General features: G+C 38.7%; 7 protein-coding genes, 1 long non-coding RNA gene and 1 pseudogene across 15 annotated transcripts; 3 read left to right on the top strand and 6 right to left on the bottom strand.

The window, feature by feature from the left end:
- Window positions 1–1039: 1039 nt before the first annotated feature.
- Window positions 1040–11871, bottom strand: NDP1 (Tetratricopeptide repeat (TPR)-like superfamily protein). Of its 2 annotated transcripts, none has more exons than XM_077360466.1 (12): window positions 11494–11871; window positions 11270–11396; window positions 11080–11153; window positions 8255–8301; window positions 8035–8182; window positions 7877–7936; window positions 7160–7349; window positions 3515–3576; window positions 3304–3404; window positions 3050–3104; window positions 2915–2962; window positions 1040–1537 (listed from the first exon to the last, which is right to left on the bottom strand). In XM_077360466.1, the coding sequence occupies exons 1-12, from the start codon at window positions 11696–11698 to the stop codon at window positions 1362–1364; spliced, it is 1293 nt and encodes a 430-aa protein (XP_077216581.1). In that variant the 5' UTR covers window positions 11699–11871; the 3' UTR covers window positions 1040–1361. The 2 variants fall into 2 exon arrangements, with proteins under 2 accessions (XP_077216581.1, XP_077216582.1); XM_077360467.1 differs by having other exon boundaries at window positions 1040–1525.
- A 12618-nt stretch (window positions 11872–24489) lies between these two features.
- LOC143850045 (L-type lectin-domain containing receptor kinase SIT2 pseudogene) lies at window positions 24490–26352 on the bottom strand (annotated as a pseudogene).
- A 5969-nt stretch (window positions 26353–32321) lies between these two features.
- LOC143851525 (Chaperone DnaJ-domain superfamily protein) lies at window positions 32322–44510 on the bottom strand. Of its 2 annotated transcripts, XM_077360984.1 has the most exons (6): window positions 44112–44510; window positions 38452–38608; window positions 33633–33665; window positions 33419–33513; window positions 32725–33004; window positions 32322–32656 (listed from the first exon to the last, which is right to left on the bottom strand). In XM_077360984.1, the coding sequence occupies exons 1-5, from the start codon at window positions 44448–44450 to the stop codon at window positions 32768–32770; spliced, it is 861 nt and encodes a 286-aa protein (XP_077217099.1). In that variant the 5' UTR covers window positions 44451–44510; the 3' UTR covers window positions 32322–32656; window positions 32725–32767. The 2 variants fall into 2 exon arrangements, with proteins under 2 accessions (XP_077217099.1, XP_077217101.1); XM_077360986.1 differs by lacking the exon at window positions 33633–33665.
- A 5035-nt stretch (window positions 44511–49545) lies between these two features.
- On the top strand, window positions 49546–54256 carry LOC143849434 (Tetratricopeptide repeat (TPR)-like superfamily protein). Of its 2 annotated transcripts, none has more exons than XM_077358439.1 (2): window positions 49546–51895; window positions 53301–54256. In XM_077358439.1, exon 1 carries the CDS (start codon window positions 49810–49812, stop codon window positions 51436–51438), a length of 1629 nt encoding a protein of 542 aa, XP_077214554.1. In that variant the 5' UTR covers window positions 49546–49809; the 3' UTR covers window positions 51439–51895; window positions 53301–54256. The 2 variants fall into 2 exon arrangements, with proteins under 2 accessions (XP_077214554.1, XP_077214555.1); XM_077358440.1 differs by lacking the exon at window positions 53301–54256 and adding an exon at window positions 52667–52834.
- A 1614-nt stretch (window positions 54257–55870) lies between these two features.
- Window positions 55871–57426, bottom strand: LOC143849435 (transcription factor PCL1-like). The gene has a single exon (XM_077358441.1). It carries the CDS (start codon window positions 57011–57013, stop codon window positions 56102–56104), a length of 912 nt encoding a protein of 303 aa, XP_077214556.1. The 5' UTR covers window positions 57014–57426; the 3' UTR covers window positions 55871–56101.
- A 2427-nt stretch (window positions 57427–59853) lies between these two features.
- Window positions 59854–74439, bottom strand: LOC143849433 (pumilio homolog 2-like). 5 transcript variants are annotated; one of them, XM_077358433.1, is made up of 11 exons: window positions 74291–74439; window positions 73253–74203; window positions 70236–71707; window positions 69982–70123; window positions 69802–69909; window positions 69437–69649; window positions 69177–69287; window positions 67763–67957; window positions 65069–65243; window positions 62485–62628; window positions 60314–62344 (listed from the first exon to the last, which is right to left on the bottom strand). In XM_077358433.1, the coding sequence occupies exons 2-10, from the start codon at window positions 73889–73891 to the stop codon at window positions 62588–62590; spliced, it is 3096 nt and encodes a 1031-aa protein (XP_077214548.1). In that variant the 5' UTR covers window positions 73892–74203; window positions 74291–74439; the 3' UTR covers window positions 60314–62344; window positions 62485–62587. The 5 variants fall into 5 exon arrangements, with proteins under 5 accessions (XP_077214553.1, XP_077214548.1, XP_077214549.1 ...); XM_077358434.1 differs by having other exon boundaries at window positions 73253–73910; window positions 74074–74400; XM_077358437.1 differs by having other exon boundaries at window positions 73253–73910; window positions 74291–74360.
- Window positions 74440–88351: 13912 nt separating this feature from the next.
- Window positions 88352–92842, top strand: LOC143849592 (putative E3 ubiquitin-protein ligase RHC2A). The gene is made up of 2 exons (XM_077358659.1): window positions 88352–90464; window positions 91343–92842. The coding sequence occupies exon 1, from the start codon at window positions 88986–88988 to the stop codon at window positions 90135–90137; it is 1152 nt and encodes a 383-aa protein (XP_077214774.1). The 5' UTR covers window positions 88352–88985; the 3' UTR covers window positions 90138–90464; window positions 91343–92842.
- Window positions 92843–101744: 8902 nt separating this feature from the next.
- On the top strand, window positions 101745–104452 carry LOC143851202 (uncharacterized). The gene is made up of 2 exons (XR_013236253.1): window positions 101745–103201; window positions 103779–104452. It is a non-coding gene; the product is annotated as an uncharacterized LOC143851202 (long non-coding RNA).
- Window positions 104453–106445: 1993 nt separating this feature from the next.
- Window positions 106446–107051, bottom strand: LOC143850044 (uncharacterized). The gene has a single exon (XM_077359369.1). The coding sequence runs from the start codon at window positions 107049–107051 to the stop codon at window positions 106446–106448; it is 606 nt and encodes a 201-aa protein (XP_077215484.1).
- Window positions 107052–121464: the final 14413 nt, after the last annotated feature.

The following is a 121464-nucleotide window of genomic DNA, read 5'->3' as shown; positions in this document are numbered from 1 at the left end:
GACCTCTTTTGTCTCTCGTTAATAATTTCTGAAAAGCATGAGTCCCGTTGATAATCCTACATTTATATTGTTGTCCGTAGTGACTGGTGAGGAGTCCAATTAGTTGATTTGATTGTTCTAGTGAGGTACCCAATGGATTGATTTGATTGTAGTATCAGTAATTGTTATCTCTGCGGGTAAATGAATGTTCTATCCCCGATTTACCCTCACGGGAACAACCCTGGAAAAAAACCGTTTTCTTGGTTAATTTAGCTATATTAACATAGGAGGATGCAGAAAGGCACTTTTAGAGTCAATGGTAAAAGGCAACTGATGATGCCCAAAGGGGCATAGGGGGCTATGTATGTGAGATCAAGATGGCTGATGATAAAGGACTACAAAAATAAGTGGGGAAGTGATATATCCACCCCTTTTCATTACTTGGGACACCCAAATATAGTGTATCTATGAGTGGCAGAGGACCAGACTTTCATCATGGGGGGAAGTGTTCAATGGCCCAGACATACACTGATTTCGGGTGTCCCAAGCAATGAAAAGGGGCGGATATATCACTTCCCAAATAAGTGGTTTAGCTTCTCGTGGTGGAACCCTAAACAAGGTTTGGTCAAAGATTAAGGGATCAAGGGCCTAAGATCATCCTATCAAAGTGATCTCAATGCCATTTAGATGGCCTTAATGTTGCCCTTTGGATCAATGGATCTGATCCACAAAAGATGGACCCAATATGGAAGGTATGTAAAAAGTGATTTTATTTTTGAATACACAGAAAGTAAGCTACTTTTACGATCAATGGCAAAAGGCAAGTCTTGACCACCATAGAAATAGTGCAGGGGGCTTCTAGGAGAGTAAAAAAGAAGAAAAAAGACAAATTAGGCAAAGGCACTTAGAGAACAATGGAACATGAAAACAACTGAGGATTGGCTCACTTTTGCATGTTAGGACAGCCTTGGAAGGTTCAGAGAACAATAGCGATCTAAGATTAATTAAATGAATAAGACAAAATCTGTTAAAAAGTGAGCGTCTGTGGCTGTCCTCAAAATTGCCTAGCAAATCACATTGTATTACCACCCTTTGATAAAGATGATGAAAAAAGACATCATTTAAGATGTATTCAAGCCATTAATTTCTGCACTTCTCAATCTTGCAAATGTTGATTATTTATTGCTCGCCTTAATCTAGCTTATCGGTTAACCCTTCGGCATTGGACTAGTGCCCACTGGATTGCCATGTGATGTCCCACCATATCAACAGTCCGAAATCTAATTGCTGAACTGAGATTTCAAAATGCATCTAATGTACATAAAAGTTGTGTTTATCGAGAGATCACCAATGGTGGAAATTCATGTATCTGCCGATGGAATTTACATCACTCTGCTGATTCGAGAATCAATGACGGCAACCTTGGAAGGTTCAGAGATTTCCAAGGCTTCTGCGAGTGAAAGGCGACGGTTTCCCCACATTGTCTCTGCCCACTTACTCATTCTTTCTCCTTCACCCTTTCTGTTCTGTTGAACACATAATAGTTCTGCATATCCACCTTCACAATGACCGTGAGACAGTGGCATCATAACCATAATAGTAAAACTATAAATTGAAGAAGAAAAATTAATGTAGAAATGTGTGCACTATATGCAATTATTTAAATAACTCGACAGTCATAATGGATTCGGAGTTTGAAGGTTCTTTGAGATAAAATAACAATGGAAGACGAAGTGCAAGACATGATGAAATTTTGAAGCAGCATCGGACTCCAAAACACAAACTCAAAATATCCAAACTTGGAAGTAGATTTCCAGAAATGCCTAGTGAATGTCACTTCAGGTGGGCATTTTATTTTTATTTTTTTGAATTGGAAAGATGGGCAGATTTCTTATACGGTTTAAGTTGGTAGGGGTGCGTAAGTGGTGTTTAGTAGTCATCAGAACCTCTTTACAAATTAAAAAATCCTTAATGCTGAAACTGAATGACCATATGCATTAGAAGAGGAACGTTTCTCTAAGTACTTAAATACTGGCTTTCAGATATCTACTGGTCTGCAAGATGATGAGATTTTACTCGTGCTGAAGAAGTTGTTAGAAACGGTAGAAAAATCAGTAAGGACCCGTTTGGATGCTGAGAAGATTTTGATTTGGATTTCTCACATTTGCAGCTCTTTTTGCATTGTGAATTGGATCCGGATCAAATTCTTGGATTTTCAAATCAGTGACTGACAGTGAAAAAAAATCAGATTTCCAAATATGCTGTGGAAATAAGTAACTGGAAATCAACAGATCTGGCATTTTCCTTCATCCTCTTTGCTCCTCAACCTCTCCCCTCCAGTAGAAAGTACCCCCTTCCCTCTCTGTCTCCCTCAACATGAGCTGGCAGATCTATTCATTTTATATTCAAAACTCAATTCCAAATCCAAATACAAAATATGAGGTATCCAAACGGGCCCTAAGTGCTTTTTCTTCGAGTCACTTTTAAGTTTTAAGCACTGAATGACTCCTTTTTTTTTAATAGTGACTTTTATGTACTGAATAACCTCTCATGTCATGTGATATTTTTTCAACGTTGCTTCAATGGAGTTCTACATTCACTGATCAAGATGATATGCATATGCAAGGAGAAGTGAACACTACCAGCCAGGACGTGTCAATCCTATGATAAAAGGCATCCTTCATCATGGTAATAGTTGTGTAGTCAATGACTACCAAATAAATAAATACACTCTTTTTGCAATTTTTTATTTAGCTGTTATTATAGGCTTCTTAATTCACAAATTTTATCAGCAGGTAATCAGAATAGTGTTTAATAAGGTGACGGGTGTCATTAACAAAACAAGGGAGTGAAATATTTATCCCTGTATGAAAAAAGTAATCAGAGTTATTGGTTCATGCAACAGGTTTTATAACAATAAGATGCTCGATCATACCTCTCGCAAGGGCCACTACATCTCTCCAATCCACCTGTGTATCCACAACTGCACCAAATGCACATAATAAAACAGTTGTGATCGCATTGAATACAAAAAACAACAATATGTTATCAGTAAGAGCAAATGGCGAACCTTCGGTCTCCAAGGATGGAGCTTTTAGCAAATCTAAGGCCCTTCTATAAAGTCCCTGCCAGATGATATTTAAAAAAAAACGATCAACCAAATACATAACCCGTATCAATACATATGACACAACTTTAAAGAACCCAAACTCCGTTTGCATGTGACAATTGAGCTTAGCCGATTGAAGAGACTCAGCGAGTTCACTTGGCCAAATCATGTAAGAAATATTTTGGAAAAGGATAAAAACATTAAAAAAACCTCACCTCTTGAATCACAAGAGAACTTGAATGCTCCAGCTTTCCTTTATGCCCGAACATGATAGCTATACAGGTTAAGATAAGCCCCACCTTCGGATGATTTGAACCTGAATGGGCCACAGAAACCCAGTATATACCCAACACATTCTTTAAATGAGAATCAAGCTAAATGCTGAATTTTTTTCTCATTTAATAAGTTCAAGCTGAAGTGACAAACCAAAATGCTCTTCTGCTTTTGTCAAAGCCTTCGTCAGTGTCTCCTCTGCATCCTGAAAATTTCTGAACTAAAAGGAAGGTTAGCACAACATAAATACGTTGATCACACTACTCAAAAGCTAATGGACATCTAACTGTCTGGTACACAGGAAATAATTTACTAAGGTTTATCGTGAGAATGAATGGGCTTTTACTAGTTCGACTGAGAAGATAGAATCATAGATAAGAGATGCATGAAATGTGACACTTTTAGCTACTCAAAAAAAAAAAAAATGTGTCACTTTTAAACAACCCAATACCTAGATTGACAACTACCCAGAGGGGACAGTGATAAGTATAGGAACAGGAAATAAGATCTTTAACAAACAAAACGTGCATCTGTTATCCACTGCATATTTTCAGTTTTCCTAGAGGGTTATCTTTTTTCTTTTTTTTGAAAGGTAAAGATTTTATTAGATTTACCAAGCAAAAAACAAAATCGGCTTGGGGAACAAGGTGTCCCCCGACAGCTAACAGCTGTGACAAATGTCAAACAGACAATGATACAGCCGAAACAAAGCAGCCCAAGCCCATCAATTCCTCCCCAAACCTAAGCCCAGCTTACAGCAGTTTCTATTGATCAGCGGAAAAAATCGCCATCCCCTCCATATCCACTCCTTCTTTAGCTAATGTACATGTGTCTTTATTAGCGGATCACCTCATATGCTAGAATTTAGGCGCAAGCACCACGACTAGGTCCCTGATTTCAGCAATGATGTACAATAGCTTCCACGACCCAACCGATTTGTTACTTTCCCATTCCATAATGTTTGATGAGTCACCTTCGACAACCAACAGCCAGGAGCCGTAGGTAGCAAATCATCACAAATCCCATAAAAGAGATATTGCCTCCGCCTCGTTGGAATCTCATACATTGGATGAACCTGAGAAGGATATATAATCGTTTGCCGGTTAGAATCATGGCCAATACCCGCATGCCTTGGATTGCCTTTTGAGCTCCCATCAAAATTCAGTTTGACCCGCCCAGTTGGAGGTGGCCACCACCTAGGCAACATTTTGGTTCACTTCTTCTTTTCTTTTTTTTTTAACAGTGTTACCTTCCAATTTCTAAGAATATCTCCCACAGTATAGCAAGGAGCATCTTCCACGAGGGTTATTTAGATTAGATCTTCCCTATCTTGTATGATAATATGGATATATAGGTTGGACTCATAAGCCAGCCAATTATTACGCACTCATTTATGGTATCATAGCCGTGTGACTCTCTTGAGATCAATCAAATCGATGCCATGGCCATCAACACTTTATGGTCCACCCTTACTCTGGTTGTCATTACTCTGGTTTGACAACCGCCAAATCTCTTCGACCATCACTCTGCCATCTCCGCTCATCTAGAAGATGACTACCCCCTTATTTATAGAGAATCCCCACCCTTACATTTAAATCCATACTACAAGGGCCCTCAAATTTTCAAATATTACAAGTTGAAGAAATTACAAGTAATGCCACTTAAGGCTTATTATATTTATGTCCCTACACTACTCTTAAGTAACAGAGTAGGCCCCTTTAACACATTCAAAAAAAAGAAAAGAAGGAAAGAGTAGACCCCTTCAACACTTTGGTAAGGACCCAGTCCTCATAATGTAATTGCACTCTTTCAGCCCTGCAATAGTCCATTGAATCTCAGCCTATAACCTGTTCCGAGTGAATACTACCATCAGTAAATTTGAAACGTTAATACCAAAATCCTGATACTTCAGCCCTATTCCACAACCAAGATCCTAGCTCATACACCTTTAGATCTGTCATAGAACCTCAGAATTTTAAACTACCTGCATATCTGCCCAAGGTCTACATATTGTTGTTCTATTACTTTTTGGATGACATCGTCCTCATTGGTAATAATTCCAATTACCAGCTTACCCATAAAAAAAATCCAGATTCATATCCAAATTCATTGATTCCATTAGTATTGAATGTGTGATGAAGGACCTTGGTCCTTTATGTCCTCAGCATAGAAGTCTTACACTCATCCAAGGGATATTTCTTATCAAAAAATAAACACACCACAAAACTTCTTCGAAAGGCTAACATGCTTGACTCTAAGCTGATTGCTGCCCCAATGATAGCTGGACATAAAACCACAACCTCTAGAGATGTACTCCAATCCCATATCATCAAGACAACTGGTAGAGTCCTTACAGTATATCTCGGCCAGACCTTTATTACAGTCTGAATTCAGTTAATCAACACACGCATGCCCTACGACCAATCATCTTCAAGAAATGAAATGAATAACTGTGCTGTCAAAGGGGCTATTCATTATGGCCTTTCTATTCGATCCATTGGTTATCTGATACTATATGGCTACAGTGATGCCAATTGGGTAGGTTGTTCCTTGACCAGACTATCTATAGGAGGCTACGGCATATTTATCGGTCTGTGTTTCTTGGAGTACCAAGAAACGGCTAAACATAGCATGGTCAAGCACAGAGACCAATTAGTGAGCGTTTTTTCGTTAAAAACATCCACAGGAAAACTCACATGTAAAACATATATCCTTTGAGAATTTAGTACCTTTCTAACGTGCGCAGCATTTCTTCTATACGACAACAAAAGTGTAACCTATATGGAATCCAGTCCATTTTTCATGCTGAACAAAACATATCGATATCGACTATCATTTTGTTCGTGAGAAAGTGACAGTCAAGTTTCTTCAAAGTCCACTTCACGCTGTCATTATTACAACTTGCAGATATCTTCACAAAGAGCTTAGCAGGAGAAAACTTGTTTCGACTACAAACAAGTTGGGGTGTTCGAAATGTTAACGGGTCTCTACCACGCCTAACGTCCCGCGATCCAGATAGCACGACCCCAAACATGGAACATTCACGACCCAGATCGCTAAAAATGGCGACCGCGTCGCCCTAACCAAAAAACTCGCATATCGATCTCTGCAAGAGGGAACATTCTAGTGGACAAGGGAAGACAAGTGCACACTAGCTTATTAATTTGGTCATTGATCATGCTTTTATGGCTTTATTTCATAACTAGATAGTTGATTTCTTTTAGGATTGAGTATATAATATATGCTATCCCTAATATTTTATCTTAAAAAAAAACATACAATATATGATGGTACTTTATTTAGTGATAATTTGAGATCTTCAAATTTTATATATTTTTGTTTGGAGCTGAAACTTTCTTTTTGAATAAATATGTATGACATACCCTCATCGTACTGCGTAGTAGGCTAACCAGCGTACCCCGTACCGTTCTCGTATTCACCCCATGCAAGTTGCAGGGGTAGGGTGCCAAAGATAGGAACAAGATATGAGATCTTCAATACACAAATCTTGTATTTGTTATCCACAGTCCATTTTCAGTTTACATCAGAGTTTTCCTCAGAGGTATCTAGATATCTAATCTCAAGCTTGTATTATAGTACAGTCATACAAATATATACTGAAAGAGGTTGGGCAAATAAGTTAGGCCAGCCAACTATCATCTACTCGTTTAAATAGTAATCATTGACGAAGACAGCAAAGTCTAAGCTTCTTTTAGAGAATCTAGCAACATTAACACTTGAATACCCACAGTAGTACAGCCTTAAAACTCATAGGGAAGAAGGATATAAAAACGTTACCCTGAATGTGTCGCCAGTTGTCCTAAAGCACACATGGCTCCCAATGAAACTTCTTCCGGGACCATATTGGCAGCTGCTAAAGCAGATGCTTCAGATGCCGGTACTTGAAGTGCCTTCTGGTAAAAGTCCTTGGCCAATGAAAAATTCCCGGTGGAGTGTAAAAATTCCCCGTGTGAAAGTGCAACATTCCCTGGAATTCGAGGAAATAGGAACTTGACTATAATCGACACATAAGATCGATATTCAACCATAATATGTTTGGTACCTGTAATCAAGGTTTTAAATTTCGGTTTCGGTCATAGTTGGTGGGTCATCCATTGTCTTTCAGCACGTGCGCAGATCAGCTAACGGTGAAGCGGATTGTTTCGCTAGGGAGGGGGTTGAGAGGGAGGTGCTGGAATTCTTTGATTTCCACCCTCCCTGAGGGTGCTTGTATTTTTTGCTTTTCTGTTGCTTTTTCTATTCTCCTTGTTCCTCTCTTTGGGTGACCTCCTTGGTCCTCCCTTTTAACTTATTCGATTGCCTTTAAAAAAAAAAAAATTCGGTTTCGGTCCCTACTGAAACCGTTTTTTTTTTTTTTTTCAATCATTTCGGCTGAAATTTTTAAAATTTCGGCCAAAATAACCAAATTTCAGCCGAAATCAAAACTGAAATCCGGAATTTACAGATTTCAGTCCCAACTGGCCGAAATTTAAAACCATGCCTGTAACAACTTACCAGAGCAACCTTTATCTGGCAATGAATCATTGTACTCGCATGCTCCAAAGCAAGAATCAGCTGATACAAAGCACCTCAGTAATAAGTCATTTTCCTACGAAAACATTCGAAATGCTGTAATGAGTGAAAAAAAAATAAGAGCAAGGACGGGTTTCGACCTGATTTGAGATTTCCTTGCACAAGATCAACTAGCCCTTTAATTGCTTTAGACCGAAGTTGCAAAAGTTCAAAAACATTGTCACCAACTGATGGCCTATTTCTCAACAGTTGCAATGATTTATCTGCGAGTATTGATGAAGTAACGTCCTAAACAAAAATGATCTTCAAATGAATCTAAATCCGTGGATGACAATAAAGCAGATAATTGTCAATACAAACCTGCCCTTTCACTAAATTTAGTCCTATAAGACCTTCCAAGGAAGCAACTGCAAGATGTTCAAAGGAAAACAAGAAAAATGTATTAATGATATGGCTCTAGGGAAGCAAGCCCTGTTCATAGTTTGGCATGGTCAGTACATTGAGAAAGCAAGAGGTTAAAAAAAAAAATGTTCGACCATTGCGATATGTGAGGAATACCCCTTGCAGCTATTTCGTGGATCGAATTCCAAGCAGACACATCTTGAGATATATTATCTTTTCATATAGTCATATATTGCATATCATTGAAAGAGAAAGGAAACTGTGCAGACGTCGTCATAAAAACCATTTAAGCGAAATTTGGGACTGATAGACTCATAGCCCAGAATAGTCAATTACATATGGAAAAAAAGGAATTGATGCGAGAAGTCTCTTGAAGAGGGGGTTGGGCATGAAGCTCAATGGTTGAGGCTTTGTTTCTCAACCTTGAGGTCGCAGGGTCGATCCCAGCTTACCTACCAAAAAAAGTCTCTTGAAGAGCATAAAAAAAAATAAAAATTTAGGCTTTATTCGCCTTTACGAAAGATCAAGAGGTACACTTTGACTCCGGCTAAAAGGGTAAAGGACTAAAGGTTTGTTTTTTCAAATCCGAGTTTTGACTCTAAATCCTTAGATCCTTTGCTGAAGCACTACTAAGCAAGTTACATGAGGAGACCGTTCCGAATGCTTATCCGATCCAGAAGTTCTAGCACAGAGAATAAGATGTTGCCCCCCCTCCCTCCTGTCTTGTACTTGGTCTTTCCCTCTTTGCTAATCCCCTCTAACGCGGGGTAGGTGGCGGCCAACGCAGGAGGAAGAAAGCTATCTTACCATAAGTACTTGATGCCCCCCCCCCCCCTCCCCCAAAAAAAAAAAAAAAAATCCGTACACATCTATTGATGTCTCGTTGCTCACACATAACACGTGGATCGGTGGATTTTTCATAGTTGGTGTTGTTGCACACCATTTTTATTGTAAGAGACTATTATCCAACTAGTCGATACAACGATCTATTAGATCGTGTCCTTACTCTTCCACACCCTATTAGTAAGGCACAAGGGAAACAAAAACCATGATTTGCTTTCTCGGGTATCAAATGTGAGCTACGGGCAATAGAACACCTTTCAGTAGTATCAATACAGTCACATGGAACGTAAATGCATGAATGTGATTTAAAAAAAAAAATTCGGAGAACATACTTTTGATCCATTGCTTAAACGACTGTTGCGCAGGATCGGGCATGACCAACACTTGATATAGACTAGGCGGGATGACTACAAAGCTACCCTGGTACGAAAGCTCACTCGACCAAACGAAAAAGAAGCGAAGACGACTACTAGTCCACAGGCAGAAGGACGACTGGCAAAAGTGTAAAGAGGACAAAGGACGAAAACCAAAGGTAAGGAAAGAAGAAGACTAACTACCTTTTGTTTGTTTTTTCTTTCCCTAATTACCAATTAACACTTAAGTTAGATTAAGTATGATCTATTCAGACCAATTTGAAATAAAAAGAAAGGTTTTTAAGAGATTTAAGACTTCGTGATTTAGGAACTTTTATTTCCTATACTTTGTTTTGTGATCTCTCTCCAAAACGGAATCAAAATCCGTCACTTCCGGAAAAAAAAATTTCATAAAAAAGATGCCTGTGCTGTGGAAAACTTTCTATTTGCACACTCCATTCTCAAAAAATTACAGGGGCTCTGCCCCAAAACCCCCAAAATAGGGGTGTGTTGCCCCCTGCAACCTCAGCACTGAGATAAACCCACATAACAGCTACAAAGTGCACCATCCAAATTTAATGATCAGTCACCAACTAAATATAACGAACTTGCACAAAAACATAGATTAGTATATATGATGGGTTATGACATTGTATTTGTTTTTTCTTTGAAAAAGTGAGGAATATATTATAAACTTACTAATCATTCACCTCTAACTATCTACTTTGTATTGTTTGGTTGATAGCTTCATATAGTGTATAGATGGTTGAATGAATATATTTTAGTGAAAATGAAGCAGACATTTTTTTTTTCTAAATTTTTTGTGAATTTTGAGTTAATTTTCAAATTTTAAATATTTTAAAATTATTTTCTTAGAAATCAGAAAATTTATGTGGCTTATGCCTCATGCCTCAAGAGAAAAAATGACCTGCCTTATTCCTTTGCCTCTAAAAAAACTGAACATCTTTCCCCACACCCATAAGATCTCAAGAGGGAATCTAAATCTTAGTAGAGAACCAAATATTTCTTTTCCCCACACCCATAACGAGATGGCAGATACTATTGTGAGGAAGTGAAGTTTCTGGAGTGGATTTGATTGGGAGCAAAGGGGAAAGTAAAACCCAACAATATTTCAGGAGATCAAGTGAAAATGATCAGCATACATGAAGATGACACATTTGAACAAAATAATTTCAAGATATTCACCGGGTTAATCGATGTGAAGTACTATAGAGTATAGACTTAAATTGTGTGTTAGCAGTCATGAATAGTACGAAACTCCATTGGCTTCATTTCTGGATTTTGAAGTCTATTCAAGCAGGCTTGATGCGCAAACTACATTCCAATGGAATTACAGACCAAACTTTAATATATTACTTATCTCTCTCTTTTAGAACTGAATCAAGCCCAATTTTGCCACACCTCTATGCAACCCAATTGTTTATTTTCAATTATACCCCAAATACATTGTTGCTTTCTTTGAAAGAACCCAATTACATAACATAAATTCTGAAATTCTGATAATAACCATTGATGCAAAAAGAAAAAAAAAATTGTGATTTACAAAAGAAGGTTCTCTTTTAATACCTCGTACGGACAAAGAAGAGCGTGGTAAATCAAGAACTTCCTGAAGTTTCTCCATGGCATCACTGAATTCCCCTCTGCCAAGCCAAGAACCATAGTCATAAGTGTCTAAGACACTAACATTTTTTTTTTGAAAAAGAAACTGATAACTTAAACCCCTTCGTTTTGATAGATACACACAACCCTTCCCAACCTTTCTGATAACATGGTAGACATAGCAAGTAAGACCATTCCCACAGCATCCTCACTTGAATCATCTACTCCTCGGAAATTAGAAAGACCTTGCTCCAATACCAGAAGAGCTTGTGCATATGATTCCCCTGCACGGTAATATAGAAATAATAATAATATATTGAAATGATTACATAAGAGGGGAAAAGAAATGAAAAGAAAAGAAAACACAGAAAGGAGAAAGACCTGATTTTTGGGATCTAGCGTGATGGAGAGCGTAATTGATGATTTGTAGAGCAACTGGGTGGGAATCAGGAGCGTTGGTCCCATATGATCGGACGGTTGATGATGAGGGAAGAGGGTTAGAAATGGGTTTGTGATGAGAATGGAGGAGGGCGGTTAGAGCAGATAGTGGTGCTGCTCTTTTTGCTCTAATGGCGAGACGGAGCATTTTGCTTCTTCTTCCTCTAGCAAATGAAGAATGAAAAACCCAAAAATAGGGGCTTTCAGAGGTTTTGCAACCGACTCATAAAACTCTCTGTTTTTTTAGGTCGCCTGTTGTTTGGATTGCAGGGAAAACATTTCCCGGGCAAAAAAAATCTTGGCAACTTTTTTTTAGTTTCCAACAGGGGGAATTGTTATACTTATGGCTTATTTAGTGGGAAATCATTATAAATTGAGGCCCTGTTTGGATTGCGGGAATTTTCGTGAAAGTTTTGGAAAGGAAAAATATTCCCAATTTGGGAATTGCTAGCGTCCATTGCATAGGGCATTTCGCAGCTTGTCTGTCACATGTCAGACCAGCCATCTCGTGCATGGAGACAAAAACTATTGTCTTTATTCACGAGGTGGCTGGTCTGACATGCAACAGACAAGTTGCGAAATGCCTTCTGCGATGGACTCTAGCAAATCTAGACCTGGCAAACGGGCGGGCCGGGCCGGATTTGACCCGGCCCGTACGGGTCCGGGTCAAACGGGCCGGGTCAAAGTGACCCGGAAAATTCTACGGGTCATTGACATTGGACCCGCACCCGGCCCGTACGGGCCGGGTCAACCCGCGGGTCACCCGGATTTTTGACGTATTTTTTAAGAGTGTTTTTTTTTTATTTAGGGATTTGCTAGCCACCTTCTCCTGGGCTATTTTTCGGCTTGTACGCCCTCCTTTGCTGCAAAGATTGGGTGAAGTACGGTTGGAGCAAAGGTGGCTAGCAATAAAGAGAATAAAGAAAAGTAATCATTATGGATTTTTGAAAGATTCTCTGAATTTATAAGTTTGAAATGAAATATTACCGCAAAAAGGTCAAAAGTAAAACAATTACATATAAAATATGACAATTACCGAGAAAACTACGGAAAAAGTAAAACAATAAAGAAATTATAAGAAAAAAACAGTCGTTTGCACTTTTTTTACGGGCACCCGCGGGTCCACCCGACCCGGCCCACTTTTGACGGGCCGGGTGGACCCGCGGGTCAATTTCTAACGGGCCACCAATAGGTGACCCGGACCCGTAAATTAAGGGCGGGCCGGGTGGACCCGCGGGTCCGGGTCACTTTTTGCCAGGTCTAAGCAAATCCCTTCTAATTTTTAGGACTTTTTTTTTCGCTTCCTAACTATAGTATTTTGGGCCTCATCTATGTTGGAGAAAATTTGGTGGTGGAGATGATGGAAAATAGAATTTGAGATGTTTCGAGGCGCGTTGTCATAATCGCCCCTACCAAGTGTGTGCAAGGGGAACAACGATTTCGCCCTCCATGATACAATGAAGCTAAGTGAATCTTTACTAATTGTTTGATGACGTTTTGCACTATACGGCAACAAACCCCGAACTTACCATTGGATTTAACAAGTATGTACGATACTAGTGTCTATTTTTTGAGAATAACAGCACGCTAGAAAGAAAACTTCAAAAGAAGGTTAAACTGATTTTTGGAAAGGCTTTAAGAGGCTGCTCATTTTATAGATGCCTTTTCACTTTGAATTGCACCTTTTGGTTGCACCCGATCATGATGGGTTGCTTATTTGGCAGTTAGATTGTGCCAAATCGCGATTCTATAGTCTAGATCGATCTTGGAGTGATTATTGATTTGAGTAATACCTCCGCCCTCCCCCGAAACCAAAGAGTCAGATTCGGAAAATTAGGAAACTAGCCCTGGGATTCTTCAAATCCGGTCATCTCCGTTAGAGGGGATTGGAGATATATGAGGTGAGCGCCACCTCATATAAGCTATATGAGGTGACACCTTAGGAACTCTATTCTCATATGTGTGTGTGTGTGTGTGTCTATATATATATATATATATATATATATATATGTGTGTGTGTGTGTGTGTGTGTGTGGTATGATTCGGGGGAAGCCCTTTTGTAATGTTCCTTTTTAGAAACATAGATCAAGGCTCGTCGTTTGTCATGTACAAGGGCCACACTTTTGGTTGTTCTCAAGAGGGCCTCCCTTACGGTGTTAATGTGGGTGTAAGCCAAGGGCCATCTTCGTGTGGGGCTCATTTGGTAGGACAACGACTAGTAGGAAGGCAAAGTTTTGGCCGTGTGGGGTACCTTTTCGTGTGTATAGGTATCATCTGTGGGCCGGATCATGTGGAGGTGGACCACTTATGGAGTCCATGGAGTTGGAGTCCCTTTCTAGGTTGTTGGCCAACTGGCCATCTAGCGTTCCAAGGGGCCAAGAGAAGTGCATCTGCTGGGATTGTCTCTGCCTTGGGTTAGAAATGATATCAACACCCTATCTCTTTTGATATATGCAACTGATCTTGAAATGAGGAAGACCACTATCTTGGTTCTATTACTTCCTTGGTGCTAAAATGATAGGGGCGCCCATTTGTGAGTGTGTCCATGTTGGACAAAAGCCATTCTTTTTTTGTCGTTTTCACTAGATCATTAGAATGATATTGGCACCCCTTTGGCCATTCTCATGGAGGGGCTGAAGTGATAATGGACACCCACATGACTTAGGGTTTTGCAAGTTCTATAAGTTATTCTTGCTAGGGGCTGTAATGTTTTTTATGCCATCTGAGTTTTAGGATATCTCTGTTCTTGGGAACAACTTGAGCTACTGAAGCCAACCAAGTGGACGTTAGTGCATCTTCTACTTGGATACAAATGCAGTGAGCATTTTCAACCTCTATCCACCACCCATTCCAATGGGCAGTGAGCCCTTGATCCGAGAACCATCACCCCCTATCCAACTTAATATTCTCCTTCCCTACATATTCTCTACAACCTCCCTCTATATAATCCCCCCACTCCTTTTTGTATTTTAATGAATCGGAATATGAAGAAATTAACATGGGAGTGCTCGTCTTTCATTTACTTCTTGCATTGTTGTGATGGCCTCTATGAACGGTTGTGATTGAATTCCATGAAAGATAGTGCTGTAATTGTGTGTTAAGTGGGGAGTGTTGTCATGTGTGATTATGCAAAATAGCCATGTTTGGTGAGAGAGATTAAGACCCTTCATTGAGGTTGAGGAAAAGGGTCATTACACCTTTGGAGCGATGAGTTCTAGTTTGAGTTGGAGTTAGAGTTCGAAGGTGGCCGTAGTCACCAGATCGCGACTGAACACCAATCTGCGGCCTAGATCGTACTCGATCGGCCTCTAAACATTGGTATGCGAGTGGTTGTGATCTGACGATCCAAATTGTACCTGATTAAACATTAGTCATTACCCATGATCCTATGCTCCAGATTGCACCCGCTGGAGTATTAGCCGTTGGACACATCTGAGCGCAATCTTACGTTCCGGATCGTAGATGTTCGGGATCACCATCCGATCACACTGATCTGAATCAATGACTCATATCAAATCTAGAAAAATTTAAGCACCCTAACCACTCCTCACGATGGTGCTTCGTACGAAGTGGAAAGTGCGTCAAAAAGCACCCTACAAACCACCGCCCGGGATACCTATGACAAAACTTGCTTGTGCAACAAAGCAAGAGAGAGAATTGAGAGAGGCTTTATTAACCCCTGCAACTTTTTTTACTTTCGAATGTGGAACTATGCCGCTCTTCTCATAACCACTTTTCACCTCTTTAAAAACAAGAGGGATGCTAAACTTGTGAAAACCGGCTAACAATCTATGTCACATAGATGTGATGAGGAGAACACAAACCCAGCTCATTACGGTTGGGCCTAGATTGATTGGATAATCAGGCTCATTTTTCTGGTTGTTATGCCTTCTTAGGGTTCATTCTACTAAGAAAAGCGAATGCATTGATTTTTATAGGCCTTAATCTCACGGATGAGATGTCTTATTTGGGAAAACGTGAGAAAAATTGAGGTTTTTTACAGGGAAAAGAATTAGGGGAGGAGAGTGAGAGGATACCGAAGAGGCTGATTAAGGGACAAACTATTGTAATCATCTTCTTTTGTTACTTACAATGCAATGCATTTCTCACTGACTATCCAGAGGACAGTCCTTGTGTCGAACCTCATAAATCATGAGTTTTCTCTCTATACGTGTCATTTTCTTACCCTTTTGCATGACATCGGGTTGCATAATGCATTTGATCCTTCGCTTTTCGTGTGTGCTGTATGGATCTATTGAATTGATCAAAATGGTGGAGCTCTGAGTGTGCTATGTAGATCTCGTCGAATGTGGGGTACAAGCTTGCGGGAGTAATTCAAATTAGCTGAAAAGGACCAAACATGAAATTTTGAGCTTGAAATGAAAAAAACATTCAGCTTGTTGTAGCAAAGAGTGAAGAAATTGTTGGTTTAGTAATGGTTGCATTGCAGGGAAAATCAAAGAAACCCAAAAAGATGGGAGACAAAGATTGTGAGGCGAAATGAAAGTAGTTGGGATCCAACAAGAAAATATTTGGATTTGGATTCACTTCGACCTACAAACTCCACTAATATTTGAATCTATTAGTGGAGTGCCCATAAACTGGCAGCTTGGATTTTTTTTTTTTCATGATAAATTCATGTCAAGTGATGAGAGAGGGCGGGAGAAGGAGAGAGTTTTGACGTTTGTAGAACACGAGATTTGAGAGGGCAGGATTGAGGTGAGGGTGAAAAGTGGCTAAAAATCAGGAGATTGTTGGGTATATAGTATAACTCTAATTATGTCCTAATATAAGCCCAATAAGATAATGGATCGGTGTAGTGGGCCTACATGGGCTAGAGTCCATTAATCAGTCAATAACCCTAGTGTATCTATATGTATAGTGGTTGGAGGCAACAAGCTAGGTATTCCAAACTAAAAACCTAGGGTGTAATGCTTCAAGCAATCCTTGCTTGACTCTAACATCAAATGGGTGGTGCCAGCCCGCAGCCCGATGTGTTATGTGTCTTGTACTCTAATTCAAGGTGTTAAACAGGTCGTGCCAACCCGTAGCCCGCAGTCCGATTCACTACGGTGGTGGGCTGTGCTAGGCATGGCGCAATGACCTGGCGGGTTGGGCAAGAGTTTTAGGCACAGCACAGCGGCAAGACAAAGCATGGTTAAATGCTAATCTATACAATTAAATTTTACATAATTTATGTTGGAGATTCCACGCAAAAGCAAGATCCCACATCGGAAAGAATGAAAGGATAACGAATGGGTTATAAGGGAATGGGCACCCTCCCTCTAATGTCTAGCTTTTAGAGATGAGTTCTACCCAGTTGAATTCCCTATAATTTAACTATTTATCAAAAGATTTTATTTTTAAAAAAAATGCAGGCCGGGCCGGGCACGACACAACTCAAGTGGGCCGGCCCACCCCATTTGACACCTTACCGTGCGTGGCCTTGCTGTATGCATGGTTTAAAATTTCGATCGAAATCTGAAATTTCGGATACCGGTGGGGACCGAAACCGAAAATTTCCAAACTTCAATTTTTCGCCATTTACCAAATTTTGGTCCGAAATTTCAGTTTAATGGCATTATTTATTAAAAAAAATAATGTGTTACAAAATTTCGGAATTTTGGTCCAAAATTTCGGAATTTCGATCTGAAATTTTGAAATTTGGGTCCAGAATTTGGAACCAAATTACCAAATTTCGATTTTTGGTGGGGTCCGAAACGGTTACTGAACCAAAATTTTAAACCTTGGTTGTATGTTACTTTTGTCTCCACTGGGTGAGAGAGAGAGAGAGAGAGATTCCGTCTTATAAAAGCCTTTTTGCTTTCTTTTACTTTTGCTATTCGAATTGCGTGTAAGTTACTGAGGTAGGTAGAATCGGTTCTATCCTCATATATATATATATATGAGGAAAATGATTGTACGCTCGAGTGTACCAAGCTTATGGTACGCTCGAGTGCCCAATCACATGTGGGCCCACTTTGTTAGGATGATCCAAAACATTCATTTGAAAGGCCCTTACATAGATGGGTTGTGTACCAAAAATCAGCTCCATAGGATCATCCTAAACCCATCCATTTGTGGAGGTCAAAATGGACAGACTGTTTGTCCACAAATCTGCCCATTTTTTCCCTCCACTTTTGAAGGGGTTAGGATGATTCAATAGAACTGATTTTTGGTACACACCCTATCTATGATAGGGCCTTGCAAATGAATGCTTTGGATCACCACAAAAATTGTGGGACCCATGTGATTGGGCACTTGAGCGTACCATAAGCTTGGTACGCTCGAGCGTACAATCCTTTTCCTCTATATATAAGTAAAGCGGAATCCTCTAAGCCGTGGTGCTGAACGTGGCAGCCCCTCCTTTATCCCAAAATTTTAAAAAGTTTAAATTTCAAAAGACAATACACGCAACTTCAGTGTATACGTGATCGTTTGAGCTGGCATCCTACTTTTATCACCATTTTCCCGTAAAAAAAGAAAGAAAGAAGTAAATACAATTTACAAACGAATGCGGTTTTCCCGATATCCACTCCCCATAACTCCCACGAACTTTGGTTTGCCACTAAAATGCAGTTATTTTCCATTGTAAGAATTCGATCTTTGATCTTTGATTCTAAGCATTTAATTCTACCGATTGATCATTGCCCATTCTCATTTAATTAATTAATTCTTACTGCCATGCGCCAAAACCCATTTCCCCTTTCCAGTAACGCCCATTGCCGTTTCCCCTTTCTATTTCCGTTTCCACTTACTCAATTAATTCGCATAGATTACTTTGAAATCAGCTATTTTCCATTTACAGATTTAATGCGTATTTAATATTTTCCAAACAACATTATAAATATATGTCATCAGACATCTGATTCCCTTCCCAAACACCTCTCTTTCTCGCATCGCATCTCTAAGGTAGACCATTTTCTCTATTTATTTCTTAATTTATACATTTTATCCCACTATTACACCAATATTTCTTTCTCTACTTTTAAGGGTTTTTTTTAATAGAAAAATTCCTACACTGTTCCATTTCAAATTATCAAACACAGGATTTGACAGAGGCGTCTACATGTAGTTTTCTTCTCCTATCACAGTTGGAATTTGCTTATTTGCAGAGCAGATTAAGTTATTATTTGCAAGAGAAAGTCACTCTTATAGGTGGTAGAAAAGGCTATAAGGTAGGCAGGCATGCATGTGAAATCAAGACTATTGATCTTGTATAACATTATGAGACAGCCCAAATGATTTTCATCCCATTCCAATCGGACGTCCCATATTTACAATAATGGACTAAAAAATCCAACGGTTTAGCTTTCCTAACGGACGATGGATCATCCGATCAAGGGTGTATAAACAATATTTAGAGATCTTTATGGCTCCATTTTAATAAATTCATTCAGAGTAGTGTTAATTTCTCAAATTCTTAGGCTTTAAAGTTGTTTTTTCTTATTTTGAGAAAGTTGCTTGGTGTTGACTACTTTTTTCTAAGATTTCAGGCCTTTTTTAGGTATGTTTTTGTATGTTACATTTCTATAAAACACCTCCCAGAAATATGCACACCCATGAGTTTAGGTGATTCATGGCATCCATGTATAGTATGGACAGCATGTCTTAGAAGGAATGATAACATTTATGTGAGGACCATTCAATTGATTATACTTATGGTTTGTGAGCTAACTAAACCAGTGGGTATGTTTCTTGCTATTGTTCACCATGTCTTAGAAGGACTGATAAAATTTATGCTTTTCCCTGTGTATTGTTTTAACTCCGCTGCATATAAAATTATATTAATCGTTCTCTTCAGAATCTTTTTTCTTCATTCTTTTATTTTTGAAATGGGCTTATGTGTATTCTTTTTTAGAAAATTAAGGTATATTTGCAAATGTTAATCTCTTTCTCATTCTACTTAAAATCCAGGTTTTTTTTTTTTTTTTTCATTTCGCCTAAACCCGGTTGATTGCATTTATTTTTAGCACAAAAATCAGTTTTAGACCCAAAAACTGATTGTAATTACAGTTTAATTGGAATAGCTACACTTCTCACAACAGATTGCTGGCATAGTTTTAATTTATAATTACCATAAATCAATTTGTAAATCATAAATTGGAATTAGTGTGCCATCTTATTACTTTTTTGGCACCCCTACCATTGTTTCACCTGTATCAAACCAATCTGTATCATTTCTGATAAGTTTTTTGTTTTCCTGTTCATAGTGCTTAATTGAATATGAGATTATACATATTTTTTTCGATCATGTCACAGGTTCTTTCTTGCATGTTGTAAAATGAGGTCAGTCATCTCATTATCAAAACATGGTCGTGCTTATCAGATCAGTCCACTAACTATATATGCAAAAGATTTTTATGGGTTTCCAATAAAAATCTTAATTATGTTTTCATTAATATTTTTCATAATTTAGTAAATTGTAATTCAATACCGTATTGCACACTTTATTTATTTTTATTTTTTTTCTCGCATTTTTGTTTCTTTTCTTTTTTAAATAAGTTATAAAGCATTATTTTTTTGTCCGCTCCGTGCGTTCTGCAACTAGTTATAGTAATGAGAGAAAGCAAGTAGCGGGTCCCATCGTTAATATTTTAGGGCTGAGAAATTTAAGGCGACTACTCGTCAGGGAGAAAAGGTCAAATTAATTTTTGGGATGATATATTCGTGCCCTTTTCTTCTCCGGGCCAGCCCCATGTACTGAATTTATGAGTTATGAGTTATGAGTCTTATGAGTTATGACCAAGGTTTAAAATTTCGGTTTCGGTAACCGTTTCGGACCCCACCAAAAACCGAAATTTGGTTCCATATTCCGGACCCAAATTTCAAAATTTAGGACCGAAATTCTGAAATTTGGTAAATGCCGAAAAATTGAATTTCGGAAATTTTCTGTTTCGGTCCCCACCGGTATCCGAAATTTCGGATTTCGGTCGAAATTTTAAACCATGGTTATGACTACCCTTTTACACTACAAGCAGGTGGCCTGGGAAGAAAAAGGGGCGAATATATCATTTCCCTAATTTTTTGGCTTTACCATCCTCTCTCTCCAGTCATTGTCTCGGATCCATGTTAATACTTCCCAAGGAAAAATTATTAGGTGGAAAAAGTTCAAGTAACGCCTTTTATTCAATAATCCAAAATATTTATCTTGGAAGCCTTGCAATAGCTGGCCATGCATCAAAATGCACAATTTCTTTAAATTTGGTATTCCAAGAAAACAAATGCTATCCTAGCAATCACTCTTTAAGTAATAGTTTTTTCCTAACAATCACCCTTTGGCTCCACATGAAAACAGGTGCTGAACCAACACCTTGGAACTGCTCTTGAAACTCTTCCAACATCATATTCGAGTATGGAAGAGTTTCAAGAGCAGTTGCAGAAAGTAAGAAGTTCAACTTTTAAAAACACATGAAAACAAGTCTTGAACCACCACCTTGCACGAATAAGAACATGTTGTAATTTGCTTCTTTCTTTGATGATTTCAATGTAAATCCTTCGTGGATCTTGGAGGGGAGACACCTTCCTTGCAATCTCAAGGAGTGTTGATGGAGAAGAAAGAAGCTTGAAATTCAAGCTCAAGATCTTCTTCCCTTGAATGAAATTTTTAAAGAAATCCCACTTGTGCAAGAGGTTTCCCTCCAAAATGAAATTTTGGATCTATAATTCCTTCCAATTCAAAATTCGAAATCAAGATCTCTAATTACAATTCCTCAAAGTTCTAAATGAAAATAAAATAAAATGAGAGGGAATGGATTTTATATCCCATTACATGCATTTATCAAATCCCTAAACTACCTTTACTTAATGGAAAAATGCCTAAATTGGACATGAAAAGGTAAAAATGGTTAAACTACCCCTACCTTGCTAATGCAAAAGAAACAAAGATCAAAATTCCTACATAAAATTTGAGTAGTTATGGATTTCAATATTTGTTCCATAACTACATAGAAGAGTTTCAAGAGTAGTGAAGGCCGATGTAAACTTAGCTTGAGGGGATACTCCTGCATCTCTCTCTGAATCTCTTTCAAATGGGTATACCCTTTACTTTTAATTAGGGAATCTGGCATTGTTAATGAGCATTTCGGGTTAATACACAGTGTTGGGGCAAAAATCATACACACTATTCGTACAAGAGAAGAGTCCTTAGATCGAAGGTTTCGAATGCATTTTCAGTTAGTAAAAGTGTAACTCGATTCCGAGTAATGGACGAACTTATATTCAAATGATTGTCCGTTGAAATGCCTTGTGAACAAGGGCTTAATAATTCTTCTAGTGTAAAGAGAATAAATTCACTGAAGAACAAGACCAAAGAATACCTTCTTAGAAGCAATGTTCATTGATGCCTTCACAATATGTGGTCAAATTACGAAAACTAAAGATAAGGAAAAGAAGGCTTAGTTACAAAACTACTCAAAATTTGAATTTGAGGTTGTAAAAACACGGTAATAAGTTCATATTGTGGGGGAGAATTTGTGAACGCTAAGCCGGAATCACTCACTTCTTTCGTAGGAACCAAATTGAAACTAATGCAAGATTGGTTTTGAGGATTGAATTTTGACAAAATTAGTTAAAAAGCTGTAACTGTTGTTATTTTATCAGCTTTTATAATCAAACTTCATACTCCAAAGCATGCCAGCATATTAAAAGAATGAAATTTGTTTCCTTATGAAAATGGAAATCATGTCTTTGTAACATCAAGTTACAATATTTCCAAAAGCTCTTAAAGCAGTTCCAATGCGCAGATTCACTCAGTAGATGTTTAAAGTTGGTTGTTATCTGGTTTCTATGACTGTTCTACCTCTAGTTTCTCGCACACCTAGAAATGGCCATAGGGAGGGATGTGTTGCTTTCTGCAAAAGAATCAATTATACAATGTATGGCTGTTGTCACTTTTTGCTTGTTGTCAGTCATGCTTCCTAACTTAAATTTATGCACAGTTCATTTTCAGAGCTGTAATAATGTACGCTTCCAATGATGAGGCCCTCCCATTTCTAAGGTCAAACATGTTCTCCTTGTAGGCGGCCAAAACCACCGCCAATAACTCCCTCCAATCTACCACCGACAAACACACGGAAATACCCAAGATCTTGCACTAACAATGTGAAGAAAATATATGCCAACAAGCCACAACCACAAAGGAAGCAAATCACAAACAACCATGAGAAGACAAGAATATACGTGGTTCACTACAATGGGCTACTTCACGGACAAGGCAACACACAATCCACTATTTAGAACCAAAATAGTACGATATTACCTCCATCGGTAAAATCCACCAATAAAATCCTTCTCTCCAACCTTCTATGTAACCCCAAAGTAACCATCAAAGCTCTACACTAAGTATGATGAAAACCCTCCAATACAATGCTTCTCCTGCAATGAAGAAAACTCTACGGAGAATATGAGCAATTGAAGAAGAAGAATACACCTGGATAAACAAGAAGAGGAGGAAAAAACCTTGCTTCAAAACAAAAAGCCTTCCAAGAGCCCAAGAAAAAACCCCTCGTTTTGCCCTAAACTTTCTCCTCAACCTTGAGTAGAAGAACCTTCCTTTTGCTTCACCACAAAAGCTCTCCTAGAGCCTCTTCTCTTGCCTTTCCCTAACTTTCTCTTCAAGAAGAACCTTGCTTTTGCTCTACCACAAAAGCCCTCATAGGGCCCCCAAGAAAAAACCCTCTTGCCTTGCCCTAGCCTTTTCTCCTCTCCTCTCTACATTTTCCCTTCTTGTTCAAACCCTCTCTTTCATATACAAACCATATAGAGAGAGAGAAAATACACCCCACATAAAAGAGGCAAGTGGGACCCACTCTAAGAATGAAATAGAACCGGTGATTTTGTATCACCAACTCAACACTCCTTAAGTAGGGCCGGATTTTTGGGTGCTGTTTGGTAAGTTCTAAGTTTCTTTCCCATGTGAAAGAAAGCTTGTAAAGCTGATATGGTTTTGTCAGAGGGAGAAATGAAATTGAGTAGGAGAGTGCAATCAAAGATGGACACTAAAATTTGATAATGCTAAGTACGATTAGAGGTGGAAGATGAAGAGGGACAGATAAGTTAAAAAGTAAATCACATCATGAACGGGGATGCAAGCACCTACCATAAGCAAAAGCCGTAGAAGTCTTTGCTCAATTCATTATTCAATAATCTTATCATTAATCATTGACATACATTTTTAATCTTAACACTCGTAGCAGTCTCCTGAAGATGGCATAGACAATCTCTCTACGCGTCCTGAAATGAATCGCACCCCTACTTTATGGAAACTTCCCAACCACAACTCTCGCTAAAATAAAAAACTAAAATAGAAACATAGCTAACACTTAAAAAGTAAAAACATAACAATAAACTATCTTATAACAAATTTTTGAGTCTAATTAAATAGAAATCTTTAAAATAAAATCTCTTGCCCACTATTTTTAAAAGTTCGACAAAAGAAGAACAAAGTTCATGCATATGGAATTCTTGAAAGTAGCCTTACAATTTAATTTATCTTTCATATTTTATAAAATTTTATTGATGATTATGTACAGGGGCGGAGCCAGGAATTTGCAACCGGGGGGGGGGGCAGACTAATTTACACTGGCCTGCACTGGTCATTGGGGAGCCATGACTACTAAACTAGCTAGGTATGCATGTAGGGTCATGCACCATAAAAGAGATTTTTCAAGTCCTTGGGAGGGGCCATGGCCCCCCTCATGCTATATGTGCCTCATATAACAATTTTTGTTTGCACTTATCAATAAAATTTAAGGTGCCCCACTGGGTTACTAGAAAAATTCCCGGTTAAAAAAAGACCTTTGTTTGCTTCCTCTGGGGCAAGTTCCTCGCTTCGTCCCTGTGGCAAGAAGTGGTGTCGGGCATGTAAAAGGCAAACCTTAGCATATGCATATAGGACATCACAACAAAGGCATGTGACACATGACATACAAGATCATCTCAACCTTGGTCATCATTCTCCGGTGCTAAAACACCAGAGTTGAAAGCATCCCAAAACAATTCAGGCAACGGGATGCACCCTTCTAAATATTGAACCACTTGCCACATGGTGGGCCTTTCTCCAGGTATTGGATGTGAGCAAACCAATCCAAGCTTCAACGCCAACTCCATTTCCTCCTCCACATAATCCTCTCCTAATTTCGGATCACTTGCCTCTAAGATTGCCGTTCTCCTCCAGCACTGTGTCACCCAATCTACAAGAATAGGCTCTTCCTCTGATTCCTTCAAATTCATGGGTTTCCTCCCACTTGCAATCTCAAGCATCAAAGCCCCAAAAGAAAACACATCAGAGCTCGTAGTTACCTTTTTAATTCTAGTCAGCTCTGGTGCCATGTAACCTAGAGTTCCCACCACATGGGCACTTTCAGAATCAGTCTCACAATCACTAAACCATGCAAACCCTAAGTCTCCTAGTCTTCCTTCCATTTCATTGTCTAGAAAAATATTACTAGCTTTGATGTCTCTATGAACGACTACCTTTTCCCACCCTTCATGCAAGTAGAGAAGCCCTGAAGCTACTCCTTTGACAATTCCAAATCTTTGATCCCAATCCAGTTTCAATCTTTCATCAAACAAAAACCTATTAAGGCTTCCATTTGGCATGAAATCATAAACCAAGAAAAGCTCTCCTTTCCTACGGCAATAGCCGAGTAGTTGCACCAAGTTCCGGTGCTGCAGCTCGGCGAGGCTCACAATTTCTGCTATGAATTCGTTCATTCCTTGCCTTGATTCATGAGACACTCTCTTGACTGCAATTTCAATCTTAGAAATGGGTAGTACTCCTTTGTATACCCTACCAAATCTTCCAATCCCAAGCAACTCTTTTTCATTGAATCCATTTGTGGCTATGAAAAGATCATTATATGAAAATCTTCGTGGCGCATATTCTTGCTCCAAATCTTCAACTATTTCTGCAAATCTAATCTTCCTTCTCACTATCAGAATGATGCCAAAAATGATCGAAAATGTGAAAATTAGAGCAATTAAGGGCAACCCAATAATTAAAACCTTTGATTTCTTTTTGGGTTTTATCCGAGGAAGCTTTGGAAGGTGCAAAAGATCAAGGTCTTGAGTTTTCCCATTAATCTTAAAGGTCCATCCAAGGATGTAATGTGAACTTGAAATTGAATCTGTTGAGAAAGAGAAACCCACAAACATTTCATCTAAGATCACGGATGAAAGATCGACGGCCACAGATAAGAGAGGACGATTGGGTTTAGGCAATTTGATAGGAGATAATGTTACATTAAGCTGTTGCATTACACCATCATATTCTATCCAAACCTGCTTTGGTTCTTCGCTTATAAGACTTATCTTCTTTCTAACCCAACCACCATTTTTGTCACTATAATAAGCTGCAGTACTAGAGTTGACAAATCTGAGGCTGTTGAAATCAATTCCAACACGATTTTTATCAAATTCAGTGCTCTGTATGGTATCAAATTCAACAGCAAAGAGATGATTTAATGAATTGCTTTTAGTAGTAATCGAATTGGACACAACAAAGGCTATCCCTTGGCTACTTAGAAAGGGGTCTTGGTTTGTGATTGCAAAGACAAAAGAAGTAGAGAAAGAGAGAAGCTTACTATTTGAAGAGTTCTTGAAGGGAATAGGAAGAGAGTAGAAGGCATCACCTTTGGCTTGGCTTGTACTGTTATTGAGACTCAAAAGGCCATTGGGTGTGATGTAAACTACACCATGGAGGCGCAGGTTAGCACCAAGGAATCCATTGAAGGTGAAATCTCCGATATCAGAAGATGAAAGTTTCATGAGGAGAAACAATATCAAAATCTTGATAAACATGGCTGTAATGAAATCTAACTTTGTTGGGCTTCCCTTTACATTAGATTTTAACTGGTTTTTTTTTTTTTTATAATGAAAACGATTGCGTTTTTCATTGGATTTGTGCCGACAAGGAGACAAATAAACTGGTGCAAATGGAGCCATAAGAGGTGATGTTACGTCGTACTCTTTGATTTGTTCTCTGGGACCCACATGCAGGGGGATGGAGAGAGAACCTTATGTCAATTGTCTTGTCATTTAATGCCCAAAATTGAATGATACCACAATTCACGTTACAAGTGGGGCGTATTATCCTACAGGGGGGGTGTGAAAAGTCATCTCCTCCAGAACTACTATAGGTTTGGTAAAATTTTGAATTAAATGCCAAGTCAACCATACTTGTCACCTGCTGCAGCACACGACAAAGGAGAAAATTATGTAATGCGTGTAAAAGTAGAGAATTTATCGATTTCGGGTACTTAAGACTAGCATGATACACAGGTGCTTCTTCAGAAGCGCGTGGGGGAAAGACCCCAACATGATAAGAGTCCTCCTATGTTGCCTTTCCTCATATTTGAGAACACCAAATCATTATCCTAAAGGATGAGAACGTGGGAGAGTAAAAATATCATCTCAAATCATTATCCTAAAGGATGAGAACGTTGGTGAGTGAAAATATCATCCAAAAACAAAATTACGGATGAGAACGTGGGGGGAGTGAAAATATCATCCAAACCGTTCATTTGTTGGGCCACAACATATATGAGATGCACCGCATAAATCATCTCCATTGGATGATCCCAACCCTCAGATCTATATAGGTTCCTATAACGAACAATCCCATTGTAGATAGGATGATTAGGATCATCCAATGGAGATGATTTACCAGGTGTAGTTTTTTTGTAGATAAGAAAGAAAGTATGTTGGTTCACTCTCTCCCTCAACTTCGTAGACACATTTTCAGCATCTCTAGGTGGGAAGGGCCCCGCGGGGTGGGTTGGGCATGGTAGGGCTGCTGGAGAAATAAAACCATGGCAGGTAGGAGTCCCAAAACTGGACAATATTTCCACAGTGGGTCAGGTAATGACAAGTTGACAACCACCTTCCCCGTGGCTAGGCACAGATGTTCCATCCGGGCAACCTTCGTTATTAGGTTTCATTTCAAAAAATTGTCCATGAAATAAGAGTGTTATGGTCATTTTAGCAAACCCAAATTTTGCCAGATGTTTGGGGGCCTTTTGGATACACGGATTTTAGAATCCAGGTTTTTTGTTTGAAAACAGTGTAAAAGAGGGTTCATGATCAAGATGATCAAGCTGTTGTATGCTGTCCTAACAACGTTTCTTGGATTTTAAGAGAGAAATTCAAGTTTTTAAAATCTCTCCTATATCCTGAGATTTCTAAAACCTGGAAATATGGGAGGATCTGCTACGCTCTTGCTGAAGGAAAGAAGGGCGAGAAGTAAAAAACAAGTCAAAAATGACGGCTGGTCCGCTTCTTCTCTTGTCTCTTAACTACAATTTTAAATAAATCCTGGATTCTAAAATCAGCGTATCCAAACGGCCCCTTTGTGTTCTTTCTCTTCATCTTCTTGTGCATGTCTAGCGAAATAAGAACACCTTTTATTCAAATTGGGTTCCTATTTTGCTAGCAGCTCAATTAAAAAAGGGAATGATAAATGCACCCCTTTTCATCACTTGTGACACCCAGCCGCATTGTACGAGGCAATCAGGTTACTTCATCCCTTAAATGTAAAGTACAAAGTTAATGTTAGAGAAATGATAAATGCGCCCATTTTCATCACATGGGACACCCAACTGTAGTATATGTGGCAATCAAATCCGTTGAATCCTTCTGACATGAAGTACATCAGCCCATCTGCAGTCAATGATAGACTACTCTAGGTGTCCCAAGTGATGAAAAGGGGCGCTTTTATCATTTCCCTAATGTTAATGTTTAACAATGTTTATGACGTCTTCCACATAAGGCATAAAAGAATCATTGGAAAATAGGTCTTTCCTTGCTGTCTATAATACCAAAATAATTTCCAACAGTCAGGAATACTGGTAATGACCCTAGGTAAAATACCTATAATGGCGTATACAATGCCAGTATTAGTGTGAAATATTTTTTTTGAAAAGTTTTTACTATAGGTCATGACCGCCAGTAACTTTATTTTTAAATAATGTAAAATATCAAAACCCCCCAAAAAATGGGTACAAAAATTGTACCTGTGAGCCTGATCAAATCAACAAGCATCCCACATCACCTATGTAAATACACTAATTTTTTTAGTATCATTTCATTATAACTATGAATACTCCCAAAAAACCCCACCTGCATTAGTTGTTTGCATGCTTTCATGCAAATTAAAATCTTCCAAATAAAATCCCCCCAGCAACTAAATACACACAATGATACCAACTTCCAGACAATAAAATACTCAACCTCCAAAGACAGTGGGAAAATATGAATAAGACAGAAATTTATTTTAGGGGAATGATATTTTCCCTCCCTCCGACGGATAAAATCCCCCCTATAACGTTTTCCGTGAGAATGGTTCACTCCTTGAGGATAAATTCACCCCCTGCTTAAACCTAATTACTATTAACATTAATGTGATTCCAATTCTATGTCTCAGTTCGAGTGCCAATGAAAATGTTGATTCACAATTCAAGTTGGATTAAATTAAAAAAAGAAAATTGTACATGGATGACATGATGCACTAATGGAGAGGATTTCTATGAGCTTTCATGGATTTGACAAATCAACCATTAATAGTCACGAACGACTTTTTTTGCGCGTCTTAATTGTCGAACTTCGTAACATACAGGACTTGGAAGTCTCTGCACATTAGGTAAAATGCTTACCCTAAGGCCATGTTAGGATTGCACGATTTTTCTAATTAAGTTTGGAAAGGAAAATTATTTATAAAAGTTCTTACGTTTTCTACACACACAAAAAGTTAATTTGTACCTGTCCTATTCAATTTTTATTTAGAAAGACCTTCAATTTATGATGATATCTCCAAAATCATGAGACTTCCCCCAATCTCTCTCTCTCTCTCTCTCTCTCTCTCTCTCTGGTATATTTCAGCTTTTTAATGGTTCTCTGTTGTGACCTTGTTATATATGAGAATTTATATGATGGCCGACCGTCAATATAGCAAGGGCTAGGTGGTTTGCCACCTACCACCTAGCCCTTGTAATTTACCCGGTCGGCCATCATATAAAAAATCGTTATATTATTGGATATCTATGTTATAGCATTTTTCTGTTGTAGGTTATAAATGGTTTAAATGGTTCATCTTTTAAAAAAATTTCCCCGACATTTTTCTAAAATTTTCATAATTATTCTCAAATCTAAACTTTGTAACTATGCCATAAAGTCATAATCTCTAAGGCCTTGTTTATTCTGGATTTTGAGAAATGAGAACCAACTGTGAATCCACCCAAGCCACTTAGGCATGACATGGCTGCCAATTAGGCACTACATCACTGGCAAATGGGAAAGAATATTTCATTTCCCGATATAATAACAATCTATCTAGTTGAGCTCCAATATAATTAACCGGTGGCAATTATATCATTCACATTAAACAGTTTCTTGTCTCTCGGTTATAGGATTCACATCTAAACCTGTACGGGTGTGGCTCTGTCTTAAAAGTCATAGGTATGCTCTCCCCATAGACACGAGTTCGAATACTCCCCGGCTTATCCGATGCGTGTGGTTTACGGGTGATTAAGTCTTCTCAGCGTGGTTTACAGGTGATTTAGTCCCATCGAAAGAGAGTTATGTAGGTTTCCAAAAGTTGGTCTGTCTGGTTCGTCTAACTTCTCGTCGTTACTCTATCGTTGGGTTGAGTTTGAGAGGGAGCTTTTGAGGCTTTAGACTTAAGCATCGAGGTCCCACGGATGGCACCAATCTGATGGTGCCCGAAATCCGACTGCACGTACTAGCTGGGTATTGGAGGTGTTTTGGAATCATCTTCAACATATATAGACTTAATTATATACAAATAAAGGTAATGCACCGGAGAGTAGGGGTGGACATGGTTCTGGGTACCGAGAACCGAGAGTGATGACACTCCAAACAGATAAAATCACCCCCTCCCCATAACGGTTCCGTGAGAATGATTTACTTATTCTTGATTCAAACCCTTAAGCACCTGCATAGAAATAGAAACATGCTTCCACAAATAAATGGGAAAAAAAAATTATTTCCATATATGATAACTCAGCCCATGCATTCCATTCATTCATCCGACAAATGGGGAAAAATTATAAAATAAAGGTTGGGTAAACTAGAACCGAACCAAGTTCGATTCTGGTTCGGTTCGGTTCCAAAGATAAGTGGTTCAGTTCTGGTTCAAAATTCTGGGAACCGATTGCATATGGTTCGGTTCTGGGTACTGAATCGAACCATGTCCACCCCTACCGGAGGGTCAACCAAGGCAAACTGCGTAAACAGCTCTAGGCCAACTTTGTCAGTTTCTTCAATTTTCACAATATATTCCCTTCATTGTACTTCTATCTTCTGTCTTCTCACGGCATCTGTTGCCCTTCATTGCACATCCAAAAGGCAGATGATCCAAACCATCATATCAGCCACCTGCTACCAAAATATCAATAAGGCTAACAGTTGACATACGAAAGGCAAAGACCCTAATGATCGAACGGTCAGGATCGTCCGCTTAGTACAATCTTAGGTAGTGGTCTACTCTCAATGGGAATCAGGACTCAGAAGCAGTAATGGAGAAGTAATGATTCAGTATTTAGCCTTTACTCTTAATTCCAAAGAAATGATAAAAAAAACGACCTTTCATGACCGTGCTGGCATGAGTATGATCCAATGTGGGCCCAGTCTTTGATAACCTCGAAATCTGTAATCTTGATCTAACATACATAGCCCCCTATGCTCCTTTCTGCATCGTCAGTTGCCTTTTACCATTGATTCTAAAAGTGCCTTTCTGATATAGCTAAATTAACAAAGAAAACGGTTTCTGTTTAGGGGAATGCTATGGGTAATAACACAATAAAACTTGGGTGTCCTTGGATGGTCTTGATGCCATCTCCACTCTACGCTAAAGGATTGTCCGATGGGTTCAACTGCCATCTAGTCCTCTACACATCTTCATCCCAACATCTCCCTAAAAATCAAAGAAAGTACTATACCATTTTCTAAAGCTATTATAACAGTTGATGCTTACATTTTTTTTAGGGAAATGATTTCAGCGCTCCAATGTTTTGATAAACATGCACTCCAGATGTTTGTCGTGTAGTATTTAAAAGGCTTTAAGAGCTTTTTGAGAACTGTAACATTCCCCTGACAACCCTTTAAATACTATACGACAAAAATTGGATCAAAACATTGGAGCACAGAATCATTTCCCCTTTGTTTAATGGCAATGAGTTAAAAAAAGAAGAAAAAAGAATAAGAAAACCTCGACGATTGAGATGATCACGACAAGAAAAGAAGAGGTTTAGGCCATCCTTAAACATGTCATCCATAGGCTTCTTTCCTTTAACCATTTCCAACTAGAGGATCCCATAACTGTACACGTCTCAATGTGTAGATGCCTCGACTCCCATCCCGTACTCTACCATTTATAAAGGAACCATTTAGACCAAAATAAGGGGGAAATGAAGAGAAATCCATATATTAACTGTTTTTAGATAAAAATTAGGAAGATGATAAATGCACCTTCTTTGCTTACTAGGCATGCCTCCTTTTATTGGATTTATGTTTAAAGACAAAAGCTTTCGATTGTAATAAAAACACAAGGGTGTTCTTGGCTAAAGAGGGAGGGACCCATTTATCATCACCCAAAGATTTAAAAATGCAATCAGTATTTCTCCAGTCTGCAGCTAAAATAAAACGGAAACAGCCACGCCGATTCCAATACAAATCCCATCTATGCTGCATGGATTCTTCCCCATGAAACTCTTACTTAGACTAATCCCCATGCATTTTATATCATTACACACGAGTAATCAAATCATTCACCATTAGATATAAAATGATAAACCGTCAATTACATCCAAAATCATAACATATTTACTAGGAAAGAATCATATTTCTACAGAAATAATTAAAACATTGATGCTACACATGCAGCAGCATCTCCACCATTGCATTTTTCTCAGCTGGTAATGATTTTACAAACCATTAAAGAATAAGAGAGAAGGATAATGAATCCCCATGCTCTAAGGCACTTTAAGACACTGGTAACATGGTTTTCAGTTTGCCTAAGATGCAGCAATACACAATTCATCTGAGAACACTTTCCAACATTTCTTTCTCTTCCACTGGTTCTGGAAAAATCCTGTAACAAGAACACATTATTTACCTTAATTTAGTCTATTAAGTACCTTAATTTCTCGAATTATTTACCTTTTGATATGACTTTATGTTCAATAGCAATATGTCTACTTCCCTAGAGCCCCAACTCCTTTTTGAGTTGAGCAAGGGCAGCTTCAATCTCATCAATGTTCTCTTCAATGCTGCTCTCCTCCCCAGCTCCATTTTGAGTGTCATCGGCACTTTTCCCTGACCAAGATCTTTTTTCGTATGTGTTTCCCTTCATAGTCCCATCATTGCTGTTATCTACTTCATTTGAATCGGTGATGTTGAGCTCTTTCTCTAGAAATTCCACAAACTCTTCACCAATGTCCTGTAAATGCGAGTTCCAGTAAGTACTATTTTTTTAGCTTTTACAACTTGGGATTTGCTAGTGTCCATCGCAAAATGCATTTCACGGAACGTCTGGTGCAGGAGCGAGCAGCCACATGGGCTCATTTTCCAACAGATTCTGTCATTATTCATGAGGTGGCTACTCTCTCATGCAACAGACGTTCGGTGAAATGCCTTTTGCAGTGGATCCTAGCAAACCCCTTACAATTTATATGCCAGGCATCATCGAAGCAAGCTAACTAGTCTTGATTTTCACAGTTTAGAACATTCAGCTTATAAGGTGAAAAGTAAAGACAGCATAAGAAAGCAATGCATCGGTTCATTTTTTAATTAAATATTTTGTTTTCTGTTCAAACGCTAACATTATTGTATAATTTATATTGGGAATACTCACTGCAAGTTCCTCCCACAAGCTCTTTGGTTTCCCTTGTGAATCAGCACTTGCTTCCCAGTTCTGAAATTCTTTTTGCAGGTCTCGAAAGAAGTCCTCTGTAACATATGATTCACATGACTATAGAGTAGAATTGTACAAGAAAAAGATGCTTCAACTTTCGAATGACAAGATAATTTCAGTCCGTCAAGGTCTCTCACAGAGAAGACAAATCTACCTATTGTTATTTGAACATCTCTCAAAAAATTACCTGCAGAATAAATAGGTTAATAAGAACTTAAAATCTGATCGTGAGGATAACAAGTGCTATAGAATGAGGTTGGAAACAATATTAAACCTCACTAAATTTGAAGATAAATGTAAGGCTATTGACATATTCTCCATAACCCCAATTTGTCCTATTCTTTCCTTTTGCTACTCCATTAGATTGTTGTGTATAATGGGTATTAGTCCTTTTTTACAGTAGTCCTTGAACAGTTTTGGTGTACTCATCCCCTTTGCCTGACCCACACAGTTGCATCTCTATATCTAGCTGATTCTCAACTAAAGCATTTTAAATTTGCTAAACGCCAAGGCACATTATGAATTCGGGTAATTGAAAGGATAACTCTACCATAAGATGTTTATTCTGACCAAATGGGTCGATCTTTAGACCAAATGCTTATCATTTCGAAAGCATTAAAAAAGAGTTTAATGTGTATTCTTCAATTGAGATTGATCTGATAACCAAATTACCACATCTAAGAGTTGCATATGTTGGGTCATTTGAAAGAACTAGGTGATAAGTTGGCGGTGCTTTGGTGGTTATCTTGCCAAGCTAACTGAAAAGCAGAACACCATTCTTCAATTGAAATTATTTTTTTAATGGTACATTTAATGAAATTAATTATGAACATAAAGTTGGATGTTGGAAATTTCTTGGGTCAAATTAGTGGGTTTTCCCTTGAATAAAGATAATTGTCTTTTACCTTGGCTGCTGCTTGCAAACCATGCCAGAATGGTTTCTCATGTTCTAGTTAGAAACCCTTCTTGGTAAAAGCACCGCCAACGGTTCAACGGAACACCATGAGTCCAACCAAATGAACCGCCAACGGTTCGGCGGAACACCATTCTTCAATTGAAATTATTTTTTTAATGGTACATTTAATGAAATTAATTATGAACATAAAGTTGGATGTTGGAAATTTCTTGGGTCAAATTAGTGGGTTTTCCCTTGAATAAAGATAGTTGTCTTTTACCTTGGCTGCTGCTTGCAAACCATGCCCGAATGGTTTCTCATGTTCTAGTTAGAAACCCTTCTTGGTAAAATGCTTTTTTATGGTCACCTGAAGCGGGCATTTTAGCAAGAGATGGACTTCAGCGGCACATTTCCCTTATTGTGTCTTGAAGGGACGTAAACCTTTCATTGTGTGAGATACCTAACATGTTTAAGGTTTTTGAAAAGAGGTCTGCCATAGAAAGGAATTGAAACAAATTTTAGAAACTAATCAATTAGAGTTTCTTTTCATCTCATCTTTTTGCAAAGAAAGTTGTCAAAGTTTCATACACTATGACTAACGACTGAAAGGTGGTACTTCAATTTGCCTTCTTCAGTGTTTGAGAGCTTGCCACCAACCAGTAGCTTTGCCTATGAACCTCGATGTAACCAAAGGCACTTGCTTATCCAACGGCACCTCTTTAAATTCAAACATCTCCTCTACTTTGTTCATCCAATCAAATAAGTCTTTAGCCTCCAATCCCCAATAAAATTCGGGGATTTTTATCATGATTCCTACTTCTGACTTTCTATCGTCATATTGTTGAAAATTTTGCCTTGAAGTTGGTCTCCATAGCATTCACAGCTCATACTCGTCCTGCTCCCCTTCTTGGAAGTCAGGCACTACTCTTGGAGGAGGTCTATTCTGATGTAGATTCAGCTGTTCTAGTCTTTGATTCACAGTTCTCAGCTCATTAATCATATCATCTTTGCCTCTGCTTATCTCAAAGAATCATTTCCCATAATTGTCTCTTATCTGGACTCCCTAGAGCTAGAGTAGACGTTGTTTATGTTGGATCACCAAGAGTTGAGAAACTCTGCAACCTAGGCTCTGATACCAATTTGGCACAGGTCTGATTAATCAGTTTTGTGTTTAATCAGTTACTTTCAAATGTGGTTTACTTTCAAACGTCTATATTAGAGAGGCTTCCCAATTTGGCACAGGTCTGATTAATCAGAGAGGCTTCCCTGATTAAACAATCTTAAAAGTTCAAGTGAAATAGTTATAAACGGTAAACTGATTAAACACAAAACTGCTTCAAACAACAAATTGAGTGGGAATAGAATATTAATAACAAATAAAATTTTCAATCAAAACTTAGAAAATTGATAAAATTCTAATAAGATGGAATAGGAGTATATTAGGATTTTAAAAACTTCGAAAACAAGAATTAGGGTTTCTAACTTGAGAAAGAGCAATTAGGGTTTCAAGGACTAGGGTTAGGGTTAAGGTTTTGAAGAACTAGGGTTTAGAGATGGGATTTAGAACTCAAATTTTTGGAAACAAAAATTTGAACATATTTACGGCACATATTTCAAACATATTAGAACATGATTGCAGATGAAATTTCAAATAGATTGTTAGAATATGTGGGATCCAACGGTTGGATTGGGTTAAGATCTCACCGTTGGATCATCTTGGAGGTAGATTGGGTAAGTGGCTAAATGAAGCAACTAGATAAATTAACCAAGTGGATTAGAAGAGGCAAGCAAGAGAGATTAGGAAAGTAGATTTGATTAGGTTAGATTAGAATATTCTAGTGTTATCTCTTTCCATAGTTGTCTTGATCTATTTCTATGTTTATTATGTAAGTGCTCTATAAAAGCACCAATGGATTCTCTTTGTAAGCAACCAAGATAAATATAATTTTCTATTATTTTACATGGTATCAGAGCAATTCGGTCCTAAGTTGCCTTGACCGCGAAGTTTGCTACACCGTTTTCCGGCGGACGGCCGATCTAGCCGTCCACCGGGCCTCCTACAATCTCCCATGCCGGACCTCCATCTCTCACCAAACGGCCATGTGCTCTCTGTGTTCTTTTCCTTGTTCCCCTTCATTCTAATCTTAGACAGGGTGATTCTCTTGGTTCCGCATAGGAAATGGTCATGCTCTCTCTGTCATGACGGATGAGAATAGTTTCTCTTGGGTTTCATAATCCCAACTCCCATCTTGCAAATCCCATCTTTTATAAACCTTCTTACTATTGCCCTATGTTTTAAAAGTTACGTGTTGTCGCCTAATTTGTCATTAAAATCTTCCGTTGTTTGTTGCCGTGTGTCATTCATTGCCGCCCATCTCTTTGTTTTTTTTAATCTTTGTTGCCTATTCCGGCATTGGTCCATAGTGACCCTTTTCATGCCCATTCCAGCATTGGTCCATAGTGACACATTTCTACTCGCCCATTGAGGCTTCAGTATCATCTAGGCCCATGAGGCTGTGATTTATTGGCTTTTAAGCTCTCTTCGTGACACATCAACAAGCGGCATCTTCTTCGGCAACCATCATCAATGATCATTGGCAGCAACATTAGTCTTCATCAAAGGATCTTCATCATAAACTTTTGGAAGTGTGCATCAAATCGGTTGATTTTGATTACATTTGTAATTTGGGGAATTCTATTGTATTGGGGAATTTTTATTATTATTGTCAAACGTATATCAATTTTCAATCCATATACGGTTGAGGGGGCATGTTAGAATATGTGGGATCCAACGGTTGGATTGGGTTAAGATCTCACCGTTGGATCATCTTGGAGGTAGATTGGGTAAGTGGCTAAATGAAGCAACTAGATAAATTAGCCAAGTGGATTAGAAGAGGCAAGCAAGAGAGATTAGGAAAGTAGATTTGATTAGGTTAGATTAGAATATTCTAGTGTTATCTCTTTCCATAGTTATCTTGCTTTTTTTCTATGTTTATTATGTAAGTGCTCTATAAAAGCACCAATGGATTCTCTTTGTAAGCAACCAAGATTAATATAATTTTCTATTATTTTACATAGATTTATGACTATGGTTTTGAAAGAAATTAGTTCTTTGAAGAAATGAAGGGCTTGAGTTAAGAAATTTTGAACAGAATATAGGCTAGGGTTTTGGAAGGAATTTAGGATTTCAAGTAGACCTAGGGTTAGAAGATAGAGGGTAAACAAAGGTGAGTGACGGTTTGTAGTTCAACATACCTTTTTTTTATCTTCATCAGCCTAGCTCTGAAACCATGTTAAAGTAATGGTAAGGCATCTTCATCAACCATTAGCAAGAAAAATAAATGTCTAGAAGCAAGAAGCAAGGAGAGAAAGGAAAGAAGACAGGAAAAGCGTGTTAGTGGTGGTTGGGGGGGAGTTGTCAACTCCAAACCCATATATTTCGGTCTGTAGACAAATCTTATGATGCTAATGTTGCATAATGTTAGCAGTTGGCACCTTAGGTTGTGGTACAATAGTTTTTGAGGAAAAATATTTTGCCATGGAAAATTTATATAAGGCCATTAAATCCTATAAGCTGTTGGAGATGATGCATAATGATATCTACAGACCCATAAACACTAATAGAGACATAGTAAACCATATATGAATAGTTACACAAAATACCTTATACGTACACGTTTGTACCTCATTCCAGGCATTCAGCAAATTTAAAACAGTCTAGTTGAGAACCAACTTGGTTGGACAGAGGGGGAGAGTACACTTCCGGATTATCAAGGAGTTGCACACAACAAGAAATAACCTCATTAGGTGATGCCTTACACAGCACATGCCATGGGGCATTAGAAAGAACAGAATTCAAAAGTGCAAGTTGCATGTAAAACTGAAAGATAAAGAACACTTCAGAATTATCAAGAACCGTTGTAAATAACAAAAATACTAGCACATTGACCATCCTTACATACCAATCTAGTGTGATAGCAAAAAGAAAGAATAGAAAGAAGAAGTCCATGTGTAGATGAAACTGAAAGACAAACCCCATAAAAGATTGAATGGACTTCTATAGGGGAAAGAATAGTACCAAATCCATAGAACTCTTCCTCATCCTGGGCATTCCTTGATGTTGAATTAGAATAATCAGATGTCTGATTTCTAAAATCATACTTGCGCTGAGATTCTGAGTTCACTAACGTATTGTACGCATGCTTGATCCGCATGAATTTCTCCTGAGCATTAGCCTATACCGGAAACATTGAAAATTGAAACTGATAAATAGCTTTGAAAGTGATAGCAAGACACATATTTGGAGAAATGATTTTAACTAAAACCTAAAAGTTCTAAACCAGTTCAATATACAAGTTATGAAAAGAAAAAAAAATAAAGAAAAGCTTGACTAAAAAAAGAAAATCAAGTTGAGACGAAGTATAAAATGATTAAGCTAAACAAACCCCATTACGACTTTAGGCAGAACATCGTATCGACAAATGGATACATAAATCTTAAGGAGTGAGGGTATGAATAGGGCATAGATGCCACTTACTAAAAATGGGCATGTAATTCCTTATTGCGCAATGGGCATGAAGAAGCCACATGGCCCATAATATTTGTAAGAAATGTCCTGAAGCTAGAGATACCATTTGTCAGATTCCTGACTCGTACAAATACATGTACATGCAATTCATCCAACATAGTGACACATTAAACTGAATTACCTTTCCAACTTCCACAAAGGAAAATAAATCCATTACCTATTTATTTAATTAAAAAGTGTACTATTCTGAAGTACAATATTCTGAAGTGCACTTGTTTTATTTAATTAAATAATGTACTTCAGAATAGTATTCTTCCAATAATTATCTTAGGTGATAGCTGATAGATAATCTATAATATAGAAGCAAAGCGGGAAGCTAAGGCTCTGGGATGGCGGGAAGCAAAAAGCATGAGGGGTCAGGAAAGTGTCAAAGAAAGTAAGGGGGAAGCGACTGGGAAGCACAGAAGGAATCGACGTGGGGGGTAAAGGGAAGCATGAAATAATTGAAAAAAATGAAAAATTTTAAACCAAGTAAATTCCAATTTCCAACCAACAACAAAATTACATGCAAATCCAAGAACAAAATTAGACCATGTTTGGCAGCCATGATTTTTTTTCTTTGCAATAAAATATTACTTTATCCAGTGGTGGTAGAAGGGTAAGGAGGGTGGGACAGCGAGATAATTGAGAGAACATAAGTGAGGAGGGGGTGAGAGGTGGCCAAACACAGGAAAAATAAAAACCAACTTTGAAGTCGGAGGTTCAATTCCAAATTACCTATAAAAAAAACAACAGGGAAAATAAAAACTCTACTCACAATCTTTGTGGGATCCTGTTGTAGAGAGAATTGAAAGGAGGTTGGAATCATGGAAAAGAAATCTTGTTTCTAGAGGGGGAAGGCTTGTGTTGGTTAAGGCGGTGTTGGCCAATATTCCCATATATTTTTTGTCTTTGTTTAAATGCCCGGTCAATGTTGTATCGCGTATTGAACAAATCCAACGTAGATTTTTATGGGGAGGCAATGAAAGGAAAAAGGGTATTTCTTTGGTCAGTTGGAAGAGTGTGTGCTTACCTGTTAAGAATGGTGGTTTGGGTATTAGGAGAGTGAAAGAATTTAATCATGCCTTGTTAGGAAAATGGTTATGGAGGTTCGGGGAGGAAAATTCTCAGTTGTGGGTTAGGGTAATTGGGAGTAAATATGGGTGCAAGCCGGGAAAGTGGGAATCTAAAAACCTTTACAAGAAACAAGGTCTGACTGTTTGGCGTGACATTTTGAAAATGTCATTTGCTTTTCTTTTGAGGATTAGATTTAGAGTGTATTCGGGGGATCGAATAAAATTTTGGAGGGATGTGTGGTGTGCTGATGAGCCTCTTATGAGTTTATTCCCAAATTTATATCGTGTAGCCGCTGAGAAAGAGAGTTTTGTTTCTGAATGCTTTGCTCGAGAAGGGGGTAGTTTAGTTTGGTCCCCTAGGTTTAGAAGGAACTTCTTTGATCGAGAGCTAGAGTCGGTTGCCCAATTTCTTAAGCTTTTAGATGGTTGCTACATTAAGAAAAGCGGTATGGATAAAAGAGTATGGACTGCGGAATCGTCTGGTTTTTTCTCTGTCAAATCTTTCTATTTCAGCTTGTTGCCTTGCAGTGTATCCTCCATTTCAGCCGAGGTATGGAAATTTCATTGCCCGCCTAGAGTTGGTTTCTTCGGATGGGCGGTATGTCGTGATCGGATTCAAACGATTAACTTCCTCCGGAAGCGCGGTATGATGCTTGTTGACCATTGCCCCCTCTGCTTGAAAGATGGTGAATCTGTGGATCATCTCTTCATGCATTGCTCCTTTACGCGTCAGGTATGGAGTTTGATATTTCTGAGATTTGGCATATTTTGGATTTTTCCATTTTCTATTCCAGAGTTGATTCTTCTTTGGACCTTTGTGCCATGGAAGAAGAAGGGCAAAGTATTGTGGAATTTGTGTCTTCTTGCAACATGGTGGGTGATATGGAAAGAGAGAAACTCCCGTGTCTTTGAAGGAGTTGCAAAATCTCCGTATTGGATATATATGAAAATTATTGCGCTCACTATTTCATGGGCGAGAAGTTTACCGGCTTTCCGTTTTGTATCAGCCTTTGACTTATGGGAGGGTTGGAGGATTGTTTGCTTTAGTAGGAAGAGCCGACATCCGATTGTTCAGAGATGGGAGGCTCCGCCTAATGAAATGTTCAAAATTAACTTTGATGGGTCGAGTATTGGGAACCCGGGCCCGGCCGGTGTTGGTGGGTTGTGTCGGGATGCTTGTGGTGAAGTTATATGGGCTTTTGCCGGCCCTCTTGGAGTTTGTGATGCCTCGGAGGCCGAGGTGAGGGCGGTTTATCATGGCATAAAAAGGCTTGAGAGAGATAGCATGGATACCACTATTGTGGAGGGAGATTCTTTGAATGTGATTAAATGGTTGAAGGGGTTGGTGTCGCCTCCTTGGAGATTTTCTTCTATTTTTGATGAAATAGATGATTTAATTGCAGGCTCATCTATTGTTTTCAATCATGTTCGGCGATCTGCTAATGGGGAGGCGGACTCCTTGGCTAGAAGTGGGGTTAGGAGGTTGGAGTTGGAGTGGTTTGACTTCCTCCCTCCTTGAGATTTGTCTTTCTTGTTATTGTTGTTTTATTTTCTTGTAATTTTGGTTGAGGCCCACCTCGGTCCCCTTCCTTTTTAATGAATTCATCTTGCCATTTCAAAAAAAAAAAAACTCTACTCACAAAGAATCAGAAAAGATTAAAAAATAGAGCAAATTGGGGAAGCACACTTCCCGTACGTTTTGGAAGCGTGCTTCCCCAATTGGGAAAACATGCTTCCCCAATTTTTGGGAAGCAAGGCATTTCCCGCTTCCAAAACGCGCTTCCCCAGAAGCGTGATTCCCACCTTCCGAGGTCGTTTCTGATAACTTTGATCTATAAAAGGTAAATCTACGGAGGGAAACTCTGCCTAGGTCCCGCATAAAAATGAGTTGTGGATGCACATTGGAGTGCTAAAGCCAGATGCCATGCTATGCTATGACACTATATGTTAGCTAATTTGGCAAAATCACTTTGTAATTATGCTTTCTTTTTCAATTAGAGGTTTAACAAATATGTGATGCCATAATTAGGCTACAATTCATAGATGTGGTGCCATAACAGGTTGTAATTCACGTTTCACTGAATCCAGGATTTCATGAACAGACCAAAGGTGGACCATTTATGTAAAGGTTTTGGTGGCATCCAAGAAAATTTCTACTATCCTTCTCTAAATCTGCAAATCAGGTTGGAAATATTTTAATCAAAGATCTTACTCTATCCTTCGTTTATTGTATTTTGTTCTTCTTCATTTTACCCCTAGTTAGTTGACTGATTAGGGGAAATTACAATTTGTGGATGAGACTCATATTTAATGAAACTAACAATGAGAGGGCTCTTGACGCTAATTTTTTTTTCCCTCAAATGGTTTCTTAATCACGTCAAGATTATGTTATGAAAGGTAATAGATTGAGCCCCAAAAAAAAGTGATCAATGCCCTAAAAGAGTTGTAAGAAACAGAAGATGAAAAAAAGTGTCTTGTGAATTCCTTCATGCTCTTAGAACAAAATATAAGAACTCAAAAGCAATCAAGAAAAATTCTTGGATTCAAAATCTGGCTATTCTATTATGACCACAGATTTCATTATGGTTTGTTATTCCCCACAGAAAAGATAAGACCAATTGAAACCCTAGCATAATTTACTGCGTTGAATTGAAAGAAGGTGCAATAATTTTTCGATTTAGCCATAACTGGCAAATGTTGGTGTAGAATTCCTAGAGGCTGCCATGAGCCATGTATGAATATCATTGGTAGTAGTTATGATAGAAGTTCCACAAAATTAGAGGGGTGTAGACTATATAAAAACACCATTGAAGTTGTGGGTGGTGCATGGTTAGTTTGATCAAGATAAATGGCGCAACAATAGGGCTCTCCTACTGATACACTAAGGACCCCTTGGCAAGGTTCCTGAACTATTTAGAGAGATTGGGTACTAATTCAAACTACAACATCAGATGTATAGGGGAACATTGTAACACTTTTTAAAAACTCACTGAGCCAATCAATGACTTTGGTGAGTTGACTTCATTTTATGTTGGCCAAGTTCTCATTCGAGTTTTTCCCTTACCAAGTCAAAGAAAATCTTCTTTGACTCGCCCGAGTGAATGAAAAATTGAATGCATTAATTTTTTACTAGCTTGAGTCAACTCTTTTCTACCTTGGCCAAGTTCTCATCGAGTCTAAGGCTTTAAATGTAAACATTGCATTGTAATGCCTCAGGAGAATTGCTTTCCTTCTAAGAAAAATTTGATGTGGCCTACGCACCTTAAAAGGGATGTCAAGGATGAATGAGCCTCCATGGACCTCAAGGTTCCTAAAGAAAGCTACTCACTCATCATAAAAGTGGGTGCATTGCTTCTCAAGATAGTTGCAATGATTATCAACGATTGTTGCAGTAAGTTCATTTTCTAATTGATTTGGTTCCTATTAGTCGAATAAGGTGTTGGGTGTTCTGTAAAATCTAGTGTGGACTGTCCTTCATGCAATCAAGCAAACTCTCTGCACAACCATCATGCAACAAAACAAGACCAACAATTTCACACAGATTAACAGGCACATGGTTATTCATAGTAGAGTAGTAGACACCAAACCTGAAATCTCCATGAACTCATACATTTTAATTTGTAAAATCTTTCTCCAAAATTAAGTTAAGTTAGAAAATTGGGTCTAGCAAAAATTAGGTCTATTAAACTATAATTGATAAAGATATGTATTGAATTAACTACTACTAAAAGCTCCAATAAATCACAAAACCTTAATTGATTTCTAGCTGTATACATCAATTATTTATTCAAATAACACGAAAAATAGAATAAAGAAAACTCTAAGACCTCCATAAATAACTCTTCAAATCTAAACATAACTGGGTCTAAAAACAAATGGGATTCTAGGATACAAATAGCACAGAATATAGCAAATGAGACCATCATAACTAATTTTCAGATCTAAACACAACTGGGTCTAAAAACAAATGGGTTTATACGATACAATTAGCACAGAACATAGCAAAACCTCCCCTACACGAATTCTCCAAAAAAAAACTACAAATGGGATTATACTTGTTCAAATTACCAGAAATTCAAAGGGCTCGAAGGCTACCTCTTTGTTGACATCAGGGTGGAATTTGAGAGCTAGTTTTCGATAAGCTTGCTTAATTTGTTGAGGAGTTGCAGAGGGTGAAACGCCCAACACTTCATAAGGGGACTCTTTATGGGTTGCTCTCAAAAGGGTAGTCTTCTTATTCTTTTTTATGTTGATGTTCTTAATATCCCACCTGAAATTCCCTAAAATTGGGGGGGATGGAGCTATCAAATGGTGTCTAAAATCGATATCATGGCAATATCTATAAGTGGGGATTGATGATTTTAAGGGCTTCCTCAGAGGAAGGGGGGGAAATGAGACGGGGATTAGAAGCAGAGTGAATCCATGCATGTTCATCTAGGGGAAAAAATCAGTATTTTTCTTCTCATTTCAACTGGAAGCTCGAGTTGGGGCTTCTCTGGATTATATATAGGGAAATGTTATCAGCACTGCTGTATTTTGATTAGACCTGGCAAAAGCGACCCGTGCCCTCGGGTCGACTCGACCCACCCGCAAATTTGCGGGCACGGGTCTGGGTTTTAGTGACCCGTCAAAAATAACCCACGGGTGACCCAACCCGCAAAAACACGGGTCGGGTCGGGTCAACCCGCGGGCACGCGCAAGTCACTTGGCTTTTTTAAGGGTGGTGATTTTGTTATGCTAATCTAGTTAGATGGCTTCATGCTAATATATTTTTTAAGGGTCTGATGCCTAAATAGGTTTTGGCTGGCACCATAGAATATAAATAGGTTTTGGCTGGCACTATAGGTTGATTCCAACCCTCCGATTTGAATGTTAGAGGGTTGATCACTGGATCCTAACCCTCTATAGATCGGAGGGTTAGGATCAACCTATTGAAATGATTTTTGGGGTACAACCTATTTAGGTTGTGGGCCATCTAATGGACGGTTTGGATCATCCCACGGTGCCGGCCATACCCCCCTCATCAAAATCCAGTGATAACATTTTCCAAAATAAACAACTGTTTGAATTTGCGGGTGACCCGCGGGTTGACCCGGCCCACCCGCGGGCCGCGCGGGTCACCAAAATTCTGACCGGCAAAAATGCGGGTCATCTCCTGACCCGACCCATGTGACCCGCACCCGCATCACCGGCGGGTTAACCCGGCCCGACCCACCCGTTTGCCAGGTCTAATTTTGATGAGAGCACACCTCACTTTACTAAAAGTACTGTATGGCCTCACCATAGGATGATCCAAACCGTCCATTAGATGGGCCACAGCCTAAATAGGTTGTGCCCCAAAAATCATTTCCATAGGTTGATCCTAACCCTCCGATCTATTGAGGGTTAGGATCAACCCTCTAACATTCAGATCGGAGGGTTAGGATTAACCTATGGAAATGATTTTTGGGGCACAACCTATTTAGGCTGTGGCCCATCTAATGGACGGTTTGGATCTTCCTATGGTGCGGGCCATACCCTACTTTTAATAAAGTGAGGAGTGTCATCAAAATACGGTAGTGCTGATGACATTTCCCTCTCTCCTCTTCCCGTATCTTTGATAAGAAGATATTTTCGCACCCTATTATCCAACTCCTCCTCGGCACCCATTATTAGATTACATGCTTTTTAACTTCTCATTTCACCTATCAAAACGAAGGCTTTTTTAGCAAAAGAAGCCTTGTACTTTGCTTTTTTGCAAAAAGAGTCTTCTTTTTTGGGGGTTTTAGTGCCACGTCGGTGGCACGTGTGAAATAACATGGGGTGCCTGATTAGAGTATGGCCCCACGACAAATAAAAACTCCCAACTAGCGTGAGATCCTGGCCGTTCGATCAACCATTTCAATGTCCTCATCGGACAAGTGGCTTACCGTTAAATACATTTAAGTGTGGGTTCTAACACGAGTGTGCTCTGTTTTTTTTTCGTTTGCAAACAGAGTCTTCTAATTTGACAATTTGAAAATAGAATCACCATGTTTGAGTGAATTTTGCAAATCAAGTCGTGCCATCAATTTGTGACCAAAATGCCTATGGTATTTTTATTTTTTTTCAATCATTTTGGTTGCCGGAATTTTTTTGGTTCTTGGGATTTTTGTGGAACAAAAAACTTCCTGGGAGATTGGTGGGAAAAAAACTCCTTGTAAGTATCCCGGTAAAATAAAAATCCCATGTTTGATTGACCAGACTATGGTGGGATTGCTTTGTTTGGTTGCTTGAACTGTTGGGAAGAAAAAAAATCTTCTGCAAGCTTATTTTTAGTTCCTGGGAGTACTTTTTTTTCCTTCCTGGGGTTTCGTGCGGGGTTATTTTGGTTCCTCGGATTATTTTGGGCCAACCAACCAAACGTGGGTTTCCTGCGGAAATTCCACAAAAGGCCCAAGAATCAAAAAAATTCCGGCAACCAAACGTAGCATCGACCAAAATGTTTTCTTGGTTGGCTTTAGAGGTGCAACTCGGGTCGGGTTGAACCCGAATTTGGGTTGGGAAAAATCAGCCCAAATTGTAAATCGGGTTGGGTCGGGTTGGGGGGTCGGGTTGGGCAACCCGACCCGACCCGAAACCCGATTTCCAATTTCGATATGTGCTTAAATGTGCTTAAAACCTAATTTCAACTTAACACATTTCCCATTGAAGCTAGAAATGTGCTTAAATTTCAACAAAAATTTATCCTTCAGTTCAGTTACAAAGAGTTTTTATATGGTGGATGCCTGTGCGGGAATGTGAGCAAAAAAAAACAGTGGGGCCCACAAAAAACATGTACATAAATTGGAAATCGGGTTGGATCGGGTTGGGTTGGAAAAATGGGTTCCTCACCGATCCGAGTTGCACCCCTAGTTGGCTTGTAGCTGAATGGTTGAGGCTTTGTTTCTCAAGCCTTATAAAAAGACCAAAGTACCCATGACAGTCAATGATAAGTTTTAAATCATGAGTGTGAGGATATCATTTCTATATTTACTAGCATTCCTGGGCCATGATATGAATGGGTGTCAAAAAAATGGCCAACCCATCAAAACACAAAACATAAGGTGTAAGGGCCTCATGGGTTTGAATTGAGTTGGTGGGACCCACCTTATCAGAACATATCACTGGCATCATGGGTGTTTTGCTTCTAATAGCGGACTATATCAATGGATCTTATCACCTGACTTAGGGCAATCTTTAAATAGGGATGTGTTTAAATACTTCCCGCTAGATGAATGGATCTTATCACCTGACTCAGGGCTATCTTTAAATAGGGATGTGTTTAAATACTTCCGGCTAGATGAATGGCTCTTATCACCTGACTTGGGCCATGTTTAAATGGTACTTGGGATTTGATAGGCAATTACAAATAAATTAAACCAAAATGGCTTTCCACAAAACCATAAATAATATCTGGAGAATGAAGAGAAATTATCTCTTCCACTCTACTCTTGTAGAACAACCCATATACTTACCTTTAACAAACCTCAAAATATTTCCTCTACACTTGATAAAAATAAAAAAAATAGTTTTAACAAAGATAGGAGTATCATAATAGTGCTTACATGATTTTCGTACTAAATAAGAATGGTAGAAGCAGGAGTGTAATACCAAGAAAATAATCACTCAAACCAACACTAATCTTCATGTAATTTAGGAAATTTATAACCTTCTCTTTCTAATCCTCTCTCTAGTTCACGCAGAGCTTCACGCGCGGCTTTTCTGTGTGCCGACTTTAAATGCTTCCCAACTCGTTCAAACCAAGACTCCCCTTTAGATTGATTAAGCAACGAAAACTCCTCTTCGAAAACTTTGAGGCTTTTTCCCTCTTCTTCGGAAACTCTGAGGCTTTTTTCCTCTAAGCCGGTCATGGTTGATTTTTAGAGAAGAGAAACAATAAAGAAAAGGAATGAAAGAGAACTTGTGTTTAGATGTAGAAGATGTAGAATGAGGTTTAAAGTGGTGTAAGGTTTTTATAGAGAAGACTCCAATCTGCGGGTCTTTTTAAACATAAAGAAGATACACTTTTGTAAAGTAATATAGGAGTCCTATTACACTTTTGTTTTACTAATATAGGAGTCCTATCCCTACAGTGAAAAACTGATACACTATTGTTAACTAATATAGGACTCCTGTTACACTTGTTTTACTAATATAGGAGTCCTATTCTTAGGAATACCGGACACATTTTGCTAGAATATTTGTGGGGTCGGTTGTGATAGATGACCCAAAGATGGAGAGACATGACCGGGTGGGACCGTGGGAGAGTATTTGTGGGACCAGTTGTGATAGATGAGCCATCGACTTGACGGAGGGGGGAGTAAGGGAATCAGGAACAGATCCTAAAAACCAGGAAAACCAAAAAAAATAAAAAAAATATCGAAATACTAAGGTTTGGGGCCCACATGTCATGTATTTGTGGGGCCAAATAGTTAAGCTATAGATGGAGAGACTTGATTTGGATGGGACTAGAGTGAGGGGATGATGAACAGCTCCTAAAAAGAAGCAAAACAACCCCAAAATGGGTTCTCGATCTATCCCTTGAATCTCTCCCTCTATTTATAAAATCTCTCCCCTCGCTCCATAAAATCTCTCTATTATGTAAAACCAAGGTTTAAAATTTTGGTTTCGATATTGGTTTCGGACCTTGAAATTTTGAAATTTCGACCGAAATCTGGTACAAAACCCGAAATTAATATTTTATTCAATATTAAATTTTGGTGAAATATTAAATTAATATAAAAAAAAAAAGATTTTTTGGGGAAATTTTCTGAAAAACCAAAATTTCGGCCGAAATAAATGACCGTTTCGGTTTTGGGTGATTTCGCTGTCGGTCTCCATCGAAATCCGAAATTTCGGATTTCTAAAACCATGTGTAAAACAAGCAAAACGTTTCCACGTTCATAAAACTTTGAATAGGTCTTTTTGAGGAATGATAGATTCAAGGCCCCCCTTATGCAGGGGTGGGAGAAGGGCCCTTGAATAGATCCACATCATTTTAAAAATCGGTTGAGAAACTGAATTCAGTTGCACTTAATGACGTGGATCTCATTATTTAGCCCTTGTGTAAAGAGGGCCCTTGCATCTATCATTCATCTTTTTTAATAGAGAAAACTTGCAATATTTTACAAAAGTTTTTGATGGGCTGAAGAGAAAGATTTTAGGATATAAGAGATAGCTTTTGAGAGAGACTTTGGTTCGTGCCATGTGGATATCAAGCTGGATGGGGGACTGTCCACGTCAGCATGAACAGTGAATCCTGATGGAGGACTGGACTTTCCAAGTCAGGTGAAACCCCATCCTGCTATATTATAAATAGGAGGAATTCTAGATTGAAGGGAACCCTTGCAAAAAAGAGGTGAAAGGGCTCTCCTATTGGCCACACATCACCTTCATGCATTAATAACAGCTGAAAAGTCAAACATGATGGTGATGTGCAGCCCATGGGGGAGCCCTTTCACCTCTTTTTTGCAAGGGCTCTGTTCAGTTTAGACTTCCTCTTATAATAGATAAGAACATTTATGTCTTTTTACGAGCCAAAAGAATCTACCATGGCTATTTTGGTCACAATTTAATGGGAGGACCCTGATTTGCAAAATTCACTCAAAGAGGTGACTCTATTTGGAAATTGTCCCACTAGTAGACTCGCTAGTAGACTCGTTCTGCAAATAAGCAGAGTGGGGATATCAGTCCCTCAACAGAAGCTAGAAAGAAATAGAACAAAGTGATTAGTGCCGCTATCAAAATATGGTAGTGGGGATATCAGTCCCCCAACAGAAGCTAGAAAGAAATTATGAAATCAATCTCGTCCTTCCCGCCAAGACACTGCAACGCATTATTCTCTCTTGTAAACAATTCCACTCTTTCTTTAACCCCATTTGAAACATCAAAACACTCTCCCTCTTGCACAAACCTTCCTTATGAAGCTTACCATGCTCATCTTCTTATCAAAGGCTCAAACTCCCCCTACCTCTATTCAAGGCTCATTTCTTTCTATGTACAATGCGGACAAATCTCCGATGCTCGCCACCTGTTCGAAGAAATGCCCCACACAAATACCCGCCGCTGGACCATCCTAATTGGTGCCTACTCTCGCCACGGCTTCTACAAAGAGACCTTAGGCCTATTCCATGAACTTCTAAAAGAAGGCGTCCGACCGAATGAGTACATGCTCCCCAGCATTCTTAAAGCCTGCGCGAATCTCACCGATTTGAAAACCGGTGAAAAAGTGCATTGTATTTGTATTCGCTTCTGGTTAGATTCGGATGCTTTTATCAGTAGTGCGTTGGTTGATATGTACTCAAAATGCGGGTGGATAGATAATGCACGCCGAGTGTTTGATAGAATTCTTGACAAAGATTTAGTGGCTTGGAATGCTATGGTTTCTGGGTATGCCCAGCAAGGATTTGTTAGAGATGCATGGGATTTGGTGGAGGAAATGAGATTGGTGGGAATGAAACCTGATTCGGTCACTTGGAATGCATTAATTGCGGGGTTTGCTCAAGTGGGTGATCATGGGATGGCTTTGAATTTGTTTCGAATAATGCGGGACAATGGAGTTGAGCCTGGTGTGTTCTCTTGGACCTCAATTATAGCCGGGCTCGTGCAGAATTTTCGGATTGGTGATGCTTTGAATGTATTTAGGCAGATGGTGGTTGCTGGGGTGCAGCCAAATTCAGTTACAATTAGTAGTCTTTTGCCTGCTTGCGCTTCCGTGGCAGATTCGAGACATGGGATGGAGATTCATGGGTATGCAGTGGTAGTTGGAGTTGAAGAGGACGTATTTGTTAGTAGCTCTCTTGTTGATATGTATGCAAAATGTGGGTTCATATTCGAAGCTGTGTATTTGTTCGATAAAATGAGAGAAAGGACTACAGTTACTTGGAATTCTATGATCTTTGGATATGCAAATCATGGGTATTGTAATGAAGCAATCAATCTTTTCAATCGGATGATGTTAGAGGGGGACGTGAAGCCGGATCATCTGACATTTACTGCAGTTATTATGGCTTGTTGTCATGCTGGAATGGTTGATCTTGGACAAAATTTATTCAATTTGATGCAAAATGTACATGGGATCAAGCCGAGATTAGAGCATTATGCGGGAATGGTTGATCTTCTTGGTCGAGCAGGAAAGTTGTTTGAGGCTTATGACTTGATTAAGACAATGCCTGTTGAGCCTGATTCGATTGTGTGGGGTGCCCTGCTTGGGTCATGTCGGAATCACGGTAATGTTGAGTTAGCTGAATTGGCAGCTTTGCATCTGTCCAAGCTCGAGCCAGATAGTGCTGGGAGCAGCGTTTTGTTATCGAATGTATTTGCAGAGGCTGGCAGATGGGGAGATGCTGCGAGGTTGAAGATGATAGTGAAAAAGAGGAGGCTGAGAAGAAGTCCAGGGTGCAGTTGGATAGAGGCTACCTAGCAAGTTTTGTGATTTTAGAGGGAAGGAAACTCTGATATCTACATGAACATTCATGCATATGTGGAGAGCTTATTGACCTATTTAATGTGTTTTTTCCCCGTTTGAGGGATCCAGAAAGAGAGGATATATTAAGAACAATGCTCAGTCAAAACAGCTAAAGAAAGGTGGGAGAGAAGCCCAAAGAAATAGAAAACAGAAAAAAAAAAAACTACACGATAAGCAACTCCAGCCCATGTGTACAAAATGGTTGACTGCTCCTCTAACAAACATATCTGCCATTACATTTGTTGTCCTCTGACTGTGTAAATAATGAGATAATGAAGAACAGAGTTTTCATGATGGTGTGTGCTTATCTTTGTGGACCCGGATTTGTCTCCTCGCTCAAGAAATGATGTTCGAGAAGTCACCCTCCACCCACACAACATCTGCTAGTTCCGCCTTGAATATATAGAGTCTGGTAAGAAGGGACAACACTTCCAATTCATTTGTCATTGATGTCCCTTGCTCCATCCTCAAATATTATTATATTATGAAATGCTGGCTTAGTAATGCGTAATCTCTTTCTATTTCTTGTCTCTTTGTTCTCTAGAATTTTTAATTCTTTCCTGATTTCTTTTTTATCCATTTTTTTCGGATTTGCTCCTTAATACATATTTTACTTTCTTTTTAATGTTGTTGCCCTTGTAATTTCAATTATTAATCCTCTTTCGTAAATTTGTTTTTCAGTTTCAAAATGTTGTTGTCCCATGTGTGCTCTTGTTATCTTTTGTTTTTTTTATTTGACACTCATTAATTTTGTGTATGCTGCTATTTTGAGTCATTTTTTCTCTAGGTGTTTTTCCTCCTTTGCTCTCCTAATTGTCGCATAGATCTTCTTGACTTCGTCTTTGATAATCTTAAATTTCTTATCATTAGCGGTGTCTGTTTGAAGTTAGAGTATTTTCTCATACATATTTGATGTTGATATTCGTTGAGCGAACGTGAATTCTGTTTTGTTTCATTTTAGCTATCACTTTCTTTGTATTTCCTTGAGTTAATTCTTCTTACTGTGAAAATTATCCTTTCCAAACGCCTTTTTTTGATTATTTTAAGAATAAGAAGAATTAATTCAGGAAATAAATAAATAAAAGTGACAACGTCAATGAAACAAGACAGAAGATTTCAACTTAGTTTGGAAGATATAATTAAAGATTTATAACGTCAATGATAAAAAGTTTTCAAATTACAGTGTGGGGATCATTAGAAATTGGAAGATAATTATTCAAGAAAAAGGCATGAAGATGAGACTGCTCCAAGCTGGCACCCAACCCCTATTGGATGGATTAAACTAAATTTTGGCTGTAGCTCAATAGGTAGTCCATGTCTAGCCGGTATTGGAGGTATTTTCCATAACTCAAATAGAAGCAAATTGTTATCCTTTACTGGACCAATGGGGATGTGTGTGATTTTCGATAAGGCAGAAGCAATGTGTGTGGGTGTGGTGTGGGGGGGATGTATTGCTTCGCTCTTTTTATTCTTTCTACTATTTATGATTTGATCATATGCTGCTATGACTTTATTTTCTTTGTTTAATTAGTATAATCGGAAATCTCCATCAATTTTCACTAACAATCAGCACCTTGGATTTTCAGCTCACCAGTCCCCATCCCTAGGCCCACGATGGTGGTGTAACTTCTCTACACCACCATGGGGGGGGGGGGGGGGGGGGGGGGGGGGGGGGGTGTGTATTACTTCGCTCTTGTTATTCTTTCTACTATTTATGATTTGATCATATGCTGCTATTACTTAATTTTCATTGTTTAATTAGTATAATCGGAAATCTCCATCAATTTTCACTAACAATAAGCACCATGGATTTTCAGCTCACCAGTCCCCATCCCGAGGGCCACGACGGTGGTGTAACTTCTCTACAATTTGCCACCTCCGTACCCGCTTGCGCTGTGACGACTACTCAAGGGTATCCTATCCGTAAATATCTGAATCCCCAGTAGCATTCCAGCCCCATTGGGTATTGCTTTACATCACTTCAGTGGGAGAACCATACTCAAGGGTGTTTAGAAACTTGTGTGAACAAGGGTTACTAATAGGGGTTCAATTTTGATTGGGTCAGGTTGAGTTTTTGCTAAAAAATGAATTGGAATCAACCTGAACCCGACCCAATTCTATGGTAAAAGCTCAACCCTAATTCCAAAAATTTGATTCTAGTTGTAGCCCTAGTCACTAAAGTTCTTGCATCTAGACCTCGTTACCATGGTGAGACATCCAGGTCAGAATGATGGGTGTGATCATGGAAGAAATTCTATCGTATCAGCCAATGTAATTTTTAATGGAGAGGGAAGTGCCATCCAAGTATCAAGCGCCGACAAGTGCGATCAATGTCGTAGAGAATGTAATGAAGCCGTGCTACAATGAAGCCCTTTGACAAGAACTGTCTATGAACCAACAGCAACTGCTGCTCCTTTGAACTGCCATTTTTTTTTTTTTTTGAACAGCAAATAAAGTCCAAATTATCCATCTTTTCAACATAATAACTAATGCTCTTTAGATTGCCCATAAACACAAAAAGTTTAGAGCATGGTGCAACTCCTTGATTCTTCAGGAGTACCCAACATTTCCCTGATTAGAAGGAGGAGAAAAAGAATATTTTGTATCCAGAGAAGGTTGAAAAAAGGCCTACACTTCTTTTCTTTTCAACACCCCACATGTTTTTAATACACATGTTAGTCCCTAATGAATAAGACCGGATGTAATTACATGAAAATGCTACTTTTGTAATAAATGGGTCCAAGAACCAATATATACTAGGATATTATTACCCATTCCTGTCATGCAATTTTGCGGGCTGTTACTCTGCATCAGTGTAACAAAGTAACTTCTGGGTCTCAAGAATTCAGATATTTTGAAAAACTACATCAGCTTAAAGACGGTGAAAGGCTATTGTTTGCTGATAGTATTGAGCCTTCATATTCTACTGCCCCCATTAACTGAGCCAGATGATGTCACTATGCAATAATAAACCATGGAGAGACAGAATGAGAATTGAAGAAGATGAAGGTTGTGGCCGCTGAGTTTTTTCAAACTTTCATAGAAGCCGGAGGGATTACGTCATTTACAGATTTTTAAACTCATCCCTCCAGCTGAGTTTTTCAAACTTCTCTAATATTTACAGATTAAACCAACTTCTCTAATATTTTTGAAGAATATTTAGTGATCAATCATGTTCAAGATATGGAGGTGTCACGAAGCTTATGCCATTCCTACAAGCCGGAGGGATTTCACTGAGATAACTGCATAGGTAGTTCGTTAATTTTTCCAACCTATTAGTTTATACATATTTCTCATTGAAGGAAACACAATTGAAGCATACTCAGCTGAAGTGAATTGCGTAGGAGAGGAACTCCTTGGGGATGGGTAACGAGACATTGTTGAGGCTTCTTAGGGAGATGAAGCAAGCTCTTCGTGTGAACTTTTATCCAATTTGCTGCAGGCCTGAATATTGAAGATGTACCATAACCATACTTCTTTAGGATAAGGTTACAGGTCTCCAGATTTGGCATGACGGTGGGTGGGTGCCTGTTAAACCAATACAAAATGCTCTAGTCCTGAATATTGAAGATGTACTTGAGGTATTTAGTCTAATTTCTAGTTATCTCAGTGTATTTTTCTTGATGGGTGTGAGCATACAAATTTAGGATAAATAACTTATGGGTTAGGTTTACCGTTGGCAAAAACAATATGGGTTAGGTTCAACAATTGGATCAGATGAAGTAATTATAAAGGGCGACCCTGTGGGAGGGCTGGATCAGATGAAGCCAATGATGCAAGTAAACTACTAGGAATCCTCCAAAAGTAGATAACACACAACAAAACTGAGAAATCACACAAGTATCCCAAATGAACTTCACAAATAATGCTACACGGAGAAAAAACAACAAAACTGATTTTTTTTTAACACAGGCAACGAAACTGATTAAAACATGACAAAAGTAGGACAAAGACCAAAACCAAACAGGGAGTATTCATAACTACACATTTAACTTGTCCAAAAGTAAATGAGCATTTCATACATATTAGCCCAAAACACCCAATAGATCAAATGGCTATTTCCTCTGAGAGATAAAGATCCCTTTCCTAGATTGAGCTAGCTCGACTCCAAGAAAATACTCAGGGTCATCATATATCTAATTGTAAATTGTGTGATTTGATATGGAGTCTTAGCTTTGATATGGAATGAATTTACTTCATGCCATATAGAACATTATAGTCAACACTGCTATTTAACTGGTCATTTCTGTGATGAGTTATCAGCATAATCAGAAGTTTGAAGTATTCTACATTTAATCCTATAAGACCATAGGGGAGTTTAATGTAGGATACGTTCGGAGGGTGATGCAGTCCTGATGAATAAACCATCATTGAAGAGCATCAGAGGTCAAAAATTTGCTTCTTCATTTTGATTTGATTTACAAATTGTTGATGTTACAATGAGGCCACAACTCCCTTCTTTTGGAAAGGAGAAACTCAAACTTGAAAACTGCCTTAACTAGAGTATGTAGTATTATTACACAAATAAGGTTACAAAGAAGAAAAACAAAAGCAGAAGAAGATGAAGAACCATACCTCTTACATGGGTATCGATGGCAATTGGCAAAACAAACAAAATCTATTTATCACTTGCAGTAACATGAGGAAACGACATATTATAAGGATGCGATACAAAACTATTCCCAGACCAATCTCTCTGCTGCTCTCTAAACATCCCATAAGGATGCGAACCAAACCCATGATAAGCCACAGCTGGATTATTAATCGGCATAGGACCCGCGCCTAGAACAGGCATTGGCATTGGCATTGGAATCGGAATCAATGGTGCCCCATAAGGCATAGGAATTGCCACTTGCCCTCTAGACTCTTGCAAGTTCTGCGGCAAAGGGGTCGAAGAAAAGAGCTGATCAGACGAAGACGGTCCCTCGTCCGATAACCCCTGCATCCTCTTAAGGTACAATCTATACTTCTGTAGATGACTCGCGACATTCTCTCTAGTCAATCCCTCCACATTCATCATCTGCATAATTGTCTTAGGAACCGCGTTTTTAACCCCTAAATGTGAAACCACATCAATAAATCTCTTATGAAGCTGTGGAGTCCAAACAAGCCTAGGGCGTTTTAGGGCCCGTGTAGAGGAATCATCAATTGAATTCTCTGTGATTTGTAATTCAGAATCAATATCCTCTAAGTTTTCAAATCTTCGTCCCTTTTGAGATTCCGTCCTAACCTCCTCTGATTCTTGAACCAAAGCATTATCTTGATTAGGCTTTTCTTTGAAAGAAGGGAGGGATTTGAGATTGAAATTTGATGGGTTTTGTTGACGGAGGATCGAGAATGTGTTTCGCGAAGCTCGGTTCACCTCGAGCATGGTCCGATGAGGCTCAGGTCTTATACGAAAAGCCGATGCGAGATTAGGAGGAATCAACGGTTGAGATAATGGGATCAGATCATCTTCTGGTAACCCGATCTCCCACTCCATCACACGTTCTTCTTCTCTGTAATTGGTTCTCTCCTCTTCTTCCGCCATTAAGAAAAGAAACCCTAAATCAGAGAGAGAAAGAGAGAGGATATTTACAGGGGAAAGTGATGTTAGATATTTTGAAGAGAGAGGTAGTGAGATTTGAGGGGAAGGGGGGTGTGAGTATTAAAAAAGGGGGTTGTTTTTAGATTTTGGTTATTTTAAAATAAGGGAGAGAAAAAAGTGCAATGTTTTGATTCAGATTGACCCTGTCCCAATTGGATTACGTGGAGGCCTTAGCATCATATATTTGATTCGCTTGTCCTTTTCTTCCCATTTTTATGTTTTTTTATCAGCCTTTCCTTTCCAATGTGGATTTTTGTCTCTTTTTTCTCCTGCTACTACCACTTCCATTTTCATCACACGCACTTGACACTGCCGCCTTTGGTTTTTGTCTTTCTTTAATTTTTGTTACTTTTTCATGTTAATCGTCTGCATGCAAAACGGGAAAACAAGAAAGAGCGCACGAATGAGTCACTTTAAGCTTTAAGATTATGACAACCGATTGTGAGTGCTAAACCAATTATTGGGCTCTAATTTAAACATCATCTTGAGTCATTTAATCAGTTTGGCACTCGCAATTGGTTGTCATAATCTTAAGACCTTGTTCGTTTCAGATTATGCCGACTGATTATGAGTCCAAAACCAATTATCGGAATCAAAACAAAACATAATTTTGAGTCCAATAATTGGGTTTTGGATTCACAATCTATTGTCATAATCTTAAACGAATTTGGCACCATGGTCATGATTTTATCGTCAAAGGATGAGATTTTGAGGAGCGTTCAGAGTCCCTTCCACATATTCTCATTTATCTGTTTCCACCCGTTTAATCTTGCGAGAGGGAGAAACGGGGAGGCACCTCGGTCGTGATTTTGATGTTGAAAGATGAGATTTTGTGGAGCGACTTGGAGTTGTTTCCTCAGAGAATGAGAAGCCTTGCCTAACACACCCTGAGCATTCCAACTTATCTGAATGACTTCTTCTCACTGGGATCCCCAATTGCTTCGATAGCACCTGACCCCTCCAGCTTGATTGAGCTTCCATGTGATCGGCCCCATCAGTGTAAACAGGTAGAATCTCCTTTACTAGCTGAATAGCACAAAGTTAGCCAGTGAGGCAAAAATGGGGTTGTCTAGAGTGGGCCAAGCAAACAGCCCTTGTCATCAAGTTTAGAATCATACCCCAACACGCAGAACCACACAAATTGCTCTGTCATTTCAAGTTCCAGACATTTCAAGTTCCAGACCAACAGGCAGAACCAAACAAATTGTTTTGTCATTTCAAGTGTTGACGTGTTCCGCGAGGCTTCTCATTCTTACATGAAGAGATAGGAAATGGGAAAATGAGAATCTCCCGAAGCGGATCATAGTCGCTTCCGAAAATCTCATTATTCGGCATACATTAATGGCAAAATAAAAAATAAAAATTGAGAGAATCCACAGAAACGGGGGTTTCTAATTCACCGCACCCGAAATGGTTCGATGATACCTTCAGAAGAACCTCCAATAGCTTCAGAAAATCTCATTTTCCAGCTGCACATTGGAAAATCTCATATTTTCTCATTCTTTTTAGCCGCACAAATGTTAGAAACGGAAGAAATGTGGGTTGCCGGACTGCATTCATTGGATTTTTTGTTTCTCATTCACCATAAAAAAAGAAAAAAAAAAAAAAAAAAGCGGGTAGAGAATGGTCGAATAAGCTAACATCCTACTCCTATCCTACTAATCTAAGTGGAGGGATTCATTCCTAAAAGAGCAATGTTACCCCATCACTCAAAGGCCCTCTTTGGCTTCGATAAAGTCCAGTCGAGATCAAAGAACAAATAAACAAAGCCGAGGGAGTTCTGATTGACTTTGTTAGGCACGGACAAGAACACGGCCAAGGTTGGAGCAGACTTAGGAGAGTCGCAGTGATGCCTGGGAAGTTTTGGAACAAACTAGCACGAGCAACATGGCAATGCTCAGAACTCAGAAGGGTTTCTACATATTTTAGGAGACAATCATGTCATGTATACTGAACAGGTACTTCGGGCAACCTGGTATGATAAATATAAACCAACATCTCAATAAGCAGAATGGTGAAGCTCATAAAATGTCTTGGTTAGCCATGCTAAAATATGTGTCCCTTCTTTGATCATGACATTCTTCACTCCCGCTATTTCAGCCCACAAATGTCCTGCAAACATGCAAATGGCAGAGATCGAAAGAGGCCTATGTAAAGCTAAACACAGACACATCCTTATCTAGTAATGTAGCGGTATTGGGGTATCCTCCGAAACAATACCATGAATGCTCCGATTCATGAGCTCGAAATGGACGCTATTGAGGAAGGAAAAGAAAAAACAGAATACAAATATTTGGGTTGAGGCTGATTCCTTAGTGGCAGTAAAGGTAGTGACGGGAGAATATAAGTGCCCGTGGTCGAGAGAGAATCACCTGTTCTGGAAGAATTCAGTGAATGGAAGATCACCCTCACCCACACATGGCGTGAAGCAAATGGAGCCGCAGATTATTTGTCCAAAAATGAGTGCCCAGTTGAAGGGAAAGATATAGACTTGCATTCTATCCCCTCACCCCTCGTTGATTTAATAAAAAAAAGACAGTGAGGGTTGCTGCTATATTCGGATGTAATCGTGTTATCTTATGTTTTCTTATTCATTCTGGTAGGGGTCTTGCCTAACCCCAGTCTGTCTATCAAAAAAATAATAATAATTGCTACATAAAACTTAACACAACTGTTAAAACAGGGATAATGCATTTTTTTATTATAGTTTATGGGCTCAAATGAAGTCTTGACCAAGCCATGATATAAAAAAGTAATTCAAGAACTTGAGAAAATCAATCCCATGGAGAAAATTTTCCTTGCCTCACCTAAATAATTAACAACTCTCAACATGGCAACATTTGTACAGTCAAGTTAAAATATTCTTTACCTCCTTTTTCCTTTTTACACCTTAGAAACTTGTACAGACAGGTGTCTTCTCTGCACACCATCATCTGAGCCTCAGCCTTTGCCTAATTTTAGTATTACCCTCAAACTACACAATGTACAATTTTCAGTACAAGCAACCCCAGACTTATTTCAAATTCAGCTTGTACCTGTCCGAATAGATAGATAGAAAGAGAGAGAAAGAGAAAGCTCATACTCGCCTCAGTTAGCTGTACAACAAGTTTCTTTCCTATGCCATCTAAGAAGGGTATGAAGACTGAAGTCCGATTCTCCTTTCTGCAAGCAACAAGCTGTATTAGAATCGTTGAAATACAGATTCAAAGAAAAAAAAACATTTACATTACAAGCGGGTGGCCCGAGTAAGAAAAAGGGCCGAATATATCATTTCCCTACATTAATTGCAACGTACAATACAAATTCGTAGAGGGCCAAATCGGAATTCACCTAAAGTATTTGAGTTTGTACTGAATTGCATTTCGTTTTAACCATTATACATAGAATGTGGAAAAACTAAGGGGCCGTTTGGATACACGGATTTTAGAATCCGGGATTTCTTCAAAATTGTAGCTAAGAGACAAGAAGAGGCGGACCAGCCGTCGTTTTTTGACTTCTCGCCCTTCTTCCTGTCAGCAAGAGAGTACAAGATCCTCCCACATTTCGAGGTTTTAGAAATCTTAGGATGTAGGAGAGATTTTTAAAACCTGAATTTCTCGCTTAAAATCCAAGAAACGCTGTCAGGACAACATACAGCAGCTTGATCATGAACCCTCTTTTACACTATTTTCAAACTAAAAACTTAGATTCTAAAATCCGCGTATCCAAACGGCCCCTAATTGTTTATAAGAAATCTGAAATAAGTGATAAGTCTGCATACAAGTTAGTTTCCAAATGGAACACCATTGGGCTCCCAAATTCGGATCTATTTATTTATCGATTCAAATTTCCCAACATGTCCTCATCATATATTACAAATTTGGTACCATAATTTTAATCCATTTGTAGGAAGAGGCTAGTGGTATGAAATGATGCAGAGAAAAGGGAAGTCCTCTTGTTTTAGCTCAGAGCAGCGTCCCACCATTCTGCGGGAATGGAAGGCCCCTCCCAAGGCTATTGAAGCTCAATCTTGATGGGTCTAGCATGGGTAACCCAGCCCTGCCGGTATTGGGCGTGTTCTAAGAGATGAGTTGGAAGCAGTCACTTGGGCTTTTTCGGGTCTCATAGGTGTCACGGACTCCAGCGGAGCAGAGGTGCGTGCAGTGCACCAGAGCATAAAGCTTATTAACAAAGAATCTCTACATAAAGTGGTGGTAGAAGGGGACACCCTCAATGTGATTCGATGCTTAGAGGCTCCCATGTTTACCCGTGGAGATTAGCTCTGTACTTTGATGAAATTCAAGATTGGGTGGGAGAAGCGTCTGTAGTTTCTGACACATTAGGCGGTCTGCTAATAGGGTACTGACAGGCTTGCCAAAGAAGGGGTGTCCAAGAAGGGATTGGAGTTTGTTGGATTACCTCCTCCTTTAAGATCCTCACTATGTTTTCTTGATATGGTTTCACAGATATGTTTGCTGTAATTTTCCTTTGTTTTGCTTCTTCGGCATTTGTATCGACCATCTCGATCTGAATTCTCGCTTTGAATGAAAATTGCTACCATTCAAAAAAAGAAATAGGAAAGGGAAGCCGAAATCGGAAGTCCCCACTGAGAGAGAGAGAGAGAGAGAGAGAGAGAGAGAGACACCTGCATGCGGTAGCCCACAAAGTAGAACTTCAGTTTCCATCGATTGTGTTACATAGCTATTTTATATTCTTTTTTTTTAATGGTGGATGTTTTATATTCTTAGTCTCCAACAGCCAAATATCTTCCAGCAACAAGAAAACTGATTAACATAGCAATAGACGCAAATCAATAAACTTAGCAACTAGCAGCTACCTTACTCAATTCATGACCATAAAATATAGGAAACCCAACCTACTCAATCTAAGATCCTAAAAAACAGGGAAACCTTGTGTATCATCACACCCTCCTTGAAGAACAGCCTCGTCCTCAAGGTTGGAAATTTGAAATTGCCGGCGAATCTAATGCAAAACTTCCCACATAGTATCTTCTGGAAAAAAGTTGAACCAATGAACATGTAACTCTGCTACCGCTAGATTATTGCGCTTTAACCATTCGAGGATCCAAAATCGAATTGGATCTAACCTTATTGAACCTTGATCATTAAATGAGGGGAAGATCATTTGATGAGATCACATGCTGTCCCAGCCTTTTATTGAGGTAAGACACATGAAGGACTGGATTAATTTTTCACACTCCATGAAGCTCCAACCTTTGCGCTACTGGTCCAATTTTCTATATGACCTCATACATTTATAGAACCTTCATGATAGCTGCAAGCCTCAGATTCGCATCAATTTAGTATTAGAGCTATAGGTCCCAAGTTCGAATGGCTTATCAGAATGGTAGATCATGGCAGGAAGATCTGAGATTAAGGATCATAATCAATACACCATGAACATTAGAGACATACCATGATTTTATGGAGTTAATGAACGATAATGTCTTGGTTGGGTAGAAGTGTTGGAGACATATTTATAGCGGCATAATCCGGGCTGATGACCGAATGATTTGCATTACTCGGATAACTTCGTTCGAACATGCCTTGGAGTAGTGGCTAACATTGAAGTAGAAATGGACATAATGAGAATACAATTTGACATTCATTGGATTATATGATGGATCAATTTTTAGAAAAGTTGCTCCGAAAACTTTTCAGCAATGTAAAATACTAGTAGGAAGAATGATTCAAGAGGATAAAGCCAAGAAATCCAAAGCTCATGCAATGCAACTATATGACAGGTTCAAGATCCAGAAAATTTAGCAAGCGCTGTTGGTCAAGTACACAAGAGGCAGTTTTCTTCAGTAATCTAGATCTAAGCTTGCATGAGAGGATTGGCGATGCGACCATCACTTAACTTAAAGCAACAAAAGAGAGCCGCAATAGTGTTCCAACAACAATTACAACAGTATGTGGCTTGCTCATGATACTTAAGGATTCATAAAGGGGCCATCATCCTTCAGAGTTGGTTCTGCTAGAAATTAGCCCATGAACACTATGGGGATCAAAAGAGCAACAAGTTTTATCCAACAGGTCTAGAAGAGGCGAATCATTCGGCATACTTACCAGGAAAAGCTTGCATGCTGATCCAAGATGACACTTCTGTCGGCGCTCAATAGAGTCACCAACCATAGTATTTGGACTTCTTGCAAATTTTTACTATTTCATCGTCTACAAACATAATGAAGCAAAGGACCTAAGTTTCTTTCTGCCTAAACTGCCATGATATAAGGAATCCATCAAAAGCGCACCCGGTGATCACATAACTTCAAACCAACGATATGACAGCCCAAAGCTAAATGCGTTTTGGAAGTACTTGATCCTTGGAAAGGACAACCGTATGCGAAACGTGTGAAGATTCTAATTGAAGGACCCGCACCCGTCATGCCAATCATTATGTTTGATGGGTTTGAATCTTTTCAACTGAGGAAGTATGATCGGGACAATCCTAGGGCCCATATTCTAATTTTTATGTGTATTTTTTAATTTTCTCAAGTTATAGGAGGGGTAAAACGGTCTTTTCCCTCAAATATCACTTGGTTTCTTAACCTAGAATTTATCTAGGTACCACAGTCTTTTCCTACCAATATCACTTGGTTTTCTTTTAGTTGTAAGAGCTTAAAATGAGGTCCACATGTTTATTACAAAAATCATAAGTGAGAGGGATATTTGAGTCATTTTAAATTAATCACTTAAATTGTTAAGTAACCACAAGGGCTTGCAACACAAGGGATTCCTAGTTTATTTGTAGTAAGTTTAGATATAGTTCATGTAATGGCACTTCTTAAGTCATTAGGAGCTTACTAAGTCATTTGACAGGTGTCTTGTTACTATTGGTACAAAATGTCAGTCCTTAGAGTGTTAAGAATTTATTTTGAGGAAAGTCCATAAATTTTTTTATTGGCAATCCATAAAAAGGTCTTAAGTTCGTAGGAGTGCTAGTGCGGGTAGGAATTGGGGTTTACAACTTGATTTAAGTTCATAGGAGTGCTAGTACGGGTAGGAATTGGGGTTTACAACTTGATTTGAGCGAGGTTGAGTCATAATACTCTCCGAATCATGAATTTCATGGGATTTGAAATATCTATAAATTATAAAGGGCCATGGCCATAGCTATGCATGATATGGTTGAATAAAATTGAGTTTATACTCCCAAGATTGATTGTCAGCCATTGCTCTATCTCTAAGGGACATCAGTCCTCCATCCTAGTTCCCTTTCTCTACTTCTAATCTCTTTCATTCTCTTCCCATAAAAGTAATCTCCGAATACCACCAGATTCAAAAAAAGCTCGTAACCTTTTCCCTACCTCATATATATTTTTTAAATAGTCATATACATACCTCATATTAACATCCGATTATTCAACTCATATATGCAGGTGCCTATTTCCTAGTTATCCATGATAAACTTGATACCCAGCTCTATTGTCCTTGAATCTTGCAATCTTGTGCTTGAACCATCACCATAACCGAACTTAGAATCCGGTTCGTAAGAAAGAGGTAAATGGCGGAAGATGGAAAGAAAGAAGATAAGACTCCCACTTCTAGGATGGGAAAAGTACCTCCTAGGTGTGGTGACACACAAAAACAAATTTTGTATTCAAGTTGCCTTCTCATGTTACATAGATATTTTATATATCTTTATTCTCCGACAACTAAAGATCCCCTACCAAGTAGAAAATTGATAGACATAGCAATATTACGCTAAAAAAAATAAACTTACGAACTAACAACCTACTCAATTCAACATTCTAAAAAAAGGGAAAATCAGTCCACTAAATCCAAAATCCTAAGAAAAAAAAGGAAACATTTGTTTGTATCACCCACTTATAGCATTCATCAGCATATTGAAAATTCTTAAGACTTCCAATGGTGCCCCCCCTGCAATTAGATTGTGAAACTAATTGCAAAAATATGATGTTTTCTCATCACAAAAGAAACAGAGCACAGATAGTACTGATAAAAGAGTGAAATAGCACGGGAAGAAATTCTGTACCCCCAGCTGCAACAAGCTTCTCTACACGTGCAACTATATGCTTTCCATAAGTGTACTTCTTCAAGGCATTCAAATGAACTTTTATTCGTGAAAGGATCAGCTCACGTTGCTGGTCATCGCAAGTTTCTAGGACTTTCTGTACTACATAGTTAGCAAACTGATCCTTCATCATTGCCTGATATTCCATTCATATGGACAGGGAAATGAGTCATGATGTTAGTCAATGGATACAGGGGTAAAAAAAGTAAATAAGTAAACCTACAATAGTTACCTCTTTTTTCCCATAAACCTACAAGCATTACAAAGAGCCCAATTTATATTGACTGTATAAATGAACACATACAAAAGAGTCGAATAAAAAAGGAACTAGAAACAATGTCGTTCAAAAAGAAGCATTATATAGAACCCAATTTGGGATCTTGAGCCAATGGATACTGATAAAATAGTCCAATCAATGAGAATTTAGAAGCATTACAAAGAAACCAAATGGATTAGGACTCTCTACTTTACTGGTGAAACTTCAATTTAAATTTTGGTATGCCTGCTACAGATTAGAATTGAGATACTTCAAATTAGAATTTGAAGGATGCCATTACTATTCACTTAAAAAGGGAAATATGATGATTTCCTTTTGAGTTCAGTGCCCTTTGAAGGAAATCTAGTTTTGAGTCTTTTGGCGGAAGTTTTACACCCTAAACTATCCTCAGACTAAATTACACTCATCTACTCATCAACTGTTCCTTCTGTTTGTCTACACTAGTCTGCAGCTGTCCAGGTAAATATGAAGACTATATGACTTAAAGATCTTGTAAAGAAATTGTTCATGTACTGACCAGGGGAAAAGAACAAAAGAGCTTATTTACAGATTTGTAGGACAATTTCTACCACTTGAATGCACAAAAAATGAGGAGGCATTGGGCGAGTTAAATTATGTTGTTTATGAACAGCACATTAAAACTGTCGATGCCCATATCTTCCAGTTAGTTTTTAAAAATAGCCTTCAGGAGTAATGAGTTTGAGTCGAACTTGAGTTTTTGCATAGTCAAGTTGGAAGAGAATGGTCAAGTTTTTTAATAGTCAAGTTGGAAAACCCAACTCATTCTCACTGATCAAACAGGTAAGCACTATGACTTTTTAGCCTACTGCTCATTCACATGACTGGAACTCAGAGTTCTTACATTCCATTTCCATTTAAATTATCATAAAATAGTCCCTGAGACTATAAATTCACTAAGAGCATTTCTTCTTATTTTTATGAATAATGGGAAAAAAACAGAAATCTACTCCAGAAGCTTCATGGAGAATTGGGGCTCAGTGCCCTTCCACTTATACACCTGATTACTTTAAGCTGTAAACTCTAATCCTTGTTACGACCAGTATCAAGGGAAGTAAATGTTCGATCAAAAGAGAATCTTCACCAAGGCAACATAGACTGTCATAAACGTGCAACCTGCCCCGTTCTAACATAATTAGACAGCAATTTCTTGTACAAAAGCTGATTTATATTTTGTAGGAATCCATGTTTTACCCCAAAAGAGTTGTCAGTAAAAAGTCTGTTCCAAAGTCATGTCACATAACATGTTAGCAGTCATATAACTACCATGCATTATAGCTGGAAGGATTGCACATTTAAAAGGTATCTTGGTCAAATTTATGACACCGTGCTTTTTCCAAAATTTTCAAATTTCAAATAAATAAATAAAACGGTTGTAACAGGCAGTCAGCTACACCATGTGAATCAAAGAAAGTCTCATCTATCTTTTATTCTTTCCTGTCACATTTTATCGGCACTTTTCCCTTGAACCTATTTTGTAGAAACAGCTACGTTACTATGGTGAAATTTTTGGTTCCTCTAACACCCAAAATTTACGTGTTACCATCTCTAAATTTGGCTGTATTTCTTAAATTTTGGATCTGATGGAATCCTTTTTCATCTGTCAGCTTGACCGGCAACAAAAACATATCCAAAAATGGATGTAACGACAAAGCTAATCATAGCATTGCAAAATACTGAATTAATCGCATCTTCTTCAAATACCAATAAAACCCCTATTCCTTCTTTACTGGAAAGCAAAGGGAATGAGTGTATAACCTTCATCATTGTTTCATCGGTTTGGCACAAGATTAGCCCATAGTATATAATCACAACTTTTTAGTAATGAATCAAATGTCATTAACATGTCCAGCTTTCCAGGCCCAAACACTGCATGCCCACACCAACAGGTATGAATATGTCCAAGATACATAATTTCAGTACCACAAACTATTTGGACACGCACGAGCGCATACGCATGCACATGCTGTGCAAGCAAAGAAAAAATTAATTCGTGACTATAATGGAAAAAACAAGGTTACTTTCTGGATGCCAGAAAATGCATATCTAGTCATAGCCATGGTTTTAAATTTCGGTTCCAGTACCAATTTCGGCCAAAATCCGGCAAAATAAAAAATAATAATTAGTTATTCATTTTGGAAATTTCAGCCAGAATTTGAGATTCCGCGAAATTTCAGTTTCAGTCCAACCGAAATCCTAAATTTTGGTCCGAAATTTCGGATTTCGGACAAAATTTAAAACTATGGTCAGAGTAACCTCACCAATTTGCTTAATGCTAGCATGCCATCCCACGGAAATAAAGGATGCAAACTATCATTAAATAAATGTCAAGCTTATTATAAAAGGCAGAGCTGGCAAACCTGCAAAGGCTCATTTTCATCAGTGGTGCCAAGCATCTCATTCACCAAAATCTGACGTTCGACAGGACCACCAAAAGTTAAACACTTCTCAACAACATTTGAGGCAAACTTCTGTTGGCTCATCTTAACTATCTGTCCAGCTAATTTCTTGATTATGGTAGATCGCTCATGTGGCTTTCCATGCTCCAGTACGTGCTGTTGAAATCCAAGTGATATATCAGAATCGGAACTCCACCTTCACATATAAATAATGAGAAATGCCAGTAATGGACACACCTCAGAAACCGAGTAACAATGAAGGAATGGGTGACTCGTGAGCATGGAAATATGTGGAGCACAGGTAATATGTTTAATGGTAATACATTCAAGGTATATATGATAGGCCGGTATGGATATCTGACATGTCAGATTTTAGTATATAGTATATACTGCTATTTGAAAACCAAGATAGGGTAAAAATCCAAATAATCAACAATTTGAAAAAAATAAGAAACCTGATTTTTCTTTATAAACCGGGAAGAACCAGCTGGTCAATGCAAACTGGAATTGTCTGGTCCCTGATAACATGGAAAGCAGTTTCTAGGGGCTAGTGGACCAGCTAAACTAGTGCTCCATGTTGAACCAGCCAGTCTATTCTGGTTACTAAAAACATATGTTAAGGACTTACCACGAAGAATTTTTTGAAGGACCTTAAAAATATAATTCCTATTAGTTCAGAAAGGAAATTTTTTGGACAAGCTCATTTCTAAAGAACAAGGGTCGGAAATTTTGAAATTTTTTGTTATGTAATGATTTTATTAAGAGAAGATACGTGAGATTTATGCAAGGTTATATATTATGGTTTCTGTTGCGCTTTAGATCACCACAGAAACAAAAATGTTTTCGTTTCACTGAAAATCATGTAAAGCCACAGAAACGTAAAGAAACATACGCAAATGGTATAATTTTAAGATGAAACTTTAAGAAATGTTGGAATAAGCACAAATATACACTTAGAAACCATCAGATAAGCAAGGCAACTATCCATAATGGTTTAAAATAGAACACCTGGTGACATGCGCTGTCCCGCATGTCTAATAATTCAGTACACACCACATTTCACATGTAATTCATATAAATATTTATACATAATACATACACCATATTTCACATGAATTCATATAAATATAATTGTGGAACACATATTGATATAGTATATCACTAATGTACTTATGGTTGTTATTTCGATAACTGTTTTGGTTTCAGTATGTCTTTCAATAGGGATGGAAATGGAAATATTTCGGTCGTTTTGTGCCATTTTTGGTGGAAATCTAAAACCATGGATTTATGTTTCTTTCATTACGATAGATGCAAGAGCATAATTGCAATTCTAGAGGGTATATTTAAAATCCCAAGAAAATTATCTATCACAAACCTGAACAACATAATTCCCATATTGGTCCTGTGCCAACATGCAAACACATTGCAAAATCTCATCCATCATGATACGTTGGGTTTTTTGGTCATCGCAGTGCTCCAATACCCTCTGAGACATGACATGCAAACCGTTGGACGTCTTTAAAGCTTCTCTCAATCAAATTAGTGATTAGAATCTACACACAGGTCCCATTTCAAAAAAAAAAGAATCTACACACAGGAATAAATATTAGAACGGAATAAGGGAAGTGCAAAAACCTGTATGACACGACAGCCGTACGGGTGGGTGGACAATGTCACAACTTGGTCGTAGAATGATGAGATTATAAACTGAATTGCGTCTTGAGGGATGCACTCGATACACTTCTGAATGACATGGTTCCCATTTTGGTCACGCACACACCTCATGATATGACCATCAAGCTCTGAAACCATTTTAGTCTGCTGGTCCAAATCAACTACTTCAATTGCCTGCATCATTCAATTCCAACACAGACTGGAGTTACAATCAGCTTAAGTAATAAACTTGTGCTAGTGAGCATTAGAAAGTACAATAAGAAGCAACAACTTTTGCTGGAGTTACAATCAAAAACTATAACTCAAGGCACATAGAACAAAAGTACCTTCTGAATCACCCGACAGCCATACATTTGAAGGCTAAGTGTCAATACATGCCCGGTAAGCTTGTTGGCCAGTTCTCTTCTCTGGCTTGCAGATCCATGTTCAAAAAACTGAGGGGGGGGAACAAATTATTAGCTATTGATGTCATGAATCCATGGTATTGAAGAACCAAAGAAAGGTACCTTTTGGATAACATAATTTCCAAACACATCAGTCATCAAAGAAAAAGCTTGAGGAGTGATTTCTTGGAACACCATATTCTTCTCTTCTGCTGTGGCTGTTTCAAGCTTTTGCTGAATGAACCGGCTTCCATACTGGTCCGCACTACTCACAGAAAAGTTGGAAAAAAAATTCTTTAGATATTTGGATAAAATTAGGGGAGAAGAGAGATTAAAAGGGCCATTAAATAAAGAGAGCATTAAAAGGGTCTACGTACCTGAACTCAACAACGTGACCAGCAATCTCTGAAAGTTCAAAACATTTGGTCTTATTGCTTTTAAATTCCTCCAGCAAGGAGGATGCAAAACTTTCATCTAAGCTACCAGCACTATCTGAATTCCAAGAACCCATGACACCTCCAGCCAAGTTTCTCAGGCCAGAAGGAAAACGCATGTTTCTGTCATTGAGTCTAATTGGACTACCAGGTACAACAGGAGATGCAGGAATAACAGGACTTGCTAAGGGGCTACCTGGGTATGACATGCCAAGACCAAAAGTAGGATTGCCATAGTAACCATGATTTAAACTACCAGATTTACCTAGAAAGGGGACGTCATATTGAGATTTCTGTGGTGAAAGCAATGCCCCAAGGTACGCTTTCTGGAGTCCAAGTAAATCCATATAATTACTGCCCATGTAGTTCCTGTCCATGGAAGGATCACTAAAGCTAGCGGCAACTTGTGCGGAGTACTCAGCTGTCCGCAAATACTGAATATAAAGAGGATCCATAATGGGCACCTGATTCCCAATTCTATTGAGATTTTGCAATTCTGCTCCCAATGCTCTAGAGTCAATGTTAGGGCCGGCAATTGCAGATGCTGCCGCAACATTTTCAAACAAAGGAGGCAAATTGCCTGTCCCAAGTTGACTGGCCATCATGGACGGTAATGATGGATCCATAGAGTACCCACCCAAACCATAGTTTGCAAATGTTCCATTTCCACTATCTGCATGCTGATAATGAGCCGTATAACCTCCTGAATACGAGTTAGTAGAAGAAATAGAGGGTTTATGAAATTCTGCTTGTCCATCAACCATCAAAGGGGAATTTTTCTGGTCACTCATAGTTCCATTGCTTTTATTAAAATCAGTATATGGGGGCTTAGCCGACTGAGGAACAGAAGGAAGATAAAGTTTTCCAGATTCAGATTTTTTCATGTATGGATGTTGCTTAATATGATTTTGACCACCTTGCAGATCAAAAAGGAAATCCTGGTGACCATCAATTTCCTGTTGAATCTGTGACTGCAAATGATTTTCATCATCTACCACACCATTTCCTGATAGGTTCATGCCTGACAGAGCACCTACCAGATCTGCAGACTCAGTGATACTTGAGGAGCCATTAAAGGATCTTGAATCATTGATGCTTTTCTTATCTGTAGGACCAAGTCTTCCTCCGACAGGTGGTAGACGAGGACTAGGAGCCCTTGCCACAAACTGTGGATCAGGTGTGGTGCTTCTTGACAGAGATGCGCCTAAAGCCGATGCAAAAGTATGAGAAGTTGATGCACCAATACTTTGCATCCCTGCCATACTTTGAACATTAGCACCAGATCCCATCTCATGATGTAAATGAGCAATCTGGGCTTCAGAAGAACCTAATGTTTGGACACCATCATCGAAGGCATTTCGGCTTGCGGGACGAGATGGGTGCCCTGAGATGGGAGTTGCACGCCCCAGATCATCCTGCAGTTGACATTACCCTTCAATGAGAGAACTATAAGACATAGTCTGCAAAATGTACATCATGCTTTACTGACAATAACAAATAGCAACATTCCGTATAAAATATATGGAAATGGAGAAAAAACAGAATTTACCTAATATGTCTAATGGAATCAAATTCATTCCTACATGCATTTTATTTCCTGTCTCGGTTAGGGGGAGGGGGATATAGAAAGAACAAGGTATGATATCAACTACTTCGAGTCCATCCAATGCGTCAGCTATTGTTATTTCATATCACCTGCTTTCTTTACGTACTATTCTGCTGAAAACGTAAGCATGGTTTGGGGAAAGATCTTCTTCTCCTATTGCAAGCAAGGAAATCATCCACTCCAACTGACTAGTTCCGGGTTCAAGTCCCGTCATATACATCCAAAAGGCCGTATGCTTAAGAAGAAGCTTGTACAGTTTGGGAAAGGTTTTTTACCCAAATCATGGGCAATGATTTCAGCACTCCCATGTTTGATAAAGATGCGCGACGTATCTTGTCGTGTAGTATTTAATGGGTTGTCAGTAGAATATTACGGTTCTCAAAAAGTGCTTTCAAGCCCTTTAAATACTACACGACAAGATGCCCCGAGCATCTTTATCAAAACGTTGGAGTGCTGAAATGATTTCCCCAAATCATTTATAGTTTTGGAAAGGGTTTCTACTAATGAGAAAGAAACAGGGGTATCATCTAATCTGAAAGGTATCCATTGCACAGATTTTCTAAATCTTTCCAAGACAACAGTTGTCATCTTTTTCATTAAGGTTATTAAGGTCTATGACTTTGAGCTGTCACTTTTCATTCAAAAGATCGTTCCCAGCAAAAATAATAGAAAAAACAAAAACAAAAACAAGAAACAAACAAATACAACATCACATTAGATGCTGTCATGTTGTCTGAAGCTGCAATTACCTAAACCCAATGTTTTTATCAGGAATCTGAGTCAAACTTATGCAGGAAGGGTATGGGAAGATCATGATATATGCTGCTCTGATATCAAGTTGGTGTGGGACGATCTATGGGAGGAACATTATGGGTGAAAAGGATGGGTGAAAATTAGGACTAAGACTAATGCAGAATAGATTCAGAATTTCAGATTCTGTACCAGAAAAACAGTTTTTCCTCAACAACAAGTATATCAGAAAAGAAAAGCTTGCTCATTTGCAAGCAGCAGTCCTCAATTCTTTTTGAGATTGTGTTTAATTTATATATAAAAAGTAAACTTAAAATCAACATACCTAATAAGACTACGACTAATGCAGAATAGATTCAGATTCTAAATTAAATGCACTACTTAAACAAGAAGAATTACATTATCTCCACCTCAACTGAAAAAAAGAAGAAGAAGCAACAAACGCATCAATATATGTGTAATAATAGAAAAACAGGATGCTCTATTACCAAAAATTAAAATTTTTACAACAATGAAACTCTCACCATCCCATAAAAACAAGTATAAAGAACAATCAAAGTGCTTAGATATATACAGAGAGAGATTGAGCGAAGTCCAAAATCACCTGAAATATATCAGCGAAGCTCTTCTGTCTGCCCCCAAGCGCCAACCCCGACAACCCAATCAACCCATCACCTCCTCTCTCAAACCACTCAGAACCCTGCGATTTCCTCGAATCCACCTCACACTCTTCTTTCTGAGAATTAAATCCCGGCTGCAACGAAAACAACGACCTGCTACCCCCATCATCCACCTTATTCACCTTCCTCCTGTCTCCTATCCCTCCTAAACCTGAACCTCCAGCTTGCAACCTCTGTGCCAATCGCCAATCCTCCTTCGATAAAACCGGCGGTGGAAGCCGCGGATTCAGATTCACATTCGAATAGTAATAAGATGGATAGGCCGGATCAGACCGGAGCTCCTCTTCAGACAAAAATCCGTTACCGTTTTTACTGCCGGGAAAATCCGAAAAAGTGGCCTCGGATCCATGTCCGAATAGTCCTCCGACCGCAGAGAGCGAGCCTTCTACAGTCGGAGGTGCAGAACCGCTTCTGTAAATATTCAGCTCTCTTTCTCGATCGATCGACTCTTTGCGCCTTTGCTCTCTGAGCAGAAACCCTAGCTCCTTCCCTAAATCTTCACTATATGATCCTTCGTTGTTCCCAAGCATCGACAACATCTTTAAAGGACTATCAGTAACCATTCCACGAAGAACAGAAACCCTAAAAAGAGAGAGAAAACAAGAATAAATCTCGATTATGCTGGTGTAATACTCTTCTTAGCTAGGGTTACAAAACAAGATCAAGTCTCGATTGTGCTGGTGCAATACAGTTCTTAGCTAGGGTTAGAAAATAAGATCAAATCTCGATTGTGATAGTGCAATACTGTTCTTAGCTAGGTTTAGAAAACAAGATCAAATCTCGATTCCGCTAGTGCAATACTCTTCTTGAGCTAAGAAAAATCCGATCTTTCATCATTAGAGCCGCGATTCAGATCGATTTCCCATAGAAAATACCTAAAACAAATCGGAAACTCAAGTCACAAAGAAGGTCCGAATTCGTTCAGAAACAGAAAGATCGAGAAGAAAGTAACAAAATTTTACGGTTTAAAGTCGAAAAGGTGGAGAATCGAAGATGAGTTCTGCCATTTTTCTACTGTGGCGCCTGCTTTGGCTCGAAGGTACAAAAGAAATGCAGGGAAAAAGAGAGAAGGATGATAAGCACAAAGGTTTGGGAGATTTAAACCGTTAGATCATGAAAGGGACGGCACTGATGGAATTTGTAATGAGATTTGCTCTTAGGGTTTTATTTTGTCTTAAATGCTGTTTAAACAAATGCGAGATGATAAATTCGCACCCGCCGTAGCATAATTCGCACCACTGTACGGTGTATTTACATCAAAAAGCGCTATATGGTGCGAATCATCCTACAGGGGGTGCGAATTTATCATCTCCCTAAACAAAATGCCTTTTTCTTTTGTTTCTAAATTTTCTTTGAAAACGGTTGTGTTAAGGAGAGGTTAATTTAGAAATACGGAAAAAGAAGAGGTAATGATGATTTAAGTGTTTTCCTCGTGTTCCAAAATCCGCAATTAGAGGTGCCACGTCAGACGTTAGTTTCGCTCTGCTGCTGGATCGGTAAAAAGACGAAAGTACCCTTTAAATACTCCTTTGTGAATTGTGGACCTTCATGCCAATATGGCATTTATTTTCGTATCTAGGATTTGTCTCGAAGCTGGTGCCTAGGACTGTCAATCGGGATGCGCAAGCTCGAAGCCCGCCCGTTCGGCCCGCTAAAAGCCCGCCCATAATTAAAAAGAGAACAAGCCAAACCAAGCTTGGTCAAAAGTTGAAGCCTGAACTCTAATTTGGGCTGAGCTTGATCAAGGGTCGTCCAGCCCGTTATAGTCCCAGGCCCGATAATATATTTACTATATAATTTTTCAAGATTTTTTATGCCCTTAAAAATCAGTAGATATTAATTAAATGGTTACTTAAACATTAATATCCTATAGGCTATAGTTTGACATTAAATAAGTTTTTTTCTTTCTTTATTTTACCCCTCTTCAGCCCACTTAATATGATGATCCAAACCGTTGAAGTATACAAATTGGGCCCCTCTTCAGCCCACTCCATATGAACGGTTTGGATCATCATATCCTATAGGCTATAGTTTGGCCTCAGATTTATTAAATGAATAAGACAAAATCTGGTAAAAAATCAATCGGTGTGGCTTTTCTCACATGCCAAAGCCAACAAGTTTAATAGCTTTCTATGAAATTGGCTTTTCAATGCTTGCCTTAGTCTTTTCTCGTGCAGAAATAAGGGGTGATGGGCAAGCCCGAACTCGGCCCGAAGCCTGTTGTGGAGTTTGGGCTGAGTTTGGGCAAGCAAATTTTCTCATTTAGTCAGACCCGAACTCAGCCCGAAGCCCCTTATATAGACATGGGCTGAGCTTGAGCACCTCAGGCCCGCCCAAGCTCGGCCCAATTGACAGTCCTATTGGTGCCTGTCCAATCTAAAGCCGTACATGTGGCAACTCGGTAAAAAGATGAAAGTACCCTATAAAATTTCTTTGTAGCATTTAGCGTTCTTTTGTCTCGTACGTTTTGTTTGGAAGCTCAATCTGGTGCCTTCCATCTAAAGCCGTACACGTGGCACTTGTAATTAAGTCTGAATTGCTCAGAGAAAAAAGGGTTTTGCTAACGAGTGCCTAGAAAAGGAGGAGATGGCTAACCGGGCTTTTGGCTGCAGGTAGTATACCTCGCAGATTACTGGTATAAGTAGTCAATAGAGGGAAGACAAGCATTTGATATACCAAGAATTTACCTCGTAGAGTAGTGATAAGTAGTGTTTGTTTGCCAACCTCGTAGAGCAATGGGAGGGAGTGCCATTACCAATACAGAAAGATGAAGAGAGAGAAGGAACAGAGAGATAAAGCAAAATTTTCAAAGCCAAATCCGGAGGGGATCTAGTCTCCAAGGATTTCGATGCTACATTAGCAACCTAGCAACATAAAGTTGAAGAAAATTGCTTTTTTTTTTTTTGCTTGGGAAATCCTTGAGGATGCCAGGCATGTGGCAACCTAAAAGAGGCTGCACTCGTCAGCAAAACCCTAGAAAAAATAAATTCATGTTACAATGTGATTTTTATTGCTGGTTACACTTTTTGAGGCATATTTTGTGAAGCAAAATAATATTTCCGCCCCTTATCCAACAAATATCACTGTCTTTTTCCAAGAGAGTGACTCAATTTCCACACTTTTTTTGTCTTTTTAATGATCTTTCCACCCCATGTCTAGCATTTCACTTTCTTTGCTTGTGTTTTCGTTGAAATGACTCAATTTTCAAACATCTGTTTGTTTTTTATTAAAAAAGAAATGATGTAGAATGGGTCCTCACCAGATTATGTTTAGTCCATGAGATTGAAGCTATGTTTGCATTCATGTTGTGTGGGAGTATCTAATAGACATATGAGGGGTAGTTTTGTCCGTATATTAGCTAGGGTTAGTACAGATTGGAATAATTTTGTCATTTTAAAAACAGAAATTGAATTGGAAATTGTAATTTTGTCATTTTAAAAACAGAAATTGAATCCTAGTATGGTTGTATTCTCTTGGAGTGCTCTAGGTCAGATGTATGAAAGAAATCCCTACATCTTGGCTTCCTTATTGTATGAAAGGTATATCATCAGTTCTTAGAAGAATTGGTAAAAGCTTCAATCTTCCCCACGATTGGAACCATATTCTTATTTTCCCATACCCACATTCCTTGTTAAAGTTGAGATTTCTATCATTTTCATCAATAGATCCCATTACTATCAATGCTTATTGCAAATTTCAGATTGCTCCTTATCTCTCATTCAACGAATATAGGATTGTAATTTGGAATTTCCATTTGAATGTGGATCTAATCCCTTTATATAATACTCATTTCCTGCTAATATAATGGTCTCCCATTGAATTGCAATAGTTGCTATTGCCACTTTATTCACTGTTGAAAGAAACGATTGGCTGCATTGAGTTAATACAACTTCAATTTGTAATGAAATTACAGTATCTGCATTGGTTGAATGGGAAAATGACTTCATCAACGATCTGATGTGATGAGGCCAACGACTTAATTGAAAATTACGTGGGTGAAATTGGATTTGGGAGGTAGACATTTTTGGTCACTAGTGTTGTAGAGCATATGGGAAATTGAATGGGAATCTAACAAGAGGAGCTGGTCACGGTTGGTATGAAGTCAAATTTGACGACATGTTCGAAGAACTGTTTGTAGTAGTGCCACCTTTCAGCCATTAGTGTAAAATTATAAGAAGATAAAGAAGATTTTCACTAGTATTGAATGAATTACAAAGATGCCAAAGAGTGTTTATATAGAACACTCAAAAGATAAACATGGAAAGATGAAGAGTAGCTATGGCAAGAGCTAAAGAAAGAAATCCTAACAAAGGAAAGTGATAAAGATAGAAATCCTACCTATACTAAATCTACTCAGATGCCAATCTAACCAAGGTGCCTATTCTACCACACACCCAAATCAAGGATGAATCTCACGTATTCTAACATGCCCCCCTCAAACGTATAGGGATTAGAAATCTATATACATTTGAGAGGAATGCTAGACTAACAGGAGCCCTTGCAAAAAAACAGGGAAAGGGCACCCTCATTGGTCAAAACCAATTTAGGATGGTGCAGATGATACTCAAGCCTCGATGGGCGAGTAAGAATGGGTCACTATGGACCAATGTTGGAATGGGCAAGAGATGTGTCACAATAGACCAATGCCGAAATGGGCAAGAATGAACCTCGATAGGCAAGAATGGGCCACAATGGGCGAGAAATCATGGGTCAGCAAGTACCGATCTTCATGGAATTTGACTATCTCTTGCACGAACCTTAAAGAATAGATGCCCCTCAACTGAGTAGAGTAATAAATGCCAAGCAAGTACCTCGAAGAGATACCTCAACTGAAATAGGACAGAAAAGGGATGGAATAGAAGAATAAAAATATAAGAAGCGACAACAAACAACGGATGATGGCGGCAAAAATCAGTAGCATTCTAACAAGCCTTCTAACAAGCTCAACAATATTATGGATTTAGAAAGTGCGGGAGTAAGTATCAAATTTGGGGGTTTCAGATAAGGCAAGGTGGTGGCTTCCAAGAGAATAATGGGGTGAAAATATCGAAATTGTGATTTTTTGTTTGCAAGAAACCATACGAGATCAATTGTCAATCATTAAGGGTGGAGATTTTATAAAAGACAAGAGAATGGTCTGTTAGGTAACAAAAAAATGTGGAGTGCAAATTCCCTTATTACATTCTCCCTCTAATGGCAATGGTATGATGTGACAGAGAAGCCTCATCATCACTGAATAAAAGTAACTTGGAAAGTGGAACGATAATTGACAAAGAAGCAAGGGATGGAGTTTGCAATGGGAAGCCATGGATTCCTAGATCTAATGGGGCTGGGTGGACGGCCAGATCAGTCGTCCGTCGGAGAATGGCTTGCGAGGATTTTGCTCAGGCCAAGGGAATCGATGGCACTGATACCATGTAAAATTATAAGAAGATTTTCACTAGTATTGAATGAATTACAAAAATGCTAAAGAGTGTTTATATAAAACACTCAAAAGATAAACATGGAAAGATGAAGAGTAACTATGGCAAGAGCTAAAGAAAGAAATACTAACTAAGGAAAGTGATAAAGATGGAAATCCTACCTATACTAAATCTACTTAGACGCCAATCTAACCACACTGCCTATTCTACCACACACCCAAATCAACGGTGAATCTCACGTATTCTAACAATTAGAAAACCAAAGCTCACATCATGATCCTAATACCATTTCATTTCCATGGTCTATTGGCAAAAACAAGCAACTGTATGATTGTTTTCACAAAACTCCCGGACAATGAATAAGTTTAGAATAAACATTCGGATAAATTTTAGAGAATTTATATAAAGCCATTAGTCGGAGAATAAATTTAGCAAAATCAAATATCTTCTTCTAAAAGATCTCCATATCCAACACTTACGACCATTTGGGCAATGCCTAGATACTAAAATAACAAATTAGACCCATCTTGGAATCCCATGGAACTTTAAGGGGCCGTTTGGATATGAGACGACAGGAGGAGGCCAGCCATCATTTTCGGATTTCTCGCCCTTCTTTATGTCAGCAAGAGAGTAGGAGATTGTCCCATATTTCCTGGTTTTAGAATTCTCAGGATGGGGAAGAGATTTCTAAAACTTGGATCTCTTACTTAAAATCCAAGATTCTAAAGATAAGCAAAACGGCCGGTCTCCTTCTCTCATCTCTCATCTACGATTTTGAGGAAATCCAAGATTCTAAAATCCGCATATCCAAATGGCCCCTAATAGTCTCAAATAGGAGGATTTCAACTACATTACATGTAGAGTCACAAACAAACTCAGAAGCTATGGAAAGTTCTTGTTCTCTCATCCAGAGCAAGATTGACACTCAAAATCTATCAGAGAACTGTACCTTGACATTTATTATTTACTTGTCTCCACATATCATCAAACGGACATGATCTAGAGATATTTTGATATGTCTCAAGGCAAAGGTGAGGATAGTGCCACCTGGGCAGATGACGTGGCAAGAAAACCCCCTGAAGAGGCAAAGAAATATGAGCAGCAGATGGCTCAATCGAAGAGCAGCAGATGGCTCTATTATGAGGGTCAAAAGAGCAGCAGATGGCTCTTGTGTACGTTCTCCAACAAAGCAACAAGAGGCAACAAAAATATGGCAACCAAAATTTATTCCAATAAAAGATTATAAAACGTTTTACAGAGGCGATATTTATAGACTTTTCTTGGACTCTCCTTAACCTATTCAAACTTAAATTCCAATCCACTTGAACGTCCAATTCAAAAGGAATTCCTAAAATTTCTCTAAATCAAAATCCTAAAAGATATCAAAATTGTCCAACTCAATCTTCTCCTACAATTTCTCAGAGATCAAATCCTACTCTAAAAAGAAGTCTCCTATGTCTAACTCTTAGGAAATTCAAATTCAAATAAAAAAAGGCTAATAAATCAAAGGTTAATGATCAATGTGGACCGTTGATTTAAACGATGTCTTATATCTTCCAATCTGACTGTTGATCAAGGTTCTGAGGATCTTGACCGTTGATCTTTGTCATCGGGCGAGATGCACCTGCATCAGATATCCACACGCAAGAGCATGAGGCAAAGAAAAAGGCCTAGTGCGTTGGATGACCACGTGATATTATGAAAAAGCATAACAGAATTGGTTAGAAAATATTCTTAAAAGGTAGAGGAGACATGGCGAAAAGGGGGGGAAAAATATACTCAGCACTTTCTTTCTTCTAGGAGGTTACTACCCTCGAAGTAGTATTACTTTCCTGTAAATCTCTACATTTCCTTCATCTATAATTCCCAAGCAACTCAGTAGTGCTGCTTTTAATTGAATGAAATTGAGCTTTGGTGGTTCTCTTATTTGGGTCTTGTTCTTGATAAATCCTGATTATACATCAGAATTTTTATGGGCCAAAGCCAACTCCAGACCCTATTGGTATGTCACTAATGGGGAGGAAGTCACTAACCTAAACAAAGGTCGCCCTAATCATAATTGGAAACGGGGAAACAACAAAAACATGACTAGATTCATAGTATAAATTGTCGTGGACTTCATGCCCCTCAATCGCACATCACCTTCCTATCAATTATGTAAGTTTCGAACACATTGACCTACCAAATCATTGTTTTGGGTGCCTCAGATCCTAGAAAGAATTATTAGCATTCCCCCCTTAAAAATTATAACAAGCTTATGGCTCCCAACTCCATTAGAATTCTCTCTATAAACTAAGCTTTCCCCATAGCTTTAAAAGTTAAAACTACCACGATCACATTGATAGCAAACCATGTGCCCAGTCAAAATTAAATGCTTCTTGAGAAATATAGCAAAAAACTCCATCACAACAAGAGGCGTCCATAGTGCTACATCAATTGAAACAACCGCTGCTTGCCCCTTTGTACCCAAAACACGTAAAACTATTCACATATTCCTTTTTCTGTATAGGTGCTTGTTATGTTGGAACTAAACATCGATCAAATATGCATTACTTCGAATTGGTGACCTTGTTGAAGATGTTTGGGGCTGTGGCCTATTATGGCCGCAAGTAGTAGCCATTCAAATATGTGGGTCCTATTGTACATTTTTTTGTGCATGTGTTCTCATGTATCATATAATGCCATGTTTTAATAATTACACTAACTAACCTTGCCTTCTTTTAGTAAGCTTTCAAGAGCTTTTTGGTAATTGTACTAATGTTTGACAGCTCTTTAAATAATAAAAGATAGGGATAATTACATTTACACACCCTCTAGTTTCTGACACATCCACTTCCACCCCTGTAGTTTCAATTTGTTTAAGGTTTGCCCCCTCAGCTGAAGATTCATCCATAGATTGAAGGGTTAGGATGATCTGATGGAGCTGATTTTTGGGGCACACCCTATCTATGTCAGGACCCATCAAATGAACGCTTTGGATCATCCAAATAATGTGGGCCCATACCCGAATACAAACACTACCAAAAAATCATCCAAATAATGTGGGTCCACATTGTTTGGATGATCCAAAGTGTTCATTTGATGGGTCCTGACATAGATAGGGTGTGCCCAAAAAATCAGCTCCGTTGGATCATCCTAACCCTTCAATCTATGGACGAACCTTCAGCTGAGGGGGCTACCTTAAACAAATTGAAACTACAGAGGTGTATTTGTCACGTTTTAAACTAGGGGTGGAAGTGGATGTGTCAGAAACTAGAGGGGGTGTAAATGTAATTATCCCTAAAAGATAAGGTGAGCTAGTGCAATTATCAAAACATGGGGTGCCATTATCAGTAGCCTATAAAATATCTTCTAGAATTGTTTCTGACATGGCAGGACGAGGCAAAACTAAATTGTTTTTGGCAAACTAGGTGATGATATTGTTATGTCATTTTTCTAACCACGAAAAACACCTTACAATGGTGTAGATTACAGAAACTTTTTTTGTCTTTTATCATATGGAATTAATCTTCCCTACAATTCCCTAATCTGCGAACATTTCCGAATGAGTCACTAAAAATTATGATACGGAAAAAATTAACTATTTGAAAACTATTTCCCCAAAGGGAAGTGATATATTCGCCTCTATTTTTAATTGGGAAAGCGCTCTCTAGTGTATCTGTCACTACTTTTACACTAGAGGGGGCTGTCCCGAGTAAGAAAAAAAATACACCGGGGCAAATATATCGTTTCCCTTCACCAAAATCCCTACATTCTACACCAATGCTTAATTTAATCACGTATAAAATCACGAGGGCCTAAAAAGATACAAAAAGAAAAAGAAATGGGAAAAATTCATGCTTTTAGACCTAATCTGGCGGGCAATTTTGCCAGAAAAGAAGTCGTATCTAATGTCTATTTAGATGAAGAGAAACTGGTTAGAAATGTGAAAGTTTGAGAAAGCGTTATTTAATATTGTATACTTTAACACTTGCCCCTCATCCTCATGCATGGCCCCTCTTGTTAGGGTTGGCCGACACGTGGCACATGTGGCTCGTCTTTTTGGGTTGGCCATTACATGTGAATTTTTAATAGCAAGAGTTATTAATCCAAGACCTTTGCTCCAATCCCATGTGAAACAACCATTACTCCAAAAGCTTGAGCCATTGGAGAAGACATTATTTAATCTTTTATACTTCAACAAGAAATCCCCTGTCTGAGTACATGGTAAAAGGCAAATATTGGGGTCCTGCAGAAGAACATGTTTGTAAAATCAAGAACATTGAACTTGTAGAACATCATGTGGCGACCCTCATGGTCTTGTCCCCATCTGGAAAGGACATTTCGCGCGTACCATAAGTTCGTGTTTGATTGGCAGAATTTTCTAGAAAAGTTTGAAAAAAGGAAATATTTCTAGAAGTTCATGGTTATTATTATTTATGTTTTTCAGAAGAATAATGATAACTTGAAATAACCTGATTCAATTTTTATCTAGAGGGATCTGCTTGGCAATTTCGTGGCTCACTTTTTCAAAAGAGAACTGCCACACATGCTCACTTTTTAGTAGATTTTGTCTTATTCATTTAATTCATCTGAGGTGGCTGTTCTCTCCAACAAAAGTGAGCCCCGGAATGGCTTCTGTGAAATTTCCTAGCAATCCCAGATATTTTATATATGATTTGTATTAATTTCCATGGAAATACAGGATTATGTCACCTAATCATTTGTTTTTCTCCTCTCTAGATAGTCCATTTAACAAAAATCTTTTCCATAGGATGATCCTAACCTGGCATATTTGACATAAAATAATATGATCAAAGGGAATTGCTAGGGTCCATCCCAAAAGGCATTTCACGGAACGTCTGTTGCATGAGAGAGCAGCCTAATGACAGAATCTCTTGTAAAGTGAGCCTATGTCGCTGCTCACGCATGCTACAGACGTTCTACGAAATGCCTTTTGCGATGGACCCTAGCAAATCCTATGCTCAAAATTTTACAAAATTTACACTATAGGAACCTCTACACCTCTATGGTTGGAGAAGATTTTGGACACGGCTCACCTGTGACCGTTCTCTCCTGGGAAATTGAGCCATGAAATGGCTTTATCTGAAACAGCCTAGCAAATTCCTCATATATAATATCCTCTAAAATAGTTGCTAAAATAGGAGGACGAGGAAGACATGAAATGTTTTGTGCAGACTAAGTGATGATGTATGTGATTTTTCTAACCACGAAACACACCTTTCAATGGTTTCATGACTACCGAAACTTTTTTGTCGTTTAGGCAATGTTTGGATTGCAGAATATTTTGGAAAAGTTTGGAAAGCAAAAATATTTCTTAAATTTTCTATTTTTTCTGCACATGAAAAAACATAACTTAAACAAACCCTATTCAATTTTTATTTAAAAGGACCTTCAATTTATGATTATATCCCTCTAGATTAACCACAATCATATTATTTTCTCTCTAAATTGAGGAAAGAGAAAAAAATCCTGAAAAATCCTTAAGAAATATTTTCCTTATAAATCCATGATCTGCAAATATTTCCCCATTAGTCATTGAATATTATGATTAGGGAAAAAAATTAACTTTTGAAAAGTATTTCGCAAATCCCTATATATTAAACCAAGGGAAATGATTTCTACACTCCAATGTTTTGATAAATAGGCACCCCAATTTTTATCGTGTAGAATTTAAAGGTATGTCAGAGAAATATTACAGTTCTCAAAAAGCTCTTAAAGACCTTTAAATACAACACGACAAACAAGTGGAGTGCATGTTTATCAAAACAGTGGAGCGTTGAAATCATTTCCCTAAAGCAATGCTTATTTTGGCATAAATGCCATTAAATCACTTCTAAAATCATGATTGCTTAAAAAGAATTTAGCCTTAGTATTTCTCATGTTGTTTCAAAATAAGGATGTGGGTCAAAATGCAGACAAAGCAAATCCCAGTCGACTTGGCATTTGCGTAGTTGAGTACTCGGTCGATACTGTTATCTACTCGGTTGACAGTGCCGTAACTCGAGGGAGTCAAAGGAGTTTAGATTGGTTTTGTTGGGAAAAACATGGACCAGAGAGTCCACCATGACCCGGGGGCCAGGGTTTCAAAACTATGGTTTCTCATATTAAAAGTTTAATGATAAGTGATAACACCATAAAAAGAAGGTGTTCCTAGTAAAGAAAGGGGAGTGAATGTAAACCAAGCACCTTCTTAGTGCTCTCATTAAGAAGTGCTGTCATTGGGCTTCAAAGATACAGAGTGCCACTTGATTATAGCACGTGCCAGAGTAAAAAAGTACAGAGTGGTGTCACGTGCATGAGGAGAAACACAGCATGCTTTGCTCAAAACATGGCACTATAATAAAGACTAAATTAAAAGCCACATGGCACAATTTGCTCTAGTAAAAGCACATATTGTAAGGCGTAAGTTGTGGTCAACAAAAGGTTACTTACAAATTCTAATGTTTTGGAGGCATTCTTGTAGATCATGTCAAACCCTTTAACCTAAATCATGATCCAAAACCCATATCCAAAGTGCTCCAATTCTATATTTTTCATTTCTTAACGTTAAGTTGATTTAGTCAGTTCCGGTGTGCAGCTTAATTGCATTTTGGCTACAATCTCTGTCCAAACTGAAAATGCTATTGAGTTACTCAACACCCCCCTGTTTTGAAAACAACCCAAGATTTGAAAAGAAGCCCTCTGATCTCTTTCCTTCTTCTTTTTCCCTTTTGTTTATTCTCTCCTTGTGGTGGTGAAATTACGTCAGAGCTGCTTTGAACCAGTTTATGTTCGTATGAATAACAAATTTGGTCAACAGATGTGGTCATATTCAATGTGGTTGGCCTGCTCTAGAAGCCAATAAGACTTCTCTTCATAACACTTGGAGCTCTGCAGGGATGATGAAAACAAAAATTTCCTTCAACCTTTTTTAAGTTTCTTTGTTGCTTGAGTCAGACTACATCTAATATATTATGTCCTTAGAAAGTCACAGCTAACTTCATATTCACTCTTCCTGCCCACGCCCAGGAGACAAGGCCTAGTGAGATCCTAACAGACCCTAGCCAGTTACATTTGAAGAATAATAACTCCATACCCAGTGGGATCACCTAGCTGGACATTAATGAGGTGCAGAATAGTGGATCCCTCCCTGTGGATGGGTTTGGTTAGAGACGGTGGGACCCACCCATCAAAACATGAGGTGTAAATGGTGGGCTCCAACCCATTAAAACATGAGGTGTAGAATGGTGGGCCCGACTCATGATATGCATGTGGTGTAAAACAATTCCATGAAAAAAAATCCGAGGTCTAGTTAGTTTACAATTTTCCTTGAAAACAGGGCAAAAAAAAATCATTTTGGGAAACAATTCTTGTGAAAGAGAAAATCTAAGAAAAAAGTTTTCCAATAAAAATTTTCTAGGAGAAGGAAATCGAAAGGCACATGTTTATTATATATTATTGGAGGAATGCTAAACTGAAGGGTGCTCCGGCAAAAACTAGCCCCAAGGCCTTCCTCTATGGCATTTAAGATTTTACTGGCTAGAAAGTAAAGGAATAAGAACTGCACATGGGTTACGTTGAACCAATGGTGCCCCCCCCTGCGACTTGTTTGTGCATGGACGCCCTTCAGCTTAGTATTCCTCATATTATATAGATAGATCGATTAGGAACTATGAGTAAGATCATAGGAAATAATACAATCCGTTTGGTAAAACTCTGGAAGTACGTTAAAGTTCTTCTGTATAAAAAAGGTTACCCCCCACTTCTTGCATCTGTACAACGCAACTGTAGTCGTCGGTGGTTCAAAGAGGATTAAAAGTGTTGGAAGAATCCAAAGTCAGTAGCTACTAGAAAGGGGGGTTGAAGGAGCTTGCAAAGCAACTTCTTCGTGAAAGGAGCTTTAGAAGACCAAGAAAAGCATCTTATAGCTGTGGAGGAAGGCACAAAGAAGACTCGGAAAGCTCTCTTTGAATCGAATTGACTCTTTCTCCTTTTGCAACACAGTGAAGATGCCCCAAGGCTTGGCTTTATTCGGCTATGCGCGGACGTGATTCATGCAAATTAAAAGTCCATTATTTTTCAGAAAGTGTGGCCCACTTTATAGAATGATACAAACCGTTCATTTCTTAGGCAACAACAAAGGTGGATTGTACCTATAAGATCATGTCCAAGGATGATCCTAACCCTCCAATATGTAGAGGGACCGCACATTACGGAACCCTCAATAGATTGGAAGGTTAGGATCATCCTATGGAGATGATTTTCGTGGTACAACCTATTTATGTTGTGGCCCACCAACTGAGCAGTAATTATCCTATATGATGTGAGCCCACTCTAGTTGTTGAGAAATACCTGACTTCACACCCCCACACCATATCTATTCTCCTGTAACCGGCATTTAAAACTCTCAACAATAATCCAGCTTGTCTAACCTGATTTATTGGATGGGTTGGGTTGGGTTGGGTTGGCAGGAGTGAAAATTAAACAATCATAAGATTTAAAAAATTATGATAAGATCTCAATAAAATACGAGGACGATGGTTGGTCTGGTCTCGGTAGGGGTCAGCTTTCCCAAAGTCTCATCCCAAATCCAATCCAAAATTAATTTGGGTTGGCTTTTCTTAACCCTAACTGATGCCAATTCTAGAAAATAACAACCCCCAAGCCGAAATTGAGGTTTACGTTTACGTTTAGGTTGAGCCTGGGTCAAAGTTGCACCCCTAGTCAACACCTGCAATGCATCAATCTGATTTTCTTCATCCACAAGACTTGCCCATTCATTGGCCAAGAAAACCTTGGGTAAGGTGGAACTTAGGTCGAGCTCAACAGGTTGGGAAAAGCCAACCTGATTTAAATAATTAAATCGAGGTTGGGTTAGGGTTGAGGCATTGGGCAACCCAAGCCAATTCGATCCTAGTTTTACCATGATTTTATGGCGACCTGAATCGGACCTGACCCATAACACAATATCTATTCCCGATCCAATCTGAACAATCAGGTTAGTTGGGTTGAGTTAGGCTGGGTTGGGTCAGGCTTGACAGATTTAAAGGCACGTATAGCGAACATAGTAACGTAGTGAAAAATATAGAAACACGAAACGGCATAGGTTTAATAAAAACGTAGTAAAAGATATGGGAACACGAAACATTGCGTTTAAAATTTTGTCAGTTGCAGGGTAAAATAGGAAAGTTTGCCAAAAAAAAAGTGTTTAAAACGTTTTCCTCAATCGTTAAAGTTTTAAACGGGGTATTAAAGGGCAAACCAATAAAACACGCTGTTGAAAAAGGCATTTTGCTAACTATAGGTTTGGGTTTGGATTGACCCTCCTTAACCCGAGGTTCTGGCAGGTTCGGGTTAGGTTTGTGGTCATTCACCTTGGGTTAGGTTAGGGGTGGATTTTCTAACGGGTTAGGTTTAGGACTGTGGTAGTGTTAACTTGGGTTGGGTTAGGGTTGAGAAAGCCGCGTTTATGCTTCTCGGATCCGAATCCTGGGTTGCGAAAGCCGCCCCGCGTTTCTAAACCCACCGTAACGTCATTTCATTCCAACCAATGTTTATATGCCACGTGTCATAGACGTTTACTTTTCTTTCTTCGACGAAAGGCGACGTAAAACAAAAAGAAAAGAACACGCGGTTCCGCCATTGAAACTTTCCTCCCAAGCTTTATAACCTTTGACCCCTCTCTCTACCCTTTCTTGACATTCAAATCGTCTCAAATCGACGGATCTTCTGTCGATTTCTAGGGTTTCTGCTCCTCTCCTCTCCAACATCTCCAGATCTGTACGCGATTTTGTATCTTGATTGAGACTCGCTATTCAATTCTCTGTTTTTTTCTTTTCCGATTTTTCGTTACTTTCTCAGATCTTTTGCTTTCGGAGAGGAATTCCTGGATTTCAAGAGCTTTTTCTCTTCAGATCTAACGAGTTTTTTAGGAACGGAAGGGAATTTAACATTCTTTCCCAGATCCGGTCTGCAAAATAAGTTTTTAGGGTTTCTGTGTTCCGATCTGTGAGGTAAAAGGTTGGATTCGGGGTTTTCTTTTCCTGGGAAGAGAAAAATCGTTTGTAGGGTTTCTGTTTGTCCGATCTGTCAGGTCAAGGTCGGATTTTTAGGGTTTTCTTCTTGTTGTAAGAGAAAAACCGTTTCCAGGGTTTCCGTGTCTCCGATCTGTAAGGTAAAGGTCAAATTTTTAGGGTTTTCTTTTCCTTGGAAGAGAAAAATCTAGAATTCTTCTTCTTCTTCATCTGCGTAGATGTCTTCCGCCACAGCTGCCACGTCATCCTACTGGTGCTACAGCTGCAACCGTTTCATTAGGGTTTGGACTCGAGACACAATCGTCTGCCCTAATTGTGACGGAGGATTCGTAGAGGAGATCGATAACCCCCTCCAATCCGCCCACGCCGAGCCTCCTCGCCGGAGATTTCCTTCTGCCGCCATGTACCTGCTTGGAAACCGTTCAAATTCCGACCAAAACCCTAATCTCGGGTTCCGCCGCAGCCGTAGAAACCGCCGCTCTCCTTTCAATCCAGTCATCGTCCTCCGAGGTCCATCCGATAGCACCGGAGTCGAATCGAATGGCGGCGAGAGAGGAAGCTCAAGCTTTGAGCTTTATTACGATGACGGCGCCGGATCCGGCCTCCGGCCATTGCCATCCACCATGTCGGATTTTCTGATGGGTTCGGGATTTGATCGGCTTCTTGACCAGTTGGCTCAGATCGAGATTAATGGGGTGGGTCGATGTGAGCACCCGCCGGCATCCAAAGCTGCGGTTGAGTCTATGCCGACGATCGAGATCGTCGCCGGACATATAACCACGGAGTCGCACTGTGCGGTCTGTATGGATCCATTTGAGCTCGGATCCGAGGCCCGTGAAATGCCCTGTAAGCATATCTACCATTCGGATTGTATTCTCCCTTGGCTCTCTCAACGCAATTCATGCCCTGTTTGCCGTCACAAATTGCCTACGGATGTCCCCCAGAACTCGTTGGAATCGGATAGTGAGCAATCTCCAGCTGGGGTGGAAGAAGATGCTGTGGGTTTGACGATATGGAGGTTGCCTGGAGGTGGGTTTGCGGTTGGGAGGTTTTCTGGGGGTATAAGAGCTGGGGAACGGGAGCTTCCAGTTGTTTATACTGAGATGGATGGGGGTTTTAATACTGGTGGTGCGCCGAGGAGAATTTCATGGGCTTCTGGGGGGAATAGGTCGAGAGATAGAGGTGGGATTGGGAGGGTTTTTCGTAATTTCTTCTCGTTTTTCCGGAGGTCTCGATCTTCCTCTTCTGCTCCACCGAATTTGGATTCCAGTTCGCCCAGAACTCGGACAATTCCTGCTTTCAGTAGAGGTTCAAGGAGACGCAATAGGGCTTTGGAATTGGAACAGAGTAATGGGGTTTCAAGATGGTAATTAATGGGAGCAGAGCAATGGAATTTGAAGATGGTAATTGGTGGGAAAAGGGGGAAACCCTTCTGTTTTTTCCATCTGGGTTTCTAGTTAAATCTTTTATCATGGTAGATGTTTGATCTTATCTTCAATCAGAAAAGGAAAAAAGATATGTACAAGGCATGGTTTTTAATTTCCACTGTAAATATAGAGGCTCCAAGATAGAAGAAAATGCTAGATTCTTGATTTTAGATTCCCTGGAGAAGAAATGCTTTGTTTTTTGTAAGATGGGATTTCTTGGCAAGAAGAGGCAAGCTGTGTAATTGGAGAAGGTGGTGGCCTTTGGAGAAGGTACATGCCCTCATGTACTGAAGCTTATTTGCAGAATATATGTTTTGAGCATTCATTTATTTTAGTATAGTTGTGAACCTTTTGTTTTTCTGTCATCTGTAATTGTAGCTTCAATTGGAGAACTTCCTTTCAGGAAGTTTTGATATGCAATTCTTCAGAATGTTGTCTCCCTAATGGATTGGCATCTTGTTGAATGTGTTGTTGGTCTTTAAATTACAGTTCTTTCATGTCAGTGGGTATCAGTAAAGAGAAGCTGCAAACGTCTTTTTGATACTTCAGATGGGATATGTGATTGTTTTTTTGTTTTTCCATTAACAGTGTTCCATGAACTTCCCTAATTTATAATCTTTTTCCATGAAAATTCTCATCCATTCTCCATGACTAGAAAAGTTGTAAGTTTCTATTATCACTCTCTTTGCCTTTGGTGAATTTTGAACTTTAAAAGCAAACAACACTTGCCTTATACGTGAACAACACCTGGGGCTTCATTTCAACCTCATAAAAAAATCACAATGTTTGAAACACTAATGCCCAATTCTCTGACCCTCCTCTCACATATCAGTGATACATCTCTTCATTTTTTCTCCCGACATCTTCATGGTCTTGTTTTTCTTCCTGAAATGCACATGGAGGATGTCCCCTGTCATGATGGTTTGTTTAAAATCTGGGATTCTTTTATTGAATTCCTTGGAAAGTTGTATTTGGATGCAGTGTTCATGCTGGTATTTCTACTACAATGGGCCATGCTGTCCGTTGAAATTGATTTAGCTCACAGTATTGCAGGGAATTATGACTCTATTATGATGGTTATTTTGTAGTGTTTTGTATTGTAAGCGTGCCCAGATGTTAAACCATTCTGTTTTTTCTTTCTCAAGCAGTACCCTGTTGCTTCTTTCTCCACCCGTGGGTTGAAGATGAACAAACTTATTGACAGACTCCCAATCGATAGGGTTGAGAGAACAAAGAGAAAAGGAGGAAAGAGAAGAAACTCATTCAGCTGACCCACTCAAGGTGGTAAAAAGTCGAAATCTCTTGCAACTGACGATCAACTCCGGCTCGTGCAAGATGATTGGCTTCTACATTAAGCCGACCTCAGAGTATGCTGGAACCAAATCAAGAGTCCCTCCACTCTATCCAGAATCTCATCTACCAACTCGGGAAACCTCCAAGGGAAAGTGTGGCCTCTCTCTAGCCACCTGATTACATTAAGGGAGTTACCTTCTACCATGTTGTTTTCCAATTCTCCTCTGGCCACCATTCTTATGCCTTGTAGAACAGCCCTCAATTCTGCCTTGTTATAGTCCTTTATTCTGATAGGACCTGAGAATGCCCACTTGGTTTCTCTGAGCTCATCTCTAAGAAGGCCGCCATTGCCATCCAGGCCTAAGCTAGAACCGTCACAGTTTAGCTTAAACCATCCAGAGCGAACGAGACGACGTGACACACTACGAGGAAAAAGAAGGGGGGGGGGGGTTGTTTAGCCGTCGGTTTCTCTGCCTGATCCCTACTCTCACAAATCTCTCTCCAACATCGTCTGATGTCTGTGGATGAGTACATTTTGAAGCATGGGAGGATCGAAACTCATGAGATCGGCATGGTTACAATCCTTGAATAAGATGATGTGGCACTTCTACCTATGTTATTGAAGGTGCGAGCGTTTTGCTCTTTCCATACAACCCAAATTGTTGCCAAAAGAAAGAGTTTCCAGAGAATCATTCCTTTCCTAGGCCATGGCGCAAAAAACCAGGAGTGGATATCTGACAGATGAGCTGGGAGCACCCAAGAGATCCTGAATCTGTCAAGGATTTTACCCCACACAGATCTAGAATACTTACCATGGAGAATCATGGGATCCACAGACTCACCCGCCTCCACACAAAGGGCGCAGTGATATATGATGAGCATGTGGCGACGGAGGAGATAGTTAGTCGTCTGAATCTTGTCCTGGAAAGTAGTCCATCTGAACGTGCACACTTTAGGAGGAGTTGGAACTCTTCAGACTTTGGATAGATGCGAAGGAGGTACAAAGAGGTGGAGGTACAAAGACTTCATTGTGAAGATCCTAGAGGGGTTGAAGATCCAAACCTTGTCTCTCCTGTACTTCCCAATGCACAGATTCTCCAATAGATTAATAAGAGTAGCCACTGTATGGCCTACCCAATAAAAAATGTTCCGTCTAAAGTCGATTTTTCCAAGAAGTTTTGCCTTCCTTAGAAATTAAGTCTTGAACAAAGGCTTCTTTCTTTGAAGGCACTCTAAAATGGCCATGAAACATATCTAGGAGGGGCCTCCCGGGATACCATTTATTTAGTCAGAATTGAACTCTATTGCGAGTGTATACATTGTGTACCTTTCAAGAATTTGTGGTTTTGTCTCAAGATATCCCTCTAGATTTGTACCTGTCGTCTGATGACCATCTACCAGAACATGTGCCATACTTGGATCTTATCACCTTGGTCCATGCCGTCAAAGTTCTAGATTTGTACCTGTCGTCGGAGGACCAGCTACCAGAACATGTGCCATACTTGCAATCGACCTAGAGTTGCTCCCTTTCCTCGCCAAACCTCCACAACCATTTACCGAGCAAAGTTTTGTCGACAATTCTCAGCCTATGAATCCCTATCCCACCTTCTTTAATTGGTTTACACATCTTCCAACTAACCAAATACATATTTTTCTTATCATCTGAACTACCCCACGGAAAGTTCCTCTGGATCTGCTCAATTCTTTTAACTATGCTGACAGGGCATCTAAATAGAGAGATGATAAATTGGAATGTTGGCTAGCAGCTACACTTTTATTAGAGTGATTCTACCCCCAAGTGACACAAGATCTCTCTTCCACATTGATAATCTTCTATCCACTCTCTTGACTATCGGATCCCATGCCACCTTCTTAGGGCGACCAATACCTAGAGGAAGGCCCAAATGAGTGGTAGGGAGCTCCTCTAGGGAGCATCCTAAAAGACCCCTCAACCTGCTTTTTTTCTCCCTCTTCCAAGTGTATCCCTAATAGCTTTAGATTTTTTGAGGTTTGATTTTTGCCCAGTCACTGCTTCATAACACCGCATGATAGATTTGAAATTTAGTCTCTTGTCGTCTCTACATTTCTCAAACCCTAACCCATTTTCCTCTGCCTTAATGGTCCGATTGAAGGTAGCCCGTGATGAACTTCTTGTCACGTGCTTCAAAGCTCTCAAACTTAATGTATTTTTTAGAATTTACCATTCGTCCAAAGCACTGTTGGAATTGATCAGTCCCTTTCAACTTATCTCGGGAGCTGAGAATAGCGCATTGGCAATATCTAGAGAGGTGTTGGCCTTGTTGAGAAAATTGGATGCCTTGGTTATTTTGGTCATCCTTCTTCATACCATTATAGGTGTTGCTGTTGGTTCTCCTTTCTAGATTGCTACTGCTTTGGTCTCTTCTACAAACTAAGGAGATTGTGACAAGTAAATAACCCACCATCCCACGAAAAATCAAGAGTGAGTCGGAGTGACAGAATGGGTGAAAACTTGCAGCAAGTTCTCTCTTTTGGCTGGGAGTGCAAGTATGCTACTACTTGAATGAAATGAAAAGGATGCTTTGATATGTCTTTATATGGGTGGAGACTCGTTTCTCGAGGTGGAATGGTCCCTAATTTTTTACAGCATGAGGATTAAATGCCGTTATAAAGAAAGGCTGTAAAAGTTAAAGAGGAACATATATTTGGGATAAAGCTTTTGCATATACAACAACGTTTTTCTACTGGGTTCATCACCATCCTTGATCCTCAGTGGAGATTTATTTCATATAGATGATGGACCCTTTGCTACTCACCAACTATATTTGAGCTAGGTTAGGCTGACCAGCACTGCACATGTGGGACCCGGTACGCCCAGGCCTCTAGGGTCACTTAGTTTCCTTCTAGAGTAGTGGTCTAAGTAGTCAACAGGGGGTAAACAAGCCTTGTAATTAACTCGTAGTTACCTGATTACCTCGTAGAAGTGGTAGGTAGTGTTTGGTTGTCAACCTCGTAGAGTAGTGGTGGAGGATTTCACCACCGATGTATAGAGAGAAAAGGAAGAAAGAAAAAGGATTGATCCCAAGAAAATCCATTTGGTGGGTTTTTTGCTTGGAGTTTTTTGGGAGTTTCTTGGCATGCGAGGTCGTCACTAGACAAGTAGGAGACAACCAGGAAATGACCCTGGTGACCATTCCAAAACCCAAAAAAAAAGAGAAGGAAATGTCCCTCGTAGTTTTCAGAGGTTTCATTCCTCCAATGGCAACAACACGGGACTTTGATGATGTGACACCCAAAACCCAAGTAAAACCCTTTGGAAAGCCCGGCTTTTGTGCAGAATATGGCCTGAATATGGAGGTCGATAGGCACTGAATATGGCCTGCTAATAACATTCGAAAATCAATAATAAACTCCTAGAAGGCCACTTCATTATTGAGGGTTCTGGATCACCTATTTGCTCTGGATTTCCGGTTGCTGGAGTTGGCATCCTATTCCAATTCTGCTATTTGGTTCAACAACAAAAAATGAATGGAACACCAACTCTTAGGGCAGGAAACAAATTCCAACATTTCCCTCTTTAGGGCTTTTTTGGATACCTCATATTTTGTATTTGGATTTGGAATTGAGTTTTGAATACAAAATGGATAGATCTGCCAGCTCATGTTGAGTGAGAGAGAGAGAGAGAGAGCCGTACTTCTTACTGGAAGGGAGAGGTTGATGAGCAAAGAGGGTGAAGGAAACTGCCACATCTGTGGATTTCCATTTACTTATTTCCACAGCATATTTGGAAATCTGATTTTTTCACCGTCAATCGCTGATTTGGAAATCCAATGATTTGATCCGGATCCAAGTCACAACGCAAAATGGGCTGCAAATGTGAGAAATCCAAAATCTTCTCGGCATCCAAACGGGCCCTTAATTTCTCCAGCATGTAATTTCTGCCCCCTTGATTCCATTCATTTATTTGAACCAAATGTTGATCTGGGGCGAAATCAAAATTGGATGCCTCTTTCAGGGCATGATTCCAGTGTATTTGGATTGCAGAAATTGGGAATCAAAATTGGCATCCTATTCTAATTCCCTACAAATGCGATTGGAAAACTTTAAAATTAAAATTTCAATTAAAAAAGAGTATTGCTAGGGAAACCGAGAGTACCACTGAAAAGGGGACTGAACAAATTCATTCTTGCCACATACTCACAAGTGACGTGTACAATCCCTTAAATTTAGGTAAATCAACAAGAACTGAATTTTTTTCTCACACATGGCGCATTCTCATTGTAGGTCCCTTGCTCGGTGGTACTCTCAGTCTCCATATCATTTTCCATTAAAAAATTATAAAAAAAAAAATTCATTCCGGGGTAGAATCATAATACAACATTTTGGGGATAATCAAAATTCAATGTGAGGGATAATCAATTCCGCCCCCCTGGGATTGGATTTCAGACGAGTATTGAGAAGAAGAAAGGAGTACCACTTCTTTGGTAAATTCAAAAAAATGGGTGTAAACAACTTCTGGTATCATTCCCATGCGTTTTGGAAACGTTGCTTCAAAAAAATTTCCACTGTTAATTTTCGTTACCGAAATGCGTTTCCCATCCTCCCGGTGCATTTCCATAAACTATGGTGGTGCTCGGTAGGGGATGCATGATAAGAAAGCCTTCCAACCAAAGGAGGTTGTAGGAGATAAAAATTTGGTCCAAATGAAATTCTAATACCAAACTAGAGGGGACGAAGACCTGACAACATTCCAAGACTTTAATGAAGTGTTTCCATTTGCCGAAGAGTAAAGGGGAATTTGGTCCAAATGAAATCATCTGGTCAGTAAAGGAAGAGGGGCCAAGAGCAATAGACCTTGCAATAGCAAGGACATCTCTAAGATAGTCATCGAGATTATCCTAGGACATCTCTAAGATAATCTGGTTCCGCTTCAACCGTACGAGATGAAATTTTCCATTCACGGGATCGATGATGAAATTCATCCAAAGATTCTTGGGAAAGGATATAATGGAAGGAGTATTCAATATTGTAGTAGTAGAGATCCATTGGTCGTTCTATTTATTTTTTTTATTTTCTGAAATGGTCAAGATATGTTACTAACGAGGGGAAAGCCCTATGGCCAAGGAGTTTGATTACAACGAAGGAAATGAAGAAAAAAACAATGGGAACATAGAGCCAAGGCTAAGGGGGAAGAGAATAAAATTTTTTCCGACCCTCTTAGATCACCCCTTCTCTGGCAAGACGGTCCGCCTCACTATTGGCCAAGCAAAAACATGTTGGAAACAGATCAAATGCCCCTCCACACACTCACAGATTTCATCAGACAACTCCACAAATCTCCAAGAGGGAGACCTGCTACCGTCCAACCACCTAAAAGTATTTAAGAAATCTCCCTCCACAATTAGTCTATCCAAGAGACTGTTATCAATAATCCTGATGCTCTGCTCTTACCTCTGCCTCATTATATTTTTTGACCCCAATGGGACTCGAGAAAGCCCATTTAGTCGCTCCCTCGACGTCTCTAAGCAAACCTCCCACACTTGCTGGACTAAGATTGTGGAGACTAGAGCCATTGAAATTTAATTTTAGCCATCCGGGGTCAAGCAGAATCTACAGCATGCTCCAGCATCACCAAGCTCCTTGAACTACGTGAAAGGGCCAAGTCTCACTTCGCAATGGATATTCCAAAATTTAATTTATTCAAATATATATTTTCCTTTTCCATGTCGTTACATTATATAGATAGTCAAAACCCAAAAATAGGAATCCTAAATGCTAACTTACTTAAAACAACTAATCTCAATCTTCCATCTAAAGCAACACAAATAAAAGCAACATTACTAAAACAACCCTAAAACAGAAATCTCGTAATAGATACGTAGTGCATTTGTACATAGTCCATAACTTTGTCAAATCATGTCAGCTAGTTAGATTGGTAATCGAAAAACATTTCTAATGATACCAAAATCAAGCCAAACGAACAAGATTTAATTCCAAAAAATATGCTACAAATAAGATGACGAAAATCGAAGTTGAACCACACTGCACATTCTGCGTCAATGCCCTAGCAAATGAAGGATACGCTCTCCAATTCATCCTGGTCTTCCACTGCTTCCACTGCTGTTCTAAAATGCCACTCAAAGCTCGTGGAGCGTCCAGATGCGACGCCATTGACCTTTTGAATCTTTGCAATTGAGGCTCGGACCTATCAAATTGTCACCTTGGCAAAGGCTTGCTATGGGTTCTTTGTAGGGCTTTTCTCCTTATCTGCACTCTTTAGAGGCAAGGCTCTTTGTCCTCCTGTTAGTATTCTCACCAAATATGATATAAAACTTTGATGTCCACCCAGGGCCGAAGTCCTGAAAAAAAGAGAGTAATGTGGCCACTTATTATTTAACAGCTAGTTACGATTATGTGTAGAGATAGAAATAATTTTTGCTTTTTCGATAGTCTCGTAATGACCAAGGTTAGTTATAACTATTCTTCTAAAACATTGTTCTCCCATTTTTCTAATGTGGGTTAGTCTTCTAATTGGTTGTTTTCATATTCTTTTATAAATTATAATCAATAGTTTCCAAAATTAGGAGACCTTAAGGAAGCTCTTGTGCATGTAATGCATGCAATATTTTTTAGTCATGCCCCACAAAATCTCCTTATAATTTCGAAAGGGATCTTATTTCTTTCGGAGCCATAAGCACCCAAAACAATATAGTGTTCAGATTCAGAAAATACACATCCTGACTCTACCTAATCTCAACTCTGTAATTCTTTTTAGGGTTTGATTTTTCTGGTGTTACTTTGGTTACTTGCTAAAATATTTATCTTTAAATGGTATGGCTAAGATGGTTGCAGTTCATTTTCCTTGATGAAATGTAGTAATCTGATAAAGGTCATAACTATGTGTTTTATTATTTCTTTTTGCATGGTTCTTGATTGCTTGCAAAATATCTATAAAGTGTTTTGCTAGGAAGGGAAGATTTCTTTTTCAAGATAACTAATCTAAACATATACGTCAGGGGATTTGCTAAGGAATTTCGTGGTAAGGGATTTAGCAACTGAGTTTTGCATGAGAGAACGGGATTTTATATGATGTAACCCCTTATAGTCCCTTATTTTTCAAAAAGTACTGTACGGACCACATCATAGGATGATCCAAACCGTCCATAAGATGGAACACAATGTAAATAGGTTGTTCCCCAAAAATCATTTCCATAGGATGATCCTAGCCCTCCGGTCTATAGAGGAACTGCATATTATGGAAACCTCTATAGATTGGAGGGCTAGGATTATCCTATGGAAATGGCTTTTGGGGAACAACCTATTTTAAGTTGTGTTTTATCTTATGGACGGTTTGGATCAACATATGATGTGTTCCGTACAGTTTTTTTTGAAAAATAAGTGACTATATGAGCTTACACCATATAAAAACTCAGAGAGAACAGCCCCACCTGCTCACTTTTCACTGGATTTTGTCTTGTTCATTTAATTCATCTGAGGTGGCTGTTCTCTCGTGCAAAAGTCAGCTGTGAAATGCGTTCTGGCGAAATTTACTGGCAAATTCCATACATCAGATAACAAAATTTTAGTGCTTGGGAACAAAAGTCTTTTTCTGCATGACATTCCCTGTAGTCTAGGGTTGGAATGAGAAGTTGAATGATGCTTTTATGCATGCAGAAACAGAAAGTAATGATGTGAGAATATAATAAAGTGGAGGTCAGTAAATAAATAATGGACATTAAAGAGGTGAGCTCCACATTAACCAATTAACCAAAGCAACCTTTTTATTCTAACATCCAGCCTTTGATTTCCATGTAGGACAAAGCCCCCTCTTTGAATTTTCTGACCACTAACGTCATGTCCCGTTCTCCCCCGCTTCACCCGGCCTCTGTCTGATGAATGTCCGCTCTACCTACCTCTCTCTCTCTCTCTCTTTCTCTCTCTCTCATGAAAAATCTTTTCTCTTGATTTAGAGGGATATCATCATAAATTGAAGGTCCCTCTAAATAAAAGTTGAATAGGTTTGGTTTATGGGTGCAACTTGCGTCGGATTGAGGCCAATCGTAGCCCCTCCCGAGAAAACATTCCCTCAACCCTAACCCGAGGCTTGGGTCGAGCTATCGAGGATGGTCAACGCTAACCCAACCCACCTCTAAATCTCTCAAACCGAAGGCGACCCATCTAATCAGGTCGGGTTCAGTTGGGTTGGGTTCGGTTTCAAGTAGGACAAACAGAAAATTCATGAAAAAACATAACCCTAAGAAAATCAAGATAAAATTACAGGATGGAGGTCCGGCTCGGGACGACTTGCGTTGCCAAGGCCTCAACCCTAACCCAACCAAAAATTATTTCAGGTTGGCTTTTCCAAACCTAAGCTAACCCAACCCAACCCGAGCCAAAATCATGTTGAACCTGTCAGGTTCGGGTTCAGCCCGACCCAAGTTGCACCACTAGTTTCTTTCAAGTGATCTTTTTTTAGGAGTTTTTAAATGGTGCCCTACCGTCAAGTACCGTGAAAGCGGTACCACCCTTTTTAAGAGGCTTCTGTTTGATCAAATATCAAGGGTTGTACGTTTGACGTATCACCTTCATGGGACTTCACGGTCGGCCAACATATAATTTCTCTTTTTTTAGTTTGTTAAAAGTAGGAAATTTGAGAAATATTTTTCCTTTCCAAATTTTTCCAGAAAAATCTCGCAGCCTGTGTGCCTGTTTTGTTCAATCAATGACCCAAATAACATCATTGTCTTTGTCACATGATTTCATAGGCCACAATCAGCTTGGAGATCATTCACATAGATAAGTTCATGATTAAACTTTGACAAAATTCTAATTAGAACACGTTGGAGGGCATGGGATTATGCTGCGACTTTCGATTTAATATGATATCTTCGTCTATGATGGGATAATACATTTCTTTATGGGCGTTGATATTTTCACGCCCCCAGTACGCATTCACCCCCCTTTTAATGTGATTTGACGTCAAAAAGCATTAAAGTTGTCCACTGTTCATATTATAAGGGGGGCGAATGTGTGCTGCAGAGGGGTTGAAAATATCTTCTCCCTTCTTGAAAAGCTTTGTAGTAAGAGTCTAAGAGAGAATAAATTGCAAGTGGGTTAGCTTGAGATGGCGCCATCATTCACCATTTACAAAGTGCGCACGACATCTTTCAATTGGGATGTAAGGATTAGATTAATGTTCAAAACGATTACTATAGCCATGATGGTGTCTTTTGTTTTTTAGAAAAAGAAAATAGATTTTGCGATTAATTACTGTGACACTTTCTCCCTATTGATTTGCCGGAGTCAGGAATTGGAATCAGTATCCTATTTTAATTTCTAATCTAATTCCTCTATAAATGAAATGGAAAAAATTAAAATAAAAAGATAATTTAATAATATAAAAAAACCATTCCAACTTAGGCAAAATCAGAATAAGATGTGGAATCCATTTTAATTCCACCCCAGTGTGAATTTTGCTCTGATTTTACTCATTTTTCTAACCAAATGCCAGAATCAGCAGAATCTGAGTAAGATGCCGATTCCATCACCTGATTCATACAATCCAAATGCACCATAAACTTTGCCCATATTCTATTATGAGGAATGATAGATGCAAGGGCCCTCTATACGCAAGGGCTGGAGAAGGGCTATTCAGTGGCCCTTCTTTAGCCCTTGCATAAAGAGGGCCCTTGCGTCTATCATTCCTCTTCTATTATAAATGAGAATAGGCTACTTGGCTTATATATAAAGGCACTTTGGGTATAGACAAGTGATGACATGTACATCAATTTCATAATCCTATTAAGGAAAGTGATATATTAGCCGCCCCTTTTTTTTTTTTTTTTTACTTGGAACAGCCTCATCTAATGTATTTACCACTACACTTTTAAACTAGAGCGTCCCGAGTGAAAAGAAGGGGGCAAATGTATCACTTTCCTTCCAATAATTACTTGCTAAATAATGATTTGCCCTGAAAATGCTGCGTAATTGTAGCTTAAAAGGTATATTAATGCTTATCTTAAGACCACTAAGCTAAAGCATCAATGAATGAGATGGGATTTCCCTTTTCTCAAACTTAATTGCACTAGTAAATATCCTTCACTAAAAACAAAACAATAATGCTCTACTAGAACGTCTACATGACAAGGACAAGTTGATATTTCAAGAAAAGGTGACTGGCACCCCAATGAAACATTCAACATACAATGAAAGGTATTTAGTAGAGTGGTGAAAATAAACCATTCTACAAGTGGGTCTCAAAACTTGAGAAAATAAAAGAGAAATGAAGATAGGAGAAGAAATGGAAATAGAGAAAAGCTTGAGTTTCCTAGCAGAAGTCACCCCACGGTTTTGGCGGTGAGGCTTGTCAATCTCTTTTTACGTAAAATATACTTGTAGAGGACGCAACTTATCCTCCAAAACCTAAATCCCACTATTAGAGGCCACTTTTCTTTTTCCTTTTAGGAGAGGTTATCATGTTTTGACATATTTAGGCAATGGCGTAGGACAGTGGGGATTAAAGATTTTGGTGGTTTTTAGCACAGAGGATTGTGATGGATAACTGTTGTAGGTACACATTCTGACAATCACACCACCCACTAGACGTCCCGATCGAGTATTCATTAGCCTCTGTTCTTCTCAAACCCTTGTATTTATTTATACCCTTCTTCTCCCTTACATGTTCAATACCTCTCATCTCTTTAAAACTCTTTCCTCCTCTCAGTCCTTTACTGTTTTTCTTCCACTTCTTCAAATCTCTTTTGAGTGTTTTTCCAAAGGTTATATTGCTTTTTTATCAAGTGGGTCTTTTATATTTCATCTTTCTACAGGTTGGTTTTGTTTGTTTCCCTACGGTTCTTTTTTGCTTTTTGTTAAAATTTCTCCAGAGATTTTATATGGTGTAAGCTTGTATAGTCTAGTATTTTTTAAGTTTTTTCATGGTGTAAGCCCATCTGGTTCAGTATTTTACAAAAGGTACTGTACGGGCAACAACATAGGATGATCCAAACCGTCCATTTGATGGGACGCAGCATAAATAGGTTGTGCCCAAAAAATCATTTCCATAGGATGATCATAGCCCTCCGATCTATAAAAGACTGCATATTATGGAAATCTCAATAGATCGGAGGGTTGAGATCAACCTATGGTAAAAAAATTTCGGACACAATCTATTTTCGTTGTGGCCCTTCAAATGGACGGTTTGGATCATCCTATGTTGTTGGCCGTACAGTTTTTTTTTTAAAATGAATTTCTATATGGTGTAGGCACGTATAGTCCAGTATTTTCTCAAAAAGTACCGTAACCCAAAAGCCCATCAAATCGACCGTTTCAATCATCCTATAGCCCGTACACTACTTTTTGAAAAATACTAGACCACACTGGCTCATTCCATATAAAAAGTCTTTTCTCCAATGTGGATGGTGGTTTTGGGTTAGGGTTAGGGTTAGGGTTATTTGTGCTCTTTGTTTTACTACATGGCGTGACGATGGACTTCAAGATCATAAGATAGCCAGTCAGTGTTTGCTAGTGCATCATCATCAAAGATTCACACACATCAAAGGCATTTTTGAGTTGTAAAAGGGATTTATGGTGGTCGTGGTCCCACCTCTTTCCCTCCTCGAAGGCTTTTGAGATGGGAATCTTGATGATGCTGCATTGGCAATAAGTGACTTTTTTTAAACTCCAAAACCAGGAGGAATGGAGGGTGTTCGGCACAAGAAAATATGAAGACTAAGGTGATATAATCTTTACTCCCTTTAAAAGTATAGTTTTTTAGCCTATTCTGGTTCTGTTGATTATTTTTCTTTTGAAAATGGATTGCTTCTCTGTTACTCATTCATTTTAGGCATTATGCAATGGTTGGAATTAGTGATTTAATCAATACGTTGGATTATCATGGCACGTTAAGATATTATCAATGAGTTTGTAAGCTTTAACTGAAGTTTTATCTACTTATATAGCCGTTTGTTTCTTCTTGTACGTAGGTAAAATTTTGGCACAACTAGAACATATGTTAAGCATTTATATCTTGACACACACTTCTTTTTTTTGACTTCATGGGCTTTTTTTTTTCTTGATCTCTTACCTTTCGGGTCACTTTCTCTCATGTCAGTTGGAAGGTTGTTTTTTTTCCGATGAAGAAAACCCAAAAAACAGTCGTGCTTGTAATTATTTTTCCAGGTTTTGTATAAAAAAATCATGGTTTTTGTTTGTCGTTTTCTTCCAATATTTTTCTTGGTATTTTTGTTTCACATCGGAAAAGTTTTTGGGTCTAACATGAAATTAATGTGTTTTGAATCTGTATGCGTGAAGACCAGAGCTTGAAATGTTGTACGGCCTAAGAATATCTCTCGGTGTGGATGGTTTCTAGTAAAGAGTAAAATACTATCTCGCTATTTGGATACATGGATTTCTGAATCCATAGGTTGCAAATTAATGTGGGGGAAGTAGGTAGCAGATGAAGGGTTTAAGTAAGAGATCCAGGTATCAGAAATCTCTCCCTCATCCTAAATCTCTCCCTCATCCTGATTATTCTAAAACCTGGAAACAAGGGCGATCTAGTACTCCCTCGCTTGCTCGAAGAAAAGAAGGACAAGACGGTCTACTTCTACTCTCGTCTTCCATCCATGATTTTGAAGAAATCCAAGATTCTAAAATCCATGTATCCAAACCGACGGTCTCCTTCTCTCAGTCTTTGATCCTCGTATGTTTCAAATTAATAGAAAGCAAGACATGAAAAAACATAGGAATGGTTGTCGGGAACCAATGTTGTGGATAGATGTGCTTGTTTAAGTGATGTATCGAAAAATGTATTTGAGAAAATCAATTTTGCTTGAGGTTAAACATGCAAAGTAGTATAAATGGTAGAAACCTTTCCAATTTCAATATCCAAATCAAATATTACATGTTTCAAAAGTGAGACATTTCTTTGAAGAGAGGTAAATGGGTTTTGTGCTCTAATTTCAAAAGGGAAACATTTCTTTGAAGAGCACTAGCTCTACTTCTGGAGCCATTGCTTGAAAGGATTCAGTAATCTTGCAACGCCTCGTTGCCGACTGTACAATGCATGGACACTATGGTTGAAACTTGGGTCAGCCTAAAAACCGAACCCAAGGGTTCAAACCAATTTTGGTTCGGGTTGGCTCTGCATTTCCTTGCGTTCGGTTGGGTTAGGGTTGGGAAAAGCCAGCCCAATTTGGGAAAAGCCAGCCCAATTTAATTACTAGTTGGTTTAGGGTTGAGGACTTGGTCCTCTAATTTTATCGTAATTTTCAAAATCTTGGGGATAATTTTTTTGTATTTTTTCTATTTTTTTCCCTAGGCAACCGAATCAAACCCAGCACAACCCCGACCTGATTTGGAAAAAACGGGTTAGACTTGTTGGGTTAGGGTTGAGAGATTTAGGGTTGGGTTGGGTTAGTGTTGACCCTCCACCTGAAGCTCGGGTTAAATAAGTTGTGCTAGGGTTGAGGGAATGCAAACTCGGGTTGGGCTAGGGTTGACCTCAACCCGGCCCAAGTCGCGCAAAATAGACACCGAGGGCTGCTTTGGACCTCGTTGAAGTTAAATTTGATTATTTGCAAACAAATACTGGTTTTAATAGTCTTAGAAATGATACTTAATGGCTTCAAGCAGTCCTTACTGTTCAATTTGCAAATATGATTCAATTAAAATAATCTTATATTCAATTAACAGAGAATTTTGGTGGCATCCATAAAAGGCCCTTAGATTATAGAGCTAGGACCACGGTCGTGCTGATTTGTTGCCCTTAAGGCGTGTCCTTTTATGTAAGTTACCTGCAGGAAATAGAACTCTGAGCCTTGTGAATGGTTGGATTTTGTATTAAAAGATAATAAAGGTGGTTGATGTCTTAAAAGAAGATATTTCCTTTATTTTTTTTTGATGGGTAATATTTCGTTTTATTTATTCTGTATTATGGTTTGATCTTGGATATTTTAACTAGAGGGAATCACAGTTTTCTTGAGAGTATCACATTTGTATTGAGATATCGAAGCCTGCATAAGTGCATATATAGCGTCTTTAGCACAAGCATTGTTACACCATAACCGAGACATAGCAATCAAAAGATGAATGGTCGGATCAGGTCCAGGTTAAAATATTCTGTGTTGGAATTTGATAAATTAAAATCAATGTGTCAAGCCAGGTGAAGTGTCATTGTAGTGATCAAGGGTATTTATGATGTATTGAAAAGTCTTTCTATTTTCCCTGGAGTACATTATGTGAGGTTAATTTATCCAAGAGTTTTATTAGAATACCTAAATGACATGAGAACTACAAGTAAAGTTTTTACGGTTTTGCTAACGAGTGCCCTTAGGGCACCCGTTAAGGTGCATTGGGAATGGTATTTTACAATCATTTTACACATTGTTTGATAAAAATACTCATATTCTGCGAATTTGTTATCAAAAGATGTGTAAAATGTCATTTCCATGGACGGATCTACGGGGCTCAAGGGAGGGCAGTTGTCCGCCTAAGATTATGAAAATTTTCCATTAGTACTGGTTTATATAGGCAATTGCACCCCTCCCTCTCTCTAATACCCTCCCCTTTCTCTTTTTTTTTTTTTGGGGAGGGGGGGGCGGGGGGGGGGGGGGGGGTAGGTAAATGGGGTTAGGCAAGACCCCAACGAGATATCATATAAAACACAAAAGGATTACATTGAGAGAGCTACAAAACAACCAGAATGAAGGGAACACACTCCCTTGAAATTACATTGAAGAGAAGCAGAAAAAGAACTAAAGGGGCATAATATCAAGAGAGGTTCTAATTCAGGGGAAGATCCTGAAAACATCAATATATAATATATATTTTTCTCGAGAAATCTTCAATGCAGATGGATAAAAGATACTTTGGAAGGCTTTGCTTGGGGATGTCTTTTCCTTTGATCGGGCAGTCATGCTTGAAGAGGAAAATAGCACCTCTATTCGCTTCTCTCCATGTATGGGATATGATCCAGTTCTAAAAAGATCCTAGTTCAGATTTTATCTGGTGCAGTATGTGTTTTTTCTTCCAAATGCAGGGAATGAGGCCTCTAATGGTGTTAACTGCACGGAGGGAATCGGATTCGATCCAAAGATTTGTTATGTTTTTTTCCCTTGCCAGCTTAATACCATAGAATATTGCATCGATTTCTAGTTGTTGGATTGTAGCAGCAGCAGTGTTAATGGAGAAGGCAATTAAGGGCTCTCCAGAGTTATCTCTCAGTAACCCTCCAATAGTAGCAAGGTCTCCTACCAAAGCAGCATCAGAATTTAGTTTACACCAGCCTGTTTCTGGAGGGGACCAATGGCAGTATTTTGGACCAATGACATTCACAAAAAGGGGGAGCTGAAGGTTCTGACAGAGGGAATAGGCTCTGGAGGAAGGGAGGTCGTTTAGACCTAAATGAATGCACCTTGATATGATAATAAGGAGAATTTCATTGAGGACTGATTTCTTGTGCTGGAATTTTTGTTCATGAATTCTCCTGTTTCGTTCTGTCCAAATCTGATAGATGGAGGCATTGAAAGCAATCCGGAGACCAGTTGCTGATTGGTTTTTCCCCTGGTGGTTGGCCTGATTCATTCTTCTTCCAATTGTAAAGAATGAAGGGGTTTCCTCTTATAGCTGAATCTTCGTAGAACGAATCTCCAAATCCAAGCTGAGTAGGCACATTTAAAGAACAGATGGTTTGTGTCTTCCCTTTCAACCAAACATAATGGGCAGTGAATGTCTCTGGAGGGCCCATGGTAGGACAGCTTATCTCTATTACTTTTCTTGTTAAGGATGGCTTGCCATCCTACAAAGCTGTGCTTCTGTATATGGCCATGGTACCAGATACTTTTGAACCAAGGAACTCTAGGATGGTGGTTACGAAGGTATTCCCAAGCAGTTTTAATGGTGAAAGACCCATTAGGATTGGGCTTCCAGATAGTATGATTTTCTGAACCATGAGTATGGATTACCTTTTCAAGCAGAGGAAGAAACCCAGGAAGGCAGTTTATGATATCTCTGTTCCAATTGCCTTCTGTGAATATTTCATCGATATGACGTAATTGGGTGAAGCTCTCTCCTGACCAACTAAAGTCTTCATTTCTTTTTATTATTCTCAGACCAAGTACAAAGTACCAAAAGAAAATTCTACATTAAAGGAAGGGCAAAAGGCAAAAGTCTTTGCCTAGGTAATAATGAGGTTTGAGGGAAAAAGTTAAAAAGATATGGATATTTTTGCATTATGTGAGGATACGAGTTCACTACCCTGTCTTTTGTGTAGGTGTCACAACAAAGAATTTCATCTCTAACTTGCAAAACGAAATCCCCTTTTTGCTAGCACCCCAATGAGATTTTATATATGTGTGTAAATTTGTAGTCCATTGGATTGCCTGTTATAAACACCTCTATTGAGATTTTCAATGTAAAAAGCAATTCTATTTTATTTTATTTTAGTTTTTTTTTTTTTGGGGGGGGGGGGGGTGGGGGTGTGCTGGGGGGCGGGCGCTTGGAATTTATTAAATCACTAGCATTCTTGGGACATGCTATGCTGGGGTGTAAAATAGTGAACCCCATCCATGTGTAAATAGTGGGTCCCATTACATCAAAATATGAAATGTAGTGTAAAGCGGTGGGCCCTTAACGCGCTACAAGAGACATCCTCTTGGCTCCCACCCTCAAGCAAATTTGCCCCCCTTCACGAAAATTCCTGGCTCCGTCTCATTTCCAATGCACCTTAACTGGCTGGTTAGCAAAACCCAAGTTTTTAACGTGGTTAGCTATTTTAAGAGTTGTTCATGTCTATATATTTGTAGTCATTTGCGTAGAGAAAGGAAAGGGGAAAAACTAGTGTAGATATCTAGAGAAGGTGAAAACCACAACTTATAGATCATCTGATGTCTCTATTGGACCAACAAGTGGTATCATAGCAACCGATATCGAGTGAAAGTTCATTCCAGAAAAGGTTATTATAGTCGAAATGTAGCATGTAATATACTAACGAAAAGATCTTCAGGTCTATTTTGTTAGAAAAAAAAAGGCATGTCGATCAGAGTTTTCTACAAAAATATATTATCAAAAGAGTGAAGGTCGGTCAGAATTGATTGTATTTTTGAAATCCGAAATTTAATTTAATATTCTTCTTCATGTGATTTGTTTATAAGGATGAACCATTTTAGAAAGTTTCGTGGGATGTTTATGATAAAAAGTTGTACAAGGGTGTGGATTTACTTTCATCATTGCTTGTAGATATATAGATTGACCTTCTTATGTGGAGACCATCAGATGATCTTTGCTCATCGATTTCCTTCAGTTTCTTTATATGTGCTTCTTTCCTCACTGATTATATACTTCCACCAATTTTAGTCTACTTCAAACTATATATGGCAAATTTAAAGCATACTGAGTGGACTATTGGGATGAATGTAACCAGATGACTGAATAGACTGTTGGAATGAATCCAACTAGATGAAGGGAGAAGACGAGAATCAAGGGAAGAAAATTATTCTCTTGATGCCAAACACACAAAGAATAAAGCCCAATTTATTGTAATACTCAAAAGACTTTAAATTTCACCAAAATGGCCCGTTGTAGAAGAGGATGCAAGGCCCAAATTATAACCTACTACTCAAGTTCGAGATTAACACTTCTTGATTATACAGCAACTACTACTATACTATCAAATGCAAAACATAAATGAAGTAAATGACTTGTACAATTCCAAAACATGTATATCAAAAGACTTAAAAGATATGCCTCTACAACTTATGTTCATCTCTTTTCCTTCTCTAGATCTCTACAACTCTTCTCTCGATTTTCTATTAACTAATGGTGTTGTGTATTTTATAACTGTTGAAATTCAAAGCTTGACCACCCACTCTCTTGGAACATGCAACATTCATGCCTAGAGCTTTCCACCTTCTCCATTGAGCCTTGCTGCACTTGAACCTTGCTACATTGACTTTGCTAGATTGGGACCTACTAGATTAGAAGTTTGCTAATGTGGGAGAGATTCTCAGAAATTGGAACGAGGTAATGAAGGTACAGGTCCAACCCAAGTGGTCGCCTTACCCTCGAGGCTGGTTGAAGCTGGACTTTGATGGAAGTAGGAAAGGCAATCCAGGACGGGGCGGAATAGGCGGCATACCACGGGATCCTAATTAAAGAGTGGTTTGAGTCAAGTGGTTCCGCCTGCAGTGCCCTGATTGCAGTAACAACTGATATAACTCACTGAGGAAGGAGGTTCGAACATGTTCGGCATCCGACGGTTAAATAAAGAAGAGCAAAGGCACAGGGAATGTGTCATTCGCAATTCACTACAACTCGTATTCAGAGTCCCTTCAAATGACAATTTGGGCCTTTATATGAGCAGCTTATTACCAAAGAAAGACTAATCTGCCCCTATTAAGAAAAAGGGCTTTGTTAACGAGTGCCCCCGGGGCACTCATTAAGGTGCATTGGAAATGTAAATCTACACATTGTATGAGAAAAAAAGACTCAAAAGCCAAGTAAAACTCTTAATCCCTATGTAAATTTAAAATTACATTTTCAATGCTACTTAACGAGTGCCCTGGGGGCACTCGTTAACAAAACCCTAAAACAGGAAAAACCTAAACTAAAGAGCCATGAAAGAACAATGTAAACGCTGCTAAGGGATGCTCCTACATTAGTATCACTGTTCCAATCCACCCTTATAAGAGTGCCTTAAAAAAGGAAAGCTAAGTACTCAATTCTCAGGCGACATATGTGGGTTTCATGGAAAAATGCTAGTCAAACGTGCAAAACCGAGTACCCAAAATTCTAATGAAAGCTAGCTGAACCAGGCCAATCACTTGTGCTAATATCGAATTTGCGCAAGCCATATCACAGGCCATTGAGACAGAGCCATGTATTATACCACATTACTAGATGATCCTAATTATGAAATGAGACCTGATCTTTCGAAAACATGTGTAAACATAAATCATGCTAATGCCAAACTAAGCGAACATGCAATTGTTCTCTAAATAATTTTTAGTCCAAATCATACCATGAGTGATTGGGCTATTTTAAACATGCTTCTACTAAAGGTAAATCAGCTAAGCGACTCTAATCATGATTCTTATGTTAAAACATGCTTAAGTCATGAAGTCTATTTACCAATTAAATAATGATCTATGCTAAACTAATTATGCAAAAGTTCATTAGACCATGTTTAACATTGTTAGAAAAAAAAAATCAAACTCTTACCCCACATTGTGGGGTCAATTGTTGTGGTGAGTCAGCGTTCCGGCCCCACGTGCACTTGCTCCAAGTCAGCAGGATGGCCTATAACCATAAGGTTGTCCCACTGTTAATTTTTTGGCATTCATATGGGCTCCCGGGGTTTCGGAACTCGAGCTTATCTCGTTGGTTTCTTTTGAAAATCTTTGAAAATGAGTGATTTGGGTTGGTATTCTTTTTTAATCCTTTGGAAGTGGACAGTATGAGCTGGATTGTTTTGAAAGCATGATTTTCAGATAAAACATCTTTTTCTTTGTAAAATAATGGTTTCTTCTCATATCTTCTGAGTTTAAGACTTGGAAAGGCCCCTCTATCAGGAAGGCGCATCGTCGCTCATCTTTAGTATGTTTCTGTTCTTGATTTATAGGGCCCTCTATTTTCTGCCCTTTTCCTAATCATATATATACCCTCTTTCCTCTCTCTTTCTCTCTCTGATTTCTAGGGTTATTTTAGAGATCCAATTGATTATTGAATAGGTGGGCCCTCTCTCTCTCTCTCTCTCTCTCTCTCACACACACACACATTGTTGCTAGTTTTCCACATCTAAACAAATCACAAGAAAGACAATTCATCTGCTTCCTGATCTATCTTCTAATCAAAGATACTTCCTATTTCAATCTCTTTCAGTTACAAAACAAACACTAGTCAAAGAGAAGCTTTTGATGGAACACACATTAAAATATTAATGTGCATAGATCACACCAACTTATTCTTGATGGAGAACAATGCGGTGTGGGTACCACTTTAATATTTCTGAGCAAATGACGGGTATGGTGGAGCACAGCTCTTAATACTTTGATAATGATATTAATGCACTGCCGACTTTAGTACCTAAAAGTCCAATTTTCCTGCTTTCCCACATAATGGCCTCTCAATTATTAGAAACAATACAGTCACAATAACTATCGTGACGTTGAATCTTAACTTAGAAGTTCACCATTAAAGCCGCTTTTTGAAGATAGTTGGTGCTTCTTAAGTACGTAGACACGGGATTCAACCAAGTCTACTCAATCTTTATCCTTGATTTGGTTTGGACTACCGATCAGGATTAATGTACTAATCTGAATATCTTTAAAATTTGGAAATCTTTATATTACTGATTGCCAAAAGTTACTTATTTGGATAAGTCTAGATCGAATCAACTTGATTTAATCGAACCCATGAATGCTGAAAATCAAGTCCAAATATTCAATTAAAGAGACAAACATTATTCAGTAAATGATTCTATTAAAGAGACAAACATTAATGGATAGGATTTGGGCACAATTGGATATTAACTGTATCCATTGGATCCATATCTTAAGATCCGAAATTATCCGAAATTATTTCAGATCATGACTCGGACATAGCCATAAAATTCGATGAAGTGTCCTAGATCCAAAGGGAGGGCACTAATGTACGAAAATACCCTTCGTATCTTTATTCATTTACATATAATTATGAAGGGTATTTTAGTAAAATTTAATCAAAGCAACAAACAATTTTTCATTTCCTTGCATTTTATTTTGATGACAATTCTCTTCTTTCTCTCGAGTTTCACCCCACTTCCCCTAACCCTAAGCCCTAACTGTGTAGAACGTCAGTAGGGTCAAGAACACTTCGATTGCAGGTCAAATTCGAAATAGATCAACCATGACACGGACTCCGAATGTAGTTTCAAAAAACTCTCTGATCAGGATCCAACTGATAAGGAGTCTGAATAGATAGTGGGCAAGACTAAGTGAATCCGATCCTAAGTGGCTCGATCGGTTGACACCCCTACACTCAACATTAACTTCGTGCATTTATCCCCTCTTCAACGGGGCAATACCATGGCAAACAAGTTACAAAGTTTGTTAACTTACCAACTTCTACAAAAGCTTAAGTTGTTGGAGAAAGGGATTGTTAATCTTTTATACTTTAACACTCCCCGGCACGTGTGGCCTCTCTTTCTTCGGGTTGGCCTACATGTGGCTCCTCTTTTGGGGTTGGCCATTGCATGTGTATTTTTTTACTATCAAGGAGGTTTCAGGCATTTGTTCTGATACCATGTAAACTTACCAACTTCTCCAAAATCTTAAGATGTTGGAGAAAGGCGTTATTAATCTTTTATACTTTAACAAAGTTCATGATTTGAGAATATTTTGGTTAGAGAAATGTTCGGAAAAATAAAGAATTATTTGGGAGAGGGGGGGTGGTTCGGGAAAAATTTGTTAAAAGCCAATATTTTACTTTCTACTTGCAGCATTTATAAATATTATTTTTCCTAAATAAGACACAAACATAAACCAAGGCATGCTCTTCAGCATCCTTCCATACTTTCGGATGTGTCTTATTTTTTTTATTTAAGACATAACAGAAAGCTTGGAAGGATGGCCAAGTGCATTGTCACCTAGGTTAGGATGAACATTCAATTATAGTTTAATTATGAAAATTTAGGTTTAATTTGAAAAACTTGCCTTCAATTCGAAAATTTTGAGAAATTTTGAATTATTTGAGATTGATTAATGTTTAAAACTAGGTTTAAAAAACTCAGGATTTTTGTCAAGATTTTTTTAACTCTTTGGATAATTTTTCTTCTTTGCAGTCCAAAACCCAAGGCCCAGTTTGTTTTGGAGTCTGAGACCAAAACTGATTATTAGATGCAAAATTATGTTTAGGCTCTGCTTGTTTTGGGTTTTGAGAATCAAATGTGACACTCATTGACTAAAATTTTATCAACATCGATTCTAAAAAAAAAAAAAAAAAAAAAAAACGAATGGGGTCTAAAAGATCTATGTAACATGTCATAAGCGACTGAGACCACTTAGGTCACCTGCCTTAAATAATGGGGCCAATATGTATACGTTATGGGCCCGCCATCTCGTGGACACATCTATAAGTCATATCAGAAAATCCTATAGGGCCCGTTTGGATTTGGAATTCTGACATTGGCAGCCCTTTTTGCGTTGACATTTGGATACCGATCTAATCCTTGAATTTCCAATTCAGCGAAATCAGATCTCCAAATAAGCTGTGGAAATAAAAAATTGGAAATCCACTGTGTCCTTCACCCTCTTGGCTCCTCAACCTCTCTCCGCAGCAGGAATTACCCCCTTCCCTCTCTGTCTCCCCCAACATGAGCTGGCAGATCTATTCATTTTGTACTGAAAACTCAATTCCAAGTCCAAAACAAAATTTGAGGTATCCAAATGGGCCCATATGGTATTTATTTACAAAGATAACAACGCAATTACAATATATTCTTTGATTTCCTTCAATTATATAGTATTAAATTTTTGTAGCAATTAATAAAAATTGTCTGTAGTCAATGAAGTGATACAATGGCTCACCAGATTTTCAATAAAACCATAAGCACTCTCTTTGAAAACAGGGAAAGCGATAATTGAGAAAAATCAGTAGATCAAAGATCAATAATTGCATGGGAAAGCGATTATCGATCGGGATCCAAATGTGGATTTGTACGACCTTCATTTGTATTCCAGCGCAGGTGTCGCGAGAGACGCTCTCCGTTTAGCAAAACCCGTACTTTAATAATGATAGAAACTAACCTAACATGAAGGCATAAAAAATCACAAAAAGGGTAATTGCTAGGAGATAACGTGGGCAGCTGACTTTTTTCATGAGAAAACAGCCACCTCGTATAAATAAAATGAATAAGACAAAATCTGCTGAAAAGTGAGCCTATGTGCCTGTTCTGTCAAGCAAAAATCAGCCGTGAAATGCCTTTCCGCAACATTCCCTATTTACTATATAAAGGGGTAGTTGTTATCACGGTCTCAAATATCGGTTTCGGAATGCGTTTCGGTCCTCACCGAAACCGAAATTTCGGCCGAAATCAATCTCCTAAAATTTCGACCGAATTTTTGGAATTTTGGACAAAAGAATGTACCGTTTCGGGTACATGTGATTTCGATTTCGACCGAAATCCGAAATTTCGGTTGAAATTTAAAACCATGGTTGTTATACCCTTTATTTTTAATTTAATCTTATTTGCAAAAGGAGCCATTAACTATTTTAACCATTATATTTAACATCAAAACTATTGGCCTACTAGCATTCCTGGCCCATGCTATAATTGCTATTCATGGATGTAAAATGGTGGGGCCCACCATGCTATGCATGAGATGTAAAAAATTCCATGTAATAATATTCCATGGAAAAAATCAAAATAGGTTTGTAATTTTATTTTTATTTTTTTTAAACAGGAAAAAATTTCAATTTTCGAAAAAAATGATGGAAATTGAGTTTACAAAGTGCTGGAAATTTTATTTTCTTTGGAAAAAAATTCTAAAAAAAATTCATGCAAAAAGGTTTCAATAAAATTTTCCATAGGAAAATTTCTAATTAATAAAAAATTTCATGGAAAAAAAAAGTAGGGAAAATTATTAAAAAAATGCAAAGTTTTAGTTATATTGTGAATAAAGGGTAGACATTTCAATTTTATAAAAAAAGGGCTGTCAGGTGAAAGAATATGGCTTTTAGGACAAATATACCCCTTTGCTTTTTCCCACCATCTTTTAGGCTCTAATCCCTAAGCTATTTTCACATACCCACTTCACCTTTTTTCTTTTTTCTTCCCCGACCCAACTAACGTGAAAAACAGCCATTGCAGCCATTGCCATCCTTAGCAAGCTCCGATCCCATTGTATTTTAGGGGAAAAAAAAACATCATTACTTGTCACAAATTTGAACTTGGGTGATAAACATAGCTCCAAGTAGGTCCATGCTCCTCTACTTGAATAGGGTTTACATCTCCTTTTCATATTTTCATGTTATTTGTGCTTTGGTTTATTTTCATAGTCTCTACCTGCCTCTTTGTTTGGTTATTACCATATTTATATTGACATATCTCTCTCTCTCTCTCTCTCTCTCTCTCTCTCTCTCTCTCTGTGTGTGTGTGGTATAGAGAGAAGCCTGAATGGACATTGTATGTATACTTGGACTCTTGGAACCACTACTTAGGTCTCGGAACCACAATTTAGTGGTTCCGAGAGGTTACATAGTGGTTCTAAGACTGTAAATTATGGTTTCAAGAGTCCAAGTAGTGGTTGGTACATTGTAATAATATTTTAGTGGTTATAAAAGTGATCATAATTGTATCATTAGTGTTTTAAACATATTAGAATCATTACGTAGGCATCGGAACCACAATGTAGTGGTTCTGAGAGGTTACATAGTGGTTCCGAGAGTGTAAATTATGGTCCAAGAGTCCAAGTAGTGGTTGGTGCATTATAATAGTATTTTAGTGGTTGTAAAAGTGATCATGACTATATAATTGGTATTTTAAACATATTGGAACCATTACGTAGACCTCGGATTGTGGTTCCGAGAGGTTACATAGTGGTTCCAAGAGTTCAAGTAGTGGTTGGTACATTTTAATACTATTTTATTGGTTGTAAAAGTGATCATGACTGTTTAAACATATTGGAACCATTATGTAGGCCTCGAAACTAAAATTTAGTAGTTCCGAGAGGTTACATAGTGGTTCCAAGAGTGTAAATTATGGTTCCAAGAGTCCAAGTAGTAGTTGATATATTGTAATAGTATTTTAGTGGTTGTAAAAGTAATCACGACTGTATCATTGGTGTTTTAAACATATTGGAACCATTATGTAGGCCACGGAACCACAATTTAGTAGTTCCGAGAGGTTACATAGTGGTTCCAAGACTGTAAATTATGGTTCCAAAGTGGTTGTTATATTGTAATACTATTTTATTGGTTGTCAAAGTGGTCATTACTGTATCATTGACGTTTTAAACATCTTGAAACCATTACGTAGACCTCAGAACCACAATTTAGTAGTTCCGAGAGGTTACATAGTGGCTCCAAGAGTGTAAATTATGGTTCCAAGAGTGAATGTGGTGGTTCCTACATTGTAATAGTGATCATGAGTGTATCATTGCTGTCTTAAACATCTTGGAACCATTATGTATGCCTCAGAACCATAATTTACTTGTTCCGAGGGGTTAAATAGTGGTTCCATGAGTGTAAAGTATGGTTTCAAGAGTGCAAGTAGTGGTGCCTACATTGTAATAGTATTGTATTGGTTGTAAAATTGATCATGAGTGTATCATTGATGTTTTAAACATCTTGGGACCATTACGTAGGCCTCGAAACCACAATTTAGTGGTTCCGATAGGTTACATAGTGGTTCCAAGAGTGTACATATGGTTTCAAGAGTGAATGTGGTGGTTCCTACATTATAATAGTGATCATGAGTGTATCATTGCTGTCTTAAACATCTTGGAACCATTATGTATGCATCAGAACCATAATTTACTGGTTTCGAGGGGTTAAATAGTGGTTCCATGAGTATAAAGTATGGTTTCAAGGGTGTAAGTAGTGGTTCCTACTTTGTAATAGTATTGTATTGGTTGTAAAATTGATTATGAGTGTATCATTGGTGTTTTAAACATCTTGGAACCATTAACGTAGGCCTCGGAATTACAATTTAGTGGTTCCGAGAGGTTCCATAGTTGTTCTAACATTCTAAAGTGGTTGTAACATTGTAAATTATGGGCCCATCTTTGAACAACGTAGGCCATGCCCATACCACACCACAGAATAATCCAAACCGTCCATTTGATGGGCCATAAACGTAAATAGTTTGCGTCCCAGAATATCATTTCCATAGGCTGATCCTAGCCCTCCGATCTAAATAGAAACTACATCTTATGCAACCTCTATAGATTGTAGGGTTTTGATCATCCTATGGAAATGATTTTTGGGGCACAACCTATTTACATTGTGGCCCATCAAATGAATGGTTTGGATCATCCTATGGAGTTGGTCGTACAGTAACATTAAGGCCCGTCCACAACATAGGATGATCCAAGCCGTCCATGGTTTGGATAATCCTATAGAGTTGGTCGTACTGTAACATTAAGGTCCAATCGTAGGCCCCACCGATATTTTTCAAATTGAAGCGTACCGTCCACAACATAGGATGATCCAAGCCGTCCATGGTTTGGATCATCCTATGGTGTGGTTCGTACAGTAACATTAAGGCCCAATTTAGGCCTCACCCATATTTTTGAAAAAGAAGTGTACCGTCCAGACTGTAGGATGATCCGAGCCGTCCATTTGATGGGCCATAACGTAAATGATGATCACAACCCTCCAATCTATAGAGGTTTCCATAATAAGCAATTTCTCTTTATATCTGAGGGCTAGGATCATCATATGGAAATGATTTTTTGGGACACAACCTATTTAGTATTTACGGTGTGGCCAGTCAAATGGACCACTTGGATCATACTATGGTCTGGATGGTACACTGTCATAGTGGGGGTTGGATTTGGGCACCAAGGAGGAGAATTTGGGGGGCCCATCAACTGTTCCTGTTGTGGAGAGAGAGAGAGAGAGAGAGAGAGAGAGAGAGAGAGAGAGAGAGGTGGGAAACGTGCACTAACATGATTCAAGATGGGTGGGGACACACTACGTCATCAACAGAGGGGGAAAGTAAAAGAAGGGTTTGAAGAGGGGTAAGAGGAAAGGGCAAAAGTGACGACTTATCTTAATAAGATAAAAGGGTAGTTTCGTCCATTCCACTCTCTGTCACGTACCACCTGGGGCTGTAGTATGTTCCAAGGATTGGGTTGTTCGCCCATTAAAGCGGTACGTGAGCTGGGTTCAGAACGTCGTGAGACAGTTCGGTCCATATCCGGTGTGGGCGTTAGAGCATTGAGAGGACCTTTCCCTAGTACGAGAGGATCGGGAAGGACGCACCTCTGGTGTACCAGTTATCGTGCCCACGGTAAACGCTGGGTAGCCAAGTGCGGAGCGGATAACTGCTGAAAGCATCTAAGTAGTAAGCCCACCCCAAGATGAGTGCTCTCCTATTCCGACTTCCCCAGAGCCGGGGCGTACCTGACAGCCCCTTTTTCATGACAGCACCTTTTTCATGAATTTGAAATGTCTACCTTGATTCACAATTTCACTAAAACTTTGTATTTTTTTAATAATTTCCCCTAAAGAATGAAAACTGACATTTAGTATATTAATATTAGGAATAAGATTGTACACTCGACCGTACCTAAAGTTAGGTATGGTAGAGTGCCAAATCACATGGGTCCCACATTTTTTGTGAGCATCTAAACCATTCATTTGCAAGGCCCCATCATAGATAGGGTGCATACCAAAAATCAGCTCCATAGGATCATCCTAACCCATCCATTTGTGGAGACCAAAATGGACAGACAATGTTTGTCCACAAATCTGCCCATTTTGACCTCCAGTTTTGGAGGGGTTAGGATGATTCAATGGTGCTGATTTTTGGTATGCACCCTATCTATGATGGGGCCTTGCAAATGAATGGTTTAGATGCCCACCAAAAATGGGGGACCCATGTGATTTGGCACTCCACCGTACCTAACTTTAGGTACGGTCGAGCGTACAATCCTTTTCCTCTATTAATATATATTATAGGAGGAATGATGGAATGAAGGACTCCCTTGCAAAAAAAACTAGTTTCAAGAGCGCGCTCCTATTGGTCCTTGTCCACAAAGTGCATTTATTGCTGCTTTAAGCAACGTCATTTCCTATTTCCTGCGCACTCTCTTGAGATGGACCAATGAGGGCCGCCCTTGAGTCTATCATTCCTCGAGTTATAGATAAGATTTTGGAAAATAATTTGGGGACAACAATAGGGAGACAACATGCCAGGATGCGCACTAGCTGTGCTCCTTGCATGTGGGCCATGCCACCATTGATACTGACGCTTCTCTAAGATTAGATGCAAGAAGTTTTTATAGGTATGCAAACAAGCCATAACCATAAGTTTTAAAAAGTTCTATCCAGATGTACAGTATCCCGAAACATATCACAAATACGGTGGGCCCACTATTTTTATATTAGAATGATTCAAACCTTTCATTCGATGGGCCCATTAGAAGAATGACGTGTCCAATAAATTGCAGTTGTTGGATGAAGAATGCGGATTGAGTTTGATATGTGTATTTCATCCCCTCAATAGGGCACATCAAATCAGTGGTCCGAATTTAGTTGAAGTTACGCGGGTGGGCCTAGCAATGAGTAAATGCATATGTACCCTCTAATATCTTAGGCCCTGTTCATTTAAGTTTATGACAACTGATTGTTATTGCTAAACCGATTATTGGACTCAAAATTAATACGTAATTTTGAGTCCAATAATTGGTTTAGCACTCACAATCGGTTGGCATAATCTTAAATGATTAGGGCCTTATTATTGAAATTATCAGCTAATTACGTTCCAATGATTATACTTTGTAATCTCTATTCCTTTATTCTTAAGCCCTGTTCAATTTAGATTTTGACAACTGATTATGAGTCCAATAATTAAAAATAACTTGAAATCAAGTCATTAAATTATAGAGATGTTCTAATAAAGACACCAAAACAACATGGGATGATCTTTTTCACCAAAATTATATTAAATAATTTTCTTCAAGGGCTTAAAAAAATCACTATAGGAGCTCATGAAAACCTACACTAATATTCTTTTCCTTCTTTAATTTCATTAATTATTTAATATAATAAAGATTCCATAAGCTCATATATATCTAATATTTTATAACTTTCCTGTCCCGGGCTTGCATAAAATATCTTAAGCTTTACTGTAAGATTATTTTAAAACAATCTTATTTACAGACAGGCACATTAGAAGCCATTGACTAAGACAAGAAATTAATCAGTACGCGCTCTGCGTGAACATTATTAAGACAAAAAAATGTGGCCTTATGAATTAAGAATAGTTAAGATCATGGTTTTAAATTTCGACTGAAATCCGAAATTACCGACACCGAAATGGACCAAAACCGAAACGGTCATTTATTTCGGCCGAAATTTCGGTTTTTTCGAAATTTGACCCAAAAAACTGTTTTTTTTTTAATATTAATTTAATATTTTACCGAACTTTAATATTAAATAAAATATTTGTTTCGGGTTATGTACCAGATTTCGACCGAAATTTCGAAACCAAAATTTTAAACCTTGGTTAAGATACGTTTTTGTGTGTGATAAGACCATATATTGTTCTTGTGGATCAGCATAAGATGTCCGACATGGTCTTGGTCCAATGCCACACGGACACCCATTCATAAGATCAATGACTACAAAACTAGATGATTTAGCTTCTCACTACAGGTCTTGAATATTTTTGTTGATAAATGCTTCATAGGGTTGCTAGCTAAATGGGGTTTCGTTTGGAAAATAATGACTAAATCCTATGCTCTAACGCATAACTGCCAAAATCAATTTCAGCGGAAAATGAAGGACGGTGGCTCTGATACCAACATTGGGAATTCTAGATCACACTAAACAAAAGTGGTCCTTTCACCGTAGATCATGAAGGGAACACTTTTGGTGGCACTTGATCATGATGGGCTGCTTATTTGACCATTAAGTCGTGTCAAATCGCGATTCTACAGTCTAAATCAATCATGTAATGACTGTTGGTTTGAGTAAACCATCCGCCCTCCCCTATAGCGACTAGATTGGGCCCACAAAAGGATGGCCAGGGATGCTCTTTTATAAGAGCACAATACTTGGAATAAATTAGTTCTTGGGAAGAGAAATGACTCTCCTGGCACGTTTGGCTAACATGAATATTTTTTCCGCGATTATTAGCTTACCCAATGGTGATGGAGTGTAGGAGATAGATACATGAAGAGAATTACTAGGTGAGGAGAGCGTAGGAGAAGCCTAAAAAACAAGGAAACAAAAAAACTCCACCAAAAGATCTGATGACTTTTTCTTTTCTTAAAAAAAAAAAAAAAAAAAAAAA

Source organism: Tasmannia lanceolata, unplaced genomic scaffold (assembly GCF_043159265.1).
Source record: "Tasmannia lanceolata isolate RefF3 unplaced genomic scaffold, GAP_Taslan_0.1 ptg000018l, whole genome shotgun sequence".
NCBI classification, from domain to species: Eukaryota; Viridiplantae; Streptophyta; class Magnoliopsida; order Canellales; family Winteraceae; genus Tasmannia; species Tasmannia lanceolata.
The sequence above is the reverse complement of the archived record's forward strand: the minus strand, read 5'-3'. Positions and strand labels throughout refer to the sequence as shown.

What these genes read in the sequence shown, in the direction of transcription:
- LOC143850044 (XM_077359369.1), bottom strand. Translation starts at nt 107,051, where the DNA reads ATGAATCAGGCCAACCACCAGGGGAAAAACCAATCAGCAACTGGTCTC.
- LOC143849592 (XM_077358659.1), top strand. Translation starts at nt 88,986, where the DNA reads ATGTCTTCCGCCACAGCTGCCACGTCATCCTACTGGTGCTACAGCTGC.
- LOC143849435 (XM_077358441.1), bottom strand. Translation starts at nt 57,013, where the DNA reads ATGGCGGAAGAAGAGGAGAGAACCAATTACAGAGAAGAAGAACGTGTG.
- LOC143849434 (XM_077358439.1), top strand. Translation starts at nt 49,810, where the DNA reads ATGAAATCAATCTCGTCCTTCCCGCCAAGACACTGCAACGCATTATTC.
- LOC143851525 (XM_077360984.1), bottom strand. Translation starts at nt 44,450, where the DNA reads ATGAACATGCATGGATTCACTCTGCTTCTAATCCCCGTCTCATTTCCC. An exon ending in GGAAGAGTTCTATGGATTTG is followed by an intron (nt 33,666 to 38,451) that starts GTACTATTCTTT and finishes TTTATTCTGCAG; the next exon opens with GTAATTTTTTGAGAGATGTT. An exon ending in GCTTGTGGGAGGAACTTGCA is followed by an intron (nt 33,005 to 33,418) that starts GTGAGTATTCCC and finishes TCGCATTTACAG; the next exon opens with GACATTGGTGAAGAGTTTGT.
- NDP1 (XM_077360466.1), bottom strand. Translation starts at nt 11,698, where the DNA reads ATGCTCCGTCTCGCCATTAGAGCAAAAAGAGCAGCACCACTATCTGCT. An exon ending in GCCAGATAAAGGTTGCTCTG is followed by an intron (nt 7,350 to 7,876) that starts GTAAGTTGTTAC and finishes CTCGAATTCCAG; the next exon opens with GGAATGTTGCACTTTCACAC. An exon ending in GTTCTCTTGTGATTCAAGAG is followed by an intron (nt 3,105 to 3,303) that starts GTGAGGTTTTTT and finishes ATCATCTGGCAG; the next exon opens with GGACTTTATAGAAGGGCCTT.
- LOC143849433 (XM_077358433.1), bottom strand. Translation starts at nt 73,891, where the DNA reads ATGGTTACTGATAGTCCTTTAAAGATGTTGTCGATGCTTGGGAACAAC. An exon ending in ACGGCTGTCGTGTCATACAG is followed by an intron (nt 69,288 to 69,436) that starts GTTTTTGCACTT and finishes GTCATGTCTCAG; the next exon opens with AGGGTATTGGAGCACTGCGA. An exon ending in ATGAAAATGAGCCTTTGCAG is followed by an intron (nt 65,244 to 67,762) that starts GTTTGCCAGCTC and finishes ATGGAATATCAG; the next exon opens with GCAATGATGAAGGATCAGTT.